Genomic DNA, 140,473 nt, shown 5'->3' with positions numbered 1-140,473 from the left:
TACTGGTATCTCTTGCTACAGCTCAGCATTCAAGATGAAGAGATGGTAATATTAGGCCAGGTTACTATAAAAAGGGTATAGTTCTCCCATTCTTCTATTTCCCTTTAAGTATGTTCTGGATTTTACCTCAGCTTATTCTTACGTCAAGACTACGATTATAATGGTTTCTTGACCCGTATTTACTTCACCATGTTAAATTTACGAGGACGTACTTTACATTTCTATTGTAAGTTCTCATTAGACCTATTTTTTCAGCCCACAAGATTCCTTTCGGGGAAGCGATAGTTCTCTCTCTCTCTCTCTCTCCGGGGATATCCTAGGCATTACAAAGGTCTACAGAAATATATACACCTGATAATAACCTCTAATACCCCTAGCACCTTTTCCTAAGCCATTTATCTTTTTTACTACACCTGTTACACCTGTCCCATTCTGTTACATAAACCCATTACCTCCATACTCTGCTAAAATATTGTACACATGGATATCAATAGGACATATCCAGAAATAAATCGCTAAGGAAGAGGTGTTAGGAAGCTTCAGCCATCTAACCCCTTATACCAGACTCATATCTAGTGGTGTGGCAGAATAAATCGCTAGGGAGGTTGGGGGTTAGGGCGAGGGGGGGGGGGAGATGGAGGAGCGAAAGGTTCAGTGAAAATGTTGATACCTAGATTTATACTGTCAGGCTAAAACTGCACTTACATAAAACCACACACACACACACACACACACACACTTTAGTATCCTTCAAGGCTGAGAGAGAGAGAGAGAGAGAGAGAGTGAGAGAGAGGTGGAGAAGACAGGAAGACATGCAAGGAGGGAGGGAGGGAGGGAGGGCTGGAGAGTGGGTACAACACTATAAATAACGAAGTAACTCCGCCGGCTGCTGGACTGAGGCAAAGGCGAGACATAAATAAATTCTAACCGCTGAAAACACTGCCATTAATACAAGAAAACTCCCTCCCTCTCTCTCTCTCTCTCTCTCTCTCTCTCTCTCACACACACACACACTTTCATATGGGTGAAGGTCGACCAAGGCTACTGAAATAATAAAAGGAGATATCACTGAAGACGTTTGGAAATACCGCAGTCAATCCCTTCAGCAGAATGACGTCTGAGGGAACGAACAGTATTTCTTACCAGGATTAAATATTTTCGAGGGTAAAAGTCGATCAGAGTTGCCATAATACACACAGAAGCATTTTTTTTTTTTTTATGGTATTTTGCTGGGCTAAACAACGGATATCTGAAACCACATATATATCTAAATATCGCCAGACGACTTAATAAGGGCCGGCAGCAAACAAATCGTCTCCACGTCCTCTTGTCCTCTCGCCAACAGACCGCCCTTCTCTCCAACTCACACCCCGCTCTCTCGTATACCTCTCCACCTCATCCCTTCATCTTATCCTCCCCTTCCCTATCCTCCCCTCCATCTCATTCACATACTCTCTCCTTGTCAGTATCTCTTTCTCCATCCCCTCCACATCGTCAAACCAAGGGCAAATAATTTGTCTTATACATAAAATAAATCTTGCACTTTTTTTTTCTTACTGTGGTAGACCTTCGCAAATACCACGCCATTAACTTTTAAATACCGTCATCAGTACTAAAGCTTTTTGCATGTGTGTGTGTGTGTGTGTGTGTGTGTGTGTGTGTGTGTGTTTTATTTTGCAGGTAAATGTTGACTGACATCGCTGACGTATTTAAAAGAGCAAATTACGTTCAGACATTTCGCATGGTCACGATAAATATCAGGATTAAGGCCTGGTAACAGAGAGAGAGAGAGAGAGAGAGAGAGAGAATTACACTTTACCTCGCTCTCTCCACTCCTCTAATTCTCCCCCGCCACCGTCCTTCCCTCCTGCATCTTTCATCTCGTTGGCGACATCATTACCACAATCCATTTCTCTCGTTTTCCTACATCTTTTTCAGTTAAGGAAGCGTATATACTCTTTTTTTACTCCAGATTGGCCTAAAATTGCCATCTCTCCATTATGAACGTCGAGTTACAGCATTGGATTGCCACTAAAATATGATGCTAGTCACGAAAAAGTGCTCTGTAATGGATGTAGAGTCATAGCACTGTCTTTTTCTGCCACCGAGCTACGTATAATTGGCTACAAAAGACCGAAGGTTAAAACAAAAAGAGTTGCATATCACATCTTCATCTAAAACTGCAATTCCATAATATTATAAGGTCGATGCAAGACTTGGTATTCTTACATCGAAATAATAATAATAATAATAATAATAATAATAATAATAATAATAATAATAATAAACAATAACCAGTAATAATGCAAGAAAAACACCTATAAAATCGTATACATAAACAGACTGAGTATGAGTTTTGCCTTCTGGTCTCTGCATAATGACACACCACCAGACTTTTACTGCCTTCAGAATAAATATTAACACTTTTGCAACTCCAGATGACGAGGAAAAAAATGAATGGGCATGTGCAACTCTATAAAACTCTTGCAAACTGAGACAAATGCAATATACGCGACTCCTTCCTTCCTTTCTTCCTCCCTCCCTTCCTTCCTTTCTTCCTTCCTTCCTTCTTCCTCCCTTCCTTCCTTCCTTTCTTCCTTCTTTCCTTCCTCCTTCCTCCCTATCTTTCTTCCTTCTTTCCTTCCTTCCTTACTCCCTTTCTCTCTTTCTTTCTTTCTTTCTTTCTTCCTTCCATCAACTGCTTTAAACAAATCGTCAGGAAATAGCAACAAGAAAATCTGTCACTATATAAAATAACTTGATATTACAGCGGTATATACGCCACACAAGATAATATTATAGGCGTGATATGCAAAATAAGTCGCTATGAAAGAGGTGCAAAGAAGCCTCTAAAAATTCGTTTCTTTTATCCTTGTTCTGGCTCACCCCGCTCTGCTAGTTGCTGAGAGAGAGAGGGAGAGAGAGAGAGAGAGAAACATTTATCATGATGTATCCTGACCTTCAAATGTTTCTAAAAAGAGTATGTTGAACTATGTATCTGGGCCTGGTAAATTTCAAGCCGATTCCGAGAAAACACAAAGATATATTTACTGTTTACATCCGGAGAGTCCAAGGTTGAATCTCTCTCTCTCTCTCTCTCTCTCTCTCTCTCTCTCTCTCCAAAAGACTGTGTCGCATATCTCACTGGACTCCATTTGTTGATGGTTTTCCTGGTTACTTACGTCTTAAATGTTGTGGAATAAGTAAGATACATAAATCATCATCATCATCATCATCACCCTCACCACCACCATCATCATCATCCTCACCCTCCTCACCACCATCATCATCTCCCTCCTCACCACCACCATCACCACCACCACCACCACCACCACCATCATCATCATCATCACCCTCCTCATCACCACCACCACCACCACCATCATCATCACCCTCCTCACCATCACCACCACCACCACCATCATCATCACCCTCCTCACCATCACCACCACCATCATCATCATCCTCACCCTCCTCACCACCATCATCATCTCCCTCCTCACCACCACCATCACCACCACCACCACCACCACCACCACCACCACCATCATCATCATCACCCTCCTCATCACCACCACCACCACCATCATCATCATCACCCTCCTCACCATCACCACCACCACCACCACCATCATCATCACCCTCCTCACCATCACCACCACCACCACCATCATCACCTTCCTCACCACCACCATCATCATCATCCTCACTCTCCTCCTCACCACCACCACGAACACCACCATCATCATCACCCTCCTTACCACCACCACCACCACCACCATCATCATCATTAACATTATCACCATCATCCCTCAACTCAGGCTCTCTCTCTCGCAGTGAAAAGGTTAATGAACTTCCCGCCAGCACCCAACCTCGTGATCCCTAGTGTTTGCATCAAGTCCAGCAAGTCCTCGGGTAAACAGATTTGCAAGCCCCGGGAAATGCGTGTCAAAGATGGCGGCCACACGTCAACACAGCCATAAACCGTAATAATCTGACCCGTTTGCAGGCCAAGATTCGTATATGCAAACACTTACAATCCGCTTCCTGTATTATAATTTTTTAAGGGCAAGAAAAGGAGTACGGTACAAAATCTTCTTATATTTTTTCCCCTGTCATAAGAAATCTTTGGTACGATATCCCTTTTTTCCCTGAGATGCAACTGATTATATGTATGTTTGTGAATGTGTCCTGGGATGTTGATGCTGACTATCTATTTTATTTTCTTCTGGAGAGGCGTAATGCAATGATGATGAGAACAGGACGGGAAACCATGTACTTTATGCAACAGTGTATAGTATGATGCCCGTTAACACCAACTTCTTATGTGGCTATTACTAGAAAGCTTCAAGATACAAAGATTACATAAATGTACAACATCACATACATAGGGTAGAGACAATAAGCCCAGGCTCATCTCGAAATGAAACCGATAAACTGCAGACTGAACTTGCCCTTTCCTTTAGTTCTTGGTATAGAGGGAACTGAAGGGCGCATGAATATATTACTGGTACGCCTCGCCGCCCGGTTACATCAGTGCCAGAGCGTGAAGATGTTCACTTTACCACGTACATATACTTACCTACACACATACATAGCATTACCACGCAAAAAATCGACCCCCTTTATACATCTCATTACACTACGTGCACGTCTCACTCTTCTACCTGTAACACAGTCACTCTTACTACCTGTAAAACTCTCACTCTTCTACCAGAAGAGATAATCACTCTTCTACCTGTACGACTGTCACTCTTCTACCTGTAAGACTCACCTGATATCGTTGTATTCGCTGGGAGGGAGGTTCTTCTTCAGAAAATATTCCAACTTGCTGTTCCTCGTCTTGTCGCTCATTTTGGCGGGAAGTTGGCGGCCTCATTGTCTTCCTCTCACATGGCGAAGGTTTGGCGGCAACGATTTGGGCTTGTTCTCGACGGGAAGCTGTTGCTTTGTATTAGCCTCATAGGGATTTTTCGGGGGTTATCGCTTGTCATTTTCTATACTTCAAGCATTACGGTCCAGTTTATATTGATGGTCATTTAGAAGTTCATTTTTCCTTTCTTCTTCAACCTCCATGGGATTCGTTCACCACCTGAAAGAGAAAAGAAAACATTAGTACAGTACTCTCTTATACTCTCTCCTATACAGGGTAGTACATATTAATCACAACTCAATTTTCAAAGCCTGCAGGGAGTGCATGATTTCGCCAGTGCTACCCTGCATCAATTTCCGCTTCACATAACCCTTTTCAAGCTTTGGGGGTCTGTATATATTTTTTTACTCTCTCTCCTTTTATATATTTTTACGTTCATTGTATACTTAATGGTACCTTTAACCAGGCCTAAAATTGCTCTCTCAAGAATGCAGAGTCTTAGCCTTGTCTTATTCTCCTTGAAACTATGTGAAATAAGCCAAAAAAGTACAGAAATCTGGGCCAAGTTGAGGTAAAACGACTAAAGTAAAATGTCATATATCTGCCAAAACTATCTTAGCTCCTCACAAAGGCATACTGAGCCGTCCCAACAACACATGAGATTAATAAAGCACTATATATGGACCTTAAATTACCCTCCTATATTGGCGCCCCACTTAAGAGGGCAATAACGGTAAGGATGACGGGGTAATGGAGGCTAAATACTGGATACCGGTACTGAAGATTACCCTCATGGCCAGGTACTGCGGCTTAAACTCTCTCTCTCTCTCTCTCTCTCTCTCAAATCCAGTGACCTCTCGACCTTGACCCCATGACCTTCACATTCTAACTTGGCCTAGATAAGATGATTTGTTCCTAGCTGAAAAAAAATGGAGGGATCTAGGTCAAGGTTTTCAAAAGTTAGATCCTGAAGAGACAGATTGATAGACAGAAAGGCAGACTCAAAAAAAATATATATATACTTGCCCGCTATGTTCACAAACAGTAAAAACGCATGCATATTTCCTTCTCTCTCTCTCTCTCTCTCTCTCTCTCTCTCTCCACGTACACCGTAGCTAATCGCTGACCTTAGCTAGAACGCAAACACACTCCCTCGCTCCAACACACACACACACACACACACACACACGAAAGCCTTACAACCTGGCAGAAATACAAGCAAGGTGGTGCATGCAAGCCGCTCTTAATGCACCCACACACGCAACCACACACACACACACGCACGCAAGCAGGCAAGAGTTGATCATCATTATGCAACATTGATTTAACCTGCCCACTTGGTAGACTCTGCACCATGGACTTACAGACACGTCCTTAAAGTATCCAAGTTTGTAGGGCTAAAGTACTGTATACTGCTTAGGTATACTCTGCTTTATCGATAGTTTCTGTATACTGATAACACTAATAAACAGAGAGAGAGAGAGAGAGAGAGAGAGAGAGAGAGAATGAAACATTGGGACAAGCCAAAAAAAAAAAAAACTACACTGCACCTCCCCCCCCAAAAAAATGTGCCATAAATCTTAAAATAAACCTGCAAAATGTCAAAAAATGCAAGAAAACTAAAAAAATATATAATGCGGAAAAAAAATACCGGAAGAACCCCCCAAAATACCATACACCTAAACAAAAACAGAAAATCGATACTAGAAATGAACGAAAACGGGTACCGAGACACACACACACACACACACACACACACACACACACACACACACACACACACACACACACAAATCCAAAATTAACAGTAAAATATCCAATGATACCGGAAAAATACCAGAAGACGACCAAAATACCGGAAAACACCACCCAGTATACCGGAGGACATAAGGTCTCACTGTACTAGCCAGGCATAAGCTCAAAATCCTAAATAACAAAAAAATTAAAATAAAATACCACAAGACGCCTACAAACACCATGACACCCCCCCAAAAAAAATAAACAAAATACCAGGAGACGCACCAAAATACCAGAAGACACCCCAAAATCAAAACCAAAATACCGGAAGAAACACAGGGCCTTGTTTCAGTGGACCAGCCAATCATGAACTGTGACGTCACGATCGATAGTGCTCCAGGGCAACCAATCAACGTCATCAATAGCACCCCCTTCCCCCCCAGACTCTCCTTCGTAACAAGCTTATGGATTAATGACTGCCTTATCACTGTTGTGTCTCTGAGTTATGTAATTCAGGGGGCGCGTGAAATAGGCTACCAACAGTACCGTAACTTCGTAAGTGAAATGTGAGGAGGAAGGTGCATAGAGTTTTGCAGCATATGTTTGAGTGTGTGTGTGTGTGTGTGTGTGTGTGTGTGTGTGTGTGTGTGTGTGTGTGTGTGTGTGTGTGTGTGTGTGTGTGTGTGTGTGGTCTCAGGTGCCCATCCCCCATCAGGGTACGCGCCTTCGCAAGTGCAGAGAGCGCTTACACTTTTCTTAAAACCAAAAATAGCTAAAGGGAAAACCAATGTTCATGTAGTAACACACAAAGGAAAAATAAAGAAAAGTGGAAACAAAAAGATGGACTATGCAAAAACGAAAAACTGCGTACAGATAATAATAAAAAAAAAAAATCTAAGGAGCTAGAGGTAACAACTTTTCTTCCAATATGGCCACACACACACACACACACACACACACACACACACACACACACACAAACGCGACACGCCAAACTTCATCTTGCTTTATTGCCCGCACACCCCCGGGGCTGAGTTAGTGAGGGGGTTGAGGGGGTTAATTGGACTAGTTACCTAAGGACACGCCACACACACACACTCCACCTTCTAAGAACAGTTTGGCGGGCTACAGTCACGTTCTCGTCGTTTTCCCGCCATAATTTAAATATCTGACTCATCATGGACTGCAAATATACTCTCATTCTTTACTTTATCCCTTCACTAACACAGCGTCTTCTATATTCTCGTCAGCTTAACACAGACAAATCTATATTTCCTATTATACCGGTATATATTTTTTACAGAAGATGAATCAGAGGAAATAAAAACAAAATAACAAAAAAATTAATAAAAGAAATATCTGCAAATGATAAAATAAACGGAGGCGATAGAAGGAGTCGGGTGGGATCCTTGAAAATAACACCAAATGCTGCACTACACCCACTTTTTGAATAATAATTTTAGATATCAGCTTTCACTATTATTTGCAGTCAAGAAAAGAAGTACTGTTACCTAAGACTCTGTACGGTATGAAAATAAGCGGTGTTACAGTGATGAAGGATTAATTCGTGAAGACAATGCTGTACCGCAGGTGATGAATTTTACATGCATTATAAAATGGCGTATTCGTAAAGGCAGCTAGGAAAGGTTATCACCAGTACAGGAATTCACGGCCATTACTTTTAAATATTTCATCCTGTGGTTCAAATATGCATGGTATATGGAAAAGAAAAAGTGACGATATATTTTTCAGGGACGGTACATGATTCCCTCACTTTTCCAAACACTTATGATATATGGAATGGAAAAAAGTGACGACATATATATTTTTCTGAATTCTATTTGTCGAATCCACTGCTTCAAATATGTACGAGTATGATATATGGAATGGAAAAGGTGACGATCTATATTTTAGGGACTGTATGATTCATTCACTGTCTGAATTATGTATGATATATGGAAGTGAAGGAGAACCAATATATTCTTCTGGGATTATACATAAGTGTATTCGAGGGTCGACTACCAACTTATTTTTGAGGCTGGAGCTAAGATGCCTTGGCGAAGTTAAAATTATTATTATTATTATTATTATTATTATTATTATTATTATTACTACTACTACTACTACTACTACTACTACTACTACCGGTACTACTACTATTCCTCTTCCTGCTGTTGTTATATTTACGAAATTTCCTTGATGGCACTCATAATTTTGCTTCTACTCATACTAAAATCCTACGAATAAACCTCCTGCTGTGTGTGTGTGTGTGTGTGTGTGTGTGTGTGTGTGTGTGTGTGTGTGTGTGTGTGTGTGTGTGTGTGTGTGTGTGTGTGTGTGTGTGTGTGTGTGTGTGTGTGTGTGTGTGTGTACAAATTAAACCCGTCTGTCCACCGTATGCTTCTAAATCCCCCCTATCCTCCTCCCTGCCTACTCTAACGTCTGGCCAACATCTAAGACGATCAGTAATGACACGAAGGAAACAATTTGACAAGGGTCCGTATTCTCGTCGGTTAAGGAGGCTCCCTAACACCTCTTCCTTAGCGATTTATTTTTGGACATGGCTGGTTAATATCCATTTGTACGTTATTTAAGCAGAGTATGGCGGTATCAGATGGATTTATGCAACACACTGGAGGATAGTAGGGTGTAACAAGCAAAATAAATCACTTAAGAAAATGTGTTAGGAAGCTTCCATATGCGACACGAATAGAAGCCATGGAGTATACTCTGTTCACTTTAACTTGGCCTAAAACTGACACCTCTACTGTACATCTTGAGAGCTGAGATATAACTGAAGATTAATACTAGAATATGGGGCTAGTCACGAAGAAGGGTTATGGAAAGGACAGTTGTGTGTGTGTGTGTGTGTGTGTGTGTGTGTGTGTGTGTGTGTGTGTGTGTGTGTGTGTGTGTGTGTGTGTGTGTGTGTGTGTGTGTGTGTGTGTGTGACCTTGCTGGGGACAAACACAAGGGCGGGGCTTTCAGGTGTCAGATGAGGTGATAGACGTGACAAAAGAAAAATAGAGAGAAAAGGAGAGTGAAAAAATTATATATTGAAAAATGATAATACAAACTTCCACATCATTATATTGTTATTTAGTTTTCGCTCCTTTTTCAAGAGTCAGGTAAAAAAAATGACCAAAATATATATAAATAAAGAAAAAGGAAAATGGCTTAAGCGTCCACATGATGACACAAACACACACACACACACACACACACACACACACACACACACACACACACACACACACAGAAATCAGAGTAGGAAAAGTTGTGTATACATTAATAGACAAAATAAAAAAGCTGAGAAAGTTAGGCTGGCTGCTACGGCATGTAATGAAAGTGAAAAATGAAGTAAAAGCAAGCTCTTAGGCGTACACGACAAGACTTTATCATTCCTCTCCAGCCATCTGTGTCTTCTATAAGCAAAGATAACAACTGAATTCGTTAGGGACTTTTTATGAGCGTATTGACAAGATGTTCATTAAGTGTGGGATAATGATAAAGAGAGTGTGTAGGCAGGGAAGGCGTTTTATTGATGGCCTCTTACTTCCCTCGTGCAGGTCAGGTTGGCTGGGTATTTATCACACGGGGGGAGGTCTAAGTTTAGGCACAACACAAAGAGGGACGCGTGAAAGGGAAGCTAAATCATATAGTGGGAGTACAAAAGTGTTCTAAATAGGGTATTCTTATGCTCAGTTTTCTTTCGTAATCATAACTTTTGCAGTATTTCCAACTAAAAAGAGGTGACCATACCCTATTTACTCTAACGTGGCCTAAAACTGCCATCCCTCCACCTTGATTGCCGAGTTCTAACAATATATAAACACAGGATATATTGGTAGTCACCAAGAAGTGCTGTGGAAAGCACGTACAGTCATGGTACTGTCTTACTGTTATTAATCTCCGTGAAACAAGCTGCATAAGTACACACATCTGGGCCAGTTTAAAATAAAACGACTATACCACTCCTCTCATTAGCTTTAGACATTTGCACCCTCTTCCATCACAGACAATGGGTTGTTTAGCCTAAGTGTATACTGAGAAATCCTAAAAGTACAGTAAGGATGAACAGCACAACAAACCAACAAGTGAGCGGTCAAAAAATTCTTCATGCAGTTCGTTTCATTTGCTCCTGAATTCAGTTTTTTTTTTTCCCCTTGATAATGACCGTGAAACTGAGAGTATGCATTCATCACTAAATGTCGTACTGTACTATAAACAAATGCTTAAAAGAAGTACGGTGCTCATATACTACTGCATGTTTGTGGCTCAGCATAATTTTCCTGGTTAGTTAATCCTTTCCTGTTAATTCAAAATAATTAATCGGCGTCATGATGTCTCCTTTATTTCATCCATGAGAGATAAAAACATTCAGCTCAGAAGACCCGACACAGTGAAGGAGTTAAGTCCCCAGCAACCACTTCCTTGAGACAATATATATATATATATATATATATATATATATATATATATATATATATATATATATATATATATATATATATATTATAGTACTGAATGTCTTTGTATAGTTATTAGATAAAAAGTTGATCGCGACCCAGTACTAGCCTCTCTCTCTCTCTCTCTCTCTCTCTCTCTCTCTCTCTCTCATTAAGACCCATATGAAGTAGAGTGTGTCCCAGCAGCACCCTCCCTCTCCTTCCCCCCTCCCTCTCTTTCTCCCTCATTACGACCCATATGAAGCAGTGTGACCTAGTAGCACCCATTCTCTCTCTCTCTCTCTCTACCTCTCTCTCTCTCTCTCTCTCTGAAACACCTGCCCTGAGGAATTATACGAGGTCACAGGGATGGTGGCGGTGTCCTCATGAACTTAGGAGACTCCCTCGCATCTTCAACCCCTTTCCCCCACGACTGTCATTTTATTCTCGTTGCTACAGGACGATTTTTTTCCTCAATTCCGGAAAACCCCTTAGTAATATAGGGGTTTATGACGACCATCCATAACCCTTCCAGTTCGCAAAGCCTCTCTTAAGCTGATTAAAACCGTCTAGAGATAGCAAGAATAAGATGAAAATAAAAAGGCCCATGGAGAGAAAAGGGGAGAGAGAGAGAGAGAGAGAGAATGTTACCGCACCAAAAAAAATCAATATTTAAACCCTCTTCCTTACCTATTAACCTCTCCATACGAAAACAAAATGAGAAAGTTCCAATGAGTAAAAATGATATATTAAAAAAGGTACAGTGCAAGAGAATAAGGTGCAAAAAAAAATTATACTAAAGTTATGTAGGAAAATATCAATCCTGTAAAAATGAAAATCGGTATGGTAGAATGATGCTACTGAGCCTACTAAGTCCAGGAGATAACAGGTGTGGGGTTGCGTTACTAGGTCAGTGACAGAGAGAGAGAGAGAGAGAGACCCGCCTTGGAAATGTGAACCTGAGCGATGTTATTTGTGTGTGTGTGTGTGTGTGTGTGTGTGTGTGTGTGTGTGTGTGTGTGTGTGTGTGTGTGTGTGTGTGTGGTAATTCTGAGTTACTAAAATTTTCAGCTGGACAAATTTGTTACTTTAATCCCTTCAGTCCAACGATGCTTATTATTATTATCATTATTATTATTATTATTATTATTATTATTATTATTATTCATCGTACCGTAATATCTGTCAGTGAAGTTATATGAAGGTTATGATTAACTCCTCAATTTTGAAGTTTCTCCAAAGCTCAATAAAAATCATGTAGTGTTTGCAGTACAGAATACGTCATGGGGGTGAGGTGGCTAATGTGTGACGTAAGAAAATGCAACATACGTACACAATGCAACATACGTACAGTGTGCAACATACGTACACAGTGCAACATACGTACACAGTGCAACATATGTACATAGTGCAGCATACGTACACAATGCAACATACGTACATACTGCAACATACGTACACACTGCAACATACGTACATAATGCAACATACGTTCATAATGCAACATACGTACCCACAGCAACATAAAATTATTCACAGGGGATTTAGGTTGCTCTATATCAGATCTTTTCGTCCTGTTTCAGAATATAAAGTACAGAGGGAGTGGATACTTTTGATACTGGGTGCACAGGTGTAGCCTAATTACCTTTCGCTCAGTCACACCTGCCCTAACATTAAGCAGGTCTCAAGGTCACTCTAAGTAGGTTATTTATTTATTTATTTATTTATTTATTTATTTTGGGTGATAGTCTGATGCTGTGTACCATTTCCTTTATTTTTCTAGCTTCTACTACACGATTTAGCTTTGTCTTAACAGCGATGGTCTTTATGTTATTTCTGCTCACCCAAAACGACTTTACTCAGGAGACTCGGAGTGTAGAGATACTCGTCAACAGAAATGTCAAGGAATTACGCTTTTCTTTCCGCTTCTCTCAGTCATCACCGCACAGGGAGAGAGGGAGAGAGAGAGAGAGAGAGAGAGACGGGGGGGTACATGCAGGTGTATGAGGGTTTCTGTGTCAGCGATGTGTCGAGTGCTTCTGCAAGTATGTATGTATGTATGTGTGTGTGTATTGTATTGTACTGTACAGCACACGGAAGCCTCCCAAGCGTGTTTGCATGACTATGGTTGCGTGTAGGAAGTCAATTCTTGAATAAAAGTGCTGCAGGCAGTTTTCTAAGATTAACAATTTCACTGTGAAATCTAAACAAATGGTAAAATATATACGTTTGGTGTTAATCCAGCCAGTGTTATATAAGTCTAATAAAAGTTTGGTGTTATCCCATTCATTGGAAATGTTTTGAACACTTAAAGGGTTCTATAGATGAGATCGAATTAATCCTTTCACGGGCGATTTTCCCGTCGAAGATAATCTAGCATTAACCACACACACACACACACACACACACACACACAAAGCCCACGTTCCTCAGTCTATGAAAAGCTTAAAGAAAACAGCGAGCTAATGTTCTTCTTTCGATTGTTACTGACTTTACGAAATGACGCAAGGAACAGTTTCTGGTTGACTCTATGCCGCTTTGGACATAAACAAGCGATGTCTATTATCAATACGGTTCTGAAATAAGGAACAGCATTTCTATGAATGATAATCTCCTGACAAATCGTAACACGGTGCGTAAAATAAACTGACACACCCATTCTCCCGACACGTCATGCAGACGGAGACATGCATCAAGACACGACCAGCCCACTTACAAGGAGTCCTGAGGTGGTCAGATTAGGCAGCTGAAGGAAATGTGACTTTTGGGAAGGTAGATTAATTCAAATTACGGCTCAGCACTGTAGTCTCTCTTGATACACTGCTATATGTATGAGGGTGTTCGCATTATTGCACTAGGTTACAATGTACACAAACTGACGGGGGGTTGACGAGCGGGAGAGAGGAGGCGAGTCATCTTCCCCTTCGACGTCCACCGCCATACTGGAGTCATGACCAGGGTTACCAACTCGTTATGACTCGAAGTAGCGCTGAGGACCAAACACAGTCGCTATTTATAAGCCAAAGTAGCTAAATTTCCTCTATGCATGTTGATTCTCATTAATGGTCATGTATACTGTACATATTTGTCTGATTAATGCCAGATCATTTCATTCAGCTTGGGAAGCCTAAATTGTGAATTAAATTAGAAAAACTGTTGAATATTTTTGATTGATTTCTACTTGTTCAGGTAGTCATTCATCAAATAACTACAGGAATATCTCGTTGCCGTCAGTCTCGTTTTCCTCCTGAAGTCGGAATTTACTGAATGGTTGTTCTTTTCTTGAGACGTCTTCTTGTGTTTGGCTGTTTGTGTACTTTAAGGGTTCCAATCACTGACAACCAGACGGTCGAAAGAGTATAGGTGTAGCAGGTTTCTTTTGAGTAACTTCGGACCGTGGGCAAAGAATAGACTGTTCCCATTTTTTTTTTTTCTTTCTGGGTTTTGATATACCATTTTTAACAATAATCAGCACTATATACTTTTACAAGAATTAAGGACGTAGAACTAGAAGGGATCCAGGATCTTGTCATATCTTCGTATGAATCAGCTACATATACCGCCAATAGAAGAAAAAAGTAACTTAAAAGTTAGAAGTCGCCATGGCCTCGGAGTCACATAAAGGTTTTTAAATTTGCTAGATTTAGCGCTTTTTTTTTTTTTTGCCAAGTTGACAACGCTGATTAAATCGCCGACGATGCCGTATTGCTCACGGTCACCGCTGTCAGATGCCAGAGACCACAGAAAAAAAAAAAAAAAAAAAAAAAAAAAAAAGTGATAAATCAACTACGAAAATGGAAAAGGCAGTAAAATAAGCACAGTCGAAGCAGACACATTGCCGAAACAATGACTTTCCGAAAGCACAGCTTTTCAGTGTTTACATCAATTTAAAGGGCTCTCACGATGTGTTAGGTACGTCAGTATTCTCTTTTATGTTACGTGTATCCTATTATTTACTTTGTGATTCCAAATAAGAGTGACGTGTACTTTCTTGTTTTTAGTCTAGTTGGTAAAGACTGCATAAATAAAACACAGTAAGGTTTATTATGCAAAATAATTCGTTCGTTAGAAAGCCTTCAGAGATCACGGGTCATATTCTCATAGGGCTTACAGCATCTCATCCTTTGGCGATTTTATTTTACATATCAGTGATGACAAGAAGTTGTTATGCAGTTTCAAAGTGACAAGAACATGGGCTATCGTGTGGGGGATGCAGCTGTTGAAGACCTGAGGGAAATTTATACAAAAAATAAGCTGTTTTGTTAGAATTTAAGGATCAAGCTTAGTCTTTTATTTGTGTTATGGAATACCCTGGATGGATCTATAAAATAAGCGTGTAAACTACTCTTCAGTTACATGAAAGACACTGGAGTAGACGAAAATTATAGTATACAATCAGGCACGCGGACAATATTTTTAAATCAAATTACTGTCAAAATGCCTATGAAGCATACTTAGCTTTTGGTCATTATTTCTATTTGCTCTCTTGACTTCATTTTTACTTTTTGCTTTTGCTAGAAGTTTTTATTTTCGAGAATCAAGATAAATTCAAGATAAAATCGACTGATTTTGACTTTAATTCTCATGAAAACGCACCTAATTTATGGTTATTGTTCAAAGGTTCCGCACAGGTACTAAGCCTGACTGAAATATCTTGTGCTATATAAGTGATACCCATAGTTAGAGGCTGCAGAGAGAAAGAGAGAGAGAATAGGGTGTCTCCGCTCTACTTATTTGTTTATTTATTTATCGACTTATTTACTTATTTATTGGTGAAGTGCAAGGAGCTAGATAAAGGCTTCATTAATCCCTTCAGTATTAGAGATTTTTCTTAAATTTAACCCCTTCAGTACGATTATGTGTTTTTATTGTACTTTTGATAATACCATATGACTTTATTTAGGTAGGAGACTGAACTGTATCTATCTAATTATATATAAACAGGTAGATACAGATGGGTAGACAGATACAAATAGATCGACAGACAAATAGATAATAATGGAAAGACTGACAAATTGGCAGGCAGACAGACACAGATAAAAGACACAGATGGACTGACACAGATAGATACAGACAGAATGACAAACAGACAGACAGATACAGATAAAACGACGGATAGGCAGACAGACAGATAGATACTGATAGAAAGACAGAGACATACAAATAGAACGACACTGCTGGATAGACAGGTGGATACAGATGGAAAGACTTAGGCAGACAGACATACAGGTACAGGTAGAACAACACGGATGGACAGGTCGACAGGTAGATACAGATAGAAATATAGACAGATAGATAGACAGACAGACAGATACAGATAGAAAGACTCAGATGGATAGACAGACAGATAGCTACAGATAGAAAGATAGACAGATATATAGTGATCCGTTCAGAAAAATCGTCAATCGTCGATATATCATTGGCTACCCCGCAACACCTCCACCAAATCCAGTGTGGCCATCAGCTTCTTTTTTCTTTTCCTTTTTTTTTTTTTTTTTATTAATTAGGCTGTGTATGGTGTATGGCGTCTTCAAAGTCTCCTTTGAAACGCCAGCTCTTAGGAAGCATATTTTTTTTTTTCTTGAAGTGAGCTAAAAAAAAATAAATTCGCTATATTTTAAGTGTTTCTATAAACCCACACTAAAGAATGAAGATGGTGTGGGTAAGATCTATCATGCTATAAAGTTTAGGGACAATACTACGAAGTCAGCCACTAGAGTCTTCTTTACTGCGGGATGAACATCGTTAATAGATTACAAATGAATTGCTGTTTCCTAACTTCGAAAAATATCATAATCATCATCATCATCATCCGGACCTCTTTTCCCACCCAAGGTCAAGGTGAGGAGTAGCAAAGTCCAGACAGCCAAAGTTTACCCAGTTCAATGGACCACACTTCCATTCACTTATTCAAGCCCCCGATATCCTGGCCCCACCAGAAAATATATATATATATATATATATATATATATATATATATATATATATATATATATATATATATATCACCACGTTCTGTAGCTTCACATACACCTGTCTGATACCGCTCGACCAGCTACTACTGTAAAATGTTATCTTACCTGTATATTAGTCTCTATCCACTCGCCTGGACCCCTTTGAACATTTGATTCGACATCCTTACAACCAGAGAATTAAACCATTGTGCATCGTTGTGAGTTAAGCAATGACTGGAAATAGTTGCCTGCTTTCACACGAACCTTCCAGTTGAATGATATGCATTTCTAGTTCTGTTCAGAATGGGAGCGTAGTATCAGATATACAGATGGTGAAAGTTTGAAATTTACATTTTTTTTTTTTTTTTTAATAAACACTTCAAGGAACTGTTTAACATAGTGAATGAAAGTAATGCGAGTATAAGTGGCTGGAGAATGGCTGGGAGAGGGATGATGATGAGAAAGTAAGAAGGGATCAGTAGGATGGATTTAGTGGAAGCAATGAAGAAAGTGAAAATGGGGAAAGCCCCAGGAATTGATGGAGTGTGTGGTGAAGTGCTGAAGCATGGGGGAGGGCTAATACTAGAATGGATATGAAAGATGTGCAGATTGCCCTGGGAGGAAGGTAGACTCCCAGAGGATTGGAAGTCAGGTATAACTATTCCCCTCTACAAAGAAATAGTGGAAAAGTTTCTAGAGAAGAGAAAGAAACTATATACTGCTTTCATGGATCTGAAGAAAACATATGACAGAGTGGATATACAAGCAATGTGGAAAATACTAAGTGTAAACGGGAAGTTGTTGAATGCCGTGAAGAGCATGTATGAGGGTGCTAAGGCTACAGTGCATGTGAATAATGAACTGAGTGAATTTTTCTGTCTGAATGTTGGACCAAAACAGACATGTGTCATGTCTCCATGGTTGTCCAGCCTGTACATGGATGGGGTTATAAAAGAGATGCAAGGTTGAGCAGTGGATGCTGGAGCAGCCCTAATGAGAGAGGACAGCGTTTGGAAACTCCTTTTGTTGTTGTTTGCTGATAATACTGTACTGTACTGTTAAGTGAAGACGAAGGAAGGCTACAAGGCTTGGCGATTGTGTTTGGAAGAGTGTGTAAGAAACAGAATCTAAAAGTGAATGTAGGGAAGAGTAAAGTTGTGGTCGAGAGAAATGAAGTCACTGAATGTTCAGTGAGGTTGGATGGTGAAGAAATGGAAAAAGTGATTGCATTTAAGTACTTGGGTAGTGTGATGAGTAAGGATGGAAGTTTGGAGGATGAAGTGCTTGAATGGGTACCGTCAGGAAGAGAGGTGGCTGGTTCTTTGAGAGCAGTGATAAGAAACAGAGAATTGAGCATGGAAGTAAAAAAGTCGATGCATGATGGTATTGTGATACCAGCTCTAATGAATGGAAGTGAAGCTTGGACCTTGTTGGAAGGACACAAGTAAAGAGTGAGAGCAGTAGAAATGAGTTATTTGAGAGGAACATTTGAAGTTACATGGAACGACGGACTGAAAATGAAGAAGTGAAGCAGCGTTGTGGTGTGGATGTCGTTGTGACAGAAAGCGTTTGGAGAAATATATTGAGTTGGCTTGGCTATGTAGAGAGGATGGAGATCTAAAGACTAACGAGGAGAGTATATGTGACCGAAGTGGAAGGAGGGAGAGGAAGGGGGAGGCCGATGAAGGGATGGAGTGATGAGGTATATTAGAAAGTGGTGTGTGAGCCAAGGGGAGAGCAGTGAAATGGCGGGGTACAGGGCGACATCGAGGCGATTTGTTTGTGGCCACTCCTCACGGGATTAAGGCTCTGGCAATAGACAGATAGATTTTTGCTCGAAACTTCCACTGACTACGAATTTCGCGCGCACTTTAACCACTATCTAACAATCAAGATGTTACTCTATTTCTCAATCAGTATTTTCAAATTTTGTTCATTTTATTGTTTTGAAAATTATTCTACGGTGTTGACGGATATTCTATGATAATATTAGTTAAATAGACCATGTGGATTCCTTGTGGTCTGCTGGGGTTTTCAAACCAAACCTAAACAAACATGGCAGCAGAAACGGAGGACCAGTTGCGGGTAACACTTACATTTACGATAGTTGCTGTAGTTCATTGTCTGCAAATGTGCCTACTAGGCTTTTCATTTGTACTTTCGTAATCTGAATCAGGGAAGTGTTAATTAGGAGAGCCGATGCTGGTGGAAAGCAACTTACCCTATGTCAGTGTTCATGGCATCATATGAGAGGTTTCATATGAACCAAGGTTTAAAAAGAAAAACTAAGCTCGAATCGCTATTATTAAAGCGACAGGAAAAGAGAAGGGGATAGTTAAGTGGGTGTACTTAGGAACGGGTGTCAGCATTACAGAAATAAAACAACCGGGTCGAGTATTGTATCGTGAATTCAGTACTTGCCAGTAGTTGAGAAAGAGCTCTTGGGTTGTTTAGTATGGCATCAGAAGCGTGTGGATGGGCACCATGGGAATTAGGAAAATTGATATGGGCCACAGGTAAGACGTGGAGACAGTTAAAGGACTTATTTTGCGTTTTTTTCTTTTTTCAAGTTATCTCGTGGTCTCAGAAAGAATCATTGTGTAACTATAACATTAGATGTGTTTTATAGCCTAGTGTTTCTGTGATCATTGATTTTAGACTCACAAGTGGTGTAATACAACTAGTTTCATGATAGGCTACCATCATAGGATACATAGTAGCCTCTCCTGGGTTGTACATGAAATGCTGCCATTGGCCAGGCCTGTACTACCATGAGAGTGAAGTGTGGCTAACCTACTGTACAAACTTGGTAACTAGCCACATAGTTATAACTATTAACCACAAGTACAGTCACTCAGTGACCATTCTTCTGAGTGACTGGCATTGTTACAAATCTGAATATGCATCTCAAGTGTCATTATACCCAACATCTTCCAGCAGTTGTTGGGAAGTAATTAGCTGGGTTTTTTTCACAAGGTTTAACTTAGTTTCCAAATTGTAGAAAGCATCAGCTATACTTCTTCCTTATCCTGTATCATTCTTTTTCTGTGCCTGCCCTACTCTCTTCATATTTCTTCCATCTTTCCTGTCACTTCTTATTGCTTTTCTTTCCTTTACAGGTGGCTTTACATTGAGTGACAAGCCAAATGGTTTCCTGTAAGCCAAGAAACCATTTACAACACTGGGTGGTAACCATATAACCAAACCATACGTGCTCCCTATATGTCAAAAAGTGGGTTGGTGGAGAGTTAGTGCCCCTCCCTGTAAAACAAATAACTCAAAGCCAAATGGCCACCCCTTATGGGATTATGGCATCTGGCAATAGATAGATATATAGATCAGCTATACCACGGGCAACCCCAATACAGGGATTTCTTGAGAGGAAGCATAGTGTCATTTTTATGTATGTCTGCATGTATATCAAACTCCTTCACTTTCTCCAAAGGTGAATAATACTGGCTGAATGTACATAGAATAACACGTGTATCATGGAGTGATTGGATTAAAAAAATTTTTTGTTTTGAGTGATGCTACACTGAGTGACAAGCTAAATGGATTCCTGTACACCAGGAAACCATTTACTTCGCTGGGTGGTAACCATTTAGCCAAATTATGGTGCCTGGTGGTTTAGTGGGTAATTAAGGTGCTCCAGTCAGATTGAGCCAGTGCAGGTTTAAATGCAAGGGGTAGTTGTTGTTTTATTGTTCACATAATGCCACTCTGGGATGAGTGAGGCTGGTCACTCTCATCTTAAATGCCAGGACGGTAAATTTTTAGAAGTAACCAACGTTTTCTTTTATTATTTTTTTTATGGTTTCCAATGCAAAATACTGTGCTTTAATTAGTTTTGACCCTCATTTTTGGGGGAAAATCCCCCATTTGGAATTTTGAGTAAGATTTCCAAAACTGGGTTTTTCCTCCGAAATCAAGGTCAAGATTAATTAAAAATACACTATTTTGCATTAAACTAACCCAAACTAACCTAACCTAACCTAACCTAGGCCTGATCTAGAGCCTGACATAGACCGAATGCACACGCCTGCACCAGCCAATATGGCGCAACATTCATCCGTTACTGAGCGACAGCCTAACCTAAGTCACTATATCACTATCCTTACAAAATTTGTTCCCCCACCTGAAACTAGGCTTAAAGGGTAAGTCTTAGTTAGAATAGTTCAGGGACGTAATATAATGAAAATTGGTAACGTTGGTTACTTCTAAAGTAATACCGCCAGGACCAACCAGCCTAGCTCCAGACTCCTATGCTCTTCGTGGGGCAACACAGGATCGGATGGATGGATGGAATACCTTTTTGTGTATTTATTTTCTATTGTTTACCGGTATGTATTTGTTTGTGTATGGAGAATGGTGATGACTTTTATTGGCATGAATGGATTAAAAAAATATTGAATGTGGTGCAGTAAACTCTCGATATAACAAACTAATTGAGGGGAGGGGTGGGTCGCTATATTCGAAAGTTCACTGTATACGAGGGGTTCAGTATTTCCAAGGGATTACCGAACTCAGTTCACTATATAAGGGGAGGTGTTCGCTCCTGTGTGCTCAAACATAACCTAAACTAACTCTATGAAGTTTTACGTGGAGAATTCAGTGGTTAATGAAGTTGTACATGTAAATAGAATACTGTACTGTATGAAGTGGTACATATAAATACAATACCTTTACTATGAATACAGTATATGTAATGTAGTACTGTTACAGTACACTTGCTGTGCCAGGAAGGGATGCTGTTGCCACCGTGGGCTGATTCTCGAACTTCCCCCGCATTTAGTGACCTTTGTTCGCAAAATCCAGTGGAATTTCGGTTGCTGTTTGGCTGTTTGCTATATCCAAAATTTTCCATACCAGGATTCGTTATATCAAGGGTTTACTGCAGTTTTATATGTTGTTATTTTCATGTATTTATACCTAATTATTTTACAGAGAATGGTGATGACCTTTCGGGTATCTGAACTTCAGATGCTCCTTGGTTACGCTGGCAAAAATAAAACAGGTCGCAAGAACGAGCTTCAGAGTCGAGCTATAGAAATAGTTAGGTTACGTAATCCTGCCATACAGGCGAAGATAAAAGAGCTATACAAGAGCATCCAGTAAGTGCTGTTGCATCCTTGGTCCTACATTTGGGTGTTGTGATACACTGCTTGGTACTTTTGGGTCATACTGTATTGATATTACTAATGGGAATGCCATATTCAGCTGCTCCCTTTTTATATTTTTCGGCTTCTTCCTGATGCATCTAAAATTTTTAACGGGTCATTAACTTTAGATAGATTTCCCAGCTGTACTTGTATGTTAGTTTAGTTAACAGTTCTACAGATCAAATGCTAGAGCACCCTCAGTCTGGAATGCTTAGAATTTAATCAGTGCAGTCTCCTGTTTTGGTCAAAGTTTGGGTATTATGATTTAAGTTGGGTATTTTTACTTGAGCCTAGTACCACCACACTTTTTATGTCAGTAGAGATTATTCCTGTACAGTATCGCTGTAAAGGATTGCTGATTGAAATTGATCGTTTTCCATGTGGTTCTTTTATGATGTCTGGAGTTTGATATTTCTATTGGTTTTCTTTATATTTTTTATTTAGCCAAGCTTGGTATTAATTACTATCCATTCAGTACCCAATTCTTTATTTGCCTTATAAGATGCAAAAAGCCTGTGGGCTAGGCTACTTAGTCCAGAAAATTGACACAAGAGTGAGTAGCATTTTTGTGAGTAGTAAGCCCCAGTTCATGATGGGAGAGTGATACCCATATTTAGAAAAGTTTTTTTTGTTCATGGGGAGGTACATCAGATTCAGTCCATGTGGGTCAGCTTTGGGCCAACTAGGACCATCCAGTTCAAGTTAGGTCTGAAGAGGGTCCACATGCAGTCAGACCTGTTATATCTCCTCAGTAAACAGCTGTCTATATTTGGGTGTGATTCTTCCATTTAAACAAAGCCACATCACTAGTAGCAAGACACAGTAGGGTAATTTTCTTATTTCAACCCATATGGTACTCACCTTGCTGATGAATGTTTTCTGCCCCCATGTTTTTTATATGATTTGTTTGATTTCATGCCCATTGAAAATGACCAGCTTTTGAGATGTGCCCCCTATCTCGAACCAAGTAAATTTCAAGCAAATTTAGGCATTAACCTAACCTAAACTCTGGTCAGTTCATTCCAACCTTACCTTAGTTCTCTGCCTCATATTCCTGAAAAATAAGAATAGGTTTGGGAGGGTTCCTGTTGCTCAGAGCTCATGGTGAAACTAGGTTGTCAGACAGCTGGTGATTGACTAAAATAAATTGTGTGATTCATCCTGGCCACCAGCTGGCTAGATTTAAAAATGTTACATTATCATCATCATCATCATCCAGACCTCCTTTCCTACCGGAGGGCAGGGTGAGGAACAGCAATGTCCAGACAGCCCAAATTTGCCCAGTCCAATGGGCCACGCTTCCATTTACTCATCATTCAAGACCTCGGAATCCTGGCTCTATCGGATATGCCCAAAACACCACGTTCTGTAGCTTCACATTAACATATCCGATTGAGTCAATCTGGACGCTGCCACATTAAAAAGGGGTGCCAAAATCTCTTATCATGCACTTCTCCTCACAACATTCATCCAGCTCAACACACATCCCTATCTTTCGTTCCCAATTTTCATTTCTTCCAGGCACACCATGCATACCAACTACATGTTCATGTGCTACATTTCCCACTCTAGCATTCAGATCTCCCATCATTACCACATTCACATTCACCAGAAAACCATTTACTATTCTAGGTGGTAACCAAATAACCAAATTTTGGTGTCTGGTGGTGTAGTGGGTAATTAAGGTGCTTCAGTCATATTGAGCCTGTGCAGGTTTATATCCAAGGGGTGGTTGGGGTTTATTGCTTATGTAATGCCACTCAGGGATGAGTGAGGCTGGTCACTCTTATCTTAAATGTCAGGACCAACTTGCCTAGCCCCGGGCTCCTACGCTTCACAGTTGGCAACAGAAGATTGGATGATGGATAGATGGATAAAACTGAGGTGATGCTGATCTTATAAACATGTACTGAAAGTTTGTTCCAGTTTTTAAAATGCAATAGATTTCATAATTATGTTATCAGTCATAGTAAATTTTCAGTTTCTGCAAATCTGCTTTTTATGCATATCTTTGTATATTGGAATAATTGGGAAATATGATAAGTTTGGAATGAAAGGGAAGGCTCAGTGAAGTAAATATAACATGCATTTGTAGTGCTTTCCTGAGTGTCAGAGGTACAGAAGATAGAGTGAGCAGCTCAGAGATCAGCTTAGAATTGAAGACATTGGTGATGTTATGTATAAGTAGTTTGAGATGGTTTATACATGTGATGAGGTGGAAGGAAAAATATTTGATGAAAAGATCTATAAGTGCAAATGTAGAGGATAGAACACCTTTGGGTGTGATGGGCTCTGAAATGATTCATAGAAGTGAAACAGTGTTCATTTGGTTGAGCTGGTAATTCGGAATCATTTTATGTGTGTTATATCACACTGCATGGGTGCTGAATAATGTTCTAGTGGGTGTACAAAGCCTTTCAAAATGAATTAGTGGAATGTAGGTCAAGAATATAGCAGTATTAGTATGAGCACAAATTATGCAGTAGGTGAGAAACCTTGTTCAGTGGTTTTTAATTACAGTACCAGTATTTAATTGGTATAAAGACATGTGTCAGTGGTTTTTCAGATTGCTAGCATCAGTTCTTCGTATTAGATCAAGGGTCTCCATATATTTTGAACCAGGCATCCTAAGTGATGGAGACTTTATATGTTCAGAGCAGCAGCACATCTAATGAGAATAGGATTTATATTTTTTCCTGTTTTTTTAGAGATTCTGCATTGAAGTAAGTTTCTTTTTTCGTTTTAATACTGATACCTCTGTTTGCATGACCGATTACTTCTTGCACTAAAGTGCAGTCTTTTCTATCTGGTTTAAGTGATATCTTAATTTGTTTTCATTTACCCTTTGCACTGTAGATATAACTTAGGCTGTACGTAGTAGTCTGTAAACATACTGTTTTATAATAGTAGTACAGTATTGTTTTCTTGAAGTACTGTTGCTGTTGGTTATCATCTTGATGCTGTAAGTACATTTTGGGTTTTCATTTTGCAGTATTCTTGTTGTTATTTATGTGCCTGTTGTAGCATACCTTATTATTAGAAAATTATGCATGGTAAAAATACAGTACAGGTACCGATATGATACAGTATTAATGTAACAGCATGTTTTTCAGTGGTACTTCAGTTGCATTAGACTGTCATTATATTGTACTGCATTATATTTTCTTGTAACTGGCTTCTAATATAATCATAACAAATCAGATGTAATTTCATTAACTAAACTTTACTGTGCTGAGGACTGGAAATACTTTCTGCAAGCTGCCAGTAGACCTGTTTTGATATGTCAGTTTTTCCAGAGTAGATTGGACAGCTATTTTTGTACTCTTTGTTATTATATAGCTATTTGAGTCAGTTCTGACATTGTTTGTTACTGTAGCTGATTACTTGTAAACATCAGGAGCAGTCTTTGGATGCATTGAATCTGTCTTGTGTATTCAAAAGCCCAGTCCTCCTTGATAGTACCTTAAAGCTATTTTCTACTGTAGCAGTAGAAACTAACACAAGCTAATGTGTAGTTTCCTGTGTTTTTCTCTATTTAGACTAGAGATGATGTCGTTTGGTGACAGGTCGCAAGCAGCAGCCAGTGGACCAGCTGGAATTCTCCCGGCTCAGAAAGTCCCTATGGGTCTGAGCACCATAGCTGGCTACACTCCATCAGCTAGTGTGGGAGGCATAGGGGTCAATTCCTCACTTTCTTCCTCCCGCTACTCCAGTTCCTCCCAAGTGGCTGGTTCAGGAATGGCTTCGGCAGTCGGGTATCCATCACTCACTGGCAACAGCCACACTTCATCCTATCCCATCAACCCAGATGTCAAGTTAAAGAAGCTGCCATTTTATGACATACTTGCAGAGCTCCTAAAACCATCTTCCTTAGGTTAGTAAGTTATTTTGTTTTTGATCTTCTCACTCATTATTATTTGTAAATATGTTGTATCACAGAGTACCGTATCAGTTACAGATCACTAAGCTGTCTCTGTGAATACAAGATTTTGGGCTTGGATGACAGTGGTGATATTTTTATAGTTGTGCCTTAGTCTTATAGCTTAGTTGTTGAGTGTTATAGTTTGGTAGATTATACGCAGTTGGTCAATAGTTTATCTGATATTTCACCTCTTTGCATCTCATTTTCCTCTGCTGGCAAATGTGCCTGAGCAGAGAGGGGATGGTATATGTCTGTGCCAATAGAGATTTTCTTTGAAACTGTGTATCAAGGAGAAAAGTGGCAAATTCACTCTAAGTGTGAAGTTGGTGCAGTGGAATAGCAGGTGATTTTTGTCCCTGCCTGTATTGCAACCATATATTGACAAGTCCACATTTTGCCATTTTTCTCTAATAATCTTTCCTTTCCACCTAGCACCTCAGGGCTCAGGACGCTACCAGGAGTCCACTTTTACATTCTCCTTGACACCACAGCAGGCGAATAAAATTGCTAATTCTAGAGACTTGCGGCCTGGAAAACAAGATTACTGTGTACAGGTAAGTAGGCTGTAGCATCTGTGATTTGTCTCATTGGAAACATATGGTACGCTCATTTAAAGGAAGCCAAAAATAAATTGATAAATAAATAAATAAATAAGATAAAAGCCAGGATTTCTTTGTGTGTTCTTGATTCTGTTGGCATGGCATCATCTCTAACTTCTTTGTCAGTTTTGTCTAAAAACCAGTACTTAACAAAATTAAAATGGTACTGGCCAGTCACATACAGTATTATCCCTGTTCTAGAAGTACTGGAGAGTAATAAAGAGCATTTAAAGATGGTGGAAAAACCTCAGTCTCCTCATGGACTCAAACCATAACACTAACACTTAGCTGTCTGTGACTCTTGATGTCTACCACCATACCACCAAGTGCTTTACTTTTGTCAGCTTAGGAGGATGGTGGAAAAACCTCAGTCTCCTCATGGACTCAAACCATAACACTAACACTTAGCTGTCTGTGACTCTTGATGTCTACCACCATACCACCAAGTGCTTTACTTTTGTCAGCTTAGGAGGCTTTACTACACCTCCTCCTTATCACTGTATTTTGCATCAACTGTAATATTCTCCACTGTTATTTATAGAATTCATGTTGTCATATATTACACAAATAGCATAAAAAATATTAATGTGCCATATTCAGAAAAGCTGGTAGGAAGAGATGTTATGGAATCTTTGTAGCCTGCATGGATGTGGGTGCAGGGTACCTAATATCGGTACTTACTATCAAGAAACAAATGTTGGTGCTGTAATTTTTATTTTATTTGTTCAGATCATTTGACAATTTATGACACTGCTTTGTCCAGCCTGTATCCACTTCGGTTAGATGGGAATTTATCAATATCTTGCACTCTTAATAAGGGGGCATCTGTATGCTGATGCATATGATGTTTATATAGGATTTTGTTTTTCAGGTTCAAATGAGGTTTTGTTTGCTGGAGACTACCTGTGAGCAAGATGATAACTTCCCACCAAATATTGCTGTCAAAATCAATGAAAAAATGTGCCCATTGCCTGTAAGTACAGTACCAGTAGTCCACTTCAAAGTTTAATTTAAACCTTTAAACAAAGCAATGCATATATGAGGAGCATCAGCCTCTGCTGACTCACTGTACTGTAGACTTATGTTTTTGTATTGGTTTACCATTCACTTGCTAACTGTGCACTAGAACCTTAATTTAACAAGGACTGAATTAAATTAACAAAAAAACAATAACACTTCCTAAGCATGGGCTATTTGATGTATGTGTGATATCTACAGAAAATTGTAATTTTTGTATCCTTAAGTCAGTTATCTGGTCATGTACTGTACATGTGTATTTTCTACCATCCATCCATCCATCATCCAATCCTATGATGCCCCGTGAGGAGCGTAGGAACCTGGGGCTAGGCAAGTTGGTCCTGACATTTAAGATGAGAGTGACCAGTCTCACTCATCCGTGAGTGGCAACACATGAGCAATAAACCCCAACCACTCCTTGGATATAAACCCTCGCTGGCTCAAACTGATTGGAGCACCATAATTACCCTCTAAACCACCAGGTGCCAAAATTTGGTTATATGGTTACCACCCAGCATAGTAAATGGTTTCCTGGTGTACAGATGGTATTAAATTTATACAGTAATTTCTCGATTACCTGGACGACTGTTACCCTAACCATCCATTATCCGTAGTCTGTGATCTTGTTGTATTAAACCATTAATTGAAAATTTTTTCCCACTATCTGGATACAATGCTTGTGTCCGGGTGGAAATTATGACTACATGAACATTTTCGCACCTGGCTGGGTGGGAATAGCCGAGTTGCACCGCCCTCTCTGGCTGGGTATTTCACCCACTGACTGCTTGAGAGACCTGCAGTTGTTCTCATTTCTCGCACGGCTCCTGTACCTTAGACAGCTCCTCTCGGACAGTTGTTATGGCGGCGCACATTGTGGCTTTTGTGGTTGTTTCCTACCTGCTTCAGGCTTTGCTATTCCTTGCATGCCTCATCCTAATGTGTGTGATGATGGCCCCTTCATCAGGGAAAAGGAAGAGGGTGGTGATGACCCAGGAGAAGCAGGAGATCCTGGGTAAGATTGATGCAGGATGGTTGTATCATGACTGTTGACTTTGATTTTATTGTAGCTTACCGTACTGTACCATGATTTTATTCTATTTTACCATGAATTTATTCCATTCTACCATTATGTTTTGTGTGCCCACTGACTTGTTCTTGTGTAGCTATTTTCCTTCATGTTTTTATAATGACCAGGTAGAGTAAAGGAACAAGTTTTGTACGATGTACTGTAGTGGCCTTTTACACTGGCGTTCAAAGTTAGGTTATGTATGAATGGGGGCCAGGGGAGAAGTCCGTTACCTGGACGGAGCCATTACCTGGACATGCCATTTTCTCTGTTACATCGGATAATCGAGGGAATAATGTAATACTGAACTAAAATGTGTTTTGTTTATTGTAAAATTTGGTTATTTCTACTCACCTTAACTGGAGAATGACGACTTAGTGAAATACAGGAAGCACTGATGCTTGAGAGTTAATGTTGCGTTTTATGCAGGCATGATATATTTTCAGCTAATATTAATTAATTAAGAGTTTAATGGATTATTATTATAGAAGTTGTATTTGTCACTGTAATGGAATATATGGTCACAGCTTACATATTATATTGTGTTTCAGACTCCTATTCCCACCAATAAACCTGGAGTTGATGCAAAGCGGCCGTCACGGCCAGTCAACGTGACTGCCCTCTGTCGAATATCTCCCACAGTCACCAACAGAATACAGGTGGGCCACAGTTCATGGTTAGTATACTGTATAATACTACACTGCCTGCTAGGTGAAGCCAGTATTCTGGGTAAATGAATGTGTATTTGGTCTATTTCACCGGGCATACTATGGATCAGTTGTCCCTCTTCTTGCGACTTCTCTTCTTGCTTTTAGAACCCTGCCTTATGTGGGAAAAAGTGGTTTGGATGATGAAAATGATTTATTTTCTTTCCCCTTGGCAGTTTTTAATGAGATTTTAGCTGAGCACTAACCTATTCCAAGATTTTTATAACTTGTTTGGTTAATAATGGAAAAATGGCCTTGATAGTTTGTCATCATCAATCGGACCTCCTTTCCCATCCTAGGGCAGGGTGAGGAGTAGCAACATCCAGACAGCCTAAATTTGCCCTGTCCAATGACCTGCTTCCATTCACTCATCATTCAAGCCCCCAGAACCCTGGCTCTATCTGATACTCAGTGTAGGGATGCCTTTTGTTCTCTGTACTTAGTGACAAGCCAAATTGTTTCCTGTACCCAGGAAACCACTTACTATGCTGGGTGGTAACCATATTACTGGGGTTTTTGGCTGGGTTAAGTGTCCCCCGTTTCTATCCATCCATCCATCCATCATCCAATCCTGTGTCTCCCCATGAGGAGCGTAGGAACACAGGGCAAGGCAAATTGGTCCTGACATTTAAGATGAGAGTGACCAGCCTCTCTCATCCCTGAGTGGCATTACATGAGCAGTAACCTCAGCCATCCCTTGGATATAAACCTACACAGGCTCAGCACAATTGGAGTGCCTTAATTACACACCAAACCACCAGGTACCATCCATCCATCCATCCGTCATCTAATCCTACTTAGCTCCACGAGGAGCCTAGGAGCCCGGGGCTAGGTAAGTTGGTCCTGACATTTAAGATGAGAGTGACCAGCCTCACACATCCCTGAGTAGCATTACTTGAGCAGTAAACCCCAACCACTCCTTGGATTTAAACCTTCACCGGCATAATCCAATTGGAGAGCTGTAATTACCCACCAAAACACCAGGTGTCATTATTTGGTTATATGGCTACCACCCAGCATAGTAAATGGTTTCTTGGTGTACAGGATACCATTTGGCACAACACTTAGTGTTGAGTCACCCATAGGCAGAAGGAAGAGGACAGAATGAAGGAAAGAAAGACAGAAGAGGGAGAGTAAAATCACTCATAGGCTGAAGGAGGAGGAAAGAATGAAGGAAAGAAAGAGAAAAGAAAGGAAGAGAGGAAAGGACAGACTCCCAAAGCAGCACTACGTCGAGTGAGTGGATGGTGAACATCCCCATCTACCACTGGTGTTAATACAGTGTTGAACAATGGTGAGAGAATATGATGCTCGAATAAGGAGAACTAAAATTTGTAATGTATATCATACGTCAGTAGCCTTTCATCCATTACTGTCTATATTAACCAACACATGAATACATAACGTATGAAGTGAGGTAATTTAGCTGAGGGAAAATTGTGATATCATTAAACAGTTAAAAAGAACACTATATTCCTGACCTTAAAAGTGAAGAGACAGGATAAAGGGAAGAAAAAGTGTGTGCCTTATAACTAAAGCCATCATAAAATAGAAGATTAAAGGAAAGAATGCAATGTAGACAGTTGCTAAAATCAGTAATAAATGGAAGAATTAGGAAGAAATATGTGTCCCTTATCTCTCTTCGTATCTCACACTGACTGACTTCTTGTTTACATATCACACAGTAAGTGACTTTTTATTTACACATCAGAAAGGTTCATATTTTTCTTCTTTCCTTAATAAAGCCATGAGCATCACAAGAGTGGAGATGAACAACATTTTATCATGTCCATTTCTACTTGTATGTGGTCACATGGTGTGTAATCTTGGGAACCCATTTACTTTGTCTGCCCCCTTCTCATTTCATCCATCTTTCCTGTCACACTTTCTTACTCTTCCTTCCTTTTCAGGTGGCATTACATTGAGTGACAAGCCAAATGGTTTCCTGAAAACCAGGAAACCATTTACAATGCTGGGTTATAACCATGTAACCAACACGTGCATGTTCCCTACTTGTCGACAAGTGGATTGGCAAATGGTTAGCCTCCTTCCTGTAAAACAATTAACTCAATCAAACAGCCACCCCTAATGGAATTATAGCATGTGGCTAAAGATAGATAGATAGAATTTATTCCCCCTCATCCTTATGATAGAAAAAAGTTCAGGATGTTGATGATTGTTTAATTTTTCAGGTGTCTTGGGCATCAGAGTATGGAAGGTGCTATGTTATTTCAGTTTACCTTGTTCAGAAGTTGACATCAGATGACCTTCTTCAGAGATTAAAAAACAGAGGAGCAAAAATTGCGGATTTCACTAGATCACTTAGTAAGTACTTCATTTTTATTATACGTGAATCCATTGTACATTAAGGCTTCTCAGTCTGCAGGTAATCAGTTTGGTTCTGTGTATGCTACAACTTCAGCTTTAGTGTGTGAATGTAGGAGTTTCTGTTTGAACAGAAATGTGATACAAGTATGATTGAGGATCAGATGGATGGCAATGATGCTGTTATAGTTCAAGGGCCATATTATCATCAGCTGGGGAGGCTTTCTAGCTCCATTTCCTTAATTATTTATTGCTTCCATTTTCTCGTGTGTGTGTGTTTATAAGGTATGTGTATGTATATATATATATATATATATATATATATATATATATATATATATATATTCCAGCAGCCGTGGCTCAGTGAGTTAGAGCGCTTCGCTCTGACCGAAGGGTCGGAGGATCGAATCCACCCAAGGGTCATTGGTAGACATCAGGAAGGGCATCCGGTCATAAGATGCTACACACTCCAGTCCAAAAGTCCTCTACCCAGGGGCAACGCCTTAGCCCTTCGGGGATACCTGGCATAAAACCAAATTATTTTTTTTATTTTTATTATATATATACAGCAGGGGGCTAGGAAACTTTGTACCCCTGCATATCCAACAATATTGGTTATGCATGGGATACAAGAGACATTTCCTGTGTTTGAGGTAATAAATGCTTTGATATGAATGTATCAGCCCTTTGGAAACAGCATCTTAAATGTCAGGGCCAACTGCCTAACCCCGGGCTCCTATGCTCCTCATGGGGCAATGTAGGATTGGATTATGAATGGATAAATGTATCAGCCCATTGGAAACAGCAGCCATCGTAGTGTTCGTTAAGTATCTATCAGTTCCCTCTGTAACGATATTTTTTTGTACACCCGTTCATATATAATGAAGAGTGGAGAGCTCTGAAGAACAATCTCCTGAGAGCTACTGATACAGTGCGTGGATGTACAAGGGGCCCCTAAGTCATAACTTGGTTGTGGGATGAGAGTGTAGAAACTGCAGTTAAGGAGAAAAGGAGGCTTTTCCGGGAATGGAAAAGGATGCAGAAAGAAATTTTGGACCTTATCCAGTGAGAATGCAGCCTCTTGACTAACCGATATTTTTCTTGTCTCATACTTAAGCAGAAGCTACAAGGGGATGAAGAATGTAGGATAGCCCCAGTGGGGAGCCTCCATAACTTCTTCTTCTTTTATTTATTTATTTTTTTATTTTATTTTTAGTGTCCGACTCTGGCCGAAGGCTTCAGGGCCTATTCCCAAGTCCCAGTAGTCCTCTTTGGGGCCCAGTAGTCCTCCTACATCTCCACATGTCACCAGTTTGGTGCTAACATCCACCGTCCATATTGAATACATGCTAGGGCTGTCTGATACAGGACTGGTGTACTGGTATTAGCGGGGGTACTTTTATCGATAATATAGCCAAGTTTGGCTATGTGTTCATGTCTCTTAATAATGCTGAGACTAAGGAGGATGCAGACCTTGGTTTACCCACTGTGAGGAATCAGAGCCTCCTTAATTCGTAATAATGTTACCTCACAATTGTTTTTCTATTCTCACAGGTAAACAGAAACAACAAGAGGGATGCTGCCCGTAAGGCAGCCACCACATCCCAGATACAGAAATAAATGATAACTAAGGAATAGGTGCAGTGGAGTCTTTAATTAATAAGAATATTTTAGCTACAGCTTCACGGCTGACTGTGATTTTCATATCTCAGTTAAACAGAAACTACAAGAGGATGCTGACTGTGAGATAGCCACCACATCCCTGCGATGTTCCCTGATGTGCCCGCTAGGAAAGATGCGCATGATGCTACCGTGTCGAGCCAGCACGTGTGACCATCTCCAGTGTTTTGATGCCTCACTCTACCTACAAATGAATGAAAGGAAACCCACCTGGACCTGCCCCGTCTGTGACAAGCCAGCACTATACGATTATTTAGTTATTGATGGGTATGTTTGAAGTATTGTTAGACCACAGACAATGTTGGTACACACCAGATAAAATGTTACCTTTGAAAATATTGACCCTTAAGTTGGAAAAACCGGTCAGGATGATGAGTTATTTTTGTTTCCAGTTACTGCTTATAATTCGGTATGTTGCCTGAGAATGTACCAAATGTAGAAGCAAAGAATGTTGTGAAGAGATTGCAAGATGGGTAGGCTGCAGTTGTCAATGAGGTACCAGTATGTTCAGACATGGTGCAGTATCATGGGGAGGAAGGGGAGGGGGGAACTATGTTGCAAGGCACGGATGAATGGAATTGTGAAAGTGAAAGAAGGCTTTAATTGTGCCTTTGTAGAAAAGTAAAGCTTACAGAAGTGCTAGTAGAGTGCAAAAATTATTAGGGGATAAGTTTGCTGAGTACCATAAGAAAATTTTATAATAAAACAGTGATTAGATAAGGAAGACATGAGACTGTCTGGTAAAAAGTGAACAGGATGCTTTTAGGAGTGGTAGTGTGTGTGAATCAGATAAATACAGTAAAGCAGACAGTGAAGAAAGTGTGTGAAATGGACTGAGTTCTTAATGATGTTTGTGGTAGCTGAGAGCACCTACCATCCACTCACTTGATGTAGTGCTGCCTTCAAATGACTGCATTGAGTTGAGGAGGCAGTTGAGGAATGTTTGTGTAATCTAGGTATATTGATGCCACCATGTGAAGGCATCAAGACATCCCATTTCTGGCCTTTGGTTCCTTCTTCCATGCATTAAAAAAAAAAAAATGAATTATGTGAAATATGAATGACTGTGCAGAACATTTCACTAGCCGCTGTTGACTGTTATGACTCATACTGTATCATGTTGGGCAGCAGGGAGATGATGATGATGATGATTTTCATGGAGATATGAATTTTTCCTTTAGATACTTTCAAGAAGTGTTACAAGAGAACTCAAGTTGCAATGATGTAACACTGCATAAAGATGGTAGCTGGACACCACTCATGCCCAAGAAGGAACAGAAGGAGCCAGAGGTGGAGAAGCGGAAATCAGAGGTGGCTGTGGAGACCCTGAGTGATGATAGTGATGATGATGATGACGACGACGATGACTCCAGAGATGATGGTGAGTGTAGATTACAGTATAAGTATTTGTTGGGTATCATATATTGTGCCTGTGCGGAAATATTAGATATTTATTACCAGTACCTTTTAAAAAATGAGGACTGTTGTTAAGGATGGAGGTAGCCCCTTCTGTGCATGAACTTTTCTAACTACTGTGAGACAAAATACGGAGATAACAAGAATGCCGTATTTGCTGGTGTATAAGAGGACTCTTCAACGTCAAAAAAAATGGCCAAAATAAGGGGCCAGCCTAAACACTGGGTTTAATAACCTCTTCATCCTTTGGTTAAGGGATCCATAAGCGTGATGGGGAACATCACTAAACACTCACCTTGACCTTTGTTTTGCAGAGAATAGTACATATACAGTACTTTCAAAAACCAGTGAAATTACTAACATCGTCATCAAACACAACTCGTTTTCTGTATGAAGACAAATTTTTTTAGAAATATCTTCATGGATGCAGCCATGAGGACATAAGAAAGGTGAGTACCCTGTTGAGCGCACACCATGAACACCAGCATGTGTCTCGGTTTGAGAGTGACTGGCTGAGTTCTTTGCCACTGAGCGCAGGGTTACCAGATCTGAAGCAGGGCTCATTACCAAGTTCCTCAGTTTCATTACCAAGTTGATTTTTCCCTTCTAGCTGCCACTGATTCATAAGCAGCAGCACACTCTCAAGTGGAAAGATTGTATGGGGCACAAAGACTTAAAAGTATCATCATCATCTAATTCTGTGTTGCCTCATGAGGAGCATGGGATCCTGGGGCTAGGCAAGTTGGTCCTGACATTTAAGATGAGAGTGACCAGCCTCACTCATCCCTGAGTGGCATTATGTGAACAGTAAACCCCAATCACCCCATGGATATAAACCTGCACAGGCTCAGTCTGACTGAAGCACCTTAATTACCCGCTAAACCACCAGGTGCCATAATTTGGTTATATGGTTACCACCCAGCATAGTAAATGTTTTTCTGGTGTATGGCGAATGTGAATGTGGTAATGATGGGAGATGTGAATGCTAGAGTGGGAAATGTAGCAGTTGAACATGTACAGTAGTTAGTATGCATGGTGTTAGGAGTGTAACGTTGTATGGTAGCAAGACCTGGACAGTAGAAGGAAGAGGATATCCACAGGCTCAAACGTACAGAAATGACAATGATTAGGTTGATGTGCAGTGTGTCCCTGAGTGTAAGCCCTGGGGGGGCTAGGTTTATGATGGAAGAGCTGAGGGTTAGGATGGGATTGCAGTGTATCGGTTTTGTGATGAGGAGAGATCAATTTAAATGGTCCCTTATTTTGATATTACACATCCATCTTACCAACAGATCTAAATAAGTACCACAATGATGTATGTGACAGCAATAATATAACAAGCTTTGTAAATATTGATGTAACATGGTGGAGTGAGAGTGCCAGATTACTGTTGAGTGTAGTATAAGGCATCAGTGGGATTTTTTACAGGTAAGAGTTCAAGGACTGTGAATATTTTATACCATTCTGTTTGCAGCTGGTTATGTATGCTAATTGGAACTAGGACTCGGAAGGCTTGAGAGATGTATGTATACTTGTGTGATCTATTTCACTGTGATGTAATGGCAGTTCTCCCACTTTATGCTTCCTCTTCATTTTTGTTGGGATTGTTCTTCACCCAGTATTTTTAGCTGGACCTAAATGTTGCATTAATGATGATGGTAGTGTGTGTGAAGATTGGTAACAGATGAATATGCTGGCAGCTGAGGATTGGAATGATTTATATGATAGTGGGTGTGTGATTTGTTAATTAAGACAAATATGTTGGCAATTAAGGGTTGGGAGGGTGGTGATAATGATAGTTTATATGAAACTTGGCAATTGTGATGAATATGCCAACAGCAGTTGAGAGGATGATGGTAGTGATGGTGAAGTTAGTGTGTGTGTGAAGCATGGTAACTGAAATAAATATGCTGGCAGCTCCCATCGTGGCAGAGGTGAGCAATAAGAAAAAGAATGCGGAACCTGAGATCATAACACTCACCGATAGTGATGATGATGATGATGATGATGCCCCTCCGCCAGCAAAGCGACCCAACACTGGTCAAGCCTCCGCCTCCACCACATTGTCCACAGGGGCAGCCGGTAACACCACACCGCATGGTTCAGGTTGGTGGCAGTTTAACAGAAGTAGCTTGGTGTGTGGTAGTATACTCTTTTCACATTAAATTGGCCTAAAATTTCTATTTCCCATTCGTGAATGTTGAGTATCAACAGTAGAGTAACACTAGAATATGAGGCTAGTCATGAAGCAGTGCTATAGAAAGGAAGTATAGCCATAGCACTGTCTCTTTCTTCACTGAGCTTCTTGAAAGGAACCCTAATGGGACAAAAATCTGGGCCAACTTAAGGTGAAAGAACAGTGGTAATGGTTGTTGTTACTGTTTTGTTGGTCATGGTGGTGGTCTTAGATGGTAGTGTGTTGTGCCGCATTAAGCTTGGGTCGGTATTCTCACCGGTTAAGGAGAGTCCCAAGCATCTCTTCTGTATCAGTTAATTTCTGCACATGGGACAGTAATATTCCCCTGTATGCTATTTGAGAAATGTCAGAACCAACTTGCCTAGCCCCGGGCTCCTACGCTTCTCATGGGGCAGTGTAGGACCAGATGAATTATGGATGGATGGATGTTATTTTTGCAGTGTATTTTGGTATTAACCCTTTCAGTCCAGTGATGTATTTTTCTGTCATTCCTACAACCACCATACAGTTTTATGCAGCTTAAAGAGACCAATAATAGTAAGAAAATTAATTAAATTAGTAAAAAAAAAAAATCCAGTTCAAAAAGTCAGTGTAAAGCTGAATAAAATTATTAGGAAGTAGCAAGAATTAACTAAATAAATGTCACTGTCTGGGAGCTGAAAAGACATACTGGTGAATAGTATGAAGGACAGGGCTGAGATTTAATATTCAGGTTAAATTGCTAATTAAAAAGGTGCCAGCAAGTGTCCTGAGCTTGTGAGAATACAGGCCCTGGTACCAGTCCTGTCTGTAGAAGTCCTTGTTTAGTTTGTCTACAGTTGTCTGTATTAAGGCTAGTGCGGATATAATAGAGGGTGGTCCTGTAGTAAGCAATCCAGTCTGTTTGTGTTGGCTTAGTCAGCATTGTAGATGATCCATTGTGGCAGATGGAAAGATTGGGTGGGAGAGAGACATGGGGTGGTTTGAATTCTTTATTTTCTCTAACATTTCAGGGTACAAAGAACTCTGCAGATGGGTTCTTTATAGTGAGACGCATTAGACAAAAAAGAATTCAAGCTCTAACCTGTGTCTCTCCCACCCAGCCTTTCCATTAGTCACCATTACCATTGTTTACCCTGCATCATTTTCTTCTTCCCATAACCCTTTTTGTGCTGTGTACATATATACTCTCTCTCTCTCTCTCTCTCTCTCTCTCTCTCTCTCTGTATGTATGCACATGTATATGTATGTTTATTTATTTATGTCCATTGATTGCATGGTTGATAGTAATTCCATGAGGCAACCAAAATATATTTTTCCCCCACACCAACAGACTGAATATTCTTGGCAGCAGACAAAGATTAGAGTGGCAGTATATGGACCACCCTGTATGCTTGCCCTCTTTGGATTTGTAATTGTGTTTTATTGATTATTATTTACTTATTTATTTATTTATTTATTTATTTTTTGTAAAGTATTTGCAGAGTGTGAAGCTACAGTAGTTCTCATTTATCCTTTTGAAAGTTGATTACTGGCAGTGCATTAGAATATGATATCTTAGTATTTAACTTTTTTTTTTTTTTAACACTTCTGTAAAGAGGGTTCAGACTCATTAAACCTTGCAGTATGATGACATGTTTCATGTTTTATTCTTGCTGCTGTGAGACAATTCATTTCAACTTTGGAAAGGCTTCTCATATTGAAATGGGATAATTAAGGTCCTACCATAAGTCTTCACTTCAATTTGAAAGTCTTTTCTAAACTGTAACAAAGTTGTCAGGAGTAAGCAAGACTAAAGTAGAAAATATAGTACAATAAAAACTCTTAAATACAAACATCCACTTTCTGAAACCTCCACTTTCCAAAATATTTTTTTCATGCAAGATGGTGTGTGTATATGATCTTTCCCCATACAGCCAGTGCCTGTATGAAGACAAAGTTTATTTGTGAACATGGAAAACAGATGATATATTACTAATACAAGGTAGTTTATTGAATTTACTGTCCATGGTACTGTAGGCTGTTATTTCCATGGTTATCTCATGGGTATCATTCTAATTCTACTTTTAAAAATAATTGATTTTCTGTACAGCTTATGGAACTAAAAATTTTGGATATGAGAATTTGTAGTGTGTCATCAGGTTGAAGGAATTAATAACACAAAGCTCCATTTTAAAGCTGATCAGACCACTGATTTTTTTTTTTTTTTTTTTTTTTTTTTCACACCCTGTAGAAAAGTAAGAAGCTAAAGAAAAAAGTATACAGTATAAATATAATTAGAACTGATGACCTGTGTATCTCATTTGCTTGTTTATGTGATAATTTGGGATTAATATTAGCCAGCCTTTTTAATTTTCATTGGGTTTTGTATTTGGTGTGGAAGATGCTTATATTTAATAAACAAAACACTAATTGTTCTTCAGTATTATGTCATAGAGTACTTACAAAGAATTTCTTAGTATTGAAAACTTAATATAATTAAATGTGGTGACTTTTTTTTTTTTTTTTTTTAAGTATATTCTTGCCATTTCTGGACTACCGGTACTTTATTCTCCTTGAACTAGAGGAATTAGATGACCCCTTGACTTCAGGGGTTATTCCGTAACCTACTGACCCCAGGGACATCTTTCTCGTTTTATTCATCCCATCTCCAGATGATTATGTTCATCTTTTGGATAGGCTTTTCGAACAGGAGGGGTTAGATATAGCCTTAATTAAACCTCTGGGTTAGATATAGCTTAATTAAACCACTTTACCATGAGAGGCCTCTCCTAGATTTAATATGAATGTCTAGTAGCAGGAAGACTGAACTAAAAATGACATCACCCTAATTCAGGTTCCTGTACATACTTACGAAATTTTAAAAAGGCAGTTTTCCCTGTTTGCCTTGTATTGTACCTTTGTTTCCTCCTTTACATTACCAAGGCAAATTATGATAGTGCTAGAAACACTGAAGTGACATAAAAGTGAAGACAGTACAGCCTCACTATAACGGACTAATTGGGGCCCAAGCTGGCCCGAAAAATGCAAAAGTCTGATAAAAGCTATATCAGGACTTCCCCCTGCTAACTCGGACTTTTTCTGATAGACATTAGTTCGGATCGCACCAACAGAGTCTCACCGCGGCGTCATCAACTGTTTTCACTACCACTGCAGCACTGTACCGCACGGACAGTACTCTGATGCAGCGTACTTTCTCCATTAAAATGGGGGGAGTCCTGCCGTCACCAATCTGGACTGAAGTTGTATTTAGTGGACTTTTCCTGAAAAATAAGGATGATGCTATGGCTGCCCCGGATTGAGGTCAGGCAGTCCAGACCGCTTCTGGCTTTATTGGAATTTTCCTGACAGTATATATATTTAAGAATTTAGATCAGTTGGCTCCTCGAGTCTGAAAAAAACGAGTTTTAGTATATTGAAGTCCGTTATATCTAGGTTTTACTGTATCAGGGTGTAATATACGTAATTAGTCAAGAAGACAGTGCTACAAATCCTGCATTGCTATGTAGGCTGTGACTTGTATACATACATTTAGAAAGGCAGTGTTCCATGCCTACCTTGGTCAGTCTTACTGTTGCACTACAAGCTGTAGTCTCTTGCAGCAACCTTGTTCGGCTGCCAAACTTGGAGGTCTTCTAAGGATCTCATTTGAAGGAAGGGGGGTTAATCTGTGCTTTTCTCCGGTCTTACTGGGCATTGTACTATTACTTAATTATTACCAGTACAGGCATACCCCGGTTTAACGATGCAATAGGGTAAGTAATAACCCACCGCTAGGCAGAGTATCGCATCTGGGGGTAGATTTAACATGTAAAGTATAGGGATGCGTTTTTGAGCCTTACGTTTCCCACCCAACCAACTCCTAAACCCACCCAAATGAGCCCAAAAACAAGTTTCTAGCTAACCTAAACCCCCAGATACCCTTAAAACAAGCTAAACTAAGCCTAAAAGCAGTTTTGAATTCACCTAAACCGAAAAAATAAAATCTGAAAATCATCAAATATAAGTCTGGAAGAAAAAAAAGGCAAGCTTAGTAAACTGTACCCTAAAATGACAGTGTTCACCCCACCTGTGACTAAAACACATTAATTTAAGTCTAAAAACAGTTTATAAATCAATCTAAGCACAAAATTTCAGTCTAAAATATCATCAGAGTCAGTAAAAAAAGAAAAGAAAAATCAAAATCCATCATTAAACCGAGGCTCGGCCATCTTTAGGCAGGGTAGGGTGGCATTTCTACCCCCATCGCCAATGTGGGGTATCACATATAGGGGTATCGTATCTCGGGGTCTGCATGTATTCCATGTGTAAATATAAATCACTACTTAGTGGTTATTGTAACTGAACCTTAGAATTACTGTATTAAGTAAGCTTTTCTTAAGGTTTGAATGTAGTAATTCTTTCAGACTGTTCTACCAGAAGTTACAGGTATTTTTATGTAACAAAATAAGTTGTATCTAATATTCTTGAAACTGAAACAACCACTACAGATCCTCATTTTAAAAAGATTAGACTTAATTATAAATGTAGTACAGATGTGCATTTAATTCTTCAGCTGCAGCTTGCCTTTCAGAAGGCATTGCCAGTAACCAGCAGTTTGCTGTCCAGAATTTTGATTAATTTTTCAAAAACTCCACATTCGTTTCGACAGATGTTTGTTATTTTTACCCTTTTAGATTTTTTCTTACTCTCTGGACCGTTTCTCACCCCATCCTAAAGTGAGAATAGAGATTGGAATGATGATGACCCATATTGCATAAAATATACAATGTTGAGTACACCTCTTCCTGTCCGATCAGCGAAGTTAAGCAACGTTGGGTCTGGTTAGTACTTGGATGGTTGACCGCCTGGGAACACCAGATGCTGTTGGCATAACGTTCTCCCTTCGTGTCAAGTGGGGTTGGTGGAGGATTAGTGCCCCTCCCTGTAAAATGATTAACTCTAAGCCCTTGGCCACCCCGTTTGGGATACATGGCGTCTGGCAATGAATGAATGAATGTTTGATGAGTGCTGAGACATGATATTCAGCTTTGTCTTGCTTGGTGGTTGATGGTGACAGTTCCTGGCTGTGTGAGTGCTAGTCAGCCAAAACATGCTGCATCACCCAGCAACAATGCATTTTCAGCTTAGCACAATGTGTGAATGGGGCACTTTGAGTCTTCCAGTTTGTTTCATTTGTAAGTAAATTGTTTGATCTTTGCCAGGATTTTTATTAATACATGTTGCAGGGAAGAAACAAGAAAAGATTGTTCTTGCTAGAGAATCTCTTGAATTTGTGAAAAGTTTTGTTATTTGGGGTACATGATATATGCTGGAGGTGGGGATGGAGCAAGGTTAAGGAGTAGTTGGAAGGAAATTTGAGTTGGTACCTCTCCTGACACTGAGAGGGCTCTACACCTGTTCTAAGGAATCCATGTATGTAGCATGTATTAGAAGTGTAATGCTGTAAAGAAGCAAGATTTGAGCAGTAAAGGAAGAGGATATTAGTAGGTTCATGCATACAGAACTGAGAATGATCAGATGGATGTGTAGTGTGTCCTTGAATGACACGCCTTGGGGAGTTAGGATTGCAAGTGAAGAGTTCAGCGGAAGGATGAGATTTAAATATATTAATAATGTGATGAGAAGGGGTAGATTACGATGGTTTGGGCATGCAGAGAGGATATAGGATGACTGCTGTGTGCTTGGGGTGAGAGATGTAAACATTGAGGGTAGAGTTCAGAGAGGAAGGCCAAAAAAGATATGGAATGAGGTCATACAGTGTGACTCCAGGGATAAGGAACTGAATGGGGAGGCTGCTGTAGATCAAACAGTTTGGAGAGCCACTATTAAGTTATCAAGGGCAGTGTATACTTTCATGTTGGAGCCTTTATAAACAATACAGCACAGTAAGACCTCACTATAACAGACTAATTGGGGCCCAAGCCATTCCAAAAAAAGCGAAATTCCGATAAAAGCGACATCCGGACTTCCCTCTGCTAACTTGGACTTGTTATGATATATCGGACATTAGTCTGGATCGCACCAACCGTTTTTAAACTGTTTTCACTACCACCGCAGTACTGTACTGTATTATACCTTCACTACAGTATTCAAATGGTGTAATATATATAATAATATTGTACTGTACACTAATAAGCATGTCTTTTGCATATCTTATTGTGGTGAACATAGCTGAAGTGGTCAGGCAGTCTGGACTGCTTCTGGCTTTATCGGATTTTTTCCGATATACCTGTATAGAAATGTAGTCTGGTAGCTCCTCAATTCCGATAAAAGTGAATACTGGTGTATTGAAATCCCTTATATCAAGGTTTTGCCGTACTTAAAACAGTGCAGACAGTGATGCTGTTGATAGTTCTCTCATTCTTGTACTTTCCCTTTCCTTGTTTTTGGATCTTATCTCACACCTCCCTTGAGTTGGAAAAAGTTTAAGGATGATGACAGTGTTTACCTTGTCGGGTAAATTGTTTGAACAGAGTTTTGCCGAGTTTAAAGCACATAATGCAAGTTCAAGCTACAGTAATCAGAGGCTACAGTAAGTTTTGTAAGGTAGTGTTTCATGCACATATGGGTCTTTTTTGCAGTCTCTCTTATGGATGATGTTTTTAAGGAGTGTTCCCAGATATTCCTAGTTAAAGTATTAGAAATTTTTGAGAAGTTTACCATCATATGGAGAATTTTGAAAATTGCATTCTGAATATATTATAGTGTATTAGCAAATCTGTAATGCATTATTTAAGTGTGATTGTACACTAGTCCTGTATGAGACAGTCCTAGCATGTAATCAGTATGGACAGTGGGTGTTAGTGCTGAAGTGGTGACATGTGAAGATGTAGGAGGACTACTGGGCCCCCAAGAAGGACTACTGGGATTTGGGGTTAGGCCCTGAAGCCTTTGCCAAAAAAAAAAAAAAAAAAAAAAAAAAAAAAATTAAGTTCAGTTAAAATTTCTAAGAAAAATTGCATTCTGGGATATGGATTAATCTTAATTTTGCTTGAGAGATAAGCCTCTTTTCATCAAATGATGTTATACATCTAGTTACAAATCACTAGTCTTTTAAGCAATCACACTGGTGTATCTGGAGAAAGATACTACATTAAGTTTAGAGGTGAGTGGAATATTAGCTTGAATTCAGTGATACCATGTTTTACTCTTATTTTGGTACCCCTTGATGATTTTACTCAGCTGGGGAAGGTTTGTCCTGGAAGGGTTACAGGTATATTTAGCCTTGATCAACTCCTTCTGTAATTGAATTTAACCCCTTATGGGCGGGTATCTTATCAATAATACAACCGTGTGGGACGGCATATTTTCGGAAAAATTAAATATCAAGGAATAAGCCTAAACATGCATAAATCGATGAAAACGGGTGAAAAATGAAGGCAAGAGGTGTTACACACGTGGTAATATGTTTCTGCTAGCTGTGGGAGGAGGAGGGGAGGAGAGCGAGCAGGCAGCTTATCACCAGGTGCACCCGGGGCGAGGCTAGCAAACTCTTCATTCATTTGCATTTTCTTCACCACTGAACACTGTACTTATCATTTATGCATTCATTACACTATTCATTGTCTTCAAAATCTTATGTATGTGTTTTCTGTTTTACTTGAACACATATAACAATGTACTTATATACTATTTTACTTGAACATTTATAACACTACAACTTATACTGTATATGTATATTCTATTTTACTTGTTTAAAGGCTTGGCAGAGTAGAGGGCCGGACAGTAAATGACGAGATGCCTGATCACCCAATTTCACCAATAAATTAGGACTGAAAATGGCTGGACATTCCGTAACGTCGCTTGCCTCCTCACTCACAGACTTTACGTAACGTCGCCCACCTGTTAGGGGTTAATTAGATCATTTGATAGTAAGTTGTTTAAAATGAAAAGGCTGTCATTATAGTGAAGACGCTAACACCAGGTGTTAACCCATGAATTGCGCAATTACTTCTTTTTATCTCACCCTTTGGTGTGCAAAAAATGAAGGAGAATGTTTTTTTTTGTTTTTTGTTTTTTTTTACCTGAAGATAAACATCCAGGGCATTATCTGGTGGAAAAAAAAAAAATTCTCTCTCTCCCTCTTTGCGTAGGGCCATGCGAAAGTTTACATAGGGGAGTAGTGAAAAAAAAAAAAATCTTTTTATTATATACTTCAAAATAAACATCTAGGGGATTATCCGGTGAAAAGAAAAAAATATCTTTCTCCGTCTTTCCGTAATGCCATGCGTAAGTTTTGCGTGGGGGTCGAGTTGTTTACTGGATGCACGGCCAGCACAGCCTGAGCTGTGGCTCACAACATGACGCTACCCAGCCAGAGCTGTGGCTCGCAATCCACGTGTTAACAAGATACTGTAGATATTGGCCGGTAGTTATTGTAAGAGACTGATGTGTAGTTATATTGTAGTCCAGTTTCCAGTTAATAGTTATTAAAGGCTGAAGTAGATTATGAATCTGGTGTACAGATGGAGATAATTGTCATTAACTCCAGTTGTCATTAAATACAGTATTAGTTTGCTTCTGAAAGATACAAGTTGCTATAAATGTAGTAAACTCCTGATCATGATTGCCTATTGATTTACAGTACATTCACTTAAAATTATAGAATAGTAAATTATCTTGTTGAAGGGGGACAGATTGAGTGGAGTACGTGAAGTATCATAACTTGGGTTGTTGTATGGGAAAAAGTTTAGTGACTTAAGAACTTGAGTGCTTGTAGTTTGTCGGAACTTCTCTATCAGAATAAGTACCAATTACCTGGTAGTAAAGTTATTGAGGGACTATGGAACATTTCTTTTGTAGTGATTTAGAAGCCTTCTGTTAGATCTTAGTTGAAGTAACATTGTTAATTTTGGATTTAGGTAATCCATATTGTTTAATTTGGGTACATACTGTTTTGATCTAAATGAGCTGACTTAGCCATCTCTTTGGACTATTTCAACATATAAGAACCTTGTGAGTAATAGTCAGTGACATTTATGCAGAAATATTAGATTAGCTTTGTGTTGTCTGTGGTAGTTTAGTGAGGGAGTTCCTGTACAGTTTTTCCTCCAAGAAATTAAGGGTAACTGATAACTTGGCATATACTGCAATGCTTAGACTTTGACTTCTATTTATCTATCTATCTATTGCCAGATTTATGATAAACAGTAAACAGCAGTTAGTGGAGAAAGCATAGAGAAAAACTGCAAGGCATTTATGGATTTGGATAATATGTATTACAGCTGAAGAGAAGTGTAATGGGAGGTATTATTATGTCTGATGTGCATGCAAAGTTGCTGAATGCAATAGAGTTTAGGTGATGGTAGTGAAGCATGTGTAGAGTACTGTAGGTGGATGTCTAAAGAAGTGGTTCATTATCACTGTTTGAGTAAGTCATAGGTGTGTGATATGCCCATGGCTATTCAGTACATTAATGGATGGAGTTGTGAGAGAGGGAACTGCACATGGAGTGGATTAGGGATGAGAGTGGTTATGAATTGTGGAAGAGTGCCTGAGATTTGATATTTACTGATGATGCTGTGTTGTTTGCTATACACATTTACTCTAACTTGGCATAAAATTATCTTATCCATCTTGAATGCTGTGATATAGCAATAGAGGTAACACAAAAATGCTGTATAGTGCTAGTCACGAAGAAGTGCTGTGGAATGGATGTAGAGCTGTAGTATTGTCATGCTCTGCCACTGAGCTGTGTGAAATTAGAAGCAAAATGGCAAAAATCTGGGCCAAGTTAGTTAAGAAAGACTCGAGTAGTGAATAGGAGCTTTGCAGATTTTGGACGTCTTTGAGTGTTGGGTTTTGCAAGTTAATGTAGATAAAAGAACTGATGATCGTTGAGAGTAAAGGTGACTCTCATCGTGATGTCCTGATGATTGGAGAGACTTACACTGCTGATGGAGTCTGTTTACCTGGGTGCAATACAGGGGGGAAAAAAAAAAAAAATGATTGTGTGCAAGAGTTGGAAGGTAGAGTGGCAGAGGGAAGGAAGTTGGGTGATGCTATTGAGGTCTGAATACTAAACAAGGTCTGTATATGGAGACTGCAAGAGGTTTCCTTGTGCCCAATTAACATATGGGTTTGAGACTGATGCAGTAGTATGGGGATTGGTATAATACCTTGAGGTATTTTGGCCGTGTGTAAAGGATGGAGAGTGAGACACATACTAGAAGAGCGCACTTAAGTGGGTTTGACGAGGAGGGTGAGATGGAAGGATGGAGTGGAGTGATACTGTATATGAGAGAAGGGATGTGTGAGGTGAGGCAATTGAGGATGGCCCAATGATGGAGAGCAGGGTGACATGAATGCGATTTGTTTGTGGCCACCCCGTATGGGATTAAGATGTCAGGCAATAGATAGATGAAATTTTAAAAGAAATCTTGAGGATATTCAGTATGCACAGTTAGCTAGTGCATTAACATAAGTGTGGTTATACTGTAATATTAATTCCAATGCACATCAAGCTTTGCAGTCAGATTTCTGTGTAATATTTCAATAAATTTTCCAGGTAGTTCCAACTGCTCTAATATCTTATATGATGGTTTCCAGGTATAATGATGCATTCAAGACCATCAGATGAAAGTTATGCTATTGATCAAGACATCTTTTAGTTGCAGTTTTGATATTAAAGTGAAGTTTTTTGGTTCTGTGTTGTGTAATGAAATGATCTCTTAACATTTCTATTTGTCAGTATTGGATAAAAAGAGCTTTATTTTTTTACCCACATTAACTTTTGTGATAACTGTATCCTCAGAGCCAATTATTTTCAGTTATAATTTTGCAGTATATTTTACAGTAATCATTGTTATAAACACTGTGATAGACACAAGTCAGTTACGGGGCACTTTTTTTTTTTTTTTATCACTAGCAGCAATAAAATATGATAGTGAAAATAAGGTTGTGTATTGTATGTAAATTGGTATATCCTTTACGTTTAGGCGACAGTTTGTTTTAATGAGCAGTAATTATACTTACAAGGATAAGCATTTTAGTGCAAAAATTATGTACCTATACATGGAATTCATGTGCATATTTTTTTTTTTTTTTTTTTTTTTTTTTTTTTTGTCCAAAGGATAGTTTACTTGCTAGTTACCTGATGATAATTTAGACAGTATTACAATTTACTCATGTCTCATATCTCTGTCATACTTAAAAATTTCATTAAATACATTGTCAAGTCAGTGGTTGGTGGTATGTGGTGGCGACCATTATCCACTACTTGATATAGTGCTGCCTGCTTCTTCCTTCACCATTATCATTCTTTTTCTGTCTGCCCTCCTCTCTTCCTTTATCTCCCATATTTCCTGTCACTTTTTGTTACTCTTCTTTCCTTTTCAGGCAGTTTTACATTGAGTCACAAGCCTAATGGTTTTCTGCAAGCCAAGAAACCATTTACAGTGCTTGGTGGTAACCAGCCATATAACCAACACACACGTGTTCCCCACGTGTCAGCAAGTGGGTTGGCAGAGGGTTAGTGCCCCTCCCTGTAAAACCACTGACTCAGAGACAAATTGCCACCCCTTATGGGATTATGGCATCTGGCTTTAGATAGATAGATAGAAATTAGTGGTCTTATTGTGCAGAGGGTCTTTCTTTCTTATCTTATTCCTGTCACTTTTAAAATATCCAGTCAAGCTGCAACATTGGCATTATAGTTGTTCAGTAAAATATAGTTACATATGTAATAGTACTTGGTCAGTGGATAGTTAGTTTTTTTAAGAATAGTGCTGTACAGTATATTATTTGTTTGATTTCAATGTTTGGTGATGTATGTTGTGTGCTTAGTAACCTGAAGCCTTGAAAATTAAACTAGTATAGAATCCCTTTTACAGTCACCAACAGTTCTGCTGAATGTAGGCAGCTAAACCCATTATCTGTTTTACACAGCATGAGGAAATTTAAAGATGGCATTATACTTTTTATCTGGGAGGGGATATGAGTCAAAAGAGAAAGGAAGTATCAGGTACAGTTTATCTGCCTGTGCCGTAAGGGATCCTGTGCTGCTTGCAACACAAGTGCTGGATGACGGGGTTACCATGGTAGATTAAAGCGGTTGTCAGATCCTCACTCACCCATTTTAGTTACCTTTTATCTCACTCAGGGATTAAATGGGTAGTAGCGTATCTCCTTATGCCTCGGAAATGAGAAGAGGAAAAGGAAAGAAAAAATATGAGGACTTGAGGCTAGGGTATTGTAACATGGTCATTTAATCCTTTGACTGGAATTTCCCACTCAGCATTAAATTTCAGCGAACACCAGACTATTTGCCGTCCTCGAGAACAACCTTGGGCATCAAAAATGTTTTAAAATATTATGATTAAAATTTTAACCGAGAATAAGGAACTCTGTACTTTATTTGAGAAGAAAGTAGCCTAAAGGGAGTTACATTATGGTCTTCCATTATCCAGGGATTCCCAGGAGCTGCACAATGTTGGAGATAATGATGGTGATTTCAGTAGACAAGTTATTCAGCTCAGAGAATCTTACCACAGCCAAAGGGTGAAGGACAGCACGCTGACATACTTCCTTAGCAGTAGTTCACAGAGAAAGTCCTGTAGGGATATACCAGTAAACATAACATTTGATACAGTGCCTTGAAACATCCTTACTAACATTGTGAATACTGTGTCTTTTTTAGTAGTCAGATGTCTTAATTCTGGATGTGGTGGCCATCAACGTATCACCTTCATGTCATCCTGGCCTCTGTAATTGGGTGTCCCTCTTTCCAGCTCACACCGCCTCATTCAAATACCTCTTCATTCGATCCCTCCACCTTATATTTGGTTCTTTGGCCTTTCTCTCTCCCTCCACCTGACTCACATTGATTTAGACAAGCTCTTCCATTCTCACTACATGGCTAAACCATTTCAGGTTAATTCTGACATTTCGCACTACATCCACATCAATCTTGAATACAAACATGCTTAATAATTATGGATAGAAATAGCTGATGAAGCCTGTGCCAATTAGGTTGGTGCAATTCCCAAACAAAGGTAGAAAAGATGATTTTTTTTTTTTTTTTTTTTTTTTTTTTTTACTAGCTTCCATGAGATACCATTCCCACTGACTTGTCCTACTAAGACCTATCTCTTTCCACTTTCTGCTATAAGACTTTTTCTCTTCAGCTGATGATGTACCACAGTCGTTTTTGCTACGTGGAATTGGGCTGCTCCCATAACTTGAATTTTAAGTTGTGGTCTCATCAAACTTAGTTGCATAGCAAGAATTACTTTCCTTGTTTACCAATCAAATCAGCCCTCCAGGCTAGCTATACTTGATCGTCAGCTGGGTTGGAAGGGGTTAGGGATCTGTGTCAGGCTAGAACAAGTGCACCAAAGTACCGTTACCTCACAGCAAAGCTTATCATCTGTCTATCTATCTATCTATTGCCAGACGCCTCAATCCCGTTTGGGGTGGCCACAAACAAATCGCCTCCAAGTCGCCCTGTCCCCCGCCATTTCACTCCCCTGCTCCCAACTCACACCCCCCTCTCTCATATACCTCTCCACCCCATCATTGAGACTACACCATACTTTCACATGACTCACTGAAGAACAGGACATCGTTTAAGTACTGTGTATGATTCTGGCTACTGCCTTGTGATTTATTCAGCCCTACTGGGGGTTACAGAACTCCATAGGGGAGTTGGCCTTAGTACGACTGAAGGGTTTGTATGGGTGGGACAGAATGGAAAGTGTTGTTCAGGATGGCAATGACTTGGAGTGTGTGGAGCAATTCTTTTGTCTGGGAGACATACTGAGTGTAGAAGGAAGTGCTGAAGCTAGTCCTGTTCCTAGAATAAGAAGTAAAAGGAAGAAGTTTTTTTGTAAATGTGCCTCTCTGACTGTGAAGAGGCTTTCCTTTCAACCATATAGCAGTCAGACCTGGCCATTGAGAGAAGAGAACACAAAAATGTTGCGGTGGATGAGTAGGGCAGCACTGAATGATAACTGAGAAAAGGTTAGTATAATATTGCAGCATAAAAGGTATTATAAAAGAGATGTGAACTGGTAAACTAAGGTGGTTTTATCATTTAAAAGAAAGGAGAAGGTGACTGGTTGGGGAGGGTCAGATGTATGAAAGTGGAGGAAAGAATGAATAGACCAAGACTAAGGAAAACTTGGAACAAGATTCTGTGAGGAGGCTTGGAGATAGGGGTTTGGTTAGGGAAATACGTCAGCCTCAGGGTAGATGGAGAGCGGTTGTCAAGTGTAAAGACCAACACATCCCAACATGGTCAGTGATCTCTAAATGTATTGTAATAGGAAGCTTAATCATGTTAGTCGGTGACATCATTATTAATTGCTCTTCCAGATTTTTGTACTCAGCTTAAGGAAGGTTTTTCTGAGCTGAAGGGGTTAGCCTTCATAAATCCCTTCACTACTTGAGGGGCTTCATGTTAATAAATCTGTCTGGTGATAGTAAGAATAAATTTATATTTTTTAAAATCCTCAGACTGAAAGAATTAATAAGCATTCATTAACAGCACCTCATTCACACAACACAAGCGCTTCTTTAACCTAATCTTTGCAGTAGATCTGTGGGAGTATTTAGTTCGAGCGGTTACATACTGGCACTGTATCTGCAATTCATCTTGACCATGTGGCCCAATCATTACTGCATATACTGCAGTAGTAATGCAGTTTTACTGCAGGTCTCTTGGGGAGAGTTACCCAGCACAAAAACTACATTGTAACCACATGGGAGAAGTGAGTAAATGCTTTAACTTTGTGCCAGATACTTTTATCAGGCTGCACCAGTTTCTAGTCAAAGTTGAATTCAGACACTGAATGACACTCAGGCCCTGTTGTTGCGACCCCAGGCTCATCAGAATATTAACCTAGTAAACTGCTGGTTTAGCTCTTCTCCTGCAGCCCTCCATCCTTCTGTTGGTTAAGGGATGTCTGTATAACTGAATAGTGACCAGTTACATTGCTACCACCATGTGAAGACGTCCCTCTTCAGCACCCAAAAATTTATAAAGAATATTGTTAGATGTAGATTCCAAGAGGAAATATACATTAATCTCATTACAGCCTTCATTCGTTCAGTTCGTTTTTGAAGGCTGCAACATGCTTGCGTGCCTCGGCCTTGGTCACCTAATGGCGGCTCTCCATGCTGCTCAGTCTCTGGCTGCTTCCCTATTCAGTCCCTTATCCCTGAGGTCACACACAGTGACCTCACTGACGTCTGTTTCAATCTACCTCTCGCAGCCCTACCCTTAACGTTAACACTTCTCACTTTTTGCGCCCAGTTATCATCCCCCATCCTTTCCAAATTCACCACCTCTCTAGGGACTCTATCAGAAGCCCTCTCCAAATCAACAAATACAAAGTATAGTTACCTTTTCTTTCCCATATATTTTTCCTGAAGCAGCCGAACATTGAGTATGGGATCAGTAGTCCCTTTGCCTGGCATGAACCCAAACTGCATCTCATCAATATTCAATTTCTCTAATCATACCTTCTAGAACTCTCTCCATTACCTTCAGTATCTGGTCCAAAAGCTTTATACATCTATAATTTTCTCTTTCCGGGGCATCACCCTTCCCCTTGTACACATTTACAGTTACATTCTTCAGCTCATTTTCTGGGATGAAACACATGTATAAATGTATATATCATGTCAGTGACTAACCCCACTTCTATATCACCTGAGGCTGTCAGTATTTCAGCATTCAGCCCAGACACACCTGCTACCTTCCCCACCTGCATCCTGCCAATTGTCCTGCTCACAGTAGCAGCATCAATCAAAGGCCAAGGGCCAGACACTGGATCTGCTGGCTCCAGACTTTCCCTGTTCCAGTCAACCTCTTCATTCAACAATTGTTTTAATGCCCTCTTCAGGCATCTTTGATAATACCACCGTTCACCACTACCTTTTCTCTATCATCCTTCACACACTGCTCACCTATGACATCTCTATTCTCCCTCATCATCTGATTTGCCATCTTAAATATTGTATTCTTCCTCACCACACTTTGTAGGTGATCAAGTAAAGCCTCTGAGACTTAGACTTTGCCCTGTAAACGTCTTCTCTAGTCCTGCACTTGGCCTCCATGTATTCCTCTTTGTTACCACCCTTCTTGTTCCTGGAAAAGCCTTTTCACCATAACTGCAGCTTCGTTACCCTCATCCCAGTACCAAGTTACTTTATGTCTTGGGACTCCTTGTCCATCCACACACTGAATCATTAACTCTCACAAGTTTGTTTTTGAGGGCTCTGTACTGTTTATTAACACTTCTTTCACTGTCTCCCTGTTCAGCCACTACTCTTCTCATCTTGCTGTAGAAGGCATCCCTAACTACTTGGTTTTTCATTGTCCATATTTTCCTCTTTTTCATCACCCGTTCCTTAAGCATCACATCATATACCAATGACTTGTGTTTCTGCACACTCCTCACTCCCTTTAACATCCCTCACTAACCTCCTATCAGCCCTTCTGAACAGGAAATAGTCTATCTGGCTGCTGTTTCCTCCAGACTCATATACAGTATAATCAACCTACTCTCACTTTTCCTAAAATATTTGTTACACACAATCATGTTAATTACTTTCCCAAACTCGAGTATTCTTGTCAAATGCAATTTTCATATTGACAATATTTTATATATATAGATAGATTTATTCTTATATTTAAGAGGAGCCTGTGGAGTCACGTGGAGAGACAGGCTGACGAATGAGGATATAAAGGAGCGTTGTGGTGTGGATGTGGATGTGATAGGAAGCGTTAGGAGGAACACACTGAGGTGGTTTGGCCATGTGGAGAGGATGGAGGGTGAAAGACTGACGAAGAGAGTGTATGTGAGTGAGGTGGAGGGGGGAAGAGGGAGGGGGAGGCCGAGGATGAGATGGAGGGATGGGGTGGAGAGGTATATGAGAGAGGGGGGTGTGAGTTGGGAGCAGGGCAGTGAAATGGCGGGGGACAGGGCGACTTGGAGGCGATTTGTTTGTGGCCACCCCAAACGGGATTGAGGCATCTGGCAATAGATAGATAGATTCTTATATATACAGTATATATATACTGTGTATATATATATATATATATATATATATATATATATGTATGTATGTATATGTATATACGCAGCTTTAAGATTAGCTGCATCATCATTGTAACCATCATAATAACTTAGTCTTTAGTTTTACGAAAGCTCTGAAAGACAGATCGAAGAAGAAAGTGTGAAATATAATCTTCACATCATCTTTGCTATAGGAGGTAGTAAGCTTGGAGCACTTACAGTAACAGTGGAATTAAAAACAAAATATCATTAATGAAGAAATTAAGGCTGATATGATATGTCCAGTAGAGAATGACAGGCGGTGAGGTAAGGAAGGAGAATGGTTAATGGTGGTGAGAGACCAGTTTTCAATACAACTTGAACCTGATTATGAGACTTCGTATACAGAACCTCTTCTGGTATTACTTTTCTAGCATGTGTAAGCAGTCTTTTGAAGGCATATACGTAGGTTTATTTGTTGTGTAATTCATTAATATGCCATTTCAGCAGTCCTTAAGTATAGTGTTGCGGTTTGCCGTTTTTTAAGCAATACAGTTGTAATACAGCATTTTGTTCAACTTTGCTCAGCTTTAACATTTGCATTCCATTCTTCGGTTGTAGCATCACTGTAATTTTTATTTTTTTATTTTTTTATTTTTATTTTTTTCTGAATAATATATTTGGGTACCAAAAACCTGCATCCATTTATGCAAGAGTAAGGTACATTACACACAAAAACACCAATTGTTATTTCCCTCCAGCAGACACAATCATGGTTGGAGTGGTGTCTTTCACTTCCTTGTGTCATCCCTATCAATTAACCATAGTTTTTTCACTCTAACTTGGCCTAGGTTTTTGTCTTTTTATCACATCAGTTCGGTGGCAAAAAAAAAAAAAAAAAAAAAGGCTTATGATCCTAGATCCATTTCATAGCACTACTTCGAGATTAGCATCATACAGTATTCTAGTGTAAATCTAATATTGCAGCTCAGCAATGAAGATGGAAAGATGGCAATTTTTGGCCAAGTTAGTATAAATAAAATGTAGGAACCTATGCTGATTCTAATTTTGTTTGAATTGCTGTATCTCAGTGAGTGGTCTGATCATTGGCCCTAAGTCTTTTGTGAGTTGAGGGATACCAGTTACTGCATTTGTGTGTTCATTAGTGCCATAACCATCACCTTGATACTACACAGTTTTCGTACCTGTACAGCGTGAAATAAAATGGTTATACAGGTACCTCTGGATTTACATCATCATCACCATCCTGACTTCCTTTCTCACCGTAGGGCAGGGTGAGGATTAGCAATGACCAGAGAGCCTAAGTTTGCCCAATCCAGTGGCCAAGCTTCCATTCACACAGATTTCAAGCCCTTGAAATCCTGGCTCCATCAGATAGGCCAGAAAATTTCACAGTGTTCTGTAGCTTCACATATACCTATCTGCTAGAGCCAATCTGAATGCAGTCATGTTAAAAAGGTGTGCCAATCCCAGGTTTTCTCTGCACAAAATTCATCCAGCCAGCTCAGCCTTGTCAGCCCCTTAGCCTCACCAACATCCATACATCTCTTCCTCACACACTCATCCACCATATCCTTCCACCATTTTCTTGGCCTGCCTTGCCTCCTCCCTCCTTCATATTCTCTCAGATATACCTTTTTCATCACTCTGTTGTCATCTGTTCTCTCCACGTGACCAAATCATCCCAGTACTCTCTCTTTGATTCTGGTGTCTGCAGACTTCCTCACACCACATCTTTCACAAATCACATTATTCCGTATCCTATTCACTGTCTGTACCCCACACACATTCCTCAGCAGTCCCATCATTACTGTTCTTTCTCATGACTTCATTTTCTTGCCATACCTTAGTCTAACATCCGTATGTTAATATTGGCACAAACACTCCTTCATGTAATCCTTGCGCAGCAGCAGCACTCAAGTCTCTGCTCCATATCAAGGCCTTTACAGCACCAGCCACTTTCCTTTCACACAACTCTCCACTTCTTTTGCACATTTTCCTCTGTTTTCTGTCACTGTACACAGGTATTTGTACTCTCTCACCAATTCCAGTCTTTCTCCATTCGCTGTAACATCACAGTGGGAGTCACCTTCTCTCGCAGTAATCATCACTTTACTCTTTTCTGCATTTACTTTCAAGGCATGATGCTCACAAACATCTACAGAACTCTGCACTAGTCTACCAAGGTCTTGTCTGGTATTTGCATGTAACTCTGCATCATTGGCATACAGCAGATTTGAGATATTTCATCCATCACCATTTATCACCAGTGCCATCCCTCTCTCCATTACTCATGTTTTTACTTCTCTCATCACCCCATCCTTATATATATCTAACAGCCATGGGGACGTTACACAACCTTGTCACACACCTACATTGATCGTGAACCATTCAAGTAGATGCCCATTTACCCTTGCACATGCCTCACTACCATCATTAAAACTCTTGACGGCACCAAGCAGCTTACCATCTATACCGTACCTGCACAAAACCTTCCACAATCCTTCTGTGTCTATTTTGTTGTATGATTTTTCCAGATCCATAAATGCCTGAAAAATCTTAGAGCCCTTCACACATGCCTTCTTCACTATCTGTCTCACTGCAAATATTTAATCCACACATCCTTTGCCACTCCTAAAGCCGCCCTGTTCGTCACTCACTAGGACTTTTGACATCTGTCTTACTTTCTTTGTAATAATTCTTCCATATACCTTCCCTGCAACACTCAATAGACTTATGCCACAATAATTCTTGCACTAATTTTGCTCACCTTTATTTATGTACAGGGGTACAATCACTGCCTTTTTCCTCTCTAGTGGCACAGTTTCACTTACTCATGCTTTCTTACATATCTCCAACAAGCACTTCATTCTTCTTTCACCAGCACACTTAATCATATCTGCATACACCTCATCAACTGCAGCTGCTTTCCCATTTTTTACCTGCTTCACAGCATTCTTCACCTGTGCAACTGTCACTTATCCTGGCACATTCCTTCTCCATACGCTCCTAAAACCAGTCATGTCAACAATCACTCAGCTCTCTCTATTCCCATGCATCAGACTCAAAATACTCTTTCCATCTGGTCCTTACTTCATCCCCATGGGTTAATAATCCACCCCTTACATCCTTCACACTTTCACATTTCTTCCCACTGTCACTTCTACATTTCTGCACCTCTTTCCCGAATTGCTTCCTATTTTCAGAGTAATTTGCATTCATTTTTCTTCCTTGACCATTATTTACCTCCTTCTTCCTCTTCATTAGCCTCTTTACGTGTTTCTTGCTTTCAATACATTCATTTCTTATTTCAATTAACCCTTGCTTGATTTCCACGAGTTTAAATTACATGTTTTTGAAATAATATGATGTATGAAATCTGTTTATTTGTTTACAATACTCATTTTTCAGAAAATAACACGATTTAATAACAAATGAAATTCACACCATGGGATATTTAATTTTTAGGCCACCTGAGGTCTAACTGTCGTCCCACACTGGAGGATGGAAAACACTGCCAAACATGCATTCACTGCTGTACCAGCATCGTGTCATTGTCACTTGGCAGCCTCACCAGTGTTTTACACCATTTTTTTATTACCTAACTTATCTTTAATTCATCACAGCTTCCAGGCATTCTTCTGCTTCTGGAGTACAATCCACATTTTATTTACTATATAGTTCTGGAGTATAATCCACATTTTATTTACCATATAGTACAGTACTTTAGAAAGTTCACAGAGCCAAACACCTTCACTTAACATGTATTCTTATCAGAAAATTTTGTTTACATTACATGAAATTCAAATTACCCGACTTCTCCTGAAACATAATACAGTACTCGCTTAAATTGAGAGGTACGTGGTACCTGTATTTATGTGTTTGATTATCATACTGCTGATCCATAATAATGGTAGACAGCCATGTAGACCAAAAGAGACATTGAAAAAAGGCAGATGTCCTTGCTACACATGTACATATCCAGTTGTGCCATATTGCAAGTAGACTTCATTATTATCATGTGAGTTTATCAAGTGAAATGTGTGTTAATACCAGTAATTAGGAGAATTAAAATTATACAAACATTGGCTGCTTGTGTTTTGTAGAACTGTATGCCTACGCCTTAAATCGACGTGGAATGGAAGACCCAAATTTTTGATGGTCATTAATGGAATGCCTGTCATTAGGTTTGGTCAGCCTGCATCCCACATTACACAGTACAGTTAGCAGTGACAGAGGAAGGCCAAACATGTGCCATCTTTGTTCCATGCTGCAGAAATTATCAGATATTGGGAGCCTGCATTCCACCTTTTAGTTTAAAGTTTAACCCATAAACGGTGGCAGATTGAGGGGGGGGGGATTAATTTATCTTGCTGATTAACATAGGATGTGATAAGTACATACCTTTTCAGGTCAATGTAAGCATTATGTTAGCCATTACTGTACAGTATTTTGAAGTACGGTAATTTTAGCTGCAGAAAAATATGCACGTACAAAATATTATTTTTTCAAAGACCAGTTTTATGGGTATACCAGTTTTATGGGTATAATATTGAAGAGAACATACTGCATTGTAAGTATATTTCAGTAGTTTAAAAGTGGGACATGCAAAAATACAGCTACCATGATTATTCATCAGAAATGAAAACTGTGGGTCCTAGATGAAAGAGTGCTGCATATACAATATGTGACAAAATCAGCCCAGTACAGTACCTGTCTACGTTTGTGTAGCCTTGGTGAATTTTAAATTCTTGTGGGCCAGACCTTGACTTTCCATCGTACCAAACAGTGACAGATGAGGCCTGCGTGGGGTAGGCTGTGAATGACTGAAAAGGCCTGATATATCCATATGACAGTTCAAGTCATTTGTCAACAATCCGTCCCAAAACAGCATGTGGAAAACTGAATTTTCAACCCAATGCTGAAGCTGCATGTTGCAGTGCACCTCGGAACAGCTGTGGCTGCACGTAGCAGTTCATGGGTTAAGGATATGATTTTAAGGCTCATTATTTCATTGCTGGTCATTGCTAACATAAAACATTGCATGTTGTTTTGCTTAAGTTTGCTTGTAACACAAAAGTACCAGGACAAAAAACTGTTTAGTTGCCTTTAAGTGTTTTATGTGTATGTTAATTTTTGTAGTGTACAGGTATCTCTGATGTATTGCATATTTTTGTTAGCAGTTACTGTATCACTGATCGTTTATTGTTTTAAACAAGAGTTCTGTGAGTCCCAGCATGAGGTTACCATTGCAAGTTATTACACTACTTTATGATAATGTTTTAATGTTTTGTGCTGACTAAATATATTGTACTTCTTTAATATTATTATACAATTTTTTTTTTACTCTGAAGGGCATTAATCAGTATACATCCATACTAAAAAATTATTCAACATCATAACAAGTTCCAGTAATATTCCATGACTGTGACTTAGGCACTCTTCATTCTTTATCATTTATGTTCCATATATATAAGTGGATCAGGTATGATTTCATACACTTGTGCATTGTATACCTGTGATTGGTGATTTTTTTTTATTAAAGAGTTTTTGTAATATTAAATTTTTTACCACATCTACCTTAATCTGAAATACAGTGCTGTCCAGGTTATATGATTTGCTGCATCAGACAAAAGGTAGACTGGTAATATCAGTTACTTCTTTCCTTTTTTATGCACTGCTTATTCCAGAGGTATTTTGGTCATTTAAGATCCATTTCTATATTTTCTTTTCATGTTCTGCTTTAGTTATCCAAGTTTTATCTTGAAAACAGATTATTCTTAGAGGTGACAATATTTCTTTGTTCTAGACTTGCATTAAAACATACAAGGAAACTTGAACACAATAATGTACTCAGTAATGTAAGTAAAAAATGCTCCATGTGTTCTTTATGATATTGCTTTATCCATGATGTTTTGTAGACAGACATACAACGATTCTTAAAAAAGAACTCCAGTGCAGTGTTTTGTAAGAAAGTTATGGATAGATTTTTTGACGTGTATAATCACAGATGATTTTAGTGTACTACCTTCCGGTATGGGTAACAAAACACTGTATCTGACACTAGTAATGGTACAGATACTTGACAGTTACAGAATATTTAGTTTGTCACATTCAGGCTTTATTTGTCTTTGTGTGATGTAAGTTTATCTTTGATAAAACATCATCTGCTCAAGTAAAAATACTTATGAGGTTGGGTGACATAATTTCCTCCCATTTATAGAGTGAAGACATTACAGTAATAAGTTTCCACTCAACATGGAATTAAGCTCCTTACATGGTGTGATGCTTAAAGATAATTGGAGCCATGGATCTGCTAGTAACAGAAGGATTCTAGATGGAACAGTTCCTGTGGTGGATATGAGGATGATGAGAGACAAGTGGTTGTGGTGATTTTTTTAAAGTCTGTGATGTAGAGGTCTTAGCACTCATTTTGTCATGAAAAGTTTTAGTGAAATTAGACAGATACTACATGAAACTTTTGCGCTTGCAGAGGGCACTAAGTCTAACGATTCTTGGTGCGTAGGGGAAGTTGACCCCGGGAAACGACTCGTCTTTAGGAAATCTCTGTCGTGTAAGTACCCCGATGATTGGTGTGGCGTGAGGTATACTTTGGTATGGAGTGTGATGCACAATTTGGTGTAGTGTGTGGTGTACATATTCCTCCTGGCCTTACTCCCTTCTTACATTGTACAGTACATTTGATGCTGGAGAGGGACACCTTTATGTGATGGCACCAATATAGCCAGACTGCTGCCTGGTTAAGCAAATGTTCCTCGGCTTATTTCCTGTCACTCAAGAGGAGGCTGGTGAACTGTAGGAGAAGGTCAGGTTCAGCCTACCTCCCACAGGGTGGATGAGCCTAGGGGCACAACAACAGTACAGCAGCATGCAGGTGTGCTACCAGACTCATGCTGTGATCTGGGGTGGTTCTCTGGCCAACACTATAGACTTCACCTTCAAGCTATTATGAATTCTTTGGAATCTGGGCTATTGTCACCCTGTATATTATACATCTTTAACCTCTCCGGTCCTGTGATGTATTTTCCATGTTATTATTGTGCATACCAAATGATTTTGTTCAGCTTAGAAGAGACTTTTCAGACTGGTGGGATGAGGTAAAATCTTTAACCATATACAAGAGGTCTTTCCCAAGTTGAATAAAGTCCTCTTAAAAGTAGCAAGAATAAACTAGGAAAGACATCACTCTACAGAAGGGGTTATTTGTCATCACTTAATGTTAAGATTATAATTTATGAATAGGTCAGTATAATTTTGAGTATTGTAAGAGAGAGAATAACAAAGTTATATTATGTTGCAGACCTTCTCTACACAGAACTGGGAATAGGTTACACACAGCACAGATGTAAGACAGTTAAGTTAGGGTAAATCAACCCCTTTAGTCTGGTGATATATGTATTTTTTTTTTGTTTATTCATGCTAGCTTCGAATGATTTTGTTCAGGTTAGGAGAGATTGAATTGGAGGAGACGCTTATTTATCTATAACCAGATGCCTTAATCCTGTAAAGGGTGGCCACAAACAAATCGCCTCCACGTCTCCCTGTCCCTCACCATTTTGCAATCCTGCGCCCAACTCACACATCCCTCCATGATATGCCTCTCTATTCCATCCCTCCATCTCATCCTCGGTGTCCCCCCCCCCCCATCTACCTCACTCACATACGCTATTCTCATTAGTCTCTTTCTCTCCATCCTCTGCACATGGCCAAACCACCACAGTGTATTCCTCCTAATGCTTTCTGTCACATCCACAGCGACACCACGTGTTCTTCACTGCCTCATTTGTCTGTCTGTCTCTCCATGTAACTCCATATGCTCCTCTCAAATATAGCCTTAAATAGCTCTTTCACTACTAGAGATCCATCTTCAATAAAAATTGTCTGGAAACAGCAGGAATAAAATGAAAGAAAAAAAAAATAACTGGACTGGAGAGGTTAACAATTGAAGGAAAAGTGAATAAGTACTGTTTAATGTGAATGATAAACTAGTGTACATAAAAGATAAGCAGAGTGGCTTGTTTATTTAGACGAACTCCATGCATTGGTTTTTTTCAGTGGTATCTCTATATTATAGTCGCGGCGCACAACTCTGAGGTTGTCATTATTGTACCCTGGCAACCTGCCTGTCAGCGGTGCATCCGATTTTATCTCATGTTATACACGAATAGTTTTACAGTGTACATGAATGTATTATACACAAAATCAGAAGCACTGTTGATGGTTAGGTTGCCAGGGTATGATAATGACAACTTAAGTCGTGCTTCATGATTATGCTTGCTACTAAATTTTCAGACTGAATCATATGTCATTGAGAATGTTTCCACTAGTCCTTGGAATGAAATCTATGGCACAGCAGATCAGTGCAATGCAGTGTGGTGTGTTACATATTCTGTAGTGAACATTACTCATGAATTACCCCCATTTCAAGAAGCCTGTTATTTATTGTAGATTTTTAAAAATTGTAACTTCGTATTTAATGTTACTTCAGTAAGATTTTTATAAATCACCTGAAATACTAAGACCTTGAACTTGTCAAGCTGCATGAAAAAATTAGTACTGAAAATATTTCTTATCACAATAAAAATATGTATATGGTTTTGGAATGTCATTTTTTGTGCTTCAGTAATAGCCTTTTGCTATTTTGAGTATACTGTATGGTACTATTATATAAATCATTAACTCATTCTAATTTTCATTCTTAGTATTAAGATATGTACGGTATAGCTTGTTTGCTCTATGATTAACATTACTGAGGCAGCTGGCCCTGAGGATTGCTGCATGAAAGATCTGCTTGTCACTTTTGACCATTTTATTTAATGGAGGTTATTTGTATTACTTATTAGTCTAATTTGTAAGCATGACTAGCATTGAAAGATGCATGATTTGAAAAAGTTCATAGTTTTTACAATTATTGTTATATGATATAAGACTTTTTGTAATTATTGTTACATGATATGAGGCTATCACATTTAGTGTGTAAGATCTTTTATTGTGTAAAAACAAGGAAAATTATACTGTATCATTTAATGCATGCAGTTTGCATTAAAGATTTGCATCAGCAGCATAGTAGATTTTATATACATATACTCATATTATAGGTGTTAAAGATATATCTTCTTTTCAGGATGATTGTGATTTTATTTTTAAAATATTGAACATATTTGGTGAAAATAAATGCTAGGTATTATATTGCTAATATTGAAAACCTTCATATTATGCAGCATCATCCAATGGCACGGGTGGGCTACTGACACCAGCTGGTGGGAGCAGCAGTGGGGCGGCGTTCTCACCCCCGTCTGGCTCAGTCAGTCCCCAGGTGATCTGCCTGGACAGTCCTGCCTCCTCCCCTTCCCCATCACCTCGTCAGGTCAGCCAGGTCCAGTCACCCCTGCCTGCAGCCACCACAGTCACCCCCATGGTGTCCCCAGCTCCTCCCACCACCCCCAGTGCCAGTGAGCAGCGTCAGGTTATCAATGTCACTTCTAGAACCACCCCACCACCGACCACACCCACCACACCCACACCCACAACCCCCACCACACCCACATCCACACCCACGGCCACCCCCACCATCACCCCCACCATTACTCCCACCACCACCACCTCCACCACAGCCAGCAGCAGCAGTGATGGCAACAGCCCTATCCCCCACACCACAATCACACCCCTCTCATCAGCCTCACCCACCTCGGCCACACTGTCACCTGTAACAACCAATGCATCATCCTTCCTGTCATCTCCACAAGACCCTCTTGCTACCTCAGCCTCCTATAATTTGCAGCAGACTTCAACAGCTGCTGCTGCTGCTGCTGCTGTTGCGGCTGCGGGACTAAACCCAAACCCGTATTCCCTCCCACCTGCACTACAAAACTTGTTCAACCCGTTAGGGATGATGCCTCCTACAACTGTCTCTGGCAACCTGCCGTTTAGGCCTCAGGATAGATTTATGTGAAATTAATAGTAGTGCTTTTATATGAAACATGAATATGGTCACCTGTATTATTTTATGTTCATAATACAAGTAAGTTCCATGTATATACATTAATGGGGACAAAGAATATATTAAATGTATATTTGAAGGAATAATTACTTCTTTAGCACAAGGTTGTCTTGTGTTCTGTGTTGTGCAAATTGTAGTTAATTACTGAATTTGCATAACTGTCTCACCAAAGTGTTTTCGTGTATTTATGATTGAAAGCATACTCGTCTTCTCATAGTCTTTTGATTGTCACAAAGGACTTAATTTATTTATAAGTATTGGAAGCTGGAGCAGTAGTAGGATTACAAGTACAAATGTATTTCATGAGTTTGTTCCTTGAGGGGGTGGGTCACATTCTTACCTTTCTTGAAGGCCATATCTAATTGATCATCCTGTTATAGTAAATCCTCATTGTATGTTGTCTTTATATTTTGTACTTTTTTTTTTTTTTTTTTTTTTTTTTTTTTTTTTTTTGTCAGTTAATTCCATAGTAAAATACAAAATGGTTGCCTGTTAAAGTTCCATTGGTACCCATCTAGCTACTCTGGGAAAGTATACTGTAATTATGTGAGTGAGATGGAGTGGTGGGGAAAGGAGACTGAGGATGAAATGGAGGGATGGGGTGGAGGTGTGTGAATGAAAGGGATGTTAGTTGGAGAGAGAGCATTCTGATGATGGAGGACAATATGACGTGGAGGCAATTCATTTGTGGCCACCTCTTTTGTGATTAAGGCATTGGACTATAGATGAGGAGACCAGCTCCCCAACATACAGTTCCAGCTGTATGGAGTAATTTGTGATATTTTGGAACACATCCCTGTAGAGTGAAGATTTACTGTTTTATCAGCATCAGGAGGTCTTGTCATCCATGCTATTGCTATTATAGATTTGTGTGTGTGTGTTTGTGCATGTGTGCCTGCGTGTGTGTGTGCCTGCGTGCGTGCGTGTGGTGGGGGGAAAATTGCATTGATCCCTTGAACCCTTTTTTAGTTCAGTTTTGCAGCTACCAGATGATCTTATTGAGCTTGGGAAAGGCCTCTTGTATTGAAGGGGTATGTTACGGCTGTATCTAACCCCTACAGTACAAAGAGTTTATCTTAAGCTGTATAAAATCCATAGCAGGGTAGGAGTAAAACTTAAGATGTCCCTGGGCAAAGTTTAGTAGTCCTCCATTTCTCCAAGCATAGCTTGTAACTGAAAGTGACTGCCAGATGGGGGTATGATATGATATGGTATGTGCAGTTGTGGACCATAATGTTACCCCAATATTAGATGAACAAATATGAAACTCACACACACGACTGTATTCTGAAAAGATTGGTAGGTTTCCTCATATCATTTCACTCGGTTCCAAAAGTTGCTGCTTGCTGTTCTATTATGTATTGTAAGGGAGTGGATCGCTACCTGTATTTGTGTCCCAAACTGTGTGGGGGAAAGAATTGTATTTCCATATTAAAGTTGTCTATTTTCATCATCATTACTCTGACCTCTTCCCACATAAGCATGTTTTGTTGGAGTCAAAATCACTGTGTCATTGTGTTGGTATAAGTTCTTACATTTAAATAATTCATGATACTGTCAGTTCAAAACTTGATATATACTGTTTTGAAGGTAACCCTGGTTGCAAGAGCCCATAGTCATTTAACATCCCAGGCTTCGTCATCATCATCATCATCATCTTCGTCATCATCATTCCCATTTCCATCACCATCATTGTTAACATCACCACCACCACCACCACCACCATCATCATTGTCCACACCAACACCACCATCATTACTATTTTCCATTTTAAATAGAATGAGAAATTCAATGTTTCCTAAGCATTGATTGTAACTTTTCACTATGTAACTGCTTGGCTCCAGTGATGTCTTTCGATATTGATTCATGATGTCTCTAGACAGTTTTCTTCCCCAAATGTACACTGTATAAGTAACCTGCAAATGTTCATTGAAGTCATATCCATACCATCCTGTGCCATAATTTGTATCAGTATTTATCGTCGTCGTCATCATCATCATAACCTATTTTCTTACATTCACTGAGATGGGGAGAGTCAGAGCAAATTTGATTGATTTAGTTTGGGACCTGATTCAGAGGAAAAATGAAGAATGCAGGCATTTTAGTATAGTACTTTGTAATTTTTTTTAACCCTCAGTGCCCATTAATTATTTACTGCATTGTCGTTACCTTCTATCCACATCCCTCCCTTTGTACAGTATGGTTAACAGCAGTTTGAGGCAGTGAAAATTGCAGGTTTTGAAGAGTGTATGGAGTTGTGGTGGTGTTGGTGATAGTTACAAAGCATGTAATTGTTGTATGTGATAAACAGAAATGAAAAACCCAGTGTATGGATAGCTACCTGACTGTGTATTAGCCAACAGGAATTGTACATAGTATCTAATGAAGTAAGTGCATAGCTGTTTAAGGTGTATTGCACACATGCTGCCATGAACATAAAAAAAATTCTGCAGGTATGCAAGATGAGCTCTGGAAATCATTAAGGAAAAAGTCATTCAGAAGCATGTACAGTCAGACACTGAATATATAAAACTGAAAATTTAACATTAGTATTCTTATATGAGTTAGTCATTTGAGGAATTACATGAAACACAATAATGGCAATTGTATCTTGGTGCATAAATATGCTGCAGGTATTCTGTGAAGACACTAATTTCATGTGCAGTACACTACAGTAGTGCCATAGCAGAACATTATTGTTGGCAATTTGCATAATGTTTGTGACTTGGCCAACTAGAGTAAGTTAATTTTGGCATTTCTGTAAACTGCTGGTAATAGCATGAAATTATTGACTGCACACACTGGCAGCAGTATATACAGGGTAGTCCATTTATTGTGTTCCTCCTCCTTCTACCTGGAGAATTTTTGTGTGCTGTGGAGATGGTTCAATGAGTGTTACCTGTGTCTACCCTGCATCATTTTCCACATCCTGTGACAAAATTATGCTTTGTGGTAACTGCTTCTTTATGGCCAGTGATTCCATGGATGAAATAATCAGAATATTTGTGCTCCCCACCCTAGGAGAGGAGGCCATCACCGCAACACACAAAGGGTTCATAATGTATTGACCACCTCGTATAATATTTGTCAGGGTTCACATTAGTTTAAGCCCCTTACACTTCATAAAGGATAATGTGAAACTGGCTCTTAATGTTTACTGAACCCACTGAGCCTAAGGACATAATTTTCATTTTATTCTAAGCAGAAAGCAAGAATGTTAACATTAGGGGTAGGGTTGCAAGAGTTTATCTGAAAAAGACTTGGGACAAGGTCATCGAGTATGACCTCAGGGATAAGGAACTGAATAGGGAAGCTGCCAGAGATCAAGCAGCATGGAGAGCCGCCATTAGGTGACCAAAGCTGACACATGCATGGATGGTGGAGCCTTCAAAAACTAAACTAAATGAACTCTTGACAATTTTAATTTATTTAGAGCAGAGATTTAGCATTACAGGGGTTAGATTAGTCTTCATTAACAACATTATTAAGAGAGCCCTTTAAGTTTAATAAACTTATGTGGTAACAGAAAGAATAAACTGATAAAGATCTCATCTAGACTAAGGGGGTTATTATCATAACAAGTACCATGTTTAACTTTTTTTCTTTTTTTTTTTCCCAGGCTGCACTAGATGATTTTGTTTTGATAATAGAAAGCCTAGCAGTGTGAGGATCATAACTACAGTTTGCACAGAGCTTTTGTTCTGAAGGGGATAATAAAAGCTATGTTTAACCCCTCTAGTTTGAAATATCTCTCTGAAGGTGAACTGTGTGAAGGTAGCAGGAATAAAATGAAATATATCTCACAGTAGAGAAGTGGTTAAACGGATGGTAAAGCAATTTTGATCATTATTATTGTTTTATTGTACAGTATAATATTTAGTTAATATACTGTGAAACTCATGGTCATTAAGATATTCAAGCTTTTCTTAAATTATTATGTATGCAGCATATGTAAGCCAGTCTTATATTCTCTGTATTAATTTTATACATCATACACTACTGTGCATTGCTGAATTGTTTAGTAACACATACAAATTTTAAGTCAGCATATCAGAAAATAATTATTGTGGTGTGTTGTGACTACACCTGTTGAATGGAATACTGTACAGTAATGTGCATATGATAATGTTTATCAAACCAGAATAATAGTTTTTGTGTGTATGCATACATGCTTGCATGCACGAGTGTATGATGGATACATGGTAATACTGTATGGTAGTGTACTGTTTCATAATTTTTCTGTATACTTAACAGTTTCAGGAGTATTTTGCTGTTAATAGATTTTATGTATATAGTTTTTTTTTTTTTTTTTTTTTTTTTTTTTTTTTCCCCCACAGCATATCAGAAATAGGGAATATACTTTTGTACAGTAATTTATTTAGAGCAACTGTGTACAATACTTTAGTTCTACTTTTCAGTAAATGTGTTGTTAACTCAGGGTTTTCTTTCCTCCGTGTGATGACTCTTGACATACATGTGGCTTAGTAATCAGTGCTGAAATAAGTTGTGAGAATGCCACTGAGTAATGGCCTTGCATAATTTTTTCAGTTGTGTAAAACCACCAAAGGAAGTAGGCTGGTCATCTACCCTTAAGTGTACTGAACTACAGTTGCCGAGCCTTGTGACCCCATCATCTTGAAAGGGGTAAAGTGAAATTGGATATTAGCATTTTATGAATACCCATGTCCATCTGCATGGTTTGGACAGTGCGTATTCATCATTATCCCTGTCTCTCTTTTCTACCTATGAATGGGATGAGACTTGAGTCCAGAATGCAAGGAAAGAGAAAAATGCACTAACTGGAGAACTAATCAACAGCACCATAAACGAATTCTAGCACTATTATGCTACCACATGTACACCAACATCAAATGGGGGAAATGAATTCTTTGAGACAGCTGTACCTGTACACATATTTACACGTCTTTACAAGGAGGTAGTATGTTTGTCGGAATTGGTTTGTAAGTATTAAAGTGCATCCATGCCTTTTATTTTTTATAGTCTAATATAAGCCTGTTATATGAAGGTATGTTGAGAAGTAATGATGCCTTATTATTTGGAGCTGAAAACATCATAGGTTTCATTTCAGCATAATATTCCATTCCCAGTGCTGTCATTTTAGAATATTAAGGGAAAGATAGTGAGTGTGTACTTTTGGTCATATATTTGTATATTTGTAACCTCACCCCATCCTTTGGTGGCAAAAAGAGGTTGGGATGATGATATCTGTGTATATACAATCCAGTGGTCAGTATCATTATTCTTGTACAGGTGAAACTAAGAGATCCATAAACTTATATTTTGTATAACCAGCAATACCAGTGGGTCAGTACTATGCTGTCATATGAAGCCCTCAGAATTGGAAGGGCAAATCAACCACTAAGTTATGGGCGTGGTGTTGCAAATTTTTGGTCCGGTGGTGTACCGAATATTTGTGTAGAATAAGTTTTCATTCTTAGGTGCCCATTTTCATCTGAAAATTGTATGGATACATGGATACATACTGAGGATTATAGCACAAACTCCAACCTCAGTTTCCTCAGCACTCACTTTTGGTTAATTTGTCCTTGTGACTGCAAGGATCTCTTAAAGTGTACTGGATTAACACATTACCAGTTGAACACACCTTTACAGTATACTTTTTGTTCATCACTTTTGGCCTGATGTTTACAGATACACTACAGAAATAAACACAGTATATAAAATTGTATCTTTATGTGTGTGTGTGCGCGCATGAAAAGACCCATGTTGGTCATCCATAAATAGAAAAAAAAAAGTATACTGAACTTCCAAATCTGTTAATTCTCTCACTCTGGTTATGTATTCTCTAGCTTCATTCTTGCTACTACTGATTGATTTTATTTAGTATAGAAGAGTTCTCTGTTGATGAAGGGGTTAATGTAGGCAAGTATATTATCCCTCCAGGTCAAAAAGTCTCTTAGGCTGAATAATCGTCTGGAATGTGTCCTGTTGGTGATGGCATTAACATTGGCAATATCTAAATCCTACAGTACAAGAAGCTCCCTTTAAGTTGAACATAATCATCTGGAGATAGTAAGAATGTACAAGTAATACCATATTGAAGAATTAATCAATGGGGAATGTGCAAGACACAATATTAGTCTTGTGTGCCTCAGTTCTTTGTAGCATATCTTGATCCGCTTTCCGTATGTATCACAATATTGAAGTCATCAGCTTAGCATTGGCATCTTTTCACATCATTTACTGGGTATGCAAGAATTGAGTTCTCCTCCTCCTGATCATCATCATCATTGTCAACATCATCATCATTGTCATCATTGCAACCCTCTTTCCCACGAAAGATGGGGTTAGGTAGAATTTAGAAACAAAGAGAAGGCACAAAAATAGGGGAAGCACCAAAACAGTATGCTCAGTGAAATTATCATTGACACATCATCGAAGCTTTCAAATTATTATCTTTTTTTCACAAGCAAGGATGTGAACCAGACTCAGTATTGTCATATTTCCTCTACCACATACTGTCGTTTTCTTGATATGAAATTTTCCTTCAACTCCAAGATATCATGGAATCATAACCTTTTCACTGTGAGAGATCTACCCCTGAGCTGACTAGAATCATGTGGGAGTAGTAAGAATAAAAAACCATGAGTCAAAAGTTAAACCAAATACAGTAATCTCTATACTGTCCGGATGCCCACTATCTGGACTCCCCACTTACCGGGCATTTTGGGCCCGGGCCTTTGGAACCCCCCAAAAAAACAAAAAAACAAAACGGACATTTTTTCAACCATACTTTGAAATTGGCACGCAGCGCCGAACGGCTGTGTTTATGCCCGCTTGTTGCTTCCCCCATCCCTCTGCAGTTACTACCTGACTACCATCCTGACTAGACACTCATTCATTGGATGCCGCACGTGCTCGTTTTTGTGAATAAATTGCAATACCTCGCCACCAGACCACATGGGAATTTACATGTTGTGCAGTTATGAAATTAGAATTTAGAGTGCAAAGATTAAGTACAGAGTGTAAACTGGCGGTTGAAACTGGCATGGTGCAATCAAGAACAGAATGTGCAATGTTAAACAATTATAACTCATAGTGCAAAGGATTAAGTGCAGCACAGCACTGAATTACTGTACGTGCTTCAAGAGCATTTTCACCACTGCCAGAGCCTTAGAGGAGGCAGGTTAACCTTCATAACGAACGGCCACGGACGTGTTGTAAGTACCCTGTACACTGTTAAATATTTTCCATACTTACTTCTAATTCCTCATTCTCTGGTTCCTTTTCATTTATTTCATACTTTCTGTCCATTATTTGTGTGAATAGGGTTTTAAATAGGTGCTATTCATGTCCGGTAGAGAGTTATGTAGGTGGTTTTCTGAGTTAGGCTGGGTTAGGGTCCATAAGTACCAGTCCAGGAGGCAGGGGCCCACTATCCGGACGGACCCATTTTCCGGACATGCCTTTGGCCCTACTACATCAGAGAGTGGAGAGATTACTGTATATAAGCCTGATCATCATACCGAGTAACCCGTGTGGACTGCAGGATGATGAGGAGCCAGCAGTCCATCAGGTTCACTTCCATATGAGCTTGGGATCCCAACAACCCTTATGTACTCTCAGTTTCTTCACTTTACTCCTCCAACTGAAACATTTTTCCCCACAGCTGGAACATTTTTTCCCCTTTGTATATTGCCAAAGCTGAAGAGTCATTTGTAAAATATTGCAGTCATGTCTTGTATAACTCATCCTTATCTTTTAAACTCCCACAGACCTTTACACACACACTACACTACTGGTATTTTAAGTGGCTTTGGAGGTATTGCAGTACCTCTTCCTTAGTGATCTATTGTGTACATGTAACATTGTACCTTAACATCCTTGTTTGTTACTGATGCACTGAGTCAACATTAAAACAATATAAGTAACATGCAAGAGATGTTAAGGTGTAGTATGTATAATAAATCACTAAGAAAAAGTTACATGAAGTTTTTTATGCCACCAAGAACACAGACCTTTAACAGAAAGATCATAATCCACTCCAAGATATCATCCTACACCATACTTGTATCTATAACACCTCCAGAAATACATGTGTCATCCAGTTTACAAACCCCCTCTAGGTCCAGGAATGCACCTTAGTTTTTATTTTTTCTTGTGTTCTTCATAAGTAATTGGACGGTTATTGTTTAATTTATAAGTGTTAACAAGGTAAAAGAAAGAAAATTGTGTACTTCTGATTGCATTTTTTTAAAGCTACTTTTCACAGTATATAAACAGGACAGTATACCTGGTATTTAGTTAATCAGGAATTTAATTGTGGACTAAGGAAGGCCACAGATCTACATCCATGATATTGTAACATCTCAGATGTGACCTGTATCATCATGATAACGTTTTATAATAAAGTTTGTTAATTACAAGTTTTGTTTTTTGTGTGTCACCTAAGCATATACTTTGCATTACGTGAATTGTCCCAGTTATTTTTATGACAGGACACATTTTCAAGTAAAACAAGTGACTTACAGGTTTTTGAGAAAATGCAGTCTGTTGAAGTTGAGGTTCCTGATCACATTGTCCAGAGAGACAAGGATGAGGTGAGAAGGGGCAAACCAGGATGATGTGAGGAAGGGGGAAAGCAGGATGAGGTGAAAAGGGGGAAACCAGGATGAGATGAGGAAGGGGAAACCAAAGATGCATTGAGGAAGGGGAAACCAAGGATGAAGTGACGAGGAGAAAATCAAGGATGAAGTGAGGGAGCCAAGCAAGGATGAGGTGAAGGAGGGGGAAACCAACGTTGATGTGAGAGGGAGGAAACTAAGGATGAGGTAAGGAAAGGGGCGACCAAGGATAAGGTGGAGAGGGGGAAATCAAGGATGAGGTGTATGGGTGGGGGAGACCAAGGATGAGGCGGGGAGGAGGAAACAAAGGATGAGGTGGAGAGACGGGAGACCAAGGATCAGATGAGGAAGGGGATGACCAAGGATGAGGTGAGGAAGGGAGTGACCAAGGATGAGGTGAAGGAGGCAGAAAGCAAGGAAGGGGAAACCAAGAATGAGGTGAGCAGATGGACACCAAGGATGAGGTGAGGAGGGAGAAACAAAGAAAAAGATGAGTGAGGAGGTGAGAAAGGGGAAACCAAGGATGAGGTGAGGAGGGGGAAACCAAGAATGGGGCGAGGAAGGGGACAAGCAAGATAAGGTGTACAGGGGGAAACCAAGGATGAGGTGGAGGGGGGAAGACCAAGGATGAGGTGGGGAGGGGGAAATCAAGGATGAGGTGAGGAGGGTAAAACCAAGAATGAGGTGAGGAAAGGGACAACCAAGGATAAGGTGTACACTGGGAAACCAAGGATGAGGTGGAAGGAGGAAGAGCAAGGATGAGGTGGAGAGGGGGAAACCAAGTATGAGGTGGAAAGAAGGGAGACCAAGGATGAGGTAGAGAGGGAGAAACCAAAAATGAGGTGGATGAATGGGGAGAGGTATACGAATAAGGGTGGTGTGAGTTGGGAGGGAAGCCTGATGGCAAAGGATAAGGTGACATAGAAGCAGTCTGTTCATGGCCACTGCCTCCGGGATTAAGGCATATCTGACTGTAAAGGGGCTAACAGCATCCAAGGACAGCTGTAAGGGTTGATACTGCCTCTGAAATGCCCAGAAGCATTAAGGTCCACCACAAGATTGGGTCTTTTCTCCTATGACAAAAATTGGTATTCCTCAGCCCCACGGATTATTTGCCATGCAGGACCCGTAAAACATGGCTTGAACATTCTTAGTCGAGCTGTCTGCCCATGTCAGGCATGTGCAAGCTGCCCTCTGCAATACATACATGCATACATTTGCAGCATAATACAGTAAAGTGTTTTGTTATAACCCAGTATTTCATGCAAGGAATGTGGAAAATGTTAAAAATATATGAAGTACTGTAAATGAGAAGCTCTTGAATGCTTTAAAGAGTATGTATGAGGAGGGCACTGGGACTGCAGTGTGTGTGGATGGTGAACTGATTTTTTTTTTTTTTTTTTTTTATCTGAATGTTGGAATGAAACAGGGATGTGTCATGTCTGCATGGCTGTTCAATTTGCATATGGATGGAGTTATAAAACAGATATACGGCAGCAGAAGTTGCAGCCACCCTAATGAGAGAGGGCAATGTTTGGAAACTTCCTGTTCTGTTGTCTGCAGATAATATGGAAATGTTACGTGAAGACCTACTGAGGGGAACTGCAAGGTTAGGTGCATGAGTTTGGGGAAGTAGCCTATGTAGGAAACAGAATCTAATGGTGAATGCAGGGAAGAGTAAAGTTGTGGTCTTTGAGAGAAATGAAGTGACTGAATGCACAGTGAGGCTGGATAGTGAGGAAATGGAAAATGTGAGTGGATTTAAATACTTGGGTAGTGTGATGAGTTATGATGGAAGTAGGGAGGGTGAAATCCTTGAGAGGGTACAACAGGGAAGAAAGATTGCTGGTTCATTGAAAGCAGTGATAAAAGATAGGGAAGTGAGCATGGAAGCAAAAAAGTCATTGCATGACGGTACTGTGATCTCCACTCTAATGTGGGGAGGCAAAGCTTGGACCTTGTTGGAAGGACAAGTCAAAAGTGAGAGCAGCGGATATGAATTATTTGCGCGTAGAGTTGTATTGAGAGACTGACAAATGAGGAAGTGAAGGAGCGTTGTGGTGTGGATGTGGATTAGATAGAAAACGTTAGGAGAAATGCATTGAGCTGTTTTGGCCATGTGGAGAGAAAGGAGAGACTACAGAAAGTGTTTGTAAGAGAGACGGAGGAGAGAGGGAGAGGGAGACCAAAGATAAGATGGAGTGGAAAGGTATATGAGAGAAGGGGATGTAAGTTGAGGGAGTGCAGCGAAATGGCAGGGGACGGCGACTTGTAGGCACTTTGTTTTTGGCCTCTCCTTATGGGATTAGGGTGTCTGTCTATAGATAAATAAACAAAAAAATAAAGGTAACCCCTCCCCTCCCCCCGTAGAAAGCACAAGACTCCATAATCTAGTGACTTATTTTTTTGGTCTTCTAGCTTTACGCAGTGGCATCACATTTCGAGGTGCGATTATGAGATTCCTAGGTGCGATTATCGCTAGCTGAATTTGGTCCTCTGCTATATTTAGCAGGCATGCTACTGTTTGAGTGTAAATACTGTACCTGTATTCTGCATATAAGTAAATGTTTCTTTCAAAGAAAAAAGGCTATTATACTTATCCTATCATATCTATAGATTTTTGTAATGTACTAGAAATAATGTCAAATGTAAGTTCAAACATGCAGGGTTTGTCAACAAGGCAACAAGCCCCCCTTCCCGGGAAACTGAGGTGATCATAACATTGGAGTCTGACTTTACATTAAGTCAAAATGAAGGAGGAAGTACCGGTTCTTGAGTACACTGATGTCACCATAGAGTCTCGTGGCACAATGGTAAGTGAGCAGATGCAGTCTGTGAAGGATCAAAGTAGCATAGCAAGTTTACAGCAGGAGTGATGATAGCTTAACTTTGGGAGGTTTAAGCTGGTGTGTAGAACAAATGGGTAAAATTATGACTGGAGTTCAATTCTAACCACATTGTAACCTATTTCACATACAGTAGATCTTACATAGATTGCCTGGTAAATATTTAGTTTTATAGAACCACAGCATTTCTGATGCTAAATGTAATTTTCAAGTAATATGGCATTTCAGTTGTGCAGTGCCCTTCATTCCCACACCATCTGAAAAATCGTATGTCATCAGATAGTAGTTTGGATAATATTTAGCTGAAACCTCAACTATAATTCAAGTGTTTTGGAGTTCTTCTATTTATATCTCATATGCTACTTGGATGCTTTTGTTGCAAATTTCCCTTGGGGTTGTTAATGACCTCAAGGGTGGTGATGGAAAGGAGTTAATTTGCCACAGAAGTGTCATAGAAGAAAATTATGAGCATATGACTAAATGTAATCAGAAAACACATCAAAATACTTAATTTCAGTTAGCCTATGACTTCTGCTAAATTTGTATCTATTGCCAAACACCTAAATCCTTTAAGGGGTGGCCACAAACAAGTTGCCTCCATGTCACCTTGTCCCCTGCCATTTCACTGCCCTGCTCCCAGCTGAAACCCCTCTCTCTCATATACCTCTCCACTCCATCTCTCCATCTTATCCTTGGCCTCCCCCCTCCCTCTCTCCCCCCCACAACCTCCCTCACATACACTCTCCTCGTCCATCTCTCGCTTTTCATCCTTTCCATATGGCCAAACCACCTCTGTGTATTTCTCCTAACGCATTCTATATCATCCACATCCACACATTAACGCTCTTTCACTTCCTCATATGTCAGTCCCTCTCCATGTGACTCCACATGCTCCTCCCAGATGACTCATTCCATTTCTCTCATTCTTGACTTGTGTTCCTCCAACAAGCTCCAAGTTTCACTTCCATACGTTAGAGTTGATATTACAATACAGTACTGTCATGTAGTAGCTTTTTCACTTCCATGCCGACTTCCCTAATTCTTATCACTGCTTTCAAAGAACCAGCATCCATTCTTCCCCATTGCACCCTTTCAAGCACTTGACCCTCTAAACTTCCATCCTTACTCATCACACTACCCAAGTATTTAAATGCACTCACATTTTCTGTTAAATATTTACTAAAATTTTGATCAAGTTGTTCAGAATTCTCTTCTCTCATCCTTTGTATATTTTTGTAGGTGCCAGTGAGACTGAAGCTGAGTGACCAAGGTATCACCTTCCGTAATGTGAAGACGGGAAAAGTGGAGTCTCTAAACTCATCAGACCTGGAGGTTATCAACTGGCAAAGGCTGGCTGGAGGTTATGGTATACGTATATTTACAGAAAATGGCAGCCTGTATCGCTTTGGAGGATTTAAAGAGTCTGTGAGTAATGTTCAAGCTTTATTTTGTTGTGTATATATCATGTAGCATTGAAAATACAGTATTTCTGCATCATTCAGGATTTATACTGTACAGGCTTCAGAAAGTATCACCGCCCAAGCAGTTTAACACCACAGATGATCCCTGTTTCAAAATGCCTGATGATTCCACTGTACACAGGTAAACCTTTCATGTGGGTGCATTATATTTCATTATTATGACATTTTCTAGTTATTATTGCTATCGTACAAGTATTCAGATGTTAAAATACCGGTACATATATATATTTATTTTGCATCATGAATATTATTGATAATTACAGATGTTGCTGGAATCCTCTTCATTCATTCATTCATTGCCAGACACCATGTATCCCAAACAGGGTGGCCAAGGGCTCAGAGTTAATTGTTTTAGAGGGAGGGGCACTAATCCTCCACCAACCCCACTTGACATGTAGGGAGAACGTTATGCCAACAGCATCTGGTGTTCCCAGGTGGTCACCCATCCAAGTACTAACCAGATCCTCTTGCATTGTAATTATTGAAGCTAGTATACATCAGAAGTTTGACAGACATATACACAACAGTTACTGTATAGGATATAATTTGTTTCTGTTTTAGTGTTTACCTCTTCAGGCATTTTGACACATCTCCTCTCTTCCAGTTTCTCCCATCTTTCCTGTCACTTCTTATTGCTTTTCTTTCCTTTACAGGTGGCTTTACTTTGAGTGACAAGCCAAATGGTTTCCTGTAAGCCAAGAAACCATTTACAATGCTGGGTGGTAACCATATAACCAAACCAACCGTGCTCCCTACGTGTCAGCAAGTGGGTTGGTGGAGGTTAGTGCCCCTCCCCGTAAAACAGATAACTCAGAGTTTAATGGCCACCTCTTATGGGATTATGACAGCCAGCAATAGATAGATTGTCTTACCATCATGCTACTTCAAAAAGAGATGATTATTGAAAGTTGAATTAAGGAATATAAATAGTATGGGCAGTTGTCTTCAGTTATGTGCACCTAAGTAATCAACCTTGTGTCACAACAGGAACAGTCAAAGTTGGAAAAATTTTTTAAGAACACATACAGCAAGACAATGTCAGAGAAGGAGTTCTCTGTAAAGGGCTGGAACTACGGTGCGGCAAAATTTGAGGGTGCTGTTCTTTCCTTTGATGTTGGCTCCACCCCAGCTTTTGAAGTGCCATTGAACAACGTCTCTGGCTGTACTACTGGCAAAAATGAAGTCACCATGGAGTTCCACCAGGTACAGTGCTGTAATATGAACAGTTTATTTAGTATATCTGCACTAGCTTAAAATTTTTTCCTCTTCATATGTTATGGTATTAAAATACTGTAGTTTATTTTACCAGGTACAGTGCTTTAGTACAGATTGTTTACTGAGTTCTCTATATTTACAGTAGCGTTAAAATTTTACCCTTAATTAATATGTGTGTTCATATGGTTTATGTGTTGTGGGAGTGACAGAATGCAGTGCCAGCCACAAAGGTCTCAAGAAGAATAGGCCAGAAGTCCTTGCTACAGTATGAGACCTTTAACCTTAATGTTTGTTGAAATCGTGTCATTATACATTTCCAGCAAATAATGAGTAGGTTGGGGAAGACAGTCGTATTAAAAAAGAAAATAGTTGCAGGGATAGATACAATATCAGATTAAGGGTTGCATTTTGAGAGGCCTTGAAGATTTCATAGAATTCTTTTTTTTTTTTTTTTTCCCACCACATAACACCACAATATCATTTTAACTGTGGTATTGAAACAAGTTATAGTAATATAAACAGCATGCAAGAATATATTAAGGTGTATTGTGGTAGGTGAGGGCGCTCACCATCCACTCACTCGATGTAGTGCTGCTCTCGGGTGTCTGCCCTTTCCTCTCCATCCTTCTTTCCTTCCGTTCTCCTCTGTCTGTCTTTCCTTCATCCTTTCCTTGTCCTTCTGCCTATGGGTGACTTTACACTCCCCCTTCTGTCTTTCTTTCCTTCATTCTTTCCTCTTCCTTCAGCCTGTGGGTGACTCTACATTGAGTGACAAGCCAAATGGTTTCCTGTACACCAGGAAAGCATTTACTACGCTGGGTGGTAACCATATAACCAGATTTTGGCCCCTGGTGGTTTAGTGGGTAATTGTTGCGCTCCAGTCGAATTGAACCGGTGAAGGTTTATATCCAAGGGGTGGTTGGGGTTGATTGCTAATGTAATACGGTACCACTCAGGGATGAGTGAGGCTGGTCACTCTCATCTTAAATGTCGGGACCAACTGCCTAGCCCGGGCTCCTACGCTCCTCGTGGGGCAATGTAGGATTGGATGATGGATGGATGGATGGTAATATTCAAAATAAATAACTAAGGAAAAGATACTACAAAGCCATTTATGCCACCTTCAGTACAGCTCAGAGGTTTGCAAAACTTCATATTGCCAACAGGGATGTGTGTGCCATTAAGTTAGTGGAGTATGGTAGTAGAATGAATAGCTATGAATGTATATACTGTATTTGTTCAACAGCATGATGATGCAGCAATTAACCTCATGGAGATGCGGTTTCACTTGCCGGCGTCAGAGTTAGCTGGTGACGATCCAGTAGAGACCTTCCAGCAGCGGGTTATGGAAAAAGCGTCAGTTATCACGGCCACTGGAGATGCTCTGGCTATATTCCGTGAAGTCCAGTGTCTTACTCCTCGGTATAACCCTTACCTCATCTTGATGATGTGTTGAGATGGATTAATGAGCCATATTCTCTAATGACTTAATATGCAGTACTGTAGTCCATGCATCTCAGTGTCTTACTCCATAAAATGTTCCTTATCTAACTGTATCCTAATAATTTTATGTTGGATTATTTTGCTATATGCCATAATGGATTAATTTGCTATAATCTATTCCATGATACACTCTTATGTAGACTGTGAAGTCCCGTCTTAGTCCACATATCATACTCAGTATGGCCCTTATGTGCCCAACCTTAATGATGTGCTATGGTGGGTAAATTGCTCAAGCCTCCTCAAGAGCCAACATTAAGAAGATACAACTAAATTCTGATCTCTGTACCGGTATATCATAAACTGGAGCCTCTGTGGTACAGTGGTAGAGTGTGCGTTTCGTACACGGGTGGACCAGGGTTCGCGCCCCGCCAGGGTAATAAACTTTGGGAGTGTTTACCCGGCCACGTACTGCATTGGCGGACACAAGGGGTGCTGTGGTTGAACCAGTGTCGCTTTCTGTAAAAGTATGCTTGCACCCAGTCGGCTTGCACGGGCCGATTACACCTGGTTCACAGACTACACACACATCCAAAGCCACTCCAACACTACAATTACACTTACAAGCACTTCTCACCCTACGTACAATCTCTACCAGACAGCCTAAGCCACTTGGTAGAGATACGTTGGCTGTATCGTCCCGACTTTGGTCGGGATAGGCTGGTCCTGCAGTGGATACTCAAACGGCTGCTGCTGCTGCTGATGATGATGATGATGATGGTATCATAAACTAGCCTTTATTTGGCTCTGATTTACATTATAATGACCTTACTCCATCTTAACCATCATCTTTCAGTCCTTAAAAGTTTTGATCATTATTTAGATAGATGGATTTTTTTTTTTTTTTTTAATACCTTATATTGGTACATGACCAAGTGCCAGTAATTTGAGAATTACATTGAAATGCCTGTTTGTTAGGTGATAGGAATCTCAGATTGGAGACAGCTGTATGTTAATGCACTGCTGTTGAAGTCCTTGAGGTGACTGGATGCATTTTTGTCGTGTATAACACTGCCAGGGATGAAGGGTGCTCTCTTACCCTTAGATGATATGGATTCCAGTTGCCTAGCCATGGAATCTCCTAGGCCCAGAACAAGTACCAGTAATATGGTATTTGTCTCTAACAGTTACCGAAATGCCTTAATTATTGTTTTTATAACAGGTGATATGATGGGAGTTTGGAGAGAGTAGCCCTATTGTCAACAGATATAGTAGGAAATAGCATCCCAATAGTAGCTTAAAGAAGGAACTTGAAACTGACTGGTGATCTCTTGTATTCTGTCATTTTTATGTAACAAAGAGAGGTCAGAGAGCTGAGGAGACAGGAATGAATGTTTTTTTTTTAATGTGCACTAGATGTCACCAGAGTAAAAAGAAAGAAATTTAGGATGCCGTAGCTGTGTTATGATACAGGGGACATGTGTCATCAGTCCATCTATGTTTCAGTGGTCGCTACGACATCAAGATATACCCAACATTTATCCAGCTCCATGGTAAAACATTTGACTTCAAGCTTCCTGTGACTACCGTGCTGCGACTGTTTCTCCTGCCTCACCCAGATCAGCGACAGCACTTCTTTGTGGTAATTATACTTGTTTGTGGTGGTGATGGATTGGCCTGTGATTCATCTTGTCATGAAGCTGGTGAACTGCGTGCTGAAGTTGCCCATCTCCTGCGGTTCACCATCCCCCATTCAGGTGATAGGGAGCAAATAAGGGCTATTTCTGTAGTTATTATCAGCATTTGTTATAAGACATGGATGTGTAAAATGTCTGGATTGAGTAATCTGGGCCTGGGCCCCCATGCTTCTGATTGGACAGAGCTGAACTGGAGATGATGATGATGATGATAATGACTAGTATTGCTGTATGGTAGTGCAGTTGAACCTCAGTTTTGCTGCTTGTTATTGGTATGGAGTTTGTCTCTTATGATAAAAGTTTTAGTTATAGGCTTTTCTACAGAGTGTTGCTAGGCATTATATTTTTCCACTTACTCCTAGATTCTTAATATCTGCGTATCGTTGATGATAAAAATTGAGTTGAGGCGAAGAGTGGCAGAGTTATACATGTTATACAGAACATATTAACTGTTGCTTTTATTTTTATCTCAGGTATCGTTAGATCCACCAATCAAGCAGGGACAGACTCGCTATCCCTATTTGATATTGCTGTTTACTGGAGATGATACGGACTACATTGAATTGCCTCTCACCGAGTAAGTTTACAGTGGAATCAGCAGACCTACTTTATATATTAGTGTGTGTGGAATGAGATATTGAATTTGAGGATGCTAGGGAGCTGACAGAGGGTCGAGTTGGTTGGATAAATTATTACAGAGGAGCACAAAACAGGTTTTGGCATACCTCCATCCCCCTTTTTTTAAGCTTTGTAATAATCAGATTGATTCTTATGTGGAAGGTATGATGAAGTGCATCTGCAAAGAAAAATGCTAAAAGATGTATGCAGATGGTTAGGTATGTGAAATAAGAGTTATTTCTTGCGGCCTGAATGTTGAATGAATGAGTGATTGACCCATTTCTCTGAGCATTCTGTTGATTATTTCTCCCTCTGTTTTGTTTACTTTCTGGACTCAGTCTCATCCAATCCTTGAATTGAAAAAGGAGGTCAAAATGGTGATTGATAATATGTAGTGAGCACATGATGTTTGCCCTTATATCATAGAAATAATGGATACCAGGTACTGTACTTCTGTGTCTTTAACAGAGATGAACTTCAAGAGAAATATGAGGGTCGATTAGAAAAGGAGATCTCTGGAGCTCAGTTTGAGATCATCAGCAAAATGTTTAAGGGAATATGCAACAGGAAGATTGTTACTCCAGGCAACTTCACAGGGTAAGTAATTTTTGTACCAGCATTACAGTGTTAGTGTAGTCATAAGTTTTTAAAGTTTTGGTATATATATAATTTTGGTGTATTGTCAGTTCATAGTAAGGTAATTTTCATGTACTGGTATGCAAGTTAACCAACTTCCCTTTCAGTGGATGCATCTATTTGCTTTATTTTTTTCATTTTGTGAGAAGAGAATATTTTACTGTACCAGTATGGTATATGTCTTATTTTCAGTTATGTTTGAATGATCACTGGTGAACACAGCGTACTGAAACCAAACCACTGTAGGTATTGGGAAAGGTCATGTTCAGTTTTCTTTGTAAGATATCAGCGAGTACTTCTTATTAATTTAAAGTTTTACTATGATCACTGTACCTGGGTACTGTAATAGAGAAGAGAGAAAAATATACAAAAGAAGTGGAAAGTAGAGTGACACAAAGAAGGAAAGTAGCTGGTACTATGAAGGCCCTGATCAGAAACAGAGGCTTGAGTGTTGCAGCTGCATGAGGCTTACATGTAGGAGTGTTAGTGCCAACTTTAAGATATGTATGTGAGGTTATGTTGTGGCATGAAAATGAAAAGTCAAGATTGAGAGCAGTGGAGATGGGACTGCTGAGGAATGTATGTGGAGTACGTAGAGTGGTTAGGATATAAAATAATATGATTTGTGAAGGATGTGGGGTGAGGAAGTCTGTGGACACCAGAACTGAAGCAAGTGTACTGAGATGGTATGGTCATGTGGAGAGAATGGATAACAATAGAATGGTGAGAAAGGTACAACTATATGTGTGTGAATTTGAAGGAGGGAGGAGGTGAGGTAGGCCAGGGAGAAGGTGGAGGGATATGGTGGATGAGTGTTTGAGGAAGAGAGGTATGGAAGTCGGTGAGGCTAGGGGACTGACAAGAGATTGAGCTGGCTGGATGAATGTTGTGAGAAGAAGTTCACGATCAGGGATTTGGCACCCCTTTTTAATGTGACAGCATTCGGATTGACTCTATTGGATGTGTTTATGTGAAGCTGCAGATTGTGGTGGAAGTTTTTGGCATATCAGATAAAGCCAGGATTCCAGGGGCTTGAATGATGAGTGAATGGAAGTGTGGCCCATTGGATTGAGCAAACTTGGGCTGTCTGGACATTACTACTCCTCACCCTGCCCTAGGGTGGGAATGGAGGTCCAGATGATGATGATAATGATGATGATGATGACTATGATCATGTGATCCTTTCCATCATGAGAAGGAGAGAGATCTCAGAATATGGTTTTTTAGCCCTTAGAAATCTCCGACTGTACTGTGGTAAGCCCTAGTATGTGTTCTTTTTCTTGTTTTCCACCCCCCCCCACCCCATCAGCCTGATGGCAGAGAACAGGTTGTCATAATGGCAGCTTTTTCAAGGCCACCCTTATAAGGAATGGGGCATCTGGGTTTAGATCGATATAAAGGTAGATAATGCCCAGCTCATGAAAGACATGCCTGTCTCATATACTAATACATTTGCACTTGGCAGGCATTCTGGAACTTCAGGGATCAGCTGCTCATTCAAGGCCGCTGCTGGTTATCTGTACCCACTAGAGCGAGGCATCATCTATGTCCATAAGCCTCCAGTTCACATAAGGTTTGATGAAATTACGTCAGTCAACTTTGCCCGCTCAGGCTCCACCACCAGATCTTTTGATTTTGAGGTGAGTGTTAATGTTTTATTTCTGTGTGCTGATGATAAGGGTTTTGAGGCAGAGCCATGATTTCAGGAGCTTGAATGATGTGTGAATGGTCATGATGGCCACTTCTTTGGGCATGCTGTTGCACTTACACTTTTTCCTCCCTTTCTGTGTTGTGGGTCTTACCTCAACACATCTTTAGGTGGGAAAAAATCGTCTGGATGTTGATGGTGGTTTAATTTTTATATTATATTCTTTTTGACAAGGAGAGTATGTTTTCATCCCTGTTTATTTTTCTGTTAGCAGGATTACTCAAAAACTAAAAGAGGGATTTGGACCAAATTTGGTGGGTAGATAGCCCAGATCCCAGGGAACAATCTCGTAACTTTCCAACACTTCCAGGTAGTACTTACGACCCAAATGTTATAACTTTGTCTACCTCTTTTCACATGTTTCTTCTTTTTCTTTTTTTTTTTCCAAATACTGATAGTATCAGCCACTAAGGCAGTTGGTCAAACATCAGGTCTGGTCATCGTGGAAGATTTATGATGCATAATTTAAGACTAGGGAATAACATTACTTACGTTCAGTGCATTTTTTCCCAAAGGATGTGGTGGTAGGTGGGGGGTGCTCACCATCCACCCACTTGATGTAGTGCTGCTTTGGATGTGTGCCCTTTCCTCTTGTCCATCCTACCTCTTCTGTTGTTCTTTCCTTCATTCTTTCCACTTCCTTCTGCCTCCGGGTGACTTTACACTCCCGTGTGCCCTTTCCTCTTGTCCTCCCTACCTCTTCTGTTGTTCTTTCCTTCATTCTTTCCACTTCCTTCTGCCTGCTGGTGACTTTACACTCCCATGTCTGTCTTTCTTTCCTTCATTGTTTCCCCTTCCTTCTGCCTATGGGTGACTGTACACTGAGTGACAAGCCAAATGTTTGCCTGTACACCAGGAAACCATTTACTGTGCTGGGTGGTAACCATATAACCAAATTATGGCACCTGGTGGTTTAGTGGGTAATTAAGGCACCCAGTCGGATTGAGCCTGTGTAGGTTTATATCCAAGGGGTGGTTGGGGTTTATTGCTCACGTAATGCCACTCGGGGATGAGTGAGGCTGGTCACTCTCATCTTAAATGTCATGACCAACTTGCCTAACCTTGGGCTTCTCAGCTCCCCATGGGGCAACATGGGACTGGCTGATGGAGGGATTGATCAACTATCTTTCCACAGTAATCCCTTTAAGACCCAGACGCCCAAGTCCCAGACACCCCACTCCCGGACATTTTGGGCTTGGGTCCAAAAATGGCCAAAAAATGTCTGAATGCAAAAAAAAAAAAACTGATATATGTTCATCCCTACTCAAAATTTGCCGAGCGGTGATGAACAGCTGTGTTTTGGTGCATAATTTTGGCAACATCCGCTAGAGCGCCCCTGCATCCTCCCCACTTCCTGCCCACCTACCATTGTGACTGCATGCTCGTCGCCATGGCTGTCCATGTGCTCGCTTTTGTGGTGGACTGTGAAAAAACTGCAATACCACTCCACTAGAACACATGGGAATTTACAGTGCTGTGCAGTGCTAAGAAATTAGAATTCAGAGTGCAAAGGATTAAGTGCAGAGTGCAACACTGGCGTGCTGCAACTGGCCAGCATGTGCAAGTGAGAACAGAATGTGCAGTGTTAAGCAATTATAATTCACAACGCAAAGGATTAAGTGCAGGCCAACACTAGATTACTGTTCATGCTTCAAGTGCTTGTTCACCACTGTTAGAGCCATAGAGGAGGCGGGTTAATCTTCGCGGCGGTCATGGACTATCGTACCGGGTAAGTACCCTGTACACTGCTAAATATTTTCCATACTCACTTCTAATTTCTCATTCTTTGGTTCCTTTTAATTTATTTTATGGTTTCTGTCCCCTATTTGTGTGAATAGGGTCTTAAATAGGTGCTGTGCATGTCAGGTAGGGAGTTATTTAGGTGGCTTTTAAAATTAGGTTGGGTTGGGGTCTAATAAGTACCTGTCCAAGGGCATTTTTCCCAAGTCCCAGACTTGCCTTTGGCTCTGTCATGTTGGATTTTGGAGGGATTACTGTATATACCTGTGCTGCTTCCCCCAAAGAAGGGAGGTAGCCAAGACAGGACATTTATTTGTATCTTATCCCCAAGGGGAGATGAAACAGATCCTCACCACACCACACCGAAAGAGGGTCAACTGCTTAGTGCAATCAGCAACATCCGCAGCAGGGCCTGACGGCAGATGTGGTGTGCCCCTGCCATATCATAATAGACCCATCCCCTTACCCGCTCCTGACCCGATCAGCTGATCAGACCTAATGTGGGAGAATATTCCCTCAGGGCCACGTCACCATTTAGTCATTCACATTTTCACTCCAATCTTTCCTATTGTGCACAGCCACTCTTCCTTGCTCATGTTTGTTAAAAATAATGTCACTCAGTTTATTTTCACTTTAAGGAAGCCTTACTTTTTTTAATAGTTTGTAATAATTGTACTCTTTATAATGATTTCAGGTGGAAGTTAAGAATGGAGGGATTCACACATTCAGTAGCATTGACAAAGGAGAATACAACCGCCTCTTTGATTATGTGAGCCAAAAGAAGCTTAGAATCAAGAACAGAGGCAAAATGGTGAGTAGAATTGATTACCGTGAACCGGGGTGACTTCGTACGATTTTGAAGGTTATTTCATCCTGACACAATTTATTTTGGCCAAAATACTGATGTTAAGTATTACATACGTACGTGAGCCAATAACCTGTAAGTATCTAACAGCCAGATAATCTCAGTATCTCCATCTAGACGTAGTAAAATATTTTATAGGTGTCCGAGGTCACCCCGGACTGGTGAGACTTCGGACTGCCTTGGGGTGACCCTGGACACTCATTAGAAATGCACTGAAATGGGCCCCTAGTAGCTCAGCTGAATGTTTGGACAGTTCTGGGGGGTCTTCGGACACTGCGCGACTTTTAAAAAAATTGCTGAAAAAAATACAAAAAAATACAGAAAAATTACAAGTAAATAGTAGTGATATATAGCAAAAATAGATGAAAAAATAAATTTTCCATTGACTTACAACCCCAGTTTAGTTGATTATACATATACATTATAGGGAGTACATTCTCACGCTATGCGCAGGTTAAAGGCACGATTGTGACTGACTGACCGGACGGTTTAAAGCGTGCCGGCTATTTAAATGCCTAATTAAAGGGAACTTGGAATGGAGGAACAGAAGATAGGGAAGGAAAGAGCTAAAGAGTGAAGGAGCTTGGGAAGGAATGAGAGAAGGAGCTTGGGAAGGAGAAACAGGAGTTAGGAATGAGGAACAAGAGGAGGGAGTGGAGACGAACTATAAGGATATCATACCGGTACCGTACCATATGGTAACTTAAATAATATGTGTTCTCACATCATATTTCTTAGCAGCAAAAACAAAGATAAGCATGCAGACTGTGTACATTGTACAAAATATGTTTTATTACATATAAAAAAAGCAAATTAGATATGCTGTCTGACCTCAACCCTTTAAATATCCATTGTCCGAAGTTACCCCTTTAAATCCCAAAAATGCGTACACATTCACTCATGTCATGTTTACATACATTTAAAATGCAGATTTTAACCCTTTCTCTGTTCCAATCTTCAAGTTAGACGTTAACGTAAACCTCTAAATGTGTATAAGCGTGCGGTTTGTTATGATTCGTTCACACCAGACCAAGTTTTCCCGTATTCATTTTTTCACCAAAAAATAGCATTGTCTTTTTTACAATATATTCACCAGTGGAACATAATATTTTAAAAAGATAATTATACATAACATTTTACAAAACCTATGCAACATTATCCCGTTTAAATATATACGATATCTTTCTTCGTTTAGCAGCTGCGTAGCATTTAATCTTTTTATGCAAATTTCGTCCGAAACCCCCCCGTGTCCGAATTCACCCCGGCTCATGGTACCATCCTTCTCCAGTGCTTTTGTATTAAGTTTAGTTGTAATGAAATTTTTATTATGTATTAACCCCTTCACAGTGAAACTTGAATAAAATCATCTGCTGGTAGCATAGTGAAAGTTGAAGCCATCTTAGTGAAGGAAATGAAGAGAATGATGTTTTCACTCATTTTTATTTTGTAAGATTTGAACACCAGTAATTTGTTCTGCCTCCAGTGTTACAGCTAGAGTACTTTTTTTTTTTTTTTAATGAATATTCTTTGCACTTACATTCAGTTGATTCCATTTTACTCAACATGGTGATTACTTGAGAGGAAGCATGGTGTCATGTGATTGATTGATTGATTAAACTTCTCCCCAAATAGGAGATGGGTGTCAAGGATGACTTTGACGACAGTGATGCTGATGAACCGGACCCGTACATGCGTCGGGTGCGGGAAGAGGCACGGGAACGTGATGAGGATGATGAGGACTCCAGCGAGGATGAGGACTTTGCACCAGGGGAGGAAGGCAGTGATGTGGCAGAAGAGTGAGTTTGCAGCATCATAGTGCTTTAATTGGTCCAACTTTTGATTAGTTTCTCTGATCAGGCCCCCCCTCCCCCCACAACCTTACTTCACCCCATCTGTAGATGGGAAGAGAGGTTTGAATGAAGGGGATGTTGATTTTACTCTAACCAGGCAACAATCCCTGGCCCCTTTCAGTTTAGTACTTGGCCAAGAATCATCAGATTGAAGGTTTGATTTGATTATATTCTCTTCACTTCAGTGAAAATGAAGACTTGTTTTAGGTATGGTAGTTAGTTAGTAATGATTTGTCATTTTGAGTTTACGTGATGGAACTGGGCCACTCAAACAGCTTGAGTACTAAGTTCATTTCATCATATTTAACAAGCCTTATTTATGAGATGGGAATGGGTCTCCATGCATAAATTTCTGTTTGCCCAGGCTGACTACACTTGACCTTCAGCCAACCAGAAAGACATTGGAGAAATTTGTCAGGTTAAGTATGCCATAGTTGTTGATGTCAGTGGGTACTCTTTTTGATAGGGCCCCCACTGTTTAGCGTTCTACTCATATTTCTATATCCTACCAAGGATAGTCGATAGTCTGATTAGGGTGATGGTGGTTCAAAATGTTTATATGATTTTTAAAGTTCAAAACAGAAAGTGATTGGAAGGTTTTTACTCATATAAAGCTGCCTAGGGCATAGGCTGGTCCCATACCATTAATCCATTGAGCCTGGAGATGTCTTTTTCAGTTTATTCATGCTGTTTGCTGGTTATTATATTCAGTTTAGGATAGACATTTTGGATGGTTCAGATATGACATTAGTAAATCTCTTCAGTATGAGAGGCCTTTCATTATCATCATCATCATCATCATCATCATCATCCAGACCTCCTTTCCCACCCTAGGGCAGGGTGAGGATTAGCAATGTCCAGACAGCCAAAATTTGCCCAGTTCAATGGGCCATGCATCCATTCACTCATCAGTCAAGCTGTCAAAATCCTGGCTTCATCAGATAGGCCCTCCAAGCTTCATCAGACAGGCCCTCCAAAATTTCACCATGTTCTATAGCTTCATACATACCTATCTGATAGAGCTAATCCAAACACTGTTACGTTAAAAGGGGGGTGCCAAATCCCAGGTGTCTGTGAACACCGGAATCGAAGAGAGTACTCCAATGGTATGGTCAAGTGGAGAGAATGGATAACAGTAGAGGGGTGAAAAAGGTATATCTGAATGAATTTGATGGAGGGAGGAAGGAAGGTAGGCCAAGGAGAAGGTGGAGGGATGTGGTGGATGAGTGTGTAAGGAAGAGAGGTATGGAAGTTGGTGAGGCTAGGGGACTGACAAGAGATCGAGCTGCCTGGATGAATGTTGTGAGATGTGCATGCTCAGGGATTCGGCACCCCATTATACTATGACGGTGTTCAGATTGTCTCTGTCAGATACATTTATGTGAAGCTACAGAATGTGAAAGTTTTTAGTGTACATTATCAGGTAGAACCAGGATTCCGAGGGCTTGAATAATGAGTGAATGGAAGCATGGCCCATTGAACTGGGCAAACTTGGGCTGTCTGGACATTGCCACCCCTCACTCTGCCCTAGCGGTGGGAAAGGAAGTCCGGATGATGATGATGATGATGATGCTGTAGTTGTTTCACCCATTACAGTGCAGCCTCATTGTGCAATAGGGTTGTGTCAAGTGAAGACCTTTTGCATAACAAATTACTGCATTACGAGGTCGATATAACATGGGTTCAATGGGGTTTGGGAGGGTGACATCAACCATGCAGCAAAAAATGACCTTAAAAACCTCTACACCATCCTGAAGTTTATCCTATGCTGGTATGAGTCATCACCGTGGGTTCACCCCCTTTCCCCAGGGAGGGGGACAGTTGGGGGACCTGGATGACCACTCCACAAAAAAAGACATGGTATCACTTCGTTTCAAATCACACATTGCACTATTTGTTAACTACATGTGCTGTTATTTGGTGAGAGGTCACACACTGCACTATTTGTTAACTATTTGCATTGTTATTTGTCGAGAGGACTGGTGTTTCAGCGGCCTTTTATACACAAAATAAAATGAAAGGCAACAGTCATAGCCAGTGTAAACACCAGGAAGGCATTTTGGCTTAGTCAGCTGTGTAGAAGTCCAGAAGGGGGATGATGGCTATGAAAGGTTGACTCAATTTCCCAGTTACAGGTTTCATTATTTCTTACACAAAAAGCATCACTTCAGTTAAAATTGCACTCTGCACTATATGTAAAACACTTGCGCTGTTATTTGGGAGCAATAATGGTGTTTCAGTGGTCTTTCGTGCACAGACTACTGCATAACAAAAGACACGATCAGAGCCACTGTAAATGCTGGTGGCCATTTTGGTTTGCGTGCATCACCACGTCTGCATGGGATTCTTCGAGGCGGTTGTAGAAAAAAATTGATGTAGTGAAATTGCGATTAAATCTGTAACGTACTGAAACAGGGTATAACTTTTTGTTGTGACTTTTCACATAATGAGGTATCATAGAATGAGGCTGCACTGTACATACAAGATATAGGACCAACACTTAGCTATTTTCAAAGAGTAGCTAACATTTGTATTGTCATGGACTCATTATTGTTTGTTATGGATTTTTACCAGTGTCACAAGATCAGGCAAATGCAAGCGATTTGAGCTTGTTAAATAAACAGACACTGAACTCATACTGCATGCATTTTCATGGAATTCACTCATGGCCCCTCTTTGCCCCCCACCAGAATTCCACTTCATTTTAACCCATATCTTTAGCCAGACACCTATTTCTGTACCTCCCTAACATTTATTTTGTTCTTGTAGGTACGACAGTTATGCTGGTGACTCCTCTGATTCGGGTGGTGATTCAGAAGCAGGATCTGATGATGAAAGCAAGAAAAAGAAAAAGGAGAAGAAGGAAAAGGTAAAAGATTTTAAATATGTTGCTTTAAATTTTGTATGTTATCTTTACATGTCATTCCATTTTTCATTTAATTCATGATAAAGTAAAGAAATTCTGGATGATTTCCCATACATTTTGCATTTAATTCATAATCATCATCATCGTCATCTGGACCTCCTTTCCCACCCTAGAGCAGGGTGAAGAATAGCAATGTCCAGACAGCCCAAGTTTGCCCAATTCAGTGGGCCACGCTTCCATTCACCCATCATTAAAGCCCACGGAATTCTATCTCCATCAGATAGACCAAAAAATTTTGCTGCATTCTGTAGCTTCACATATACCTATCTGATAGATAAGTATAGAGAAATGGTGAAATACGTCAGTACATTTCTGTACATTTTGTATTTAATTTATGGTTACATGTCCAGGAAAAAAAAAAGAAAAAAGAAAAAAACGCATACCATTCCACTGTGTCTGCGTCACACTATGTTGTCTAACACATCATATTGTAGAGAATTGTCTGTGGTCAGAAGAACATACCAAGCCTCTCTAAACTTAGAAATATGATCCAGCAGAGGAAAGTTAGAAGTAGAAGTTACATGACACAGGCATTTATCCCCAACAACATTCTGGTTGCAGATTTTGAATAGACTGCATTATTTTCAGTCTTAGTAATGTTGCAGTACCTGTATATCATTGTTATAATATAGCTAGAACATGTATTAAATAGAACTTAAAATTGCGTAATGCTACTTTAAGTGAGACATGGTGCTAGTTCTTGGCTGAGATGATAAGGGCACAAACCATCACTCATGTCTTTCTTCATGCAGCTTCATAATGCATCTCAAGTACATGTAAGTGATGAAAAGATGTTAATTCATCAGCTCACATAATGCTGTTTGGGTGTCCAACTGGTCACTCTCATCATACATGTCAGAACTTGGTAGCCTAGTTGTACTTGTGGGCATGTATGCTCTGGATGGGGTGGTAAATGATTGAATGCTAGATAAACAGATAGATAGAAACAACTTTAATCAAGGACTAATTATGTATACTCTTGACACAGAAAACGAAAACCAAGACCGTTTCCGAGAAGCCAAGAAAGCGGCGGCAGAAGAAGGAGAAAGATGAGAACAAACCCAAGCGGCCACAGTCAGCGTACTTCCTCTGGTTGAATGAGCACAGGGAGCAGATCAAGAAGGAGAACCCAGGCATCTCCATCACTGAGATATCTAAGGTGGCTGGGCAGAAGTGGAAGGCCCTTAGTGACAGGAAGGTGTGTGAAAAACTGTACTCATTGCTTTACTTTTCACCCTTGAAGGGTTTAGGGAATAAATACAACATAGCAGTATCATCGTATAGACAATATTTTGATGTTATCACTGTTCTTTAATAAATCACAGTAACACCGCTTCCCGTCCGATCAGTGAAGTTAAGCAACGTTGGGTCTGGTTAGTACTTGGATGGGTGACTGCCTGGGAACACCAGATGCTGTTAGCATAACGTTCTCCCTACGTGTCAAGTGGGGTTGGTGGAGGATTAGTGCCCCTCCCTGTAAAACAATTAACTCTAAGCCTTGGCCACCCCGTTTGGGATACATGGCGTCTGGCAATGAATGAATGAAACATTTTGTTCCTTTCCTCTCGGTATAATTTCCTTTGCTGTAAATGGTATCATTATATACAGTAGTATTTATTTTCATCTGAAATGGGAGAAGGTAGCTGAGGCAAAGTATGAGTATAAGGAGGCTACTAATTCCCTTTTCTAATACAGTTACAGTAAAAGTGAATGTTAGCATATACAGTAAATCCAAATAGCCCACACTGCAATCAGACAACAAACATGCCACACACAACAACTAAACAGCAATCAGACCACATTCCACAGCCAAATAGACCACATTTCACAGTCAAACAACAAACTGACCACACTCAGCCAAACAGCATGTTGGCCATAGAAGAGACCATACTTCACAGTGAAACCCTAAACATATCACACTCCACAACCAAACACACCACAGTCTATAACCAGATGCCAAAAAGACCACATTCCATAAACAACCAAGAGTAGTTCTATACCGTAATTATATTTATCAGGAATGGGAGGAGAAAGCAGCAGAAGCAAAGAAGGAATATGAGCAGGCAATGAAGGAGTACAAGGCTGCAGGAGGTGGAGCTGCAGCTGCTAAAGCCAAGAAGGCTAGTGCAAAGAAGGCACCTGTTGCTGCCTCACCCACCAAGGCTGGATCGGGTACCAACTTCAAGTCCAAGGAGTTTATCGAAGATTCCAGTAGTGGTAGTGATAGTGATGACAAGCCTTTGAAGAAGAAAGTCAAGAAGGCGAATGCGGATGGAGAGAAGAAGGTGAAGAAAGAGGTAGGTGGGAATTTCTGTTTTGTAGTCACTTCAGATCCATTGCCCTTCTTGTGTATTTTGTTTTCATTGTTGCCAGGTTATTTTGTCCAAGAAAAGAAAATTTCTAGGTCTAAAAAGGGTTCTGTATATATGGTGATGCAGTTGGCTGATACCTTGATATTCTCTCTTGTTGATGTGGTGACATGAGTTTGCACATAATTGCCGTGTTTCATATTTTTGGTATGTAACTTTGTGATCAGAAATTGGGATTGGGTGATGGTTGTGGTGATATCTACCCAATTACTGTAGTCATCACAGAGTTGATTCCCAAACCTCCATTTCTGCATTGTCTTTAACATTTTTACCCATGGAATTGTCTTTGGTATATTAAGTGCCTCCTTGTTATTCAGCTAGTTTTTAAGCTTCATTCCTTTCTACGGAGTACAGAATTTGTTCAGATATTAACAAAATTATGGCTCTGCTCACAAAATTTTCAGGTACATTACACTAAAGTGGTAGGTGGTGGTGACCATCATCCACTCACTTGTAATGCTACCTGCTTCTTTCTTCACTTTATCATTCTTTTTCTGTCTGTCCTCTCCTCCTATTTCTCCCATCTTTCCTGTCACTCTTTATTGCACTTCGTTCCTTTTCAGGTGGCTTTACATTGAGTGACAAGTCTAATGGTTTCCTGTAAGCCAGGAAACCATTTACAGTGCTGGGTGGTACCCATATAACCAACCCATACGTGTTCCCTTCTTGTCAGCAAGTGGGTTGGCGGAGGGTTAGTGCCCCCTCCCGGTAAAACAATTAACTCAAAGACAAACAGCCACCCCTGAAGGGATTATGGTGTCTGGCTAAAGATAGATAGAGAGTATGCTGAAGATGTAATGTTCTTGAAAATTATTGCCCTGAATGATTGGTTTTTAGTCTGCGAGAGAGAGAGAGAGAGTTGGAAATGTCGTTCATGTACTTTCATGTGAAAAAAAAACTTGCTCTATCATTTGTGTGGTAAAGATGTAGCAGTCATGTTAATTTGAAAATTATGCAGTTTTACTAAAACCTCTTGTTTAAAACTAGTGAAGTGAGATCATGTTTATTGGTCAGTGTCAGATTGTTGTGCAGAGTTAAACATAAGATTTTTTGTTTTGTTTTGTTTTTTACATTTTCTTGTTTAATCCCCACCCAGGGTTTTTCCGACATTGCCCACTCCTCCCTACGGGGGATTTCCGTGATTTTGGAAAAAATACCCATACTTCAAACCTAATATCTGCCAAACTATAATGGCAAGAGAAAAAATTAGATACCTAAGTCTCTCCAACTCTTCATCTTTCAAACAAAAGTACAGTATCCCCACATCTCCAGGTGGTCCTGTCGATGAGTAAGGATAAGTTGAAGGTGATTGGTTTTCTGTGTTTTGGCTGGCTAATAAAGGTGCACGCCACTGCCAGTGACCTTGGACTCGCTGGCTAGCGTTGGCAGCACTGACTGGATTAGTGATTGTAACACTGCCCAGCTGCTTGTAATTTTCCACTCATTCATTCGACTTTTCCATACTGTCGTAAGGATGAGTCATCACCGTGTCCATGTGGCTCCCTATAGGGTTTTCTGCCCTTTTCATAGCACCACTATGCCCTGTAGGTGTGTGGGAAACAAATAGCCCTTTGATTTTCTGTTCTCACTTCTTGCATCAATGACAGTATAATACTTTCCCTGTACTACGGCACTTATATTTGCACTTGACATCACGATTGTGGGTAATTGCACTTTGAGAAGTAAATGCTCTGGCTGTTTCATGCAGTATGGTAGGGTATGAGGTATTTATCTGTACAGAAATTGTGACTAATTTGTACTAATCAGGGGCATCATGAAAATATTACTAATTTTATACACAACTTACATTTTTTGTACATTACATCACAGTTACACTTATGCTCATATATTCACCATTATTTTCTGAGTAATGAGGGAAAAAATTTAGTTACAGCCAACCAGGTCATTTTCTTTCTCTCCCGTGCACTTTTGGTTTCCTTTCAATGCACCAGGTAGGTTTACTCAGGGTATTTCCAGTCATTGTTTTACACCATAAACAGTAACGCTTGTTGCAGTGCACTTGTAAAACTTATTATCTATCTATCTATTGCCAGACGCCTCAATCCCGTTTGGGGTGGCCACAAACAAATCGCCTCCACGTCGCCCTGTCCCCCACCATTTCACTGCCCTGCTCCCAACTCACCTCCCCATCCCTCATATACCTCTCCACCCCATCCCTCCATCTCATCCTCGGCCTCCTCCTCCTTCCCCCCTCCACCTCACTCACATACACTCTCTTCGTCAGTCTCTCACCCTCCATCCTCTCCACATGGCCAAACCACCTCAGTGTGTTCCTCATAACGCTTCCTATCACATCCACATCCACACCACAACGCTCCTTTATATCCTCATTCGTCAGCCTGTCTCTCCATGTGACTCCACAGGCTCCTCTTAAATAACTCATTTCCACTGCCCTCACTCTTGACTTGTGTCCTTCCAACAACGTCCAAGCTTCACTTCCATACGTTAGAGTTGGTATCACAATACTGTCATGTAGTAACTTTTTCACTTCCATGCTCACTTCCCTGCTTTCAAAGAACCAGCAACCTTTCTTCCCTGCTGTACCCTTTCAAGCACTTCACCCTCCAAACCTCCATCCTTACTCATCACACTACCCAAGTACTTAAACGTACTCACATTTTCCAATTCCTCACCATCCAACCTCGCTGTACATTCACTGACTTCACCTCTCTCATCCACCAAGCCTTGCAGCTCCCCTTTGTCTTCACTCAACAACACAGTATCATCTGCAAACAAGAGTACAGGGAGTTTCCAAACACTATCCTCTCTCACCAGGGCCACTCCAACATCCACTACCTTACCTTGTACCTCTTTTATTACCCCATCCATATACAGATTGAACAACCATGGAGACATGACACATTCCTGTTTCAACCCAACCTTCAAAGAGAAAAATTCACTTAGTTCACCATCCACACGCACTGCAGCCTTAGCACCATCATACATACTCTTCACAGCATTCAACAACTTCTCATCTACTCCATATATTCTTAATACTTTCCACAATCCTTATAATCAAACACTTATTTCATAACACTTACTAGACATGATATTTTACATTTCACTTATGAATAAAAAAAAAAACACACGTGCACATCTGTTTACTGTATACAATTTCCCACACACCTGCTCAGTCACTGAGCCCTTTTCCTGGTGTTAACCCCTTCTTTACTGACCCCTCCCCTGAATGTAAACACTACGTTTACCCCCCATACCGACCTGATAGCTCCCCCTCCCGTAGTGTGAGAGGTAGTGTATATTTTTTTCCACGTCGAAACTATTCACTCATTATGATTTGTTTGTATACTGATGATCACATAAACCCCGCATGATGTTGGTAATAAAAAAAGATTATAAAATAAATCATTACGCTACATAAGTTTACATGTCTTATGCTGAAGTAGTTACCCAGGTAACTACTGTACAAACTGGCTTGAAAATAATGTCCTGCACAGATGGATGGCTTATTTATTTACCTTGTAAGCTGAGCATGAAGTGTGTGGAGATACGTGATGGTGATGGCGACCTTGACCCACTTGTTGCCGAGAGTGCAGCGTCACTAAGCTCACTACTAATTTCCTCCTCCTCCTCCTCACTCACATCAACCTCGCTATCATTTTCAGGATCACAGTCATCTACTGACACATCAGACACTGCTGCATCATCATCTGATACATTTAAATAAGTATCCTCATGAGGAATAAACTCATCACTATCGGAATCTGCCAGAGACACCTGAGAGAAAAATATCCTGTACACCCTCTCTCGTGGTCAAGTGCTTGGTAACTGATTGTCTCTCAGGCAGGCCAAGGGGTGTAAATTTTGCCGTATGTCAGCAGATAATATTGTACGATATCTGTAGTAGAAATTATAAAAAAAATAATGATTGGTCTAAAAGAGGTTACATCACAGATGAGTGAGCAAGCCATTGGTGCCACTGCAACTCAGTCATGATGTATCTTATGATGTCAGAATTCGTCAGAACTTTGTCATAGTCTTTGTTGTCAAAACACAGAGCTGTTGCTACAACAAGGTCCTCAGAAACAGCCTTACCGGGCTACTCTGAGGCCTATAAGCTGCCATTCACTAGAGGGTGTACCAGCATACTATGGTAGCAGTTCCGGTGTCTCACGGGTGTTAACAGGCGATGTACGGGGGTACATCAAAACACATTTTCAGTAAAGAAGGGGTTAAGGGCAGAACTTTCGTGGGGGTCGATGATGCAATCGGCCCTGTGCTTAGAGGGACGGAGTCGGACAAGGTGGATTAGGAAGACATCACTCCACACTTTACCAGTGCCGTGTACAGACTGAGCCGTGTGTCATTGGGGTAACTTAGGTGCCTGCCTACCCCATGGTTATCACAGAAAATGGTTGCGGGTTCAAAGGGTGACGGGAAGTCGCTTGCTGCTAATCCCGTCAACCAGTGGCGCTCTGCGTCCCAAATCATGACGGTATAACACGTCATCTGGTGTGTAGGGGTTAAGGCACTATTTCTCTTTAGAATTTTAACTACCTAATATTGATAACTTATTTTCCCACCCCAGGAGGAATCTGAGGAAGAAGAAGAAGCTGAGAGTTCTGAGGATGAGGAGTCTGGTTCTGATTAGATCACTTAGATGCATCACCTGTGTCATCTGTGTTAGTGTTACCTCTTCTTATTTATCAGGGCAGAAGGAAGAATGCCTGTGCAGTCGGCCCTCTGTATTCTTGGTTTTGGTAGTTTTTGCTTCAGTCATTTGCAAGTTAGTAAACCATTTAAGGATATATAAGCTTGAGGTGTATTTCGAGATGATTTAACAACCTGTGTTATTCATTTATCTCAAAATGCACTTTTAAGCAAGTAGATTCTAATGTAATGTTTGGGGGCCCTGCAAATTATTTTTAAGCATTTACGTAGCTAAATTACGACTGCAGAGGAGATTTTGGTCGGGTGAAAATTATGTACAAATTTCCCAGTTTGGGGGAGTTTATGTTCCCACAGTTTGGGGGGGTTTATGTTCCCAAAGACCCAGAAATATGGAGGGCCAGTTGTACAGCATTTATATTCCAGTTAAAGTCAGTATGTTTTGAACTCATTATCCATAATATCTCTCCATATAGAATATGGCAACATTTATAATATTGGTATGGTGTCTGAGTTGTAGCATAACTACCATACAGTACCTGTGTAGCAAATATTCATTTAGAAATATATATTGAACATCATAATTTGTGTATTAGTTCGTGACCTTTCTTCTACTGTAGTGTAGAAATAAGACCTTTAGTTAAGTAGAGCACAAGTACAGTATATAACAGTTTTAGGCATATGGTTGCATATTCTATCATTTCATCATAAGTATTCAGTCAGTAAAGCAGTTTAACTTTCCATATCCTTGAAACAGCACTAACCTATCAAGTGATGCATTTTTTTTTTGCACCTTTTTTATTTTTCCCTCTTCCGTTATAAGTATGCACAACAGTCTGAGCCCTCTGTCCTTCAGGCAACATTGATTTCCAATTTGGTATTTCTGAAGTATTTGATAGTTCATCATCATCATCATCATCATCATCATCCGGATCTTCTTTCCCAACCTAGGGCAGGGTGAGGAGTAGCAACGTCCAGACAGACCAAATTTGCCCAGTCCAATGGGCCACGCTTCCATTCACTCATCATTCAAGCCCCCGGAATCCTGGCTCTATCTGATACGCCAAAAACATTCACCACGCACTGTAGCTTCACAACATATCCGATAGAGTCACTCCGGACGCTGTCACGTGGAAAAGGGGTGCCAGATCCCTGATCATGAGCTTCTCGATCTCTTGTCCGTCCACTAGCCTCACCAACCTCCAAACCTCTCTTCCTCACACACTTATCCACCAAATCCCTCCACCTTCTCCTTGGCCTACCTCACCTCCTTCCTTCTTCAACTTTACTCAGATATACCTTTTTCACCACTCTCTTGTTATTCATTCTCTCCATGTGACCACACCATTGCAGTACACTCTCTTCGATTCTGGTGTCCACAGAACCACAGACTTCCTCACTCTACATCTTTCATGGATCACATTATTTTGTATCCTATCCACTCACTGTACTCCACATACATTCCTCCACATTTTAGCAAGAATGGGTTTATAAAGTGATCAATATATAAAAGAAATATTGTTCATGTGTGTGTGTGTGTGTGTGTGTGTAATTCACCGGGTCGGTCAGGATCACTTGATGGTCGTGATGGTCAGCTTTTACCCTCTCGGAAGGGAGCTGAGAGCTCATATAGTCCGATCTAAGGGCAAGGCTGTGACCTTCACACACGCACACACCCGTCCCCTTGCTCAAGGGGGACAGTAACCACCCACTTCGTCAGTGAAACTTTTCGCAACCTGAGCGAGGCATGAACTCCCGTCCACCAGTTGGCAAGCGGGAACGTTACCACTGCACCAGAGCGCGCGCGCGCGTGTGTGTGTGTGTGTGTGTGTGTGTGTGTGTGTGTGCAAAAGGGTGTGAATATTGAAAGGACATTCTGTCAGTCCCCTCTTTATGGATGAGGAGGGCAAAGGAATGTGAAAGAAATGATGATAAGGCAGGGAAGGATTAATACTGCTTGTATACAGTAGACGGTAGTTGTATGAGGTGGCAGTGGTGACGGAAAGATTTTGAAATCCATTAGTGGGAGGTAGTAAGAGTTATTATTATTAATCAGGCATGATCTTACTAGGTTTTGACACTTTTCAGTGTGGAGAATACGTTATCGCGAAATGTCATTATTTGGAACTTTGAAACTCGTCGATCTTGAATGATCTTGACATTACGACTGTAAACTGTCGGTTTTCCAGGTGAAATAGCCTGAAGTCTGTCGTGGTGAAGGAAACCGTAGACTGGACGCCAGTCTAATATAAGTGCTATGGATGATTAAGTTAATAATAGCATGACACGTTGAAATCAAACGTGTAATCAGACGGTCAGCCGTTTTGTTTCCTTCGGAATAACGCGCCTAAGTTCTTTCAGTACGATAATTGCTTTATTTTATTTTTTTAAGTTTTATCCTTGCTATCTAGTGATCATTTCAGCTTCAGGGAGCCCCCTAATATTGGAAGACTATTTTTTTTTTTTTATGCGAGGAAGAAGGAACCAAAGGCCATGAGCCCGCAGTAACAGTTCCCTCCAAGAGAAAAACAAAATACAATAGAGAGCCAAATTCAAGATCCGATCATTTTGAGATGCCTGGACACACTGCGTTTGAAAGACTGGAGATCATAGGCAGCAGGAAAAACAGGCAGAGGGAGACAGTTCCTGAGTTGACCTGTTGCATAAATGAAAGACTGGGAGTAACGGTTAACTCTTGCATTACAGAGTTGGACAGAAAAGGGATGAGAGTTTGCTGCCAGACGGGTGCTACGCGCCCGTCGTAGAGGTGGAGGAATGCAAGCAGACAGTTCAGAGGAGCAGTGACCAATAAAGTAACGATAGAAAGGAGATAAAGATGCAACAGTGCGGCGAAGAGACAGAGGTTGAAGGGAGTCAGTAAGAGGAGGAGAGTTAATGGGACGAAAAGCCTTTGACTCCACCCTATTGAGAAGAGCTGTATGTGGGGAGCCTCCCCACACATGAGAGTTGTACTTCACACAGGGGCGGATAAAACCCCTGTATAGAGTCAACAATTGTGCAGGGGTAAAGAAAGAGCGGAGTCGGCTTAGCACACCCGATCTCTTGGAAGGAGATTTTACAAGAGATGTAATATGATCTTTCCAAGATAAGTCCCGAGTAAATGAAACCCCAAGCATGTTCAAGGATGATGCAGGATTAAGCTGAATATTATTAAACATTAGTGGGTATACCAGTGGAAGATTTTGTCGGGTTGATAGGTGGAAGAACTGAGTCTTAGATGCATTAAAAACAACCATATTATTTTTACGCCAGTCAGAGATACGAGCCAAGTCAGACATTAGGTGTGCCATAGCCTCATCCCTTGTTTGTTGAAGTAACTGTTGAGATGGGCGTTGCGGGAACCGAATGGAAAGGTGAAGGGTGGAGTCATCAGCGTATGAGTGGATAGGGTTAGATGTACAGCTTAGAAGATCATTGATGAATAAAAGGAAGAGAGTTGGTGATAGGACGGAGCCCTGAGGAACACCACTGTTGATAGATCTAGGAGAAGAACGATGGCCGTCTACAGCAGCGGCTATAGAACGACCAGAAAGGAAGCTAGCGATGAAGGCACAGATAGAAGGATAGAAACCGTAGGAGGACAGTTTGGAAATTAAAGATTTATGCCAGACTCGATCGAAAGCCTTTGAGATGTCAAGTGCAATGGCAAAGCTTTCGCCAAAGTCCCGAAAGGAGGATGACCAGGAGTCTGACAGGTAGGTGAGTAGATCGCCAGTGGGGCGTCCCTGACGGAACCCGTACTGACGATCAGAAAGAAGGTTGTGATAGGAAAGATGCCTTAAAATTTTTCTATTGAGAATTGACTCGAAAACTTTTGAAATACAGGACGTTAAAGCAATTGGACGATAGTTGGAGGGTTGGGAGTGGTTACCCTTCTTTGGGACTGGCTGAATGAGAGCAAACTTCCAGCAAGAAGGAAAGGTACAAGTTGACAGACAAAAGCGAAAGAGTTTGCGTAGGCAGGGTGTAAGCACAGAAGCACAGTTCTTGAGAATAACAGGAGGGACCCCATCAGGCCCATATGCCTTGTTAGTACTGAGGCCAGTGATGGCAGAAACTACATCAGCTGAAGAAACTCTAATGTCAGCCATGAGGAAGTCAGAGGGGGGAAGTGATGGAGGAACAGCACCGGAATCGTTTAAGGTTGAATTGGAGGAGAAAGTCTGTGCGAAGAGATCTGCTTTATCAGTAGAAGAAGTAGCTACAGAACCATCAGAGTAGAAAAGAGGAGGGAAGGATGATGAGGTAAAGTTGTTAGAAAGGTTTTTGGCAAGGTGCCAGAAGGAGCGGGAAGAATTCGAGTTGGAGAGTTGAGAGCATTTAGTACGGATGAAATTATTTTTAGCAGAGTGAAGAACAGACTTAGCACGATTCCGGGCAGAAACGTAAAGATGATGTGATTCAGGGGTGGGTTGGCTCCGGTACCTTTTGTAGGCCTTCTCCTTGTTGCGGACAGCATTAGAACAAGCGTGATTAAACCAAGGCTTTCTTGCGTTAGTCAAAGGATATGAGAAAGGAATGTATGCTTCCATGCCCGAGAGAATAACCTCCGTAATGCGCAAGGCACACTCAGATGGCTCACGGCCATGGAAACAATAATCATTCCATGGAAAATCAAAGAAGTACTGCCTGAGGGCCTCCCAGTCAGCGGCTCCAAAATGCCACAGACGACGTTTCCCTGGAGGGTCCACAGGCCGTACCGGAGTGATAGGACAGGGTGATAAGGTTGTGATCGGAGGAGCCCAACGGAGAGAAAAGATTAACAGAGTAAGCAGAAGGATTAGTTGTGAGGAAGAGGTCAAGTATGTTGGAGCTCTCCCCAAGGCGGTCTGGGATACGGGTAGGGTGCTGTACAAGCTGCTCTAGGTCATTAAGGATAGAAAAGATGTAGGCTTGTTCACGAGGTGGATCAGTGAAAGGAGAGGAGAGCCAAAGGTGGTGGTGAACATTGAAATCTCCTAGAATGGAGATTTCAGAGAAAGGAGAAATGGATAGAACGTGTTCCATCGTAGAAGTAAGATAGTCGAAGAATTTTTGATAGTCAGTAGAATTAGGGGATAAGTAAACAGCACAGACATATTTAGTCAGAGAATGACAGGAAAGCCGAAGCCAGAGTGTAGAGAATTCAGAAGAATCGAGTTCAGGAACACGAGAGCAAGATAAGTCGTTGCGTATATATACACAACAGCCACCTTTGGCTTTGAAATGAGTATAGAGAAAGTAGGAGGATACAGAAAAGGGTTTGCTGTCAGTTGCCTCAGACAGCTGAGTCTCCGTTAGAAAAAGAAGGTGAGGTTTAGAGGAGGAGAGGTGGTGCTCAACAGAGCGAAAGTTAGAGGAAAGGCCGCGAATGTTGCAGAAATGAAGAAGAAGAGAGTCAGACAGTGGTTCCAGGCACTTTGAGTCGTCACCGGGAGAGAGGCGGATGGTGGGGGCATTTATGGTCCCCCCCCCCCCTGGGGACTCCGAGGCTGGGTGATGAGACGCCATAATTTTTTGAATTTTTTAAAAGGAAGTGTAGTGTGTACTGTGCATGTAGTTTGGTGTAGATAGAGAAATTTGTACTGGAGAGCATGCTGGCCTACTCTCTGTGTAACTGAGACACTGAAAAAGTTCAGCAAAGGGGGATGGTCAGGAACTTGTCCTGAGGGCTGATGAAACGGGGGCTCCAGCACTCCCTGTCATCAGCTTTCCATCCACCTCGGGAGTACTGCCCTGCTCGACTGGTGCTACAGTCTACTCCTCTCAATCCTGTTGTGCTTGCTCTCGGCAGTTTTGTTCAGCGAATCAGCATGTTTATTACTTTGACTTGTATCAGTTTATTACTTTTCTCCATGTTGCTATATTTTTGTCGGATCAGGGTAAGAAAATATTTCAGGTACTTCAAACTGCAAAAGTTCAGTTATTATGCTTACTGTCTGTATTTATATGTTGGCTTGTGCCGTAACTTTAACTGCTGTAGTGAGTTAGTAACTTTTATTTGGATGAAAAAACCATTTGCAATCAAAATCCCCCTCCCCCACATGAAGAACTTGTTAGGGGAGGCACTTTCATAGATCTCTGATGCCGTTTCAATCATGCCTGCCACATTTAATGAGCCTGTTGGGACCAGTTCCGCTGGTGACCGCCCTATCCAATTTCACCTTTGAAAAAAAAAAAAAAAAATGTGGGACGGCGCATAGCTCGCTTCATCTGTTATGGCGCGAAACTAAGGCGGGTCGTCTTACCATCGAGGTTTCATTTTCATAACGAATATTAGCCAATTTCTTCCATAGCAGGTAGCTATTACCACTGATTGTTTTGTTCTTCGCATTTTGTCTGTTATTTACTCAGATTTGGTTGTGCAGTGTTTGGTAGCTGCCAAGTTGAAGACAAACATAGACCTGTAATTAAACACACAACTTTTCTTTGGAAAATTTATAAGACCCCCGTCCACGCCATCCATACCTATTTTCCAGTCTTAGCGGCGAACCCTTGATAGAAGAATATGTAAATTTAAGACACGTACTTTTGAACTCATGAACCTCTCTGAAATTTAATTACCTCGTCAGATATAACCTAGAGGTAATATTTAAGTGTCAACGGGCCAACTGTTTCGGACGCTGGGTGTGGCTGCGCGCTAAGCCGACTCCTGGATCAATAGCTGTGTAGAACGTGTGTTGTGTTAGTTTGTGTGTGTGCGAGGGAGTACTTGCGCTTAATATCGGAATCATCAGGTCAGTAAGGTGGATTTGCCAGGTATCTATAGTCCATTTCGGTGTGCTCAATGGAAATGGGAAGGCAGTGAGAAGTTGCGGGAGGCCAAAAGGTGAAGATCGGGCCAGTGGTCGAGGCCAGAGACGGTATTGTTTATTTTGTGGGCGTGACGTCAGAAATTTTGTCAGAACCCAACCTTGTGCCCTTGCGGAAAATAATACAAATAAATACGTATACCAATCCCCCAGTGCCCCTATCAAGTGTTTACCAAAATCCGCTGGAGTAAATCGTCTGTGTTTGGTATTTATTATCTCAAATCGGCACTGTGGAGTTTGATAAAGTGGAGACGAATGCAGGAGTGAACGCCCGGAGAGTAATAAGGTATTGTTTTGGTACACCTTATCATGGACAGCAACCCCTCCCACACACAGTTTTATTCCCGACACAGGACGATTTTGTTCAGCTTAAGAAACCCCTCAATTTAGGGATTAGCTCATTTGGTTTGGTACACGGCATCACACGGACTCCAACCGTTTTTTTTTTTCCCTTGCTATCGGTGAAGTTAGAAGATTTATTATTTATTTATTTTCTTGCTACCGGTGATGTTAGACGATTTATTTATTTATTTATTTGTTTATTTATTGAGATTAGGAAAAGCCTCTCACACTGAAGATATTAGCAAGCACCATTAGTGTCCATCACGATAGCAACCATAGGCCTTTTTCTGCCCGTTTTTCCTTGCCATCTCCAAACCATTTTGTTACAGTTTAGGAAAATACTCTTACGGAAGGGGTTAGAACCTCCGTCAGTCCTCGCAGAACGAAAACGTGTCTAGGTAAATTAATCCTATTCTTGGTACTAATTAAGATCAGGAAAAGGCTTTGCAGTGATGAGATTAGCCAATGCAGCACGATGACATTTTTTGTTTTTTTCGTGCTACCTCCAGACGATTTTATTCAACCTGTTTCCTGGTTTGCAAGAAATCGTTTGTTTTCACTCAGCGCAGTTATGTGAAGTCTGCGCTACACCGGGTGAGTGGATGATTGGAGCCCTACCTATAAAATAAGAAAATGTTAAGGTGTATTTTTTTTTTTAAGTAAATCAGTTAGGACTAGGTGCAACGAAGCGTGCCATACCACCTAGAATACTGCCCAGGTACAGCCTTCATTAACCCCTTCAGTATGAGGGGCTTTCCTGAGTTGAATGAAATCGTCTGAAAACAACGAAAACAAAAATAAAGCAGAGAGGGAGAGAATGTCATCGGATTCAGGGGGTTAAATCACCGTGAATCCGACTGGCAGAGAGAGAGAGAGAGAGAGAGAGAGAGAGAGAGAGAGAGACGTCATGGGATTCAGGGGGTTAAATCGCCGTGAATCCTACCTTAAGACTTCCCATTCGTCTCAGTAACCCAGCAACGACAAACTCCCTTGATGTCAACAGATTTTTGTTTTACACCTTATTCTGTCGTATTTCCCGTGTGTGTGTGTGTGTGTGTGTGTGTGTGTGTGTGTGTGTGAGAGAGAGAGAGAGAGAGAGAGAGAGAGAGAGAGAGAGAACAATTCCAAGCTCATTAATAATTTGATGTACTTTTTTTTTTTCACTCCTACACCTGCCAAAAACGTGATAACTTTTTTTTTTTTTTACCTTGACAGCTGCCAAAAAATTCATAACCAACAGATTTTTTTCGCTCATAGCCTAGATACAGCTCCCCCCCCCCCAAAAAAAAAAAAGAATATAACCAACAATTTTTTTTTATTCATTTATACACCGGCCAAAAAAACTTCATAACCAACATTCTTTTTTTTTTTTTACTCATACAGCTGGCCAAAAAAAAAAAAAAAATCATAACCAATTTATTTTTTTTTAAATTTATACAGCTAAAAAAAATGACCAACTGATTCCAAAGCCGGGCATCCTATTTTTGGCGATTTATTTTGCTTATTACACCTTAACATTCTCTTGTGTTATTTGTATCGTTTTTAATATGGAAATTGCTTTTATCAATGACACGTAAGAGGCTGCTGAAGGGTAGTGTGCAGAATAAATCGCTTAGGGAAAGGTGTTACGGGATCTCTCGTGTCAGAATACAGCATTATAATTTTGTACTAAGATTCACGTAAACCGATATATTACTCTTTGTACTACGTCAGTTTCCTGTAACCTTTCCTTCTTCTTGTTCATCTTCGTCCTCTTTCTTTTTCTTCTTCTTATACTGTTATTTTCCCTTAACCTCTTCCTCTTCCTCTTCCTCTTTTCTCCTCCCCCTCCGTAATAGTTCTCAGTCTTCCTGTCCAGTTGCTCGTCACAAGAATAAAGAGGTGTGTGTGTGTGTGTGTGTGTGTGTGTGTGTGTGTGTGTGTGTGTGTGTGTGTGTGTGTGTGTGTGTGTGTGTGTGTGTGTGTGTGTGTGTGTGTGTGATGCATGCTGATGACAGTGGCGGCTATTGTGTTAGGGCACAATAGTAACAATTAGTTGGACCTTTTATTTTTATTTTTATACCCCCACCCTTCCCCATCCCCTTGTCCTCACCCCCTCATCTTTTCACTCTCACCCTCATCCTTACCCTCATCTTCACCCTCACCCTCAACTTCACCCTTTAGACTAACTCTTCCCATTAATTTCCACCTCCCAACTCCTTCCTTCTTCCCACCCCCACCCATTCCTCCCTCCTCCTTACATCCTTCACCCCTTCCTTCTTCCCTACCTCCATCCCACACATTTCTCCCACACATATAATTATATTCACCTTCTCTCTCTCTCTCTCTCTCTCTCTCTCTCTCTCTCTCTCTCTCTCTCTCTCTTCTGCTTTCATCCCTTCTCTTCTCCATCATCTCTCTTGTCTCATCCTCGCTTTCTCTCCTCCCTCTTCCTTCGTCCCCTCTCTCTCCTCCTCCCCCTTCCTTTTCCCTCTTCCATTCCCCGTCTTCGCGTATTTTCTCTATCCCTTCTCATTTTTCTTTGTTCCTCTCAGTCCCTTCACCTCTTCCCTCCTTCCTTTTCTCTTCTTCCCGTCGATCTTCTGTTCTCGACCCTTCTGCCGTCTACTTCCCTTGCCTCCTCCCTCCATCCCCATTCCATATCCCTCCCTCACACCTACCTCCATTCCTCTCTCCCTTTTCTTTCTTTCCTCCCTCTCTCCCTTCTGCCTTCCCTATCCCCACTCACGTCCCACCACTAACCTTCCCCCCCCCCCACTCCAGATTTGCCCACCCCGCCTGTTTGTAAAGTCAAAGAACAGCAAGTTTGTGACTCCAAGTTTGCACAAGTTTACCTTCTCTTTTAATACTGGTCTTACATTTTTTATGACTCGAGGACTGACTTTAGAATAATGCCCGGTCTCTCAGGTAGGGATTACTTCTGCATCTCGTATGAGCCAATTGCCTCAATTTGCTTTGTTATAGTCATTCCGGCTTGGCCCTTAGTGACGACTTTCCCTAGGCCTAGAGTGCTGGAGCCTATTATTTTCACTGTCAGCAGCAGAAGCAGCACCGTCGTTGTCGTAATCGTCGTCATCGTCATCACCCTGAATTTTATCATCATTAGCCGAAATTCTATCATCATAATCATCATCATCATCAACCTGAGTGTTATCATCATCATCATCATCATTATCATCGTTAGTATCAACCTGAGTCTTATCATAAGCATAATAATCATCATCATCATCACCATCTTCGTCGTCAATGTCATCATTATCATCATCGTCATCGTCATCATTATCAATATCATCAACTGCCTGAGTCGCTTCTTTATAGGACAGGGATCTCTCCCATCTTTTTCCATTCTGTCCTTTTAGTCGTTAGCTTGTTCCATCCAATCTCTGCACATCTCCGAATCGCATCTCACCATTTTGTCCTTTGTCTGCCTTTTCTTCTCATTCCACCACCGGGTTACCTCATTACCCTGGTCATCCATTTGTTCTCTCTCTTCTACAAGGATGCGACCTGCCCACATCCATTTATGCTTTTTGGCTGTAGTAATTATATCCTCTGCTTTCGTCTATTCCCTTATCTAGGAAACATTCTTTTTTTTTATATCTGTGTGACCCCTAACATAGTCCTTTCCTTTCCACTCTGATCACATCTAGGTTTGCGTCTCATGGAGATTGTTAGACTCCACGTTTTCGAGCCACGAGTTAGAGGAGGAGATTGTATTGTATAGAAAATAATCTAGGCTAAGCAAAATTTCCTAGTAATCTCGCTTGCTGCTTGTAAACTACCTTACGTGGGGTGATATGGAATTTGATGTGGGGTCATTATATAGAAATGCAGTTTATGTTCGTCATCTAACCCAATTTCACATATTCGCGTGAAATTAAGAGCACAGCTTTATTTTTTTTATCTCTTTTGGGTCGTGAATCAGGCAAGTAAGGAATCCTCAAGTGAATATACAGTACAGTCCTTTACCCCACTGCAAGATTAAACCTCGTCATTACGGAAGGTTGCAGCCATGAAACCTACCCACGTTGGCCTAGGTGGCGTTGGGAAGCGGTGTGTTTAAGGAAAAAGCGTGTGCATATGAGAAACCTGATATATGTTTGTGAATCCCCAAGTACAGTCGGTCAAGGAAGTGATGGCAGAACGTCCGAAGCAATCTGAAACTGCCATCACTTTTTGAGCTAACTGTACAATTCTCAAATTTCTTTTTCATGGGAGGTGTCAGTTTTGTTTACAACATTAGTAGACTGCTGGACATGACAGAGAGTATTAAGGTGACGTGTGCAGAATAAATAACTAGGATGAGGGACTACGAAGCCTAATATTCCATCTAAATTAAGGCAACGCGTTATTTTTGCCTCCCTCCTGTGTTATCCCGATGGAAAAACAATTACGCAAGGTCGGCGATGGAATAAATAGTCAGGTGAATGCAGGTGCAGGGATTACGGGAGCGGCTGGGGTGGGTGCTGGGTTTAAATATGAATGAGATTACCGGTCCCTCAGACTCTTCCTTGTTGCGCCTGCCGCCATGTTACCCTGGGTCGGGACAGTCTGGTGCTGGGGATGGTTCGGTGTTGCTGGGGCTTCTTTGTTTTTATACTGGTGAAAGGGTTGAGTCACAGGAATACATACATACATACATACATACATACATATTTATTGCTGTCCTGTGGTGAAGGGGTTGTCATATGCACACATACATACATACATACTCATTGTTGTCCTTTGGTGAAGGGGTTGTCACACACACACACACACACACACACACACACACACACACACACACACACACACACACACACACACACACGAGCAAACCATGTAAGATGCTCTGTCTCTTCCCCCTTCCCCCTCTGGAGGCAAACCTTATCCCTTACAGTAATCACACGTAATCACACCAGCTTAGCTCCCCCCCCCACCTCTCTCTCTCTCTCTCTCTCTCTCTCTCTCTCTCTCTCTCTCTCTCTCTCTCCATTATTTCACCTGTTTTGCTTCTCATTCTCTTCAGATGAATTTACACTTCCTCCAGCAGTCTTTCTCTACTTACACTCACTTCATTAATCTGTCTGTCTGTCTGTACGCTTGTCTGTCTACATGTTCGTCTACCTGTGTGTTTGTCTGTGCCTGCTTGTTTGCATGTCCGTGTGTCTGTGTGTCCGTCTGTCTAGCATCCATCTACCTGCCTGATTATTTATTTGTCCACCATTGTCTACGTACGGTATGCGTCTATCTACCCGTCTGTGTTGTGTCCTGTCTATCTGTCTGTCATGTTGTGTGTCTGTTCGCTTGTCTGTCTGTCCTCCATACACGACCAAAGCACACTGATAAATCTTCGTACCTTGATAAAACTTCGTACATTGATAAAACTTCGTACGTTGATGCGTCTGCCCTATAAGCAACATAAAGGTCAGGTCAGGTCGGCCGTTGAGGTCATCACAGCTCACCAGAGGGTATATGAAGGTCACGGTGTCATTTCCCGGATTTGTTACTGTAAGATTCTGCGGTCCTGTCTACTCTTACTTCGCTTGTTTAAGGAGACCCACTCCATGCCACCGAAGAGAAAGGAGATGTAGGGGGAAGGAAGGAGAGAGAAGAAGGGGAAGAAGGAATATGGAAGGCAAGAGAAAAGAGCGGTGGGAGGAAAGGGAAGAGGATGAAAGTGACAGAAAGTAAAGGGAATGGGAGGGAGGAGCAGGGAGGCAAAGGAAAGGGAAGGAGGAGTTTGGAAGAAGAGGGGAAAGAATGGAAAGGGGATGGAAAGAATAGAGGGGGAAAGGATAGGGCAGGTTAGGGTAGGGTAGGGTGAAAGAGGTAGGGAGGCAGGGGAAAAAGAGAGAGGGGTAGAGGTGCTTAGGGTTTGGGAAAGAAGGAGACAGTTACCGCGTGTGTGTGTGTGTGTGTGTGTGTGTGTGTGTGTGTGTGTGTGTGTGTGTGTGTTGTGAGAGGGGAAGGAAAGTAAAACTGAGAGCGTTGGAGAAAGAAAGTGAAAGCAGCGAAAGACAAAAGGAGAAAGAAGAGACGGAGAAAATTGAGGGCAGACAATGAAGGGAGGGAAACAGATAAACGGATAACGCAACAAAGGAATAAAAACAATAACTGAAACGAGAGAGAGAGAGAGAGAGAGAGAGAGAGTCCCTATAATGTAACAGAGACGGGCCTCCACAATGTACTATCCTACAATATATACCTCATTACTGTCACACATACACCTGTACTCTCTCTCTCTCTCTCTCCCTTTCTCTCTCTCTCTCGTTTCATCGCTAATATATTTCCACTATGTACAATAATTCCTTTCCTCTCATTTGCTTTTCATGCCATTCTCCCCTATCGCCGAAGCAAAAAATAATAATCTCCCTCTCTCTCTCTCTCTCTCCGGGTCCGGATGTGACGCGCAGCCAAGGAATGCCGGCAGACCTTTAACAGTGACCACACCAGACGGTCATACTGCCGGCACCAATTAGCACAACAGGGAGAGAGAGAGAGAGAGAGAGAGAGAGAGAATGTGAGAGAGAGAGAGAGAGAGAGAGAGAGAGAGAATGTGAGAGAGAGAGAGAGAGAGAGAGAGAGAGAGAGAGAGAGAATTCCCGTAAGATCTGTGTAGTCTTTGTATCCAGGCAACTGTGTATCAGCAAAGGTAGTCCCAGCAACTCCTCCCCTCTCTCCAGGTAGTGAATGGAAATAAGACAGAGGAGGGGAGGGAAAGGGGAGGAGAGAAGAGGAGAAGTGATGGAAGGAGGGAGGGAGTGGGGGAGAGGAGGAGGGAAGAGAGGAAGCGATTGGAAGAAAGAGGGAGAAGGGAAGGGGAGGAGGGAAGAAGGGAAGATATGGGAGGAGAGAAGGAAAGGGGGGAGAGGAGGGAGAGGGGAAGGAATATGAGGAGAGTGAGAACGGAATAGGGAAGTAGGGAAGAAAGGGAGGGAAGAGGAACGGGAAGGGATAGGGAGGGGAGGGAAAGGGAGCTGAGAAGGAAGGGGAAGAAGGGACAGGAAGGGGAGAGGAGAATATGAAGAAGCGGAAGGGGAAGAGTAAGAAGACAGAGGGAGAAAGATTGGAAGTGGAAAGAAGACGAGGGGAGGACGGGAAGGGTAAGGGTGGAAGGGGAGGGGATAAAGGGAAGGGGAAGGTTGGGGGGACAGAGAGGAGGGGGGGGAAGGAAGGGAGAAGGGAGAGTGAGGGGAGGGGGTAAGAGGGGAGACTGCAGGTTAAATCGATATGTAACGAGGAAGGCTGGACCATCCCTATTCTAGTACGGTCCACCTGTTCCTACCCTTTGCTGTCCATTCTGCTTGAAAGAGTGCAGAACTTACGATAATTTCCTTTTTCGTAACTGGGATTAACTAAGATTTTTTTTTTTTTTTAGGATGAACAAGAGACATGGTAAGATTCTGTGCCCTCCTTTCTTTGTCCTTCCTACAATAATAAATCACAGCTAATACAGGAAATAGGTCGTCAGGTTGTTTGTGAAAGCCATACTCCTTCCACTTCTTGCACGGTCCACCTCCATTCCCCCTTCTTCGGTCCCTTTCCCCCTCTCCCCTTCCCATTTAGACTTCCCCTCCTCCTCCCCTTTATTCGATCCATTCCCCTTCCCCACAGATCCCCACCCCCCATTCTTTTACCCCTTTCTCACTGTCTTCTTACTCTCCTACACCCTTCTCCTCCTCTTCCCCCTCTCCAGCACACCACTTCCCTCCATCCTCTCCTCCACACCCCTTTCCTCAATCCCCTCCTCCACATCCCCCTCCCTCCATCCCCTCCTCCACGTTCCGCCCCCTTCCCCACCTCCTTGCCCTCCCTCCGTCTCTCCCCTCCAAGTATTTTAAGTGTTTTGATATTTTAGCTTCTTCCCTTTAATTTGTTCTGCTCATATAATTAAGTTTGTTTTAAATTTGCCTTTAATTTTGCTCTCTCTCCGCTGTAATTTTGACTGTTATGTCTTTTAGTTAATATGTTTTGCGTGTATGTTATTTAGTCTTTATTTGTATCCCTCTGTTCTTAATTCTCTCTCTCTCTCTCTCTCTCTCTCTCTCTCTCTGTAGTTGTCAGGTACCGTACCGTTTTACCAGAGATTAGCTAAGATGCAACAATCCTGAAGAAAGAAAATATCAGAGAGAGAGAGAGAGAGAGAGAGAGAGAGAGATTGGAGATGTAAAACAAAGCTGGGTAGACCACAATCTCAACCTCAGTACGGTCCTTACGTCACTTCATCTCAGTGCATTGTGGAGCTCTAGGCATTGTTGTGGGATTGTCTTGAGTTGTGTTACGTGAGAGAGAGAGAGAGAGAGAGAGAGAGAGAGAGGATTATTTTTCCCTCTAAGTTCCCGTACCCAGCGCAAAATTAGGCAAGATCTGGCGGAAGTTACGTAGACACTTGCACGTAACATTCACACATTTCCTTCACCCTCCTTCATTGTGACTGACTGCTCCTGCCTTGATACTGTTACTTAAATTTCTGTGTACAAGGTTTTAGGGCACTGGAGTGACTGTAAGTATGGAGGGAATTGGAATATAATGCTGGTTTATCGGTATACGCGTTTGGATTTCACACACACACACACACACACACACACACAGACTTCGTAACACCTTCTCATGAGACTGCACTGAGCGTATGGCGAGAGTAATGTATATAGGATCTAATTCTCTTTATCAGCCAAAGGAGTGTCAGAGAGGGAGAAGAGTGCTGATTGCTTGAGAGAGGTTTATGTGTGTGTGTGTGTGTGTGTGTGTGTTTCTAGTTCCCCCTTCTGTCTGTCTGTCTGTCTGTCTTCCTCTCTTTCTCTCTCTCTCTCTCTCTCTCTCTCTCTCTCTCTTGCGTCAATGCGTACCCGAGTGAGAGAGGTCAAGTCAGAAGCTTATACGCTCACCTACCTCCCCTCTCCCTTCCCCTCCGTGTTCCTTTGCTCTTCACTTACCTCCTCCCCCACCCCTCTCCTTCCCCCTTCTCATGTAGTATGGTGCAGATGTGTGTGTGTGTGTGTGTGTGTGTGTGTGTGTGTGTGTGTGTGTGTGATTGTGAGTGTGTGTGTGTGTGTGTGTGTGTGTGTGTGTGTGTGTGTGTGTGTGTGTGTGTGTGTGTGTATGTGTATTATCGTCACAGGTGTTAGGAGACAGGTTAAATATCATGCATATGTGTGTGTGTGTGTGTGTGTGTGTGTGTGTGTGTGTGTGTGTGTGTGTGTGTGTGTGTGTGTGTGTATTATCGTCACTATACCAGGCAGATTAAGTATCATGCAGGTGTGAAGGACAGGTGTATGTATGTATGTGTGTGTGTGTGTGTGTGTGTGTGTGTGTGTGTGTGTGTGTGTGTGTGTGTGTGTGTGTGTGTGTGGTGCAGGTGTGGCTCAACAGGTGCCAGATGCAGGTGTGCTTCACTCTTGCTTGCGATGTCATTATATTTTATCCCTGTATCCACCAAACAAATACGTTCATATTAGAGGAGACTCTCGTAGTGATGTGTGTAAGATTTGGATGATCAGATTAGAGAATAGTGAGACAGGTGTGATGTGTTGAGGGACAGGTGTACTGCAGGACAGGTGTAATGCAGGTGTTTGTAGACAGGTGTGATGCAAGTGTATATAGACAGGTGTGGTGTAGGTGTGGTGCAGGTGTGTATAGACAGGTGTGGTGCGAGTGTGTGTGGACAACTGTGGTGCAGATGTGTGTAGATAGGTGTGGTGCAAATGTTAGAAGACAGTTGCGGTGCAGGTGTGTAGACAGGTGTGGTACAGGTGTGATGCAGGTGTGTTGTGCAGAATATGGTTGGTCCATGTCGTTATCAACCTGTGATCTCGTCTGAACCCCGTCTGATACCCCCTCCGTACCACCCCGGTCCCACCCAATACTCCACCTCCCACCCACCCTCCCCTATCCTCCTATCAAACCCCCTTCCCTCCCACCCTCAGTCCCTTCTCTTCCCCCACCCCCCGTTCACCCCATCTCATCCCCTTTGCAACCCTTCTCCCACCCACCTACCATCCCTCTCTCCCTACCCTCTGTACCGCCTTTTTCCTCACCCGAGGCCACATCCTACTCCCTCCTCCTCCTCCTCCTCCTCCCTCTCATATATCCCTGTCCCTCTTTCCCTTCATCTTGCTTCTCAGAATCTCCTCCTCCCTCTCCTTACCCTTTCACCTCACCTATTTCAATCCCACTCCTCCCCCTTCCCTCTCATCCTTCTCTATTTCCCCTACCACCTCCTCTCCGATCCTTTCCCTTTTACTCCCTCTCTCTGCCCTTCTCCTCCCTTCCCTTCCTATTCTCACCATTCCTTTCTTTTCCCTTCCTATCCCTTCCCTGCCCTTCCTTTTACAACCACGAAAGGACCAGTAGGTTTGCCGCTGTTTGTATTGCTTTGCATTCCTTTGTACTCCTTCCCTTCTCTTCCTTTCCCTTCTCTTCCCCTCTCCTTCCCTCCCTCCCTACTTTCCTCTTATCTTCCCTCCCCGCATGCCTTTATATACTCTTTCCTTCCTTCCTCTTCTCTTCCTATCCCATCCCTCTTCCTTTCCCCTTTCTCCCTTTCTATTCCTGGCCCTTCATTCACTTCCTACCTCCCTTCCCTCCTCTTCTTTTCCCTTCCCCCTCTGTTTGTCACCCCTCTCCCCCACTCTTCTCGCCCTCCTTCCTCCCTTCCCTTTCTCTCCCTCCCCTTTTCTCCCTCCCCTTTTCACGTCTTGTCCCTTTCCCTCTTCTCCCCTTCCTGCCTTCCTATCTCTTCTGTCTGTGGCAAAGTGTTTGGAAGCTGTATGAGAAAGACAGGAATTAATAATCAAGCTCATATTCTACTTAAATTCAAGAAGGTTTATGGTATGGAGGGTGAGGGGTATGGGTTGTGGGTTGGTAGGTGGAGGTTTGGGGTGTGGGTTGGTAGGTGGGGGTGTGGGGTGTGGGTTAGTAGATGGGGGTGGCCTTGACCCGTCTCACGCGTGGTACGGTACGGCACGGTGAAGGGGATTTGTACCGGTGCGTTGGCCACCTTGTTGAGTCAGCATTTTCATACCTCTGAACTCATTACAGTAGCTTCCCCAACACAGCGTCATCAGTAGTCTTTAACCCCTTCATCATATGGGGTCTCCTTAGCTGAGTAAAATTTGTCTGTTGTTGGCAAGAATAAAATACAGAGTACGTCTTTGTGCCGAAAAGTTAATAGATTATATAGTCCTTAACCTGTCCACCCTGAGAGCGGTTTGTCCTCAATTGAATATAATCGTCTGGTGTTGGTGAAAGAAAATGCGAAGTACTTCCACGTGCCTTGTATTACATCACAGTAAAGTTCGTAAAAGAGTAGCTGGTTATTTTGTGCGAGATTTGAATATCACTGGAGTGCCCTTGTCGGTAAGGGAGGGTGGCAATAATGTAAAGTCAGCATGTTTCCCGCAATATTTCCGTGGCGGCGTGACGGACGGCGGGGAGGAGGCCCATAACGCTCTGCCTGTCTCTTAAGTCCCCGTTTTTCACCATTAAGGCAGTTTACCGGCTCTAACGGCAGTATAATGCGGCCGGGGATAGTCCTTTCATCTGCCGTAATCGGTGCGCTCCAGTTGCTGATGTAGTGCAGTCATACGCCACTAAGGGAGAATATGGCGCTGGAGTTGTTATGGGAATGCAGTCATGCGCCGTCAGGGGAGAACATGGTGCTGGAGTTGTTATGAGACTGCAGTTATACACCAGGGGAGGAGGTGGGGGGGATTGACACCAGACTTAAAATTCAGAACATAGACTCGATCCTGTCACCAGTTCCCTGTCGCAGCGTGAAAGCCCTTCCATTCGATCAGTGGGCGCCTGTGTGTTGAAATATGGGGATGATAAATGCATGAAAAATGATCGTGCACATGCAATGAATTAAATTGTCGTCGCTGCTCTTGCTCCCCTGTTTTTAGCGGGTTTTGTCACCGTGCTTTGAAGCCTTTGTGTTGCGTGCTTGGACGTTACAGGTGTCCGCTGATCGTGTAAAAGAGCCTTCAAGATTTATTTATTTATTTATTTTTAAGGCAGGGCTAGGAGAGCGCAGAGTCTGTCTGTCTCTTGTTCTTCCAGCCCTCCCCCCCCAAAAAAAAAAAAAAAACTTTGGCTACGAGAGGGAAATAATCCTAAAGTTTTTATTAGGATGTCAGGCCTCCAGCCCAAGTTGAGTAGTTAATCTTGCGGTTATGAAGGGGTAGTTGCCAGCGCTCTCTAGATGGGCTGTCAAGGCCGAAGTTATCCGTCGTTCTATCTTTTCATTTTTCTTAAGTCTAGGCGGCAGAGGTCTCAAGTCATACTGCCGTTATTTTTTTTTTCTTACCGTGAATTGGGATGATTTCTCGTGTGCTTCGAAGACTGTCTAGCATCTTTTCTCTACAAATAGATTTTATGTAAAAGATGAGTGCATATTCTCTCATACTGTATCCAAAATGTATGCGAAAAAGGAAAAACTGCAGGGGATTATTGTGTAATAATAAATCGCTGAAAGTGATATAATGCACCAGAATAAGTGCGTGTGTGTGTGTGTGTGTGTGTGTGTGTGTGTGTGTGTGTGTGTGTGTGTGTGTGTGTGTGTGTGTGTTTCCACAGTGCCTGGATCCGGGGGAAAAGTTGGGGTTTATCGGCTATTGTTTCTTTTGTTTATGATCACCCGTATTTATGGCCAGGTATAGCCAAGGTAAACATAATTACTCTTCCTCCCTCTTCACACCACCATAGGCCTAAAAGCGCCTTCTATGTTCTCTTCTGCATCACGAAGCTTTTTATTATTATTATTATTATTATTATTATTATTATTATCATCATCATCATCATCATCTTTTCCGTGTTACAGAGGTTTCATTTCCTTCACATAGTTCCTTCTCAGTCACAAAGTTGTCTGTTCTTCCGTGTTTTTACTTCCGTGTGATCGAGGTTTCTTAACTCTCAGCTAGATCTACATACATTCCTTTTTTTTATGCTTTCGTCATCCGTGTTATTAATATTTTTTGTTTTTGTCCTTTTATCATACGAGAGATCTTGCTTCCCAACATGCCTTTTTCTTTTTCCTTTTTTTTATTTCCTTTTTACCTGTTTCTCTTGTACGTTGTTCTTAGACTCGAGGCAAAATGTAATTAGGTCTCAATTAGGGGTAGAAAGTTAATAATTAGTCAGCACTGTGAATATGAGCAAATTTATTTCTTCACTAGTACAAAAAGAAGATAAAATTTTCATTATTCATCCCAGGATTAAAAATGAGACAAACTGTAAATACTTAACTAACCTGCAAACAAGGGCAGAACTGACTGATTTAATCTCTGTTTTTTTCTCGTCGTCTACACCTTTTCCCGCGCCACACATAACTTCCCCGTCACACTTCACCCTCGGTAACAGTTCCTATCTCGCGTCACACCCACATTCTGACACGCTTTCCCTTATTACTCACACCGCCGTCACATCTTTGCACACACACACACACACACACACACACACACACACACACACATTCTTGTACTGGCCTCTTTCCCCGATCCGTTTTCTCGTGGTAATAGGAAGCTTTGCGACATCTTCCGTAGCTATTTATTTTTTACATATACCTTAGTACGGGTATTCTCTCTCTCTCTCTCTCTCTCTCTGATCTTTCGTCGCCTTCCAGTTTAAATTTCCAGCTTCAAACCCACATTTTTTTTTATCCAGTCCACACGCAGACGGCAGCAGATAGTTACATACCTGTAGATAGAGGTGTATGTATGTATGTATGTATGTATGTAGGGAGAGAGAGAGAGAGAGAGAGAGAGAGAGAGAGAGAGAGAGAGAGAGAGAGAGAGAGAGCAAGACAAGGGATTCAATGTTACTTCTCTAAACCACAACAGAATTTAAAAAAATAAATAAAGGAGGGGAATACGGTGTTACTCCCCTTGACATTTGCATCCAGAGGTTTTGAAATATTTACCGTGATCACGAACAGGGTACAAGGCTAGGCAGGAGTGCGTGATTTTTTTTTTTTTTTTTTTTTTAATGAAGGTAGGGTGGGTCAGATATGCTGAAGTAAAATCAGGGTATGGATCTTCTCGTAGGTGACACAGGAGGCTTTGTAGCACCTATTCCGCAGCGATTTTTTTTTTTTTTTTTTATGGCTGGTTAATATTTTGTAAGTTATTTATTCAGAGTATGGCGATGTTTGAAAGATTTATGTAACAGTACAGTAAGGTGTTATAAGCAAAATAAATCGCTGAGAAAAATGTGTTACCCGACGAGAATACGGTGCCTGATGTTTGAACGAGTTGCGCCGGTTGGAGGATGTTATGAAAGCTGATGCAACGGTGCCTCTGATCTGGCCTTGCATAGTTGCCAAAATGCTATCCCTCCACTCTTGTAGTCCGGTTATTTATGAAACACTTACGAAATGTTATGAAAGGATTGATTGACCCTGAAGACTGCATCACTGAAGTTTGAAAGTCATCGTTCAGTCTCGTTGTTTATCGTACTGAGTCATGCACGACTGTGATGTGGTACCATCTAATTTTACTCGTGAAAGATATTAAGTTCAAGAATCATAACATTTATATAAGTGTATTCGCATTTACTTATAAAATGAGCACGTGTTCAGTAGCCCAAATGGATGGTTATTTGGGGAGGAGTGTAGCCCGTGAATTTCAAAGGATAAGTTTATAACAAGAATTTGGAGTGAGATGTGTTGACCGTACCACACGATTAGATTACAGTAAAAACAAACTCTGATTTAGTCTTCAGATTAACTGTAAACTGTGTAATACTGGTTGTTTATTACAGTAATTACTAGGGTCTTTCTTTCAATTAGCCTAATTATCACAGTTAATCGATTTTAACTCCCCACACCGCCTTCTGAGGGTAACCGTCACTTTCTTGGTTCTTGTATTGCCATGAATATGTGGGATTAAGTATATTTGTATTTTCATAACACAAGTGTGTGATAAACTGGATTTATTTATCCAGGCAGCGAGGAAACAAACCTTGTGTATGTATTTGAGATAAAATATTAACTTATTTCACGTCGTTAAGGTAATCATGGAATTTCTGTTGTTTGTTTCGCCTTTTTAGAAGTCTTCCCTCGAATCTGATAAGCATACAATGAATAATAGCATGCAAGATTCCCGGCTCATCAGATTTCATGCGGGCGTTTGTTGGGTTTGTTACGTGCATTGTATTGCTGTCAGGTTTGTTGAAATAGAACTGTAGGATTTTAAAAGGCTAGGCTACCCTGCATTTAAAGTTCAGCGGTGAGAGACAATCAATGAACCGGTAGTGTACTTTCATGTGGCTTTAAATGGGTTTGTTTTTGTTTATGACAGCCTGAGTGAAGTAAAAGTGAGTCGTGATGGTTGGCAACTGTCGTCGATAGTGGGGTGTCACTGTGAATTGCTTGTTTTTGCAATTATGTCGTTATTATGCGTTGAAGAGTACAGATAATGCGCATGTGAAATCAGGGTGCATATGTACAAGGCGAATTGGTGTAAAATTTGAAATGAAATAAAGATATGGAGGTGAAATATTTAAGGAAACATAAATTCTAGTTGGCAACTAGGCGGGGGTAACACATGGCTTGACTCGCGCGTCCAGCTTCAGTTGTGTCATGTGCGGGGGAGGGAGGTGTGTTGGGCCGCGGATTGCACATCAAACTATAAAAAAATAGTGTCAAAAATCCCAATTTTGGCCATAATCCGAGAAAATCCCCCCAATCCTCAGTATTAATATTTGTTCTACTGGGAAACATGAATTGGGCCATGGGATACGATCGGCGGGAGTGAGAAAGCGATCGATATCGAGTGCATTTCTGTTGTTTATGTATTTTGCTTGGATGTCAAACAGTGCTTAGTGTGTGAACCATTTTTGGGATAATTATCAAGAAGAGGGATATTGCTTAACTGCTTGATCTACGTCAAGGTAAGGTGTTGATTTTTCATATTTTTTTTTAACCATTGGGAAATATATTGGATGAGATTTAATTTTCGAGAGCATAGGCTATTTAAATTAAGGTTTTTCTTGGCAAGATATTTAAATGCGAGTCCCATTGTGACGTACCATGCGTTTGGACAGGTAGGCCAGGCATATAGGTATTTTAATTATTTACTTATTCTCTAATCCTAGGAAATATATTGCAATAATTTTTGAGTTATGTAAAGGAGTATTTTAAAATAATGTTGGTAAAGATCAGATTAAGTTTAATACCAGGTGAGGTGTTCCAAGTTGCAGTGTGGTGGTGTGGTGCGCGCGTGAGGTGTGGTGCGGTGGTGGCGCGTGCAGGGCGTGGCGGGGGGGGGGGGAGTGGAATCGGTGAATAGGGAGAGGGGGGGAGGTAAGGAATAAAGGGAGAGAAGGTGAGGAGAGGGTTGAGAGAATGGAGAGGGGTGAGGAGAGAGGGAGAAGGTTGTTGTTGCTGGAGAGAAAGAGGAAGTTGAAGAGGAAAGAGCAGGCGGAAGATGGAGAGGGAGGGGGGGGGGTTGGTGAAAAGAGGGGGGTATTGAAGGGAAGAGAGTGGGAGGGGAAGAAGAGAAAGGAGGGGAGTTGCTGAAGAGAGAGGGGGATGTGGTGAATAGACGATACTGGAGAGAGAGAGAGAGAGAGAGAGAGAGAGAGAGAGAGAGAGAGAGAGAGAGAGAGAGTTGGTGGCGAAGGTTGGTGCGGGAAAGTGGGAAACTGGTGACAGGCGAGGGAAATATCACCACCACTACCACACCACCACCGCCACCACGCTGTACATTACCTGGCTGCGTTAATGTGTGCAAGACCATCACCTGTGTTTACATTATTCATTATTATTTTTATCTCTAGTAAAGGGAAACTAATAGTAAACTGTACGATAATAAAATCTTTTCCCTAACTTTTCCCCCCCCTCAGCATCTTTCCTTCCCTCGTCCCTTCCCCCTCCTTGTGTGTGTGTGTGTGTGTGTGTAGTTACCGGAAGGTTGAATGCATATGTACAGGTGACGTCTAGTTTTCATAGTTTACGGAACATGTTTATATTTGCTACCGTTACCGTAGCGATCTTACTGAACGGCATACAATAGATTATTTGACTGAAAAATTCTGTGCTGGTATGTTTATTGTTTCACGTACGTCAATGTTTTCTGTCTGATTCTTTCCCATTCTCTTTTTAATACTGTGATATAGGATTAGCACAGGTGGATGATGATGGGTTGATTGCAACGCTAAAATAAGCATGATTGTTAATGCAGGTTTCTTATCCATTTAAGGTTTTTTTATTTACCAGCTTCTCAACCAGCTGTGTACGTTTGGTATGTTCCTGGTAGTTTCTTTAGATATTTGCACATTCCTGAAAATCTTAAGAGAAATTGTTCCCCAGTTCGAATTTGTGGTGTATGATAAAGCAATACGCTAGCTAGTAAGTACGCTAAATAAAACTTAGTGTAGAATGAGTCACGTTCATTTCAGGGGATATTAAAATTCTGTCTTCATTATCCTAACTGTTTAATTGTTAGAGCTGACATGATTGCGGGTGATGATACGTTATTATTTAAATTGATCCCACTTAGTACGGGCACATTTGCCAGATTATGTGATTCTTTATTTTTCCTCAAATTACAGTTTTATCTTGAAATGGGTATAAACAGATAACGGCAATTCTTTCCCTCAAATTACTCTTTTCTCAGTTATTCCTGTTATCAAGATGGTTTTATTCAGTTTACGAGAGGTGTGGTTAGATTCGGGTCCTTATTCTCGTCGGGTAAAGAGGCTTCTTAACACCTCTTCCTTAGCGATTTGTTTTTGGATAAGGCTGGTTGATATCCTTTTGTACGTTTTTTTATACAGTACAGAACACCAGCACATTTTCTGGTGGACTTCCTTGGTGACCGTTCCAGACGATTCCTAACGCCCTGAACATGTGCTGGTGTTGTGGCAACCAAATGTGCACCCCTGTGGGTCTTGTTAGTCACACTACCAGTGTCTCTGAACTTCTGTATCAGGCTTTTGACAGCGGTGCGGTGTGGGATTTTCCGCCCTGGATATTCACGACGAAATTGCCTCTGGGTGAGAACAACTGACTTTTTTGCAATGTACAGTTCAACGATTTGGGTTCGTTGCTGAACTGAAAACTGATTCTCAGCGTCCATCTTTGTCAGATTAAACGAAATATACAAAAAAGAAAAGAAACTTCAGTTTTTCTGGGGAATACAAGTTTTTAAAGTCAATTTTTTTTCTGGACCACTCTGCACCGTAACTCCTTATTTGTCCATTTTTAGAACAAGGACGCCATCTGTGGCTGGGACGGCGAAAATCAGCTTAACCTTTGCTGGAAAAACTGATTTGCATGTCCATATTGGGGTCTTTATAACTGGGCGGATTGAGCTGTATTAGGCTAGTCGGATTGTAGATCAGGTTGGATAGGTTCGGGTGGGTTTGGGTAAGATGATGGGTTGTGCGTTATATTCTTGGTTATTATGGAAAATTGCGGGAGGAAATGAAGGAAAAAAAAAATTCTTTTGTTTTCTTTAGGGTTTAAGAGGCCTGCTTGTAGACTGGGGTTTGATTCGGCATCATCCTTTCTTAAACAAGTTTACTTTCTAGAACTATCTCCATTGAAAGCTCTCACGATGAACCCTTTCTATACGATGGTGTCTTTTTTTTTTTTTTTTAATATAGCCATATGATTGTATTCATTTTATTAGATATCTGACGTAGTGGTCAGATTTCATACCGGTATTCTTAATGCATCTGCACTTTGACGCCATTTATATTCTAGTTAGGTGCCGCCCAATTATCTGACTCAGGAGAGACCTCTTGGTGAAGGGTTAAAAACTAGCCCACTTAATCCCTTCATTACGATGCCGCATTTCTCATTATGGAAGATTAGGATTTTTTTTATCCTCATATCCTTGTTTAATTTCGAAATCTACAGTAGTCACTTGCTGCTGCATTTATCCTCCTATGTTCTTAATATCAGCATAGATGGCATTAATAGTCGAATGACGTATTAATGAGGGTATCACCGTGTCTCTGTGCTGAAGTAAACTGCTAAGGAAGGTATGCCAGGAAGTCTCAAGCTTAGCAAATGCTGCACAGGAAAAAGGAAGCTTATCGGATGGCAAATTTGTATCAGTACCGGGGTATATGCTATATGGAAAGGACCATGGTGCAAGGCTAAGAAAAATGTAAAAAAATGGTGAAGGATTATGATAGGACGTGAAAATGGTAATAAAAAATGAGAGCGTGATGAAAGCAGGAAACGCGAAAACAGTGAAAAATCAGGAAAAATGACTAAAAATGCGAAAGGCCAAGAAAAATGCATTTGAAAAAGTTTTTAGGAGAGTTAAAAACGTGTACGGTACGTTGATGAGCCGATAAAGTGGACTCCAAGGAGGTTTTTATCACCGTGTCATCAAAACTGTCCACCACCACCATCACCTCCACCCCCACCTCCACCTACACGCCACACTTTTGGACGTGGACAATGCTGAATTTTTATTACTCACTGCGATTGCTACAAAATTTCGGTGACCTCAGGGTGTTGTCATCATCATCATCATCATCATTATCACCATCTTCATCAGCCTGACACTGTTCCTTGTAAACCTGACGGTGGGAGACTTAGAGTACGACTATCCTTTGATCTCTTTAGGGACATTAATCAAAGGAGAAAGTTCTAGGTAGCGGTACAGTCAACCCCACTTCCTTTGCTGCCGGAGTTTAAACAGCTTACAACAGTTCATTGACTTTAACTTGGTCCAGACTTTGATACTTTTGTAACATATTTCAGGAAACCGGGCGACAGAAAGAGACAGTGCTACAGCTCTACATTTTCCCCATAACACTAGTTCATGGCTAGCACCACATTCTAGTGTTAACCTCTTGCTACAGCTCAAGATTCGAGAGAGAGAGAGAGAGAGAGAGAGAGACTGACAACTATAGGCCAAGTTAAAGTGAACAGAGTATTGCACTGCACTTAGAGTCTGCGTTACCGTGTTGTATATGGGCTTGTTGGGCAGGTACCATAGCATGCAACTTGAGGACAGGTACCGGTATATGTATTAAACCCTTAACGCTGCACACCAATGTATACTTTAACGTTTTGAGAGCAGATACCTTATATATGTAAAGAATATTTGAGTATACTGGGACAAGAACGATGGTAATTGGAAAAGCTTTATTTCCTGGTGGCTTGAATTAATGTAATAAACATACTTACGTGGCCTACCCAAACCCATCTTGACCAGCATCTTGAGTAAGGACACGAAGGCCCGTATTTTCGTTGGTTAAGGAGGCACCCTAGCACCTATTCCCTAGCGATTTGTTTTTGGTTATGGCTTTTGCACGTTATCTATGTAGAGTTTGGCAATATTGGAAGGGTTTATGTAACACGGAGAAGGACAGTAAGACGTATTAAACAGAATAAGTTGCTGAGGAAAAGGTGTTAGAGAGCGTCCCTAACCGACGACAATAAGGGACTAAGACAAGCCAGGCTGGGTACGATTTAATAATGTGGCAAAATGTTTAGGCTTCATTAGTTTTATTGTGAGGGTGTGTCCTGTCCTGCCTACATCTCTCTCTCTCTCTCTCTCTCTCTCTCTCTCTCTCTCCCTTTATTGTATTATTCCTGGTAATGTCCTAGAAGTGGTTCAGATTTCCAAAACAAAGGAAAAGCGAACCGGGCGCACGATTTCTCAATGGAAAAGTGAGATGTGGGTCAATTTTCGAATATGTGGTAAAGCAGAGAGAGAGAGAGAGAAAAAAAAAAGAGAGAGAGAATAATTTTACGCTAAGCAATATTACTGTATTTCCTTAACAGTGCTGGTATCAGATGAAGTTTTTTTTTGGGGCGTACTGTATTGTCTCTTCGCGTGCATGTCTCTCGCAACTTTTTTTTTTTCTCACAACTCCAATCTTGGTTTTTGCATGACCCGTATTAGAGAGAGAGAGAGAGAGAGAGAGAGAGAGAGAGAGAATGTGTGTGTGTGTGTGTGTGTGTGTGTGTGTGTGTGTGTGTGTGTGTGTGTGTGTGTACCGTATTGTTTCTTTGTTCCGCACCACCGAAGAACAAACATGCTCTCTCTCTCTTTTCACCATTTTTCTTCATAATCGGTGACGGTTTATAGACGGCTGTGTTGTAAGATGTTCGTGGAGTGTTTTCCTGTGGGCTCCAAAGGCTCCTGAGTGTGCATTCCATAGCGATATATTTTGCACATAACACACTAGTTCTGTAGCCTAGTACCTGGTCTGTGTAGGAAAAATCTAGGCAAGACTGGTAATGAAGACGTGCAAGCAAGTCTACCGTCCTAACCTACGTCCCTTTTCCTATCGTTTGACTGATAGATGGAATAGACAGATGGATGGATGGATGGAAGGATGGAGAGAGAGAGAGAGAGAGAGAGAGAGAGAGAGAGAGAGAGAGAGAGAGAGAGAGAGAGAGAGGTATACGGACAGGATATGGATAAATGGATGGATAGATAGATGGCAGAGGAGTAAAATCAAGTTGAGGATGGTTTGTTTACCGGTTGGCTGTTGGTAGACAAGCAGTCCGTTGTGTACTCTACCTGTCTAACTGGTCTTAATTGAGGGGACGGAAGGTATACCCAGGTGCAACATAGAGAGAGAGAGAGAGAGAGAGAGAGAGAGAGAGAGAGAGCATGAAATTTACTTTGAGGTTGTATTAGGCTACTGTTTCATTCTTGTTACCTCCCATCGATTTTATTGCTACATCTGGCGACACATCACACGTAGGCTGTTGAAGAGATCAGAAATTATAACGCGTTTTATTTATTTGTTTATTTATTTATTTATTTATTTTGACAAGATCCCAGACGCTTTCGAGCCCCAGTTGATGATCAGGTTTAGTCAGATTGGAGATTTGATTAGTAACCAAGGAGACTCATTCCTTCATCATAGCTACTACTCATCGATAGTCATGCAGCCACGACTTAGAATTTAATTTAAAGAAGTGCCCCAGTTCCGTCAGATGAAAACAGACCGACTAGGTTATATTAACCTCCATTTGGCTCTTCTGTGACGGCTTTGAAAACTAGATACATTTTTCCTACTCCCAGACGATGTTAATTATCTTAGGGATGACTTTGGCATTGATATTGGTTTGGCAGTACCGGTGCGTTATCCTATACTCCATTTTTTTTTATTGAGGCGAAGATGCACTTGACGGGTTGATGATGATTGGCTGAATGCAACATGTCCTAAAAATATTTACTAACCCAAATTTCCCCCTCAGATATTTGTTGTCAGTTAATAATGCTAGATTATGAAGTAATGTTGCATTCAGCCAATAATCACCAATCTGTCAAGTGCATCTTCGCCTCGATAAAAAAAAAAAACTGAGTATAGTGTTTTTTTTTTTTTTAAGCAACCACATACCTGTATAATACTGAATTAATACAGCGTGCAAATTTTATCATACTGTATAAAAACTGTGAACGTGTGTGTGTGTGTGTGTGTGTGTGTGTGTGTGTGTGTGTGTGATTGTGTGTGTGTGTGTGTGTTTATTTACGGAGTAATTTAATTTTAAGTTTTATTTCACTTGTTTTTGTTTCATTTTATTTTTTTAGCCTGTTTATGGTGAAAGCGATGATATTATTTTTGCCCTTGCCCGTTGCGCGCCTCTCTCTCTCTCTCTCTCTCTCTCTCTCTCTCTCTCTCTCTCTCTCTCATTTGTCTGTCTGGGCTATAGTATGTAGGGATAAACTAGACGAGTTTAGATAAATGGATAGATAGATAGATAGATAGATAGATATTTCTTTTTCATTCGTCATAAGATTAAGTTAGGTTCTGCAATATTTGAGCGTAATTCCTGTCTCATACGCCATATTCAGCCTAGGTTCACCAGGTATCATATTCTGGTTACCTGCAAATGATTTTAGTCACCTGAGGGAATTTCCAACTGTATTAAAGGTTAGGCACAGGACAAGTCTGGGCGTCGGGTAGGTCAGTGTAGACGTTCTGGTAGGTTAGGCACCGATAAGTTAGGTTACTCTCAGTTTAGCTTATGGTCAGGTGTCAGATTAGGTTAGGTTAGGTTAGATCTGTGCGGTGGGGGAAGCGAGGTTGAATTAGATAATGACCCTGACTTACTTAAGGTTGGTACGAAAGGTTGGGTTAGGTTATGACTAAGTTGTTAGAGATGATAGGTTGGTTGTTAAAATTAGAATAGGTTAGTTGGGGCAATGTAGGTCAGTTGATGGGTGTAGGTGATAAAGAAAAGGTTGGGTTAATACGTGGTTGTGCAGCTGATGGTTTAGGGCGATAAATAACAGCTTGTGTGGGCAGGTTGGGTGAGCTGAGATTGGAGGGTGGGTGGGTAAGAAAGTTGCTGTCTTTATCTCACAACAGGGATCTCTCTCTCTCTCTCTCTCTCTCTCTCTCTCTCTCTCTCTCTCTCTCTCTCTCTCTCTCTCTCTCCATCTTTTCTCCCCCACTTCCCTTTCCTTCTTCCCCACCCTTTACTCCCTCTCATCCTTTCTCCCTTCACATTCCTTCTTCCTTCCCATCCTTTCCTCCTCCTCCTCCATCTCCCCTCCCTTCCATTCTTCTGTCCTCCATTTCCCCCTCCCTTTTCCTCTCCCATCTTTCCTTCCTTCCTTCCTCCCGCTCTTATTTCTCACATTTTTTCTTCCATCCCGTCCCTTTCTCCTCACCCTCCCATTCCCCATTCTCAGCCTTTCTCCCAGCAAGCACAACTCACCCCCTATTTTCACCCGCTGTAAAAAGTGGCTGGCCTTATCCGAGTGAGAATTAGCTCCCCCATCACTGACGCTAAGTACGGGGTGCTGGAAGGGTGAAGGTTTGCCCATATGTAGGCTAGGCTAGTTCATGTTCCCTATACCTCTTCTTCGTACGGTATTATTTCTTCGTATTCTTAGCCTTCATCTCCTTAGTGTTTATTGCCTCTCCTCCTGTTCTTTCTTGTGCTTCTTCATTATCATTACCGTATCATCTTTTTCTTCTTTTTCTTAATTATTGACTCCAAGTGCTTGTTGCTTGGAAGAGAGAAAGTTTGGCCATATCTTGTTTTTTTTCCCCTTTTCTGTTCTCGTCCCTTCTTCCACATAGTTCCGTTTCTTCCATTATTTCTTCGTCGGGTAAGAGGCGGCTTTGCCCTGTCCAGTGTTGTGCTGAACGCTTTCTCTTGTAATTTTCTAATCGTTTTAGTCCTCTGTCATGTGAAATCTCTTATATTATTATTTTTGTTATTATTATTATTATTATTATTATTATTATTATTATTATTATCATCATCATCATCATCATCATCATCATCATCATGTGGCACTAGATAGCAGGAAAAACAGCCTTATTTATTCCCATTCACTCTGTCTCTGGTTTCATGTAGTGGCCTCCTTTACCAAACTAATTTTTGTAATGTAACTATAACCTGACTGAAGGTACACGTAATTCATGACGATGGACTCAGTGCTTTTCCTGCTACTAGAGGACCTTTATGGTACGGTATTTATTTATTAACGGTAGCTATTTAAGGGGTTAAGCCTAATAACGTTGCGCACTTTGGAGAGATTTTAACAGCAGCCCCGCAAATGCTCCCACTAATATATTTGCTTGGGTGGATGAAGCCTTGTGAAAGAGGTTAAGGGTAGGGGAGGGGAGGGTAGCTGGTGTAGGGGAAGGTAAAGCGAGGTAGGGGAGGATAAGGTAAGGGTAAAGGCGAGGAAGACTTGTGTGGCGTAAGGGTGTCAGATGTAGGGTAGTGTGTCAGTATCCAGTGTGCATTTGCTTTATATTCAAATGTTATAATAGGATGTGAGTATAGATGTAGCCTAGTGGTGCGTGGTGTGTTAGGATTGTGGTGTTTAGGTGATATGGTGTTATGGTGGTTTGTGGTATAATAGTATGATAACGTGTATGGTAATGTTGTGTGGTGTGGTGGTGTGATATGGTGAGGTAGGACTGTGGTGTTGAGGTGAGTTTGTGTTGCAATACAGTAAAATGTAGGCTATGGTAGTGTTGTGTTGTGTTGTGTTGTGTGGTGTTGTGTTGTGTTGTAGTGTGGTGTGGTGTGATGTGTTGTGTTGTAGTTTGGTGTGGTGTTGTTTTTGTTGTAATGTGGTGTGGTGTGATGTGGTGTGGTGTGGTGTGGTGTGATGTGGTGTGGTGTTGTAGTGTGGTGTGGTGTTGTTTTTGTTGTGATGTGATGTGGTGTAGTAAAGTATGGTGTGTGTGGTGTGTAAGCATTTTGGTGATGAGGTGAGTGTGTGGTGTTGGCGGTATAACAATAGGCTACAGTAACATGTGTGGTTGTGTAGTGTTGTGTGGCTTCCTTCTGCCGTGTGTGTGTGTGTGTGTGTGTGTGTGTGTGTGTGTGTGTGTGTGTGTGTGTGACTATTGTAGGGTGGTCGATAAGCTCTGGGGAAGGGGAGGTCATACTGGAGAGGGGGGTGATACTAGGGAGGTGGGGTCATACTGGGGAGGGGGGTCATACTGTGATGAGAGAAGAGGGGGTTGCTTGGAATGACTATGTGACAGTGGGAGAGGGGGGAGATAGGAGGGGTTGTTGTTGGGAGGGTTAGGTGACAATGTGAGCTGTATTCTATAGTTGTTTCACCTTTATTGGCCCAGAATTTTGACTTTTTGCAGCTAATTTCACATAGCTCAGTAGCAGAAACAGATAGCAGTACGACTCTACAGTACATCGCATCCATAGCACTTCTTCGTGACAAGCATCATATTTTATTGTTGATTTACTTCTGTAGGTAATAATTCATGGAGAGATGACAATTTAAGGCTACGTTAGATTAAAAAGAGTACCAGGTATATAAACTTGGCATATCAAGATTTTTGTTTTTCCTTTTTTTTCGATTTTTTTTTGTCCATGACACTTTGAGTTATTGTGTTCTATGCTATTCACAGTGCGTTTGTGTGTGTGTGTGTGTGTGTGTGTGTGTGTGTGTGTGTGTGTGTGTGTGTGTGTGTAATTGTCGACTTTATTTGCCTAACAGACATACCGTACAAAAGGATAAAATTGTGTACTGTGGTAAATGAATCGCTAAGGAAGAGGTGCTACGAAGCCTCCGATGCCATTATGGATACAGACCTGCGGGGAGGGAGGGGAAGTAGTGGAGGAAAGGAGGAGGAGGAGGAGGACGGGTTAAGTAATTAATTTAGTAAATTGGATTGGAGATAAGGCTAGTTGTTTATGATTTATGGCGTTTGTTTATGTGGTCTCTTAGTGTGTTAATCTACCCGTTATCGGTGTGTTTATTTGTCGAGTGTGTCATGTTGATGGGCCGTTTAGAGAGTGTATTTTTCTATTAGCTACAAGGTTACTTAGCTCCTTGTCCTCTCCCGTCTCCCTATCCCCTTCCTCTTCCCATCTCCCTCGCCCACACTTCCACTTCAGATCGTCCCTGTCCTCTCTCCTCTCCCTGTCCCCTTCCTCCTGCCATCTCCCTCTCCCACACTCCCTCTTCAGATCGTTAACCACTTCTGATAGCTGGCGATTCATAGTGTCTCCATTTCTCCAGTCTCCATGCCTCTGTCTGTCTGTCTGGCTGGCTGGGTCTCTCTCTCTCTCTCTCATTATCTACACACACACACACACACACACACACACACACACACACACACACACATGCCCTCTCACCCCATCCCCACCGTCTCCCCTTCCTAACGAGACAGAGATCAGGCTATGCGCTTAAGCCAAATAAAGTCATCAGTTTCACAATGGCCAGTTTCACCCGTCTCCCCCCACCCACCCATCCACACACACACACACACACACACACACACACACACACACACACACACACACACACACACACACACACACACACACACACACAGCCCGAGAACCAAAGATGCCAGTTTTAGAGTTGTGTTTATGGTGGTGTTGGACGCATGTGTAGTACGGGACTGGTTTAAGACTTGGTGTGGACTGGGTGTTCGAACTCTAAAGGCAGGGGTTCCAGACTGGGGTTCACGTACCGTACCCATAGTGATCCGTGAAAGTATTTTAAGGGGGTGCCATAGGATTTTTGATAATTATGGTACGGTTGTCATCTTTGGTTATCTGTCTGTCTGCCTATCTATTTGCAGACTTACCGTATCTGCCTATCAGTATCTGTCTATCTATACTCGGTAGTCTGTCTGTCTGTCTGTCTTTCTGCGTGCGTGCCTTCCGGCCTATCTACCTGCCTTCCTTCCTGCCTGATCTGTCTGTCTATCTGTCAATATATTTATCTCCATCTATGGCTTAAAAAATACCAATATTCCCGATTTAGAAGTGGCGCTTGCATTTACAAGTATTTCATGCCTTTTCCTAACTATCTGTTGCGGGATTCAAAATTTCTAATGCCGGTTTTTGGCAAGGCTGTAGATTTACCTTGTGCGGGTTTTTGGAATTTGTCATGCAGATTTTAGAATGGTTTTTATGTCCTTTTAAGAACTGACACTGTTTTGCAATTTTTATGACCCAGTTTTGGTATCAGTCGCGCACCGGTACGGAATGGTAACACACACACACACACACACACACCTATTAGTCAGGCACCCGAAGCACAAAACATAATACCCACTATTGTTAGACACAAAGGACAGTTGCCATTCTCCCAAAAATATTCTTTATAGGTGGAGTCAGTAGGCCTACGTCTGTCTACCTTACATCTACCATATATCAACATCTATCACCTATCTTTGGCAGCTGTCTGTCTGTTTACCCTCACCATAAATCGAAAAGGAAAAAAGCTGTAGCCTAACTCAGACCCCGTGTGTGTGTGTGTGTGTGTGTGTGTGTGTGTGTGTGTGTGTGTGTGTGTGTGTGTGTGATAATGGTAAATATGAAAGTAAGAGGTAAAATGATGCTTAGTGTTAATGAGTGGTTAGTGACTGGTAAACTGATAAGGAATGAGAATATTTGATTAACTGATAAGAGGTGTTGCGGTGTGCTGATGGATTGTTTAGCTGATAAGGAATGTGAGATGAAAGTTGAAGAAAGAAGGGGGCTTGATTAGCTGATAAAGTGTATTGGGATGCGGTGAGTGAGTGTTTAACTGATAAGGGATGTGGCGGTGTGATAAGCTGTTCAGAGGTGCTAAAATATACGGCACGTTGTCAATAAGCTGATAAGGTATGAGGTAATGTCATGAACTGGTAAATGGTGAGTGTGTGTTTCGTGAGCTGTACAAAATATAACTCGATGTCTTTAGGTAGAAATGAATACAGCCTAGAGTACTTCAAAGGAATCAAAGAAATTATACCGGTATGGAGTAGTGAGGCGCTGATTCAAAGTAGGCCGAAGTAGGAAATTGACAATCGAGGACACTTACCCTCAGCACATAGGATATCGATGGAGGAAATGTAATAATAATAATAATAATAATAATAATAATAATAATAATACGGTAATAATAATGATAATAGCAGCAGCAGCAGCATTATCATCATCATCATCATCATTATCATCTTAACCATAATTTCTACCTACTTGATGAGGTGATGTAGTATTCATGAGAGAGAGAGAGAGAGAGAGAGACGAAATGAGTCTCGTGGGGCGGTGAAGGGTAGAGGTAGTAGGCAGGGTAATGTAGTGAGTCACCTGTAACTACCATATAGGATATTATAGGCTCACCTGGATGGCCATGCTGGGCTACCTGTGCTGGATAATGAACACCTTTACTCACCTTATACAGCCTACACACCCCCACCCCACCCCTCCCACCCCCTTGCTCTAGTTGATCTTCCTTTTGTGGCGGACCTTGTGAGTGAGGCCAGGCTTTGGTAAGATGGAGAGGAGTGGCGGTGTCTAGGATGGTAACCTGTGTTTGTGTATAATTTTTTACCTGGTATTCGTGTACTCCACTGGGAATAAGTATATGAGCCTGGGTTTGCAACATTAACAACAGCAGCCGGATATATGATGTTATATGATAGTAGCAAGATTGAAAAAGCTGTTACGGTCTTAGAAAAAAGAAGAAAATAAAAATAAAAAGAAAACACTAGGGGTTGGTGAGATGTAGGCTATGCAAAGATAACACAGTGGAGTCAAGGGTGTTTGTGGAATTTAACATATGTACCGGTACCCAATGGAATATATATAAATAAATAGATAAATCTGGATGGTTTCTGTTAGGTAAAGCCAGGAATTGGAAGGCGTGAACTGTGTGTGAAGTGTATAATGTGTGGGTCGTGTCACTAGGTACCAGTTTGTTGTTTGACCTTTCTTTTCCCTTAGTATTGTAGATGAGGAGCTGGGGATGGACTTAGGGGTAAGTAAGGAGGTGGTATAGCCTGTGAAGGGGAAAGGTGAGGGCGTATCAGCCTGTATGGGTGGGCGTGGATGGATAAAGGAATGGGTGGAGACGGGTAGCCTGGTGAGGTATGGTATGGAGGTGGTGTGTGGGTGTGGGTGGTGTGGGTATGTGGTTGGAGGTGTTGTATAGGTGTGGGTGGGAGTGGTGTGGGTATGTGTTTGGGGTGGTGTATGGGTGTGGGTGGGGGTGGTGTATGGCTTTGGGTCTTTAAGGCTTTAGTGGACAATAGAAAAGTCCCAATGAAAAGATAGTACCATACGTCTCACACACACACACACACACACACACACACACACACACACACACACACACACACACACACACACACACACACACACACATTTTCCTCATTCCTGGGTGCCCTTTTTGTGCTCACCTTTCACTTGGTATCCTCAGATCTCTCACCCTCCTCCCCCATTCCCCCATGGTACACTGTTTTTATCCTTCTCTCTCTCTCTCTCTCTCTCTCTCTCTCTCTCTCTCTCGGCAAGTGAGTGATTGAAAGAGAGTGAGAAAAATAGCGAGTGTATTTCCCAAACAAGGTGGAGATAGAGAAAAGACAAAGTTAGGGGAGGTAACGAGACCAGGAAATTAAGAGGGGAGGCAAAGTTTAGGGGGAAGCGGTGGAGGTGAGGGTAAGGAGGGGATGGAGGTGGGGAGAGGGGGTGAAGGAGAGGGGGGAGGAGGGGTTGTAGATAGCCGTGAGGAGAGGGTTTGGTGGTCTCCAGTTCATTCACTTATTCCTCCTCCCCAACTTTCTTTATTATTTTATTTTTCTCGTTTGCTCTCGTCTTTCACTCGTCCTTACTTCCCTCTTCTCTCTTTCTTACTTTGTGTGTGCTTTTCCTTCCTTTCTACTTTCACCTCTCTCTCCTCCCCTTTCCTTCACTCACACACTTTTCATGAGACCGCACTGTAACTTTCTCAGCCCACACATCCCCCCTTTTTGCTTCCCTTCCCCACTCCCCACCCATCGTCCCTTTTCTACTCTCCCTCCCCTCCCCACTTCTCATCTTCCCCTGTTCATTCTTGCCTCTCCCTGTCTTAGTCTTCCTCGCTTTCCCCTCCCCTCATCTCTCCCCTTCATTTCTTTTCCTTATCGTCTATTTTCCTTTCATTTCTTATTTACTTTCTTCGTCTCTGCCTTCCCTCTAGTTTTCCTCCTCTCCCATACCCTACTCTCCCCTGTCCCATTTCCTCCTTCCTCCCTATCCCTCTTCATTTTCCCTCTCTATTCTACCCTTTTCCTCCGTGTTTTCCCTCTCTTCTCTTCCCTTTTCCTCCCGTATTTCCCCTTCTTCTCTTCCCTTTTCCTCCCGTGTTTTCTCTCTTCTCTTCCCTTTTCCTACCCTATTTCCCTCTTTTCCTTTTCCTCTCGCATTTCCCTCTCTTCACTTCCCTTTTCCTCCCGTACTTCCCTCTCTTCTCTTCCCTTTTCCTCCCATATTTCCCTTTCTCCTCTTCCCTTTTCCTCCTGTGTTTTCCCTCTCTTTTCTTCTCACTTCCTCCCTTATTTCCTTCTCTGTCTTCCCTCTTCCTCTTGTATTTCCATTCTCTTCTCTTCCATTTTCCTCCCGCATATTTCTCTCTTCTCCCCTTTTCCTCCCATGTTTCCCATCTCTTTTCATCCCTCCTCTCCCTTATTTCCATTTCTTTCCCTTCCCTTCTCCTCGTGTTTCCAGTTTCCTTCTTTCACTCACCTTCCTTCTTCCCATCTCCCCAACCCCTCCTCCCATCAGTCCACGTTCTCGTAAGTACTCCCCCATTTCTTTCTCTTCTTTGCCCACCTCCTCCCCTCACTCTTTCTCCCCACCCTCCCCTAAAGTATTCCCTGTTCTCATCCCCTTCCTTACTCTGCCTCTCACCCATTCTCCCCCCATTGCCCTCCCCCTCCCCCTGCGTCCCCTCACATGAGTCATCACCCAGGTTATGTCCGGTGAGGGGAGCGTTGTCACCAAGGTACGAAGAAGGGGAGAGGAGAGGAGGAAAGGAGAGGAGAGGAGAGGAGAGAGGAGGACAGGGAAGGGGAGGGGAGAGGGAATAAGGAAAGAAGAAGAAAGGAGGGAGGATAGGTGGGGTTGGGGTGCAAAGTTTTGGAGGAGAGGAGAGAAGAGAAGAGAAGAGAAGAGAAGAGAAAAGTGAAGGAGAAAGCAAATGAAAAGAGAGAGAAAGGCAAGGAAGGAGAGGAGAGGGGAGGAGGGAAAAGTGAAGAGGGGAAGGGGAGGGGAGGATGAGGGTAAAACTTGCAGTGAAGGAATAATCTCTGAGGTGGAGGAGCTTTTTATGGATAGAATTGTGGATGAGGGGAGGACTGTTGCTGAGAGAGAGAGAGAGAGAGAGAGAGAGAGAGAGAGAGAGAGAGAGAGAGAGAGAGAAGGGAAACTTTAAAGGCCAGAAAGCGGTGTGGGTGTGAATGGAGAAGATAGAGAGGGGTGGGGGGTAGGAGAAAAACGTGTAGGGGGAGGAGCCGCAGGGGAGGAAAGGGAGAGAAAGCTAGGGAAACTGAGGCAGGGAGGAAGAGGGGGAAGGGGGAAGAGGAGGGGAGGGGAGGGGAGATGGGAAAAAGAGTCGGTAATATGAAGGCGAAGCGAGAGAGAGAGAGAGAGAGAGAGAGAGAGAGGTAAGTAGGCAACAAAGAGAAACTCAGAAATAATGTTATGATTCTCACCCACCTCACTAGTTTAGGAAAACGGTGTGCTAATACGTGCAGGAAATCGAAGCAATGAAGTGAAAGACAGACAGATAGATAGATAGATAGATAGATAGATGGATAGTTAGGTAGATAGACAGATACATGCATATATATTTTTTCAAGCTGACACCTGACGAATCTACCGAATTATGTACCGGAACCGTGTGAAAAAATCTTACTAAAAAGGATCATATTATGGAGTGGAACCGACGCGTTTATTACAATTGATGCAGCTGTGGTCATTTTTTATTCAGGCTGCCACCAGACGATTTTATTCCCCTGGGCAAAATCACATTAGCCATAAGATTGAAAAAATAAATTAACCCACAGCAGGGACTTGTATGCAGGGTAAGAGGAGACGATTATTATTATTATTATTGTTATTGTTACTATTATTATTATTATTATTATTATTGTTATTATTATTAATTATCATTATTATCATTACAGGTATTATTAGTATGAGTATTAGTATTGTTGCTATTTTATTTTTTTTTAGCCAAGATATCCTTCCATTCACATTACCACAAAAACTCTTACATTCTGTGTATAAATTTGTCTAGTACGGTAGCTGTTTCATTTTTTTTTATTGAAGCTAGCTACAGACTACCATTTATTTTATTTATTTTTTGTATGTGGAGAAATGCTAGGAGTCAGAGGGTGAAGGAACAGAAAACTGGAGAAAGCGAAGGAGAAAGTGTGATGAGAGAGAGAGAGAGAGTTAGGGTACTCTGATGACTTAGTAGGGTCGTGATTAGGTGGTTAAGGAAAGGGAGAGGGAAGGGGAGAGAAGGGGAAAGAAGGAAAGGAGAGGAAGAGAAGGAAAGAGGAGGAGGAAGAGGAAAGGAGAGAAAGAGAAGGGAAGAAGAAGAGGAAAGGAGAGGTAAGGAGAGAAGAAAAAAGGGAACAAGACGCACGGTAGATAAGGAGGGAAGAAGATGAGGAAAGGAGAGAGAAAAAGAGAAGAAAAGAAGGCAAGGAGAGGTAAGAAGAACGAAGTTGGGGAAGAGAGGAGGGGGAGAAGGAAGGGAAGGAACAGAGGGGAGAGGTGTAGGAGGTGAAGGGAGGGGTGGAGGAAGTGGAAGGTGGAGATTGGAGGAGGAGGGAGAGAACAGGCTAACTGAGATTTAGTAGAGAGAAAGTGGGGAAAAAGAGAAAAGATGGCAGTTGAATTGGAAGAGGAGGAGGAGGAGGAGGAGAGGAGAGGCTAGGAAACGAGTTAAGAGGAGGAGAATGGGAGAGACATTAGAGGAGGAGGAATAGGAGGAGCCAGGGGTAGCAGTTAGTGGTGTAGCCTACGGTAGTGCCTGTAACCCAAGGCTCATCTCAATGTGAACCCAGTGGACTGCAGGTCAGAGTTGCCCTTCTTCCATATTCAAACATCCTTTTGGGGGATAGGGAGGGTGCTGAGGGATGTTTGTGTAATTGGACTGTTCCTCCACCCGGTCATATAGGTGCCACCATATGAAGGCGTCCCTCTCAGCACCGGAGAAAGGGATAAGAGGTAGAGATACAAAAGATTGGGGTAGTCGAGTACGTAGGAGTACAAAGAAGGAGTACAAAGGAAAGCAAGCAACAACATATAATGGTCCTATAGAGGCTGTTGGCTACGGAGAAGACTTTAACAGCGATATCTAATTCAATGAGGTGAAGATAAGGATAGCAAAACAGGTGAGGCTACACAGGAAACGGGGGTAATGGGACACTAGTTGGCTCATAACTAGCTTCTCTACTAGGGTAAAACTAATTATCTACGGTGGCGAGAAAGGGATAGAGAAGAGGAAAGACGAGGAAGGAAAAGAGACGTCAGGAGGAAAAGAGAGAAGAGGGGAGGGGAAGGAGAAAGAGGGGAGAGGGTATTAAATGATTCCGTGGTACTTCCGGTCAGAGTTGAGGAGGGGAGATGGTAGAGCGTTGGCCTGAGGGGAGGGGAAGTCAGGAAGGGAGAGGTTGAGGGGACAGGAAGCCAGGTGAAGGGGGAGAAGGGGAGGGAAAAGTAACCTAAGTGATTGGAGGGAAGAGGAGCTTTAGTGAGGGTGGGGGGTAAAGAGGAACGAGGTTTGGCCTACTAGCATTTGGTTTTATTTTCGGTCTAGGGATATTTTTTGAGTAATTTTTGCTTACGTCAGGCGGTATAAGTCAGCTGAAGAAAAAAAATTACCCCCCCCCTCTCTCTCTCTCTCTCTCTCTCTCTCTCTCTCTCTCAGTCCTCGCCTCTGTATTTCCTTCCTCTCATTTCCTTTTTCCATCCATATTGGTTTTCCACTTCTTTGTACCTACCCTCCCTCTCCGCCCTCCCCTTCCCTCTCGTTACTGACATTCTCTTCACTCTATCATATCCCCCTCCCTCTCTTCCCCTCCTCCCTGTTTCCCCTCAGTTCATTAAGATCCTAGATATCATTCCCCTCCCCTCCCCTCCCCTCTCAGCCCGTATTACCAGCTCCACCTCTCCTTCTTCACCCCTTCCACTCCCCCTCCCCTCCTCTTTACCCTCTTCCTTCTTCTCTTTCTCTCCTCTCACCCTCTCATCGTGTGTCTTTCATGTCCTCTTCCATTATCGCCTTCCAGTCTTTCCATTATCATCTCTTCCTCCCCTCCATTGACCTTTCCACTTTCCCTCCCTAACCATTCTCCCCACCTCTCCCTCTGCATACT

General features: G+C 41.2%; 3 protein-coding genes and 1 long non-coding RNA gene across 4 annotated transcripts in view; 3 read left to right on the top strand and 1 right to left on the bottom strand.

The window, feature by feature from the left end:
* LOC145411421 (uncharacterized protein C12orf56-like) overlaps window positions 1-5,016 on the bottom strand; it is a 45,415-nt gene extending 40,399 nt beyond the window's left edge. Inside the window, exon 1 of the mRNA XM_080281461.1 lies at window positions 4,775-5,016. Within this exon, the coding sequence (XP_080137587.1) occupies window positions 4,775-4,854 (80 nt within the window). The 5' untranslated portion in view covers window positions 4,855-5,016. The remainder of the gene's footprint in view (window positions 1-4,774) is intronic.
* A 14,052-nt stretch (window positions 5,017-19,068) lies between these two features.
* LOC145411448 (E3 SUMO-protein ligase PIAS2-like) lies at window positions 19,069-64,076 on the top strand. The gene is made up of 12 exons (XM_080281489.1): window positions 19,069-19,097; window positions 21,957-22,123; window positions 25,711-26,045; window positions 26,526-26,647; window positions 27,564-27,665; window positions 29,327-29,434; window positions 31,675-31,807; window positions 33,520-33,754; window positions 34,669-34,868; window positions 36,821-37,009; window positions 60,597-60,677; window positions 63,346-64,076. Exons 2-12 carry the CDS (start codon window positions 21,960-21,962, stop codon window positions 64,074-64,076), a joined length of 2,400 nt encoding a protein of 799 aa, XP_080137615.1. The 5' UTR covers window positions 19,069-19,097; window positions 21,957-21,959.
* Window positions 64,077-75,429: 11,353 nt separating this feature from the next.
* Ssrp (structure specific recognition protein) lies at window positions 75,430-99,342 on the top strand. Its single transcript, XM_080281356.1, has 14 exons — window positions 75,430-75,543; window positions 76,816-77,001; window positions 78,045-78,260; window positions 79,519-79,694; window positions 81,219-81,354; window positions 81,883-81,986; window positions 82,496-82,624; window positions 84,129-84,303; window positions 86,806-86,922; window positions 88,609-88,772; window positions 91,596-91,695; window positions 92,741-92,950; window positions 93,771-94,049; window positions 98,689-99,342. Exons 1-14 carry the CDS (start codon window positions 75,481-75,483, stop codon window positions 98,749-98,751), a joined length of 2,118 nt encoding a protein of 705 aa, XP_080137482.1. The 5' UTR covers window positions 75,430-75,480; the 3' UTR covers window positions 98,752-99,342.
* A 22,168-nt stretch (window positions 99,343-121,510) lies between these two features.
* Window positions 121,511-140,473, top strand: part of LOC145411390 (uncharacterized) — an 83,535-nt gene continuing 64,572 nt past the window's right edge. The window contains exon 1 of the long non-coding RNA XR_013899413.1: window positions 121,511-121,789. This is a non-coding gene — a long non-coding RNA (uncharacterized LOC145411390). The remainder of the gene's footprint in view (window positions 121,790-140,473) is intronic.

Source organism: Coenobita brevimanus, chromosome 89, assembly GCF_032717465.1.
Source record: "Coenobita brevimanus isolate Jiangsu-jjx chromosome 89, ASM3271746v2, whole genome shotgun sequence".
Taxonomy (NCBI): Eukaryota; Metazoa; Arthropoda; class Malacostraca; order Decapoda; family Coenobitidae; genus Coenobita; species Coenobita brevimanus.
The sequence above is the reverse complement of the archived record's forward strand: the minus strand, read 5'-3'. Positions and strand labels throughout refer to the sequence as shown.

Excerpts from the sequence above, each read along its gene's own strand:
- LOC145411448 (XM_080281489.1), top strand. The coding sequence starts at position 21,960 with ATGGTGATGACCTTTCGGGTATCTGAACTTCAGATGCTCCTTGGTTAC. Across the intron at positions 26,046-26,525 it reads CCTAAAACCATCTTCCTTAG|CACCTCAGGGCTCAGGACGC; the intron begins GTTAGTAAGTTA and ends CTTTCCACCTAG. Across the intron at positions 31,808-33,519 it reads GGATTTCACTAGATCACTTA|TTAAACAGAAACTACAAGAG; the intron begins GTAAGTACTTCA and ends TTCATATCTCAG.
- Ssrp (XM_080281356.1), top strand. The coding sequence starts at position 75,481 with ATGAAGGAGGAAGTACCGGTTCTTGAGTACACTGATGTCACCATAGAG. Across the intron at positions 79,695-81,218 it reads GTCCAGTGTCTTACTCCTCG|TGGTCGCTACGACATCAAGA; the intron begins GTATAACCCTTA and ends TCTATGTTTCAG. Across the intron at positions 86,923-88,608 it reads TCAAGAACAGAGGCAAAATG|GAGATGGGTGTCAAGGATGA; the intron begins GTGAGTAGAATT and ends CTCCCCAAATAG.